Source organism: Bubalus kerabau, chromosome 2 (assembly GCF_029407905.1).
Source record: "Bubalus kerabau isolate K-KA32 ecotype Philippines breed swamp buffalo chromosome 2, PCC_UOA_SB_1v2, whole genome shotgun sequence".
Lineage (NCBI taxonomy): Eukaryota > Metazoa > Chordata > Mammalia > Artiodactyla > Bovidae > Bubalus > Bubalus kerabau.
This window is the reverse complement of record NC_073625.1, coordinates 190,392,432-190,534,407: the sequence shown is the minus strand read 5'-3', so window position 1 is coordinate 190,534,407 and position 141,976 is coordinate 190,392,432. Positions and strand designations below refer to the sequence as shown.

The 141,976-nt window shown below is 51.6% G+C and overlaps 3 protein-coding genes across 7 annotated transcripts; all 3 read right to left on the bottom strand.

Annotated features, from left to right (window-relative positions):
• Positions 1 to 29,540: 29,540 nt before the first annotated feature.
• On the bottom strand, positions 29,541 to 38,492 carry GATD3 (glutamine amidotransferase class 1 domain containing 3). Its single transcript, XM_055569783.1, has 7 exons — positions 38,285 to 38,492; positions 38,005 to 38,057; positions 36,356 to 36,469; positions 35,418 to 35,537; positions 33,333 to 33,425; positions 30,607 to 30,762; positions 29,541 to 30,078 (listed from the first exon to the last, which is right to left on the bottom strand). Exons 1-7 carry the CDS (start codon positions 38,441 to 38,443, stop codon positions 29,949 to 29,951), a joined length of 825 nt encoding a protein of 274 aa, XP_055425758.1. The 5' UTR covers positions 38,444 to 38,492; the 3' UTR covers positions 29,541 to 29,948.
• Positions 38,493 to 42,386: 3,894 nt separating this feature from the next.
• Positions 42,387 to 55,496, bottom strand: PWP2 (PWP2 small subunit processome component). Of its 2 annotated transcripts, XM_055569782.1 has the most exons (22): positions 54,870 to 55,344; positions 53,995 to 54,107; positions 53,174 to 53,226; positions 52,963 to 53,057; positions 52,603 to 52,702; positions 51,879 to 52,022; positions 50,858 to 50,993; positions 50,472 to 50,701; positions 50,126 to 50,269; positions 49,378 to 49,448; positions 48,933 to 49,069; positions 48,474 to 48,622; positions 48,179 to 48,326; positions 47,754 to 47,904; positions 46,994 to 47,174; positions 45,915 to 46,062; positions 45,308 to 45,416; positions 44,769 to 44,834; positions 44,072 to 44,290; positions 43,775 to 43,925; positions 43,558 to 43,632; positions 42,387 to 43,414 (listed from the first exon to the last, which is right to left on the bottom strand). In XM_055569782.1, exons 3-22 carry the CDS (start codon positions 53,188 to 53,190, stop codon positions 43,234 to 43,236), a joined length of 2,652 nt encoding a protein of 883 aa, XP_055425757.1. In that variant the 5' UTR covers positions 53,191 to 53,226; positions 53,995 to 54,107; positions 54,870 to 55,344; the 3' UTR covers positions 42,387 to 43,233. The 2 variants fall into 2 exon arrangements, with proteins under 2 accessions (XP_055425757.1, XP_055425756.1); XM_055569781.1 differs by lacking the exons at positions 53,174 to 53,226; positions 54,870 to 55,344 and adding an exon at positions 55,355 to 55,496.
• A 1,326-nt stretch (positions 55,497 to 56,822) lies between these two features.
• On the bottom strand, positions 56,823 to 132,628 carry TRAPPC10 (trafficking protein particle complex subunit 10). Of its 4 annotated transcripts, XM_055569777.1 has the most exons (23): positions 132,387 to 132,628; positions 113,429 to 113,510; positions 109,530 to 109,665; positions 100,989 to 101,185; positions 98,116 to 98,311; positions 96,211 to 96,322; positions 93,530 to 93,777; positions 86,945 to 87,091; positions 86,271 to 86,385; positions 85,364 to 85,440; positions 84,508 to 84,599; positions 82,222 to 82,362; positions 81,814 to 81,926; positions 78,802 to 79,316; positions 77,841 to 77,982; positions 76,188 to 76,346; positions 75,153 to 75,382; positions 67,380 to 67,480; positions 65,808 to 65,934; positions 64,638 to 64,808; positions 62,285 to 62,462; positions 60,236 to 60,430; positions 56,823 to 59,924 (listed from the first exon to the last, which is right to left on the bottom strand). In XM_055569777.1, exons 1-23 carry the CDS (start codon positions 132,451 to 132,453, stop codon positions 59,686 to 59,688), a joined length of 3,780 nt encoding a protein of 1,259 aa, XP_055425752.1. In that variant the 5' UTR covers positions 132,454 to 132,628; the 3' UTR covers positions 56,823 to 59,685. The 4 variants fall into 4 exon arrangements, with proteins under 4 accessions (XP_055425752.1, XP_055425753.1, XP_055425754.1 ...); XM_055569778.1 differs by lacking the exons at positions 77,841 to 77,982; positions 78,802 to 79,316; XM_055569779.1 differs by lacking the exons at positions 100,989 to 101,185; positions 109,530 to 109,665; positions 113,429 to 113,510; positions 132,387 to 132,628 and having other exon boundaries at positions 93,530 to 93,601; positions 98,116 to 98,254.
• Between the last annotated feature and the right edge of the window lie 9,348 nt (positions 132,629 to 141,976).

Genomic DNA, 141,976 nt, shown 5'->3' with positions numbered 1-141,976 from the left:
TCTTTGCAACCCCATGGACTGTAGCCCGCCAGGCTCCTCTGTCCATGGGATTCTTCAGGCAATACTGGAGTGGGTAGCCATTCCCTTCTCGAGGGGATCTTCCTGACCCAGGGATTGGGTCTCCGACATTGCAGGCAGATTCTTTAATATCTCAGCCACCATGGAAGCCTGAGTGTGTCGGCTGGCAAGTGCAAAGTCTGCAGGGCAGGCTGGTGTCCTGGGAAGAGTTGCTGTTGCAGCTCGAGTCTGAAGGCCGTCTGGAGGCAGAGTTCCTTCCTCCTTACGGGACCTCAGTTGTGCTTTCTCTTATGGCCTTCCACTGATTAGATGAGGCCCACCCATGTTTTGGAGGGTGATCTGCTTTACTCAAAGTCTACTGATTTAATGTTAACCTCATCTTTAAAAAAAAAAAACCTTCATGGCAATATCCAGATGTGTTTGACCAAATACCTGAGTATTGTGACCCAGTCAAGTTGACACACAAAATTAATCATCCTTTGTCAATCATTTAAAAATTACATTTTGGGAGAAACTATAAGGAGAGGCAAATATCCTCCTTTTTAAAGAGTGAACCACCTAATCTTCCCTCACACAACATGAATTATTTCTACCATATATGTGCATATTTATTTTTATACTTCAAAAACAAACTTTTATTCTCAGTTACATAGGTGAGGGACCTCTAAAGGCATTAGTCTCACCAGTAATAATATTAGCACATTTTCTTTCTACTTACTTTATTAACAATGAAGAATCTTCCAGTAAACCACAGATGCCGTGTCATTCCTCCCCCAAATCTCTGTTTGCCTCTCTTAAAAACACAAATATTTCTCCCCTAAACAAATATCATCACCACCATCACAAAATCAGGACAAAGTTTTTCGTAATGTCCAACCCCCGGTTCATGCTCTGATTTCTCAGACTGCCCCCAAATCTCCTCCACAGCTGGCCTCTCTCAAAGAGGACTGAATCCAGACTGCACATGGTTTGTTCCGGCCCCGGATGTGGCGTTCCCAGACCACACGCCGTTTCCACAACACGGACATGCAGACCTGGGCTGGCATCCTGCAGAGCATCCACTCCTGGACTTGTCTGGTGGCTGCTTGTCTTGTCATTCCTGCAGCTGGAAGTTCGCTCTGAAGGCCCGTTAGACTTGAGTTAATTGTTTGGGCAACAGTGCCCAGTAGCTGATGTCTGTGGACTTGCATCACAGGAAGGGACGTGAGATCCAGGCATGACCCTGTCGTGGAGCCAAGACTGACTCAGGTTCAGGCTTCAGCCAGCGACGCTGGCTCACCCAGCAGAGCAGCCACAGCGCCTGGCCCACCTGCCCGCCCATCTAAAGACCATTTGCAGCCACTGTTCAAGAGCCCACCGGGCCATCTCGAAGCGGCAAGGCAAGTTCATGTGGAAGCTGGGGGGCTGCTGCCACCCTTGCTGTTGCCAACTTTGTTGCGGTGGCCCCCCCAGCTGTGGAGTGGGCAGTCCAGCTCCCGTGCGAGTGCAGCTGCTGGGCCTTGGCCCCACCCGGGTGAGCAGGACAGGGGACCACGGCCAGGGGCGCTTTTGTTGTTCAGTCACTCAGTTGTGTTCGATTCTTTGCGACCTCATGGACTGAAGCACGCCAGGCTTCCCATCTGCCAGAGTTTGTTTAAACTCGTGTCCATTGATTAGCTGATGGAATCCACTGAGGGCCCCAGCGTCTCATGGGGCCCCCACCCCCATACCTCGTGACCGTGTGGGGCCAGTAAGAGCTTCTTTCACTGCATTACTTTTTGGAAAGGAGCCTGCTCCTGTGGGGACGGCTATGACCCAGCAGGGACTTGCGTCCGTGGCCTGTTTCTCCAGGCGCCTGCTCCTGCCCCTAGCTTTCCCCACACAGCCCTCTTCATGTGACCACATCCATCCTGCCCTGGGGTCATGGAGCAGCAACTCCAAACTCACCCTCTGAGGCCGGCACAGCCTGTCTGCATCCACCCAGCCTATGGGGGGAGGTGGACAAAGACCCTTCCCCCGGTGGGGGTTGGAGAGAACCACCAGGCTCTACAGGCTGGGCCACCCCAGGAACCAAATACCTCTCCTGGGAGAAAAGGCTTGACTTTCAGCACCTGCCTCTGTCCACAGCATGAACACTCCACCCGGCAGGCTGGGTGAGAGCCAGGTCCAACAGCTGTCCAGGGACCGGGGCCCCTGGAAACCTCGCAGGCTGAAAGCAGAGACCACATCCAGGGAGATGTGGACACACGGCCCCTGAAAGCCGACCTCCCCTCTTCACAGTGTGACTGTTGGCTAGGTTTTGCTCACCCACTTCTCTGTAACAATACCCCAAACTCAAGTCTACTTAACTCATGGGTGGAATGTGGCAGGGCTCCCTGTGGCCAGTCCGACCCTTCTCCATGGGCACCAATGGGTGACACCAGGAGGCTGGGGCTGGAATCCCCTGCAGGCTGAGCTCAGATCTGGGGGAATGGGCTGCCAGCTGCCAGATGCACCCAGGAGATGCCACATCAGATGGTACACACTCTGCACCAGGGCTGGGAGGACGGCTGCTCAGACCAGGGGTGGGGTCCTGCCCCAGGAAGTGGGTGGGTGCCCTCGGCTGGACTCAAGGCCCTTAGTCTTTCTGTCCAAATTGCACAGGCCATGCCAGCTGCATAACTAGGATGTGTGGCTATTGATGGCCGGGCTGCTGCCCTCGATTAACTGATGGCATTTGGCAGAGGCAGGCTCAGGGGCCTCCTGGGGCCTGAGCTTGGCCGTCAGAATTCTCATGCCAAACCTGATCCAGAAACAGGCTGTCTGGGTGGTACATGTGCAGCAGGTGGCCCCGGCCCGGGCTCTTCCCTCCTGCTCTCCGACCCCAGAGTCCCGTGAGGCCTCCCCCCATGCTGTGCAGAAAGAGCCTCCACTGCCTGCACGGAAGAGCCCTGAGGGGTGCCCACTGCTTCTCAATAAAATGGGGGTGGGGGGAGAAGCCTGAGGGGTACAGTAGATGTGGTTCAAAAGGGGGAAAAGCAGAAAGATGCTCATGCAACCAGACTCTGCTGCCAAGATGGAGCAGCACAGAGGCACCAAATCAGGAGCAGCAACAGAGAAGAGGAGAAGCTGGGGGCCTCCCACTTCCCCAAGAGCCCTCATGGAGCCCCAGCTCCCCCAGGACCACACTACCCACAGGCCTCGGTCTGCAGGTCCGTACCTGTGTGCATCCCAGGCTCCTGGGCACCACTTGGGCCTTGCCCTCCTCGAAGGGCAGGTGGGTGGATGTTGGGAGTTGCAGGGCCCACATGGGCTAATTACCAGCTAACTCCTGCTCTGCCTTGCCCAGCGGCTTTGTCACAGCTGGACACACCGCCAGCACTATTCTGCCGCCCAGGGGTCTGTGAGAGACTGCACGGGCTGCAGTGCACGCACACACAAGCACACACACACTTGCACATACAATACAGACACTCACAGATAGAAGCACACGCGCACACACACACAGCACAGCAATTGTGGGCAGAGCCACAGTCTGACCAGGTCAGCATGGAGCTCAGCTGGGGAGGACAGGGGGACCTGTCAGCCCCGAGTCTGTGGTGGGGTCGGATAGTGCCCATGGGGAGGGGGTGACACGGGGCTTGGTTCTAGACGTGCTGCTCATGGGCATGGACAGCGGCCCAGCACCATGGAAGTGTGACCCCAGACCTCCGAGCTCACCTGCTTTTCACAGGCCTCCGTGACTCGGGTGCAGTCACTCCCAAGAAGTTCTGGAAGGATGGGACTCAGGCTGAAAGGATAGCAAGACGACCCCAGTGCTCTGTCTGCACTGGGGGTCTCAACCCCACACCGCCCCTGTGACCATGGACACTTGGCAAAGAGATTGGAGCCTGTGATTTCATCATGAATCCCTGATCAAGGGGTCCTGGGGACACACCCTCTGAGAGCAGAGAGCTGTCCCCACCGGAGTCGACGAGCCGGAGCTGCCTGGGAGAGCGAGGGCCACCAGGAGAGGACCTAGGACATCGTCCAGGCCAGAGAGCAGTCCCCACCCAACAGCCAGAAGAAAACAGGGCTCTCGGCCTTGCTACTGCAGGGCCCTGCGTTCTGCCCACAGCGCAGTGAGCATGGAAGAAGCCCTGTGCTCCAACTCAGCCCTGCCAGTACGGGCCTTGATGGTGACCTTGAGCAGGACCCAGGCCCACTGGCTGCACTTCCAACCTACAGACTGAGCTGACAAGTGCTGACGGGATCTCCCGTGTACTTATTTCTTTTTATTGTGGTAAAGTACACACCACAAGAAATTTACAGTTTTATCTCTACATCCAGCGGCACTAAGTACTTCACAGAACTGCATGACCATTGCTTCTGTCCCAGAACTGCATCTTCCCAGGCATATTGTGTGGACAGACCCCAAGTTCAAGTCTTTGAAGACATGCTTGGAGAAAGTGTGGGCCCCGGTCAGAAGCCAGAAGAGCCACGGGAAGCCCCAGCCTGGCCCCTGGGGCGGCTCATTTCCTCCCGGGCAAGCCCCACTGTTTACTTTCTCTAAGCTGCCTTCCCACTGGGGAAACTCCATGCCCAGCACATGGAGACCAGCTTCCAAGAGAACATTCCACCCCCTGCAAGCTGGGGTGCGGCGAGGAAGTGGGCGAGCACTCTTCCTGGTGCTACCTGGTGGGAAAGAGGAAGGCATCTGTCCACTCTTGACCCTGGGCGCTGGGAGAGTGGGCCCCCTTCCTCCGGATTTCCTAGCATCCCGCTGGCACCTGCAGCCTGGGATTTCTCCAGGAGAGTGGGGGAGGGGTTGGTTTGTACGTGGCCCCCTAGGCAGCCCCTCTGAACAACCACTGCAGGTTCGTTCAAGGCAAGAAATCTGCGAGAGGCTGCCTCCCCGTCCTCTCCCAGCCCCATTGTCTCAGTTATGTCTGGTCTCCTGGTCCCACAACAGGTTTCAAATGTAGCACCTCTGTGAGTGGATGTGAATACACACACGTGCAAGTGCACAGGCTCCTACGTGTAAATGCACACGGGCCTCAGTCCAGGGGTCAGGAGGCCCCAGGCACCTTCTGGAGGCCGCCTTCCTCCCCAGGAGCAGACAGGCATGGGGTGGACAGGGCGTCTCGGTTTCTCTTTTGACCTGAGCATGGCTCGTCAAAAGAGGAGCTGAGACTCCTGTCCTCACGTCTTCTTTCCGCCCAGCAAAGTAATTGGAAATTACTTTGGAATAACTCCCCCTCCAGTCTCCCAGCTTCAGCTTTTTTATTTAGAAGTATTCCTTTTTGCAGGAAGCCTGCATGCAGGCAGGACGGGCCTGGCTGAGTGTGGGCGCCTCTTCTGGTGGTTTCCACAGAGGATACTGTGAGCGGACAGATGCCCAGCCACTCCGCCAGGGCTTAGGAAACTGTGTGCCACTCACACACCCGCAGAGAGCCCGTGTGCCCAGCATGGAAGACACGCTGGACATGAGCACATGATGCACGAACCAGGTCCCATGTACAGAGACGCGTCTGTTCCCATGAGATCATGTCACAAACATGGGCGTGTGCAGCTTCAGGACACACCTTCCCACAGCTGTTGGGATGCATGGCATGCTTCCTGATGCACTTTGTGGGGAATTTGGAAAGTACAGAAGAACTCGGAGAAGAACCCGAAAACCACCCAATTTGTGGCCAGCCACCACCAGCCATCAGCGTTCCCGCCCAGGCTCAGAGAGATGTTTAAGTCAGTGGGGGCAGGGGGGCGGGGTGAGGTCATATTAAATGACATGGCCAAGTCTCCCACAGTGCCAGTGAGGACGGAAGCCTGTTTAATACAACAGGACATCCGTGCTCACATCCGGCCCCTGATCTGCCCCAGCACCAGAGCGAGCACATAGCTGGCACGGGTGGGGGTCCCTAACTGAGGAGTGGGGCAGGCAAAGTCCCTGGAGGGTGGGGACAGGTGTACACGATTGTGGCTGGTGGCCCTCTCTGTGGCCGATGGTGGGGATGGGCTGGGGGTGGTAGCTGGCAGTTCAGTTGCTTGCTCTAAGGGAAGGTCCCTCCTGAAGTCCTGGACCCCCGTCCTCATCCCAAAGTCCTGCTGCTCCAGGAACAGCTTCCCAGACCCCAGGGTGCATCTTCAGGACTCTTGGGTGGGGTTCCGCCAGGACAGCTGGCCAATCCCCTAGAGGCTTGGCCCCTCCCTGACTGCCCTGGAGCAGGAATGAGAAAGCATTCCCCGAAACCACCCTCTAGCTCAGACTTGGGCGCCAGCCAGCATGGAGTCCCGGTGGAAAGGGCTCCCCGCCAGTCGGAGCCCTCTGCCTCCCCGGCCTGGTCACCTAGCAGCTCTCTCCATCAGACTGTGACCCCAGGACTGCACATGCTCCTGGCCCACCAGCAGCCCTCAGGAGTCCCACATCCAGGTCATGTGTCCCAGGCTTTCTGGCTCACAACTCCCTTCACTATTTTGCCACTTTTAATAAAGACATGAGTTTAGGGTTTCCTGGTGGCTCAGACGGTAAAGCGTCTGCCTGCAATGCAGGAGACCCGGGTTCGATTCCTGGGTCGGGAAGATCCCCTGAAGAAGGAAATGGCAATCCACTCCAGCAATCTTGCCTGGAAAATCCCATGCACGGAGGAGCCTAAGAGGCTACAGTCCATAGGGTCGCAAAGAGTTGGACACAACTGAGTGAGTTCACTTTTAGGGTTTAAAAAAGGTTAATTTTCTATCTGTAGCTTATTATAGATTTATTTAATAGATTGAAAGTGAAAGCCATAGTCGCTCGTCATGTCCAACTCTTTGTGAGGCATGGACTGTAGCCCGCCAGGCTCCTCTGTCCATGGGAGTCTCCAGGCAAGGATACTGGATTGGGTTGTCATTCGTTTCTCCAGGGGATCTTCCTGACCTAGGGACTGAACATGGATCTCCTGCATTGCAGGCAGATTCTTGACTATCTGAGCCACCAGGGAAGCCCCAATAAAGTTTAAACTAAATATAAAAAAGACCAATGTCAACCTCCACTCATCCAGTCATTTATATCACCTTTGTAAGAAGGACACACATTTTTCTGAGTGATAACATGTTTAATGCACTACAAGTGCTTGATCTGGGAGTAACCCTGCACTAGAACATAGATGACATCTAGCTTCCTGTCCTGGCCACCGGCCGGACACACATCCTCGGAGGGGACTGTCACAGGGAAGTCAGCTGCCAGCTTTCATCACATCCAAGCCGTCTCCAGGTGAAGAGCTCGATGCTGCAGGCAGCTTGGGTATGCTTCTTGTCAGAAAGGAGGGCAAGACTTCCGGCCCAGAAAGCAGCCCGTGGACCACACCAGGCATGGACCCCGGCACTGGCTCTGGTTCGCGGGCAGCCAGGTGCCCGGCGGGAACCGCAACCTGCCGAACCACGCAGTTCCCGGGTCCCGTTGACTACAGGTGAAAGCGAGACCCATCCTGAGCCCACGGCCTCTGCGAGGAAGGAGGTAGAAATACGCAATGCTTCTCAGTGAGGTTGGATGTGTGTGATACACACATCCTATAAAGCTGAGTTGGACACAGATCCCAGAACTGAACCACCTGCAGAGATGGGCCCGAGGCCCTGTGGGGTCGGGGTTGGGCAGGGGGACGCAGGCGAGAACTCGACCTCCAGCCACCTTTGGGGCATATGGGGGTCCCCAGATGGCCTGTCTTCTGTCCCAGTTCCTCGGCAGGTTGATCCTTTTACAGAAATCAGGCAGATGCTGCCCTAGGAACGACAGGCCCCTGTCCTGGCCCCGCAGGAATGCGGCCCCCAAGGAGGCTGGCTGTCCCAGTAAGTCATGCCCACTGCCCCCGGGACCCGCCCCTTCCTAGCCCAAGCCTCCAGGATGGTACAGCAGTGCTGCCTGGCTGCCTTCATCCAGGGACAGGATGTCCACTACCCCGGGGCCAGGGCATCCGGCCTGCCTGCCAGTCTACCCCCACCTTTCCAGCTGCAAGATGTGGTGTGGACACTGGGCACCCTGCTGCTGGACGAGTGGGGAGCAGCGGGCACTCCCCACAGCAGGAAAGTGCCAGGGGCCCTGGGCACAGGAGCCATGGGGGCCTGTATGGATGGAGCCCCAGGGGACTGAAGATTGCAGTTTCTACTGGAGGAAACGGAGGCCTGGCCAGATGGAGGGGCCATCCTGTTCCCCGATGTCAGGAGAGGGGAGCCCAGGCTGCTAGCTTGGCCTCTGAACATGTCCCCCTTTTAACAACTGCCTTCTAGCTTCACTGACTCCAAGCTCCAGTTCAGGGACTCCCCAGTCCTGCAGCGACATCACATTCAGCACATGGGCTCCCGGCCAGCTGGGAGCTGAGGTGGGCAGGGTGCCAGGGCACATAGCTGGCAGGAATGCCTGCCCCGCCCGCCCAGTGCCATGCCCGCCTGAGGCTCTGGGAGAGGGCTCACTTCCTCCCACTGGCTGTCTCAGGGTCCAGCTCCCACGTGAAGGAACGAAACGTCAGGGCAAGTCCCCCGGCTACTTCCCAGGAAAGTCCCAACCAAGTCCCGCTCCCTCAACACTTTCAGGGCTTATTTTAGCCCAGGAGGAAAGGGGATTTCTCTCTCCTGTGTCTGATAGGCATTCTGGGCCCCTCATATGTCCCAACCCGGCCCTGACAGTCACCAGGTCCTGCTGCAGCCACGGGGCCCGAAGCTTCCAGGAGGCTGATGAGGCTGCACCCACACAGGTCATGAGGAGCCCCCAGGCCAGTGCCCATTGCACCCAAAGGATTAGGGAACAGATTATCCCCCAGGCCAGTGCCCACCACACCCCCAGGACTAAGGACAGACATACCCTCAGGCCAGTGCCTACCACAATCCCCAGGACCAGAGAACAGACCTCTCCCCCAAGCCAGCACCCACAGCACCCCCAGGACTGGGGACAGACTACTCCCCAGTCCAGCACCCACCACAGCCCCAGGACTGGGGTCAGACCATACCCCCAGTCCAGCACCCATCACACCCCTCAGGACTAGGGGACAGCCACACCCCCATGCCAGCACCTGACACACCCCCGGACTGAGGACAGACTATCCCCCAGGCCAGTGCCCACCACATTCCCCCAGGACTGGGGACAGACCACCCCCCTCGGCCAGCACCCATCACACCCCCCAGGACTGGGGACAGACCACCCTGCCAGGCCAGCACCCATCACACCCCCCAGGACTGGGGACAGACCACCCCCAGACCATCACTCACTGCGTCCAGGCCTGGGGGCACTAAAAGCACCATCGCAAGGCGCTTCCCCTCAGCAGCTCACATCATGCCTTTCCAGGCCTTCCTTGGGGCACAGACTCTGCAACCACCTGATTAGGGATCCCCACCTCAAGCAGGGTCATGGCTCCTTCCCACTGACGGGGCTCTGGCTGCAGTTACGAGCTGGGTGAGAGGAGGGGAACCTCCTCACAGCAGGGTGTCCCGTGGTACAGAAGTGTGGGGCCCTGGGAACCCTGGTGGGGGACAGTGGCCCAGAGGAGGTGGACACAGCTACAGGAGACGTGCTCAGGCCCTTCTCCCTCTCACCCACCAGTGATCTTGACCTCACAGGGCCTCCTGGGCCTCAGTGTGCCCCCTTGAGCTGCCTGGTCCCAGCCCTTATTCCAGCCTTCCAAGAACTGGGACCACCCACACTCGCCGCCGTCCTGACACCCTGCCCCTCTGGTCTTTGTTCTCTCCCCACAAACCCGAGGGGTCTGAACTGTTGATCACTGACTTTTACCCAAGCCCAGACATGTGTCCACTCTCTGCCAGCTCCTCCCTGGGCCTGGGGTGAGTGCAACTTGGAAAGGAGCCCTCCAAGCGAGAGGAATAGCCTGTGCAAAGGCCCCAGGGCAGAGGTGCCTGGAGAGAGCAGAGCAGCTGAGGTCGGAGAGGTCAGGGATCAGGGCAGGACTGGGTGCAGCCTGGTGAGCCAGCACTCAGGGTGTGAGCTGGGGGAGTGGGGCCCGACTCCCACCCCTCTGACCCGGGCGGGGCTCCCCCAGGATACTGGCCAGCCAGCCGTCTCTCATGCCGCCAGCTGACCTGGTGACTCCACTTTCACCTGGGGTTTCCCCGCGTGTGTCTCTGCGGCAGGGAGCCTGGCCAGGAAAGTCCCAGACCACAGGCGACAAGGGAAAGTAGGCTCCAGGCCAGACTGGGCAAGGCCAGGCCAGTGGTGCCTGGAGGACTCCCGAGGGCCAGAATTCAGGCTCCAGTTCCTCCGAGGGGCCGTGGAGACCCCAAAGGGCCTGCAAGGAGACCCGTCAGGCCTTAGCCTGTGCCCGCGCCGGCCTCTCGGTCTCTTCTCTGCCCTCAGCCCTGAGGCCACAGCCAGATGTGGGCGTGGTCCACGGACCTCAAGGCCTGTGAGCTGGTTGCCCTCTGGGAAGTGACCCCCATGCTGCGGAGTGCGGGTGGCCAAGAGCAGGGGTGCGGTGGGTGTGGGGTCTGGAGGATGAAGACCCCAACCTCAGGTAGAGGGGGCAGGTTCAAATGCACGGGGCTGGGCGGCCACAGCAGGGGGGCTCTGGGCTCAGTGCGGGACGTGGTGGAGGAGATCTGAGAATCCAGAGTGGAAGGAGCCCCGAGAGGACACGACAGGGTGGAGGGGTGGCCGGGGACGTGTGGAAGTGCTCTCATGCCGGGAGGTCCTGCCCCTTCCAGTGCAGCCCCAGAGGTCAGAGGTCAAGCACGTGGACAGCGGCCAGGCTGTGAGAGGGGGTTCCATGGCTGCAATAACGGGGTACAGTAGGGGTCATGCCCCATTAGAGAGGGACAGTGGGGGTGTCCTGGGCCTGAGCTGCCCACCTCTTCCCAGGGTGCAAGAGCATGCGCAGACAGTGAGGGGGGGGGCCCAGAGGTACTGTGTTCCCACTGGGGTTCCTGGGAAGCAGGTGGCCAGTGGAGGTCACAGTCCTGAAGGTAGGGAGGAGAGGCCCCCACCTGCTGAGGGAGATAGCCCGGGCCTCACCATCACCCCTAAATGCCCTGGTCAGCATGTACTCTGAGTCCCTCTCCTCCTCACTCGTCCTTCTCTGTCCCTGCTCTGGGGACCAGGGTCCCCTGAGAGTGTACAGCCCACAGGGAGCACACGTGGGTTCTCCCAAAGGGACCCCACTAACCAGAGTCCACTCAATGATGGACCTCACTCCACCATGCCAGTCTCAGCACCCTCTCCTCCCGGTCCTGGGACAGCTGGCGTCCTGTCTGATACCCCGCCACGTGCCTCCAGGGTTTGCGCCCCCGCCTACTCAGGCCGGCCCTCCCGCATGGTGGCCAGCTCTCTCCTAATCCTTCTCCAAGAAAAACTCCAAGCCTGGGCTCCCATCTGTGGACGGACGGGCTGTGCGTCTCCCTGGGCCCTGACAACGGCTCCCGTCTGTGGACGAGCGGGCTGTGCATCTCCCTGGGCCCTGATGTTGCCTTGGCTGTGCCTTGTCAAGAACCCAGCCCCTGTCACCCTAGAACCAGTGCCCAAGTCCCGACTTCCACTGATTGGACTTCTTGGCCCCACTGACCATCACTGGCCCACCCGCTGCTCCTTATCTTGACCGTCCAGGCCCTCCTAAGGCAGCCAGGTGACCCTCTAGAAGCCATTTCCGGCATCCCTCTCCTCTGACTCCTGGGGGCGTGCCAAAGGCACCAGCAGCCCGTTCAAGTCTGTTGACAGTCCTGTGCTGCTGCCTGAACACGCGCCCCCGCCCAGGACAGCTCTCACCCCCGTTGTCCCTCCAGCCTGTGTCCTTGGTTCCATCTGCACACTGCTGGGTGCACCCTTGCCACAGGGCTGGCATCCTGTTGTGGGCAGTGATGTGAGATACCGGCCACGTTTGGATGTGAGCAAACCCTGACCCACCCCACGGAGTCCACTCCCCGCTGGCCTGGCACGTCCTCACGTGCCAGGGTCCACAGCTGGATGCATCCATGCCTCTCGCCTGCAGAGCCCACCTGGCCCCCCACAACCCCCAAGCACCTCAGGAAGCAGCTCCTTATTCCCCCCATTTCACAGGTGAGGAAGTTGAGGCCCAGAGAGTTGGGCAGCTCACCCCAGGCCACAAAGCACAGAGGACAGAGCTCGTTCAGAGAGAAGGGGCCCTGCTCACGCCCACGGCAGCCACACCTCAGGCCTGCGGCGCCTGGCGGCCTGACCGGCGGGGAAGCCCCTGGAGGGAGCGTGCAGCTGCAAGGACAGGGCTCTAGCACCGGCCTGCCCTTGCTGACATCCTAAAACACTTCAGACTTCAAAACAGTTTCAAGAGTGGAAGAAGTCTGTGTGCAGAGCACTGCTTTGGATATTTGAGGAAATGGGGTTGAATGTCACACTTTCTCCAGATTGGCAGCATCTCCGTCCGGGGAAGTCAGTGCAGGCGGCTCAGAGCCCTGGCCTCAGGAAGCTGCCTGTCAGGGCCTGCGCTGAGCCCCAAGGACCACGAGGAAACCCGCACCTTCCTCAGGGCCGGAGATGGAGGCCGAGATGTGAAACCCGGGTCTCGTGAGATAATGCAACTGACTCATATCATGAAATTCTTAGAAACCGAGAGTTTTAGGGCAAGGAGGAGGTGGCACAGACAAACCACCGCACGGCCGAGCCTCCTGATGTCGCGTAAGCGGCAACGCTGCCGTGCGTGTCCAGCTGTGTGTGTGTGTTTACTCTGCGCTCCATATCCTCGCTAGCTTGATGGAATGACCTAGAGACAGGGACACCTGAGGCCACTGATTGCGCCTGGGCCTCGGTCTCAAATCCCCCTCCCTTCGGAAAGGAACCAGGAAGGAGGTGGGTGTGAACCCACGAAGCGGGGTAGGGGGCGCAGGTGTGGCTAGGAGGCACTCTCCATTGGGACCGTGGGTTGGGGGCAGGCCAGCGGCCACAGTGCGGACACTTTGAGTGTCAAACAGAGTAATGGCTGTGATCCACTGTAACACTGTGAATGAGTGAAAATCCATAAATCCAGAGAGATACTTTTTAAAAACTCTAAGGCTAAATCTAAACGAAAAAAGCGAGAGACTGGAGACAGAGGGAAAGGAGACTCGACAGTGGGGAGGTGACAGCACCCCCACCCCCACCCCCTGGGACAGAGGCAGAGGCGGAGGCCACCAGGTGAAGGGTCCCCGGGGACCAGCTATCTCCTGGGGTGAAGTGGGGTCCCCGGTGACTTAGGAGTTGCCCGGGGTGTGGGCCTGCCCGCGAAGAGGTCACAGGCGCCCCTTGTCAGCTGCCCTAGCAGAGGAGCGAGCTCTTGGCAGCGCTCGCTGCAAGGACCTGGCCAGAGGTGTCTGAGCTGGAGCTCGGCAGCTTCAAGGCCGGGGGTCCTCACCCTGAGGCTGCTGAGCTCCGGGGGGACAGCTCTGTGTGGTGGGGGCTGCCCTGTGTTGAACCGTGCTGCCATCCCTGGGAATGACAGCCCCGAAGGTCTCTGGGTGTTGGCGACTATCTCCTGGGGGAAAAGTTAAGGATGACCACTCTGGACCCTGGTTTCCTCCAGGTTACCAGGCAAGGGATTTGTGGGCAAGCCAGAGACTGCAGGGGACAGTGAGACGGACCCAGAGTGTGGGCTGACTGCAGCCAAGTAGTGTCAACAAGAGAGTGTGGCCCGAGGTGGGCTGTGACCTGGAGCACAGGCTGGTGGGCATCTGGGCGACAGGGGCAGGGAGGGTAATGGGGTGGGCGGTGAGGAGCTACGGATGTCCTGAGGGCAGAGAGGTCATTGTGGTGACCTCTCCTTATCCCACAAGTTGGCTCAGGGATCCAGTGTCAAAACGTCTACAACTCACTTTACGTGGAACATCCAAGAACAACATACATGCTGATGTCAGAAGAGGTGGAGTGAGCTTGCTAAGTGCTTTCCTGGGATAGAGGATGTGGGTGGGGTCCTCAAACTTCCTAGACACTAAGCAGTTTTCATAACACACCCCCATTGAGATGACTGTGATGTAGAAACAAAGAAACAGGAACACAAGTGTTGGTGACGATGAGCGTGTAAAGTGGTGCAACTGCCATGGTTGCGACCACAGGATGGTGGTTCCTCAAAAAGTGAAAAATAGAATTTCCATATGACTCACTTCTAGGTATAGACACCAAGGAATTGAAAGCAGGGCCTCAAACAGGTATTTTGAGATGTATTAGTACATCTGTGTTCATAGCAGCATTACTCACAACTGCTAAGGGGTGGACACCACTCCAGGGCCCGTGGGTGGATGGATGGACGGACAAAATGTGGTCCATCTACACAAGGTCCATCTTCCAGCCTTGAAAAGGAAGGAGGTTCTACACATGGGTGAACTTTGAGGACACGATGCTCAGTGACCCCAGCCAGACACAAGATGAATACCGTGATCCACTTACCTGAGGCTCCTGGAGGGGTCAGATCCATAGGGACAGGAAGTAGATGGTGGGGGCCAGGGGCTGGGGTGCGGGAGGGGGAGTGAGTGTTTCCTGGGGACAGAGGTTCAGTTTGGAAGATGGGAAGTCCTGGAGATGATGGCGGGAACGCTTGCACGACACCACGAGTGTACTTAATGCCACTGAGCTGTGCACTTAATGGTTATGGCGGCAAGTTCTACATTCTATATATTTTCCTACAGTTTTAAAGAAGGAAATACTGGTTTCAAAACACGTTTTCACAACAGAGCACTGGAGAAAACTTCCCTCGGACCCCAGGGTCCTTTCTGGAGAGAAGGCCCGCTCACGTCAGCCCTGCTCGGTGGCTGCAGCCGGTGAGTGGGAGGCGGGGGCTGGGAGAGAGGGGAACGGGGCCCTGGTGGCTCCAGTCGCTGGGCCACCGCGGGGGAGGAGGTGGACTTCCGCTCTATCTTCCTGAGTCTGACAACTGCCCAGTCAGTTGTCCTGAAATTCAGGCCTCCCCACTGCCCACCAACCTCTAGCACTTCCCCAATATTTCCTGAGACCGCAGCCTGACACCCTGCTCTGAGGGAAGCCGGCACTGTGGCTGGAACACACGCAGCTGGCTGCCCCCACCTGGGGGTTCTGGGATTTCTCCCCACTTGCTCCAGGGGCAGCTTCCTCATCTACCCGTGTCCTGTAGCCCACACTGTTCATCCTTCACTTGTCCCAAACCTGGAGGGACCTGTGGGGCTGAGCAGGTGGCAATCGTGGGACCAGGAACTGGCTCCCATCTGCAGCCACCCCTGGGCACCTGGGGAGAATGTGGGGGGTCACTGGGCAAACACTCTAATCGGCATCACAGCCCCCCAGCCTCCCGTTGAGCCCCCCACATGGCTGCTCTCTTGGTCCAGGCTGGCCTCCTCCTGGAAGTGGGGGTACCCTCCTGAGGCTGGGGAAAAGTTTTCATAGAGCAGCTCAGCCGGGGTCACCCGCCCCACCCACTTGCCCCTCAGACCTCATCCCTGTTCCAGAGGGACGTTCCCTCCCTTGTGGAGGCGACCCCTGCAGATGATTAAATGGCACTCCCTGGGGCTGGAGGTGGACAGGGAGGAGTCAGGCTGTGGCTGGGCTGGTGTTGGCTGGAGGCTAGGGGTCAGGGATCAGAGGGCACCCAGTGCCAAGGAGGGTGCCCAGATACACAGGGACCTGGGACAGTTGGGCGTGGGGGAGGAGATTATCAGAACAGGCCAACACAGCGCTGGACCTGGGAACTGGGGTCCTGGCCCCCCTCCCCTGGCTGGTGGAGACCATGCTCCAAGCCCCACGGCCTCAGCCCGGGCCCCCACTACAGGGAGGCCAGGGGTCCTGGGAGGGGGCAGCCCTGAGGCTGGTGCTGCAGGGCAGTCTGGCCACCAGCTTCTCCTTGGTCAGGCTGTCGCACCATAGAGACGGCATTGGTGTGACCCCTGGGGTCCTTTCAAAACCCTTCAGACCGGGGGCGTTTCCCTGCCTCTGGGTCTTCCTCAGGTCACTGTGGGCAGGTGGACAGATGGAGCAGCGGCCACCCCTGTGCTGAGTGGGTGCCTGAGGCCACCGGCTCTGAGCCCAGGGGTGGGGGTGGGGTGGGCGACACGGGCACCCTCCATCGTCAGTGGGGTGGGGTGGGGGACACGCCAGGGTGTGGTGCCACCTCCCTGCACCACTAGGGTCTCCTCAGCGGTGGTGACTCCAGGCTGGAATGCGGACGCTCAGGACCCATACCTGAAGCTCCATGTGATGGCCGCTCCAAGGGTCAGGGTCAGGCCACTGCTCTCACCAGCTGGGCTCCCCCAGCGTCTGGCCCTGGACAGCACTCGGTCAGGCGTCTGTTTCGCAACAGAGGACAGCCTGAGGTCCAAGTTCAACAGCCTGGGCAGGCGGGAGGTGTGGACTGAGGTCAGTGAGAGGAACCGACTGGGAGGGGAGGGGATGGCTCCCTGGGCAGTGGGGTCTGAGGCTGAGGCCCGCCCGGGGCAGACAGGGTCTGTCCCTACTCGGACAGTGATCGCCCTGCAAACCCCAGCTGACACCCTGTCTGGCGGACAGGCCCCCACACGGCACCCCTGCTCTTCCTCGGGCCTCTCCTGACCTAGGACCCCATGGACCCCAGGAGAGGAAGCTGACTTGGGAGCCGCCCACCTTGCTGGCTGCCACGGGCACCCACCTCCTTCTCCGACCTGAGTCTCGGTTTCCAGGTCAGGTCCTGGCCTTCCTGTGCCCCGGGGCTGTGCTCCACCCAGTGTCATGTCCCTTTCGCTGGTGCTAGAACACGTAGGGAGGGCCCCTGCCTGCCCCTGGGAATGCTCATGGCTCCTCCGGGGACACTGCCCTCCGGGTGCTGACGGGCACCCTCCATCGTCAGTGTCAGGACTGGGGGCTGCTGGGCACGGGGTTCCCAGCCGGGCTGTGAAGGGGGGGATCCCAGGGAGCTGTTAACATCTGCTGCCCAGCACACACCCCATCAATCCAACCAGGGCAGTGAGCGCAGATCCCCTGGGGCATGGGGAAGCTCTCAGCGGCGTCAGAGGTGCTGCTGGGGGCAGGGAGGCGGGTGGGGGGTCTCTGGTTTTGTTTCTGAGAAACTCACCCAGAACCAGTGGGAAGCCCAGTCTGGCTGCCCAGATGCTGACTCTGCTTTTCAGCAGGAGGCCGAGGATTCCGTGCCCAGCCGCGGGTTCGGTGGGCTGCTTGCTGAGAACCTGGGGATCACCTTGAGGGAGCGGCCACGTCCACTCTAAGAAAGGCGGCCCCCACCCTCATTCGCCATCGTATCAGCTCCCTGGAGCTGCCGTAAGCACAGACATGGGGCCTTCAGGCAACAGAGATCCAGCCCCTCACGTTCCAAGGCCAGGGTTGGAAACCCAGGTGTCTGCAGGGTTGTTCCCTCCTGGAGACTCAGGGAGGCCCTGCTCCAGCCTGGCCTCCAGCTCCAGGGGCCCCGCGCGTCCTCCGTTTCAGCCACGTCATGCCATCACTACACAGCCTCCTCCTCTCGCCGTGTTTCCTGTAGGGACACCTGTCCCTGGACTTAGGACTGACCCTGGTAACCAGGACCATCTCATCTCAGGATCCTCAATGTAATCACCTTTGCAAAGACCTCGCTTCCAGGAAAGGGGTCCAGGTGGAAGCATCTTTGGGGCGGGCATGATTCAACCCTCTATAGGATCTGGACCAGTATACTCCTTCCCAGAAAAGCAGCCGTGTCCAGACCACATCCACATGTGCTCTGTAGACCAGCACCTTGGGGATGCAGGGTCCTGGACAGCACCCCCAGCAGGATTACAGACAAGGGGTGGGGGTATTGTTTATGATGCCAATGCCTTTAGTCCAGGTCCCAGGAAGGAGTTCCTCAGGGCAGGGCTCCACAGCATGATGGAGCAAGATACAAGCAAAGAAGGTTGGTGGGGTCGGTGGGGTCATCCCCCATCCTCCGTCACCCCTGGGGCTCCAGGAGGCCCTCGGGAGTAAGCTGGAAACCAGGGCCAGCTGCTGGGCTCAGGACAGAAGCCTAGGAAAAGACTCAGGGTTGGAGCACCCGGGAACCCAGGCTGGGCAGCGGTTACTTAAACCCAGAGCCGCAGCCCAGTCTGGAGGGAGCTTCAGAGGGAAGAAGCCATGTGACAACTCTTAACATGAGAAGGAGACTCTCAGGGCCTCAGCTCAGCCTGAGTACCGGGGTGACAGAGGGGGCTGGCTGCTTGGAGATCCCGGGGCTGACAGGACTCCTGCTGGGGGTGAGTAGGTGATCAGATGGCTCAGGGGACAAGAGGGTGAGGTGTCACATATAGAGGGCGGGGCTGGGGGGTCCCAGTGGGGAGGGAGGTGCACAGAGGAGCCTTACTGGTGCATCTGCCCCAGGCTCTAGGTCAGCATGAAGAGGAAGGAACAGGTCTGGCCCGGGGCAAAGGCTGTGGCTGGATGGTGGCAGGGGGGGTGGGAACGGGGGTGGGGATACCAGGAGAGGAGAGAGGGTGAGCGGGGAGCGTGGTGGCAGGCCAGGGGGCCGAACCTTCCTTTCCATGTCCTTCCCACGATTTGCCGAAGGTTCCAGTAGAAAGTCTCAGGGGAGGAGGTGACCTTGAGGGCCAGGCTGGGGGCAGCCAGCGGACCCCCAGAGCCCCAAGCTCCACACATGCTCTGACCTGCCTGGAACCTGTGGTGACAGGGGGCCGGGAGCGGGGCCCTGGCCCACGGTCCTGGGCAGCCCCACCTGCCCTTGGATCCTGCCTGGAAGCTCCGCCTTCACCTCCTGACCCACTGCCCGCCCACCTGCACGTGCAGACAACGTCGAATGTGCTCCGAACACGGCTCCTCTCAGACCAACTACACAGACAGCGGGGCCTCCACCTGTCAGCCAGTGACCCCTGAGCCCCGGACCAGGCTGTGGGGTTGCCATTCCCTCCTCCAGGGGATCTTCCCAACAGGAATCGAATCAAGGTCTCCCGCCTTCCCTGAGCCACTGGGGAAGCCTCTGGGGACGCCCAGCACAAGCCAGGGCCACATGCATAGCGGAGGGACCTAACATGGGATTCCTGGGAGAAGGGCGTCTCTGCAGCAGCCCCAGGGGAGGCCTGGGGACCCTCCTGCCCAGCCCGAGGACACCCAGCCCCTCCACCAGGACCCCGGCGGCCCTGGTCCTGGCCCGTCACGTTGGGAACGTCCCTTGAAGAGCAGCTCCCGCCGTGGGAACCTGCCCCACTGCAGCTCAGCTGTGCATGTTCACAACCTCGGTCCTGTAACCCGCTTCTGAGAAAATACTCTGAGGAAAAAGCCTTAGAGGCCAAACTGTTCTTGCCAATGTTATTTTCATCAGGAAAAATCGCAAACAACCCCAACGTGGGTCACAGTAATGGGGAGAGGAGGGAGTTTTATGTAAAGGCCCCAAGGAGAAAACACCACGGCCACTTGGAGGCCCCAGGTCCCGGCGGGGATGTCGGAAAGGCCGTGAGACCCAGGGCTTGTCAAACCGGCTGCAGGGTGCATGTGAGTGTGCGTGCCCAAAACACACCAAACACGACACGCAGCTGCTTCGGGACCCCTCTCCTGCATGACACCACTGCGGAGGCAACTCAGCAGCCAGAGGAGCCCCCAGACAGCCCTCCCTCAGCTTCCCACACTGGCGGCACGGGCGGGCCCTGCTTTGTCGGTCCAGGGGTAATTAAAGGCTTTTCCACGGGAAGGGCCGCCTCCATGTCCATCAGGGCAAAGGGCGGCATGGCCACCTCTGGACAGGCACCAGCCTCGGCTGTGCTGCCCACTGTCCCTCTCCACCCCGCTCAGCCTCCGGGAGCCTCAGGGGGACAGCAGACCCACATCGTGTGTCAGGCGAGCCCCTTGTCAACACTGCAGCCGTGAGCCAGTGGGGGGCTAGCCCCAGGTCAGGGCTGGGGGCTCACAGGGTGCTGGTGTGTGCTCTGGTTTCCTGTTGGCTTTACTGGGATTGCTGGGGAGGAAGGCAGGGTCCACCGAGTCAGACCCTCCCAGAAGCACCCCAAGATGCAGGTAACACATGAACTGGGCATCGGCCTGCTGGGACCAAGGGCCAGGTGGGGAGGCCCTGCTGCCCGCCCTCGCTCAGGAGCCCGCAGGACTGAGCCCCAGCGGGCGCAGCACGGACCTGAGGGGCTGGGCTTTAAGCTCTAAGGTGACTTACTTGGTAAGGACTGACCTTTCAGAGCCATCCAGGGCCTCCATGAAAGCTGGTGCCTGAACAGAACTCCCCCCCACCCCACCCACAAAACCCCCACGGGCTCCAGAAACCAACTTCCTCCTCCAGACGGAGCTGAAGGCTGTGCCACTGGCTGCCACCTGCCCAGCTCCAGACCTGTGCCAGCCCCGCCCTGCAGAAGCAGTCAGGCAGGTGAAGGGACAAGTAGGTCCCGCCCAGGACATCACAGGTCCAGAGCTGATGGGGGACAACGCCCACTCTCACAGATCCTCTCCCAGCTCCTCCGTCCTTCTGTGTCCTCATCCCAGCCTGCCCACAGTAGGCACTCGGGGAAGTGGGCTCCAGGAGCCAGTCCTGAAGCCCCTACCCAGGCAGAGGCACCTGGGAACCTGTGTCCTGGGCCTGATTGACGGGGCAGGGGTAACGGGAGCCCGCCCACCTTGCTGGTTGGAATCTCGAAGCTAGCTCACCCTCTAGGGCCCAGGATCCACCTTGAACCTGCCATGCTTGCCCCACAACCTGTCTGCCCATGTTCACACCCCTCCTCCACAACCCCCTTGACCCCTGCCCCAGGCAGCTTCTAGAGCACTGGTCTGAGGCAGCCCGTGGGAGCCCTGGCTCAGCAGAGGGAGTCCCTGTGGGCACCGTGGGGTCATGTCCCAGTCCTGAGGCGCCAGAAGAGGGTGGGCTCTGGGGAGAAAGTGGCCGTCAGGACTTCCTCGGACCCCCTCAGTGCTGCGGCCCCGCTGCTGTGCTCACGGACGGGCGGAGAGAGGCAGACAGGCTCGGGGCGTGGCCGAGGCTTCAGCAGTGCCGGAAACAGCTGGGGTCTGACACCCAAGTGGCCTCTTAATTTTTCCTCTGAGCATGTCCAGATCCAAAACCCATGTCCACCTTGAGCTGACAAGTCCCCCAGGCAGGTGGGCAGGCCGCTGCCAGGTGGCATCCGGGGCGACGAGAGAGGGTACCTGGAACTGACTCTGCTGGTGGCCTTATGGCATCAGGATTGTCCTTGTCAACCACAGAACCATCTGCTTTAATACAGCTAAAATGGTAACATAAAAACAACCTGTGGTCACCCCGGAAAGTCCACGGGCCAGGAGTGGGGTGGGTGAGTGGGGGCCAGTGCCCTCATCCTGGGCTGTGTCGGGGCCAGCTGTGGGCAGGGGCCCTGCAAGCCTGTTCACCCTGTCCAAGAGGGTCCACCCAGAATGAGCTCTGCTGTCAGATGGGCACTGCCTGACCCCAGGTGGTCAACAGCCTCACCTTCAGCCTCTGTACTGACTTTAAAAAAAGATGGCTTTATGAGTTGACTGGTGTCCTCCAAAATCTGTATGTTGGAGCCCCGGTCCCCAGCACTGGAAATGTGATGATGTGTGGAGGTGAGGCCTCCAGAGACGTGACTGTGTTATAGGGAGGTCACCGGAGTGGGTGCAATTCAACCTGGCCGGTGTCCTTACGACCAGAGAAGATCAGATATAGACAAGGGACAAGCATGGGAGACACGGGGCAGGGACGGCTGTCACATGCTCAGGAGGAGGCATCAGAGGGATCCTGCTGACGCCTTGGTCTCAGGCCTCCAGTGTCGACTGAGAAAGAACAAACTTCTGCCGTGAAAGCCGCCCCGTCCATGGTGTCGGATATGACAGCCTGAGAGGACTGGGTTCCAAGCTTCCCCGAATGACCTCAGTCCCTGTAAGCTCTGGTGTCATCCCCAAGTCACAGAACGGGCCTTTCAGGCCGAGGGCCCCGCATCCCTGCAGGACCCCAGCCAGGGCCACCAAACCCGCAGTGGACGTGGAGACTTCCGGTGGCAAGTCTCAGGGAACTTGCTGTTTGGGGCCAGATCAGAGAACCATGATACATTTGATGAGAAATATTTTAGTACTTCTGCTATTTGACCTCAGCCCAAACCAGGAAGTGCAGGGATGCATGCCACGGAGACAGAAAGTAAAGATAACATTTTCAAAAGGAGCCACAGGTTATGATGTCTGAATTCCATAAATTCTTCCTGAGCCCCCCCAGTGTGTTCCTGGGCCTCAGCCCCTTCTGGAATGCCCTTCTGGAGCCAAGAGGTCAGGCTGCACATGTCGGGGGGCTGGGGGTGGGGCCTGAGGGGCTGCAGCGTTGACCAGAAAGGCCAGGGCGGCCACTGTCTCCACGTGGGAATCGTGGGCCAGGGATCAGCAGTGGAGCTCCAAACCGAGCACTGCGAGGCCCCAAGGCCCACAGTCCCCAGGCCAAGGCAGGAGGCTGGGCCCTGTGGGCTGGGTCAGGCCCCACCACCACAGGAGTAAATCACTGACCTCTGCCTTTAAAAGCAGCGCCCCTCCCCCGCCCAACCCTGTGTTGTCAGGACACTCCTGGCTTCCTGTTTCAGCACACCAGCCCGGAGTCACCCCTCCCCTCCAGGCAGAGGTGGGGACCCACACAGCCAGGCCCTCAGGAGCTGTGAAAGCCTTTCTCGGGGGTGGGGCCCTGGGCTGCTGTTGTCATAGCAACAGGGGCAGCTGGGCCCTGAGGTCCGAAGTGACATCCCACCCATTCCCCACACAAGGTTCTGCTGCCCCTGGCAGTGAAGTCCAGGGCTCAAGTGACTGAGTGGTGGTTGTTTTCTTATGGCTGCAGTGGTTTTCTAAGAAGGTAACTCATGCTATGTAATAATAACAAAAATAATAATTATTGTTTATGCAAACTGGCATCTCCCTGACTAGACGCTGGCATACATGCACACATTAATGCACACAACACACACACCAACACACATACATGTACAGCACCACACACAGAACCACATGCCTATTCGTCTGTACACACTCACATGACACACCAACATGCATGTACACGCCTATCTGCACACACTTGTGTGCATATACCCTATACACACATGCACACACTTGTACACATGTATGTACACACTCAACCACACACAGCCCAAGTCCTCAAAAGCCGCCATGAGCAGGCGCTGTCACCTCCATTTCTCTGTGGCCTCAGCAGTCATGAGATTTGCCTGTGGTCACGCAGGAGAAGGGATAAAGGTGCAGACCAAACACTATTCTTTGCCCAGCAGTGCCCTGGGTTGGGGGTGGTGGTGCTGCTGGTGGTCACAGGACTCACGTGCCCACAGCACACAGAGGCCAGCACGGACCTCCCTCTGGCATTGGGCATAGGGCTCACATGCCCACAGGACAGAGAGGCCAGCAAGGACCTCCCTCTGGCACTGGGCATAGGGCTCACATGCCCACAGGACAGAGAGGCCAGCAAGGACCTCCCTCTGGCAGCTCCAGTGGACTTGGAGCACCTGGACTCCTCCAGCACCCAAGCTCATGCCAAACGTCTACCCTCCTGGAAATCCAAAACACCCAACCTCTGTTTCCTGAGGACTGGCGTGGGGCCACTGGACCTGACCGCAGAGCATCCAGAGAGCCGGGCCTGCCTCACTGGGGAGGCCTGTTCTGGAAACACCTGTTGCCCACCGGGGAACTCCAGTCCACACATAGATGAGCCCCCAGCACACACAACACCTTGGGCATTTATTCCCTGTGAGACTGTTCTGTTTCTCTCTTGGATGAACAATGGCTTTGGATTTTTACATCTGTGACTCCTGAAGCCCCTCACCACTCCTTTCACTGTGGACTCACCAAGCAACCTGGCTGCAGGGCCCTCTGCCCAGTGAGCCCCCTTCTCCAGATCCTCGGAGCTCAGGCCTGCAGGCATGCATATGGCATAACTGGTTGGGGGGACTCTGGTGAGCTGGGCCAGTGCTGGGTCAGTGTGACCCTCAGGACTTGAGCTGCTAACTCGAGACCCTCCCCAGTAGGGCGGTCGAGGGCACAGGAGTCCCTGGTATAAGGAGACACCAGCCACACAGGGCTGATGAGGAAAAGGGACTTGACCACTGGCAACTTCACCTGAGGCCAGCTCACTCCCAGAATCCTCCAGGGCAAGCTCAGGAACCCCTCCCCTGTGTAAGCCCGTGTGTGTGGGTCTCGGTTTTGGAATGACGCATTCTGAATCCTTATGCCCCCACTTTTGAAATTCATCTTCAATTCACATCAAGGCAGAATTTACTTAGCTATTAAAAGGCTGGGGGAGGGGGGTGCTTCCCTGGTGGTCCAGTGGTTTGTTCAGTTCACTTCAGTTGCTCTGTCACGTCTGACTCTTTGCAACCCCATGAACTGCAGCACACCACACTTCCTTGTCCATCACCAACTCCTGGAGTTTGTTCAGACTCATGTCCGTCAAGTTGGTAACGCCATCCAACCATTTAATCCTCTGTCATCCCCTTCTCTTCCTGCTTTTAATTTTTCCCAGCATCAGGGTCTTTTCCAATAAGTCAGTTCTTCACATCAGGTGGCCAAAGTATTGGAGCTTCAGCTTCAGCATCAGTCCTTCCAATGAATATTCAGGACTGATTTCCTTTAGGATTGACTGGTTTGATCTCCTTGCAAACCAAGGGACTCAAGAGTCTTCTCCAACACCACAGTTCAAAAGCATCAATTCTTCAGCACTCAGCTTTCTTTATGGTCCAACTCTCACATCCATACATGACAATTGGAAAAACCATAGCTTTGACTAGATGGACCTTTGTCAGCAAAGTAATGGCTCTGCTTTTGAATATGCTGTCTAGGTTGGTCATAGCTTTTCTTCCAAGAACCAAGCATGTTTTAATTTCATGGCTGCAGTCACCATCTGCAGTGATTTTGGAGCCCAAGAAAATAAAGTCTGTCACTGTTTCCATTGTTTCCCCATCTATTTGCCATGAAGTGATGGGACCGGATGCCATGATCTTCATTTTTTGAATGCTGAGTTTTAAGCCAGCTTTTTCATTCTCCTCTTTCACTTTCATCAAGAAGCTCTTTAGTTCCTCTTCACTTTATACCATAAGGATGGTCATCTGCATATCTGAGGTTATCAATGTTTCTCTTGGCAATCTTGATTCCAGCCTGTGCTTCATGCAGCCCAGCATTTCTCATGATGTACTCTGCATATAAATTAAACAAGCAGAGTGACAATATACAGCCTTGATGTACTCTTTTCCCAATATGGAACCAGTCCGTTGTTCCATGTCCAGTTCTAACCGTTGCTTCCTGACCTGCATAAAGGTTTCTCAAGAGGCAGGTCAGGTGGTCTGGTATTCCCATCTCTTGAAAAATTTTCCAGTTTGTTGTGATCCACAGTCAAAGGCTTTAGCATAGTCAATAAAGCAGAAGTAGATGTTTTTCTGGAACTCTCTTGCTTTTTGTATTATCCAACAAATACTGGCAATTTGATCTCTGGTTTCTCTGCCTTTTCTCAATGCAGCTTGAACATCTGGAAGTTATCAGTTCATGTACTGTTGAAGCCTAGCTTGGAGAATTTTGAGCATTACTTTGCTAGTGTGTGAGATGAGTGCAACTGTGCAATAGTTTGAACATTCTTTGGCATTGCCTTTCTTTGGGATTGGATTAAAAACTGACCTTTTCCAGTCAACCTTTTCCAGTAACAACAGCTGAGTTTTCCAAATTTGCTGGCATTATGAGTGCAGCACTTGAATAGCATCGTCTTTTAGGATTTGAAATAGCTCAGCTGTACACACAATGTACAGCACAAACATTTCTGCTCTACAAAGACATGATCAGGAGAATGAGAAAAGCCACTGCTTCTGCTGCTGCTAAGTCGCTTCAGTCGTGTCCAACTCTATGCGACGCCATGGACTGCAGCCCACCAGGCTTCTCCATCCCTGGGATTCTCCAGGCAAGAACACTGGAGTGGGTTGCCATTTCCTTCTCCAATGCATGAAAGTGGAAAGTGAAAGTGAAGTTGCTCAGTCGTGTCTGACTCTTAGCGACCCCATGGACTGCACCAGGAATCCATGGGATTTTCCGGGCAACAGTCCTGGAGTAGGGTGCCATTGCCTTCTCCCGAGAAAAGCCACAGACTGAGATAATTACAGAAGACATATCTGAGAAAGGGCTGTTATCCAAAACATACCAAGAATTCTTAAAACATAACAAAAAGTAAATGAACAACAGATTTTAAAGTGGACAAGAGATCTGAAAACATACCTCACTGAAGATACACAGGTGGCAAACGAGCCTATGAAAAGATTTGCCACGTCACACATTATCAGGAGGAAAATGGAAACAGCACTGAGCGACCCCTAAGCACCTCTTGTGGAGCCAAAACCCCACACCTGACACACCCAAGGCCAGGGAGGACGCGGTGCCCCCCTCACTGCTGGAGGGTGTGCAGAACGCCACAGCCATTGTGAGGGACACACCGAGGTCTCTTTCAAACTGAAATACTCCCACCATACAATCCAGCAGTTGTGCTCCTGGGGGTTTACCCAAAGGAGCTAAAAACTGTGTCCACACAAAAACCTGCACACACACATCTACAGCAGCTTTTTTTTCACAACTGCCAAAACTGGGGAGCAAACAAGATGCCCTTCAGATGGTAAAGGGATGAACAACGGGTCCATTCTGACCATGGAGTATCGTTTCCGCACCAAGAAGAAATGAGCCATCAAGTCAAGGCCTAGAGGAACCTTAACGAATACAGTAAGTGAAAGAAGCCGGTCTGAAAAGGCTACAGACTGCTTCCAACTGCACAGCATTCTGGAAAAGGCCCAACTATGGAGACACTAAGATCAGAGGCTGCCAGGAGAAGGGCTGGGAGGGCTGCCCAGGTGGAGCTGTTTTAGAGCAAACCCATCTGTATGACACCACCATGGTATCACTGTCATTATACACGTCATGGTATCACACGTCATCACACGTGCATCTCGACACACAGGCTGTCCAACACCAGGAGTGACCCACGGGTACACTGTGGACTCGGGCAGGCGAGGCATCAGTGCAGGCCTCTCAGCTGTAGCAGCTGCACATCTGGTGGGGTTGCTGACAGCGGGGGAGGTTGTGTGCATGGGAGGTGGGAACCCTGTACCTTCCCATCAACCTTCCTGCAAACTTAAGACTGCGCTGAAAAATAAACCTGTGTAAGACAAACAGAGAACCATGTTATCACAGGAAGTCCTGGAGGAAGAGGAAGCTGCGGAAAAGCAGGTCTGTCAAGCGGAGGGGCCACGGGGCAGGCCTGGGGCAGGCTGAGGGCAGCACCAGGGCCTCCGTGTGAGCCCCACCCCGACCAGCAAGCCGCGCAGCTTCCGGTGCCCACTAGTAAGCTCACAGCCTGGTCCTGGGGAGACCGAGGAGCAGTCCAGTGTCTTCTCTTTCGGAGCTCTGAGTCCTTGTGGACAGGACCAGTGACAAGCCAGTGATGAGAACGTGCACATGCGTGTGCACAGGCATGTACACATGGGCGTGCATGCACACACACACACGGGTCACAAACCAAGAGTGCAAGGCAGCAAACCAGGGGGCACCGCCTCAGCCAGACAGCACGGCAAGTCCTCAGCAGGGTGACACTGGGCAGGGAGCTGAGGGCTGAGGGGCTGGTAGTCCAGAAGCAGGCTTTCCAGGCGGAAGAGACTGGAGGGGTGGTGAGGAGGGGCCCAGACAGGGGGACAGGGAGGGACGGCGGGGGCCAGGAGGGCCTTGGGGAGAAATGACAAGCCCTGCCCTCGGGGTGCGGGAGGAAGCGGCTTGGGGAAGCTGCCCACCGGGCGGGGTCAACCCTGGAGCCGGCACCAGGCCTGAGGATGGCTCTGCAGCGCCCCTGGTGGCCGCCTCCTGTCAAGAAGCCTCCAGGGACCCACAGCTCTGCCGCACCAGCGCCTCCCACCATCGGTGCCACGCTGTCCTTGACCCCAGGCCTCCTGCTGGGCCCCTGCATGCCACTCCTGCCAGGACCGCTCTTCACACACAGCCACCTGCTCTCTCTGCCGTCAACCCTGCTCAGATGGTGACCGTCCCCTCCCTGGCAGCCCTCTTGCCGCACATGTCCCTGCCCCTTGCACCCCAGCCAGGGGACGCTGCCTGGCATGAGGCAGGCACTCAGTCCTTGTCAACTGGACTCGTGCCTGGACTCCCTCTGGCTCTGGTTTGCTGGTCCCTCCGGGGCTTCTAAATGTCTCAGATGTGTTTCCAGAGCCACGTTCTTCGCTGATCTTGCTGCCTGACCTAGGCCCCTAGTTGAGGACCCCTCCTAGGGCTGGAACCACGGCTAAGCAGGCAGATGCACAGTCCACACAACAGCGTGATGGCTGGCACCTGGACCTGACACCCAGGTGCTTTGTGTGGAAGAGTCCAGCGCGGATGAGGAACCACATGACGACACCCAGTGACCACACCAACGTCCTTGGGGGGCTTTCTCCTGAGCTCTCCCTGCCCTCCCTGGTCACCTGCACTCTGGCCAGTTCACGGCAGGTGGCAGCAGAGGAGAAATCCAGGGGCCCCACCCCTCGGACACCGAAGCTCCACAGCCCACAGCCTCGCCCCCAGTCGTGGGATGAACCCGAGCAAGCGGGGCCCCTGGTGGCCTCGTGGTGATGGTTCTCAGGCCGCCACATCACACTGCTCCATGGGCATGGCCCCGGGACTTCTGGAAGAGAAGGATGGAATGCAGAGCAGAGAGTTCCAGACCAACCACTGACCTAACACGGAGGCAGAGTAACAGCGGACCCACGGGAGAATGTGACTTCCTTCCTGGGGAGGAAGCTCTTCCACAGGACAGAAAGGCAGGCAGCAAGGGGAGTGCACGCCTGACTCTGCACTCTGTGACGCGCACACGCAGGCACTCACGGGCACACACATTTGTAGTGAACTTGTGCGTAAACAAGCCCCCCAGGAGTTGTTGTCACCCTCAGCCCCCTGACCTCCGCAGGCCCTGCGAGCCCTCTGCAGCCGCCTGGGGCAGGACAGTCCTGGCCAGCCAGGCTGGTGGCCCCAAGGGGGCCCAGGGGCTTGTGTCCCAGGGGACCCAGCCTTGTGGGAGGACGACAGGCAACCAGAGAACGAGTTCTCGGGGAGCAAAGAACAGCGGACACGAGACACAGGGGCGCTGAGGGGACTGGGCAGGCATGGACTCAGGCTCCACCGAGCCTTCTGCAGGCCCCTGCCCCACCCACGCTACCCGAGAACCCAGACAGCCGCTAGGGGGCGCGTTGTACCTGATGTGGGGTGGGGGCATTGTGGGGGACCTGTCCAGGCCCCTGCCCAGGCCACTCAGACACAGCTCAGTGTGGACTGGGTCCAGCAGCCTTCTCGGGACCAGGCGGGGACGTGGCGGCACTGAGCGGTGGGTCCCTAAGGACAGGCGGGCAGGGCTGTGCTGTCATGAGCGGAGCCCTGGGCTCTGTCCCGGGACAGACACCACCCTTGCTCAGAGGAGGGTGCCAGCCAGCACTGCTCACACTTCACGGCTCCACCCTCACGTCCCGCTCCCCTTGCCCCCCTGCTCAGGGCCCCACCCCCAGTGCCCACCCTTCCTTCCTGACAGGAGCAGACCTGAGCCCAAGGTGAGGCGCTCAGGCCTGGACGGGGCATCCTTGTCTGTTTTGGATATGAGTTTACCCTCCCAGGCGATGGCCTGCTGCTCTAGAAAAGCTGCAGGTCGTTCTAATCAGGACACGTCTACTCCAGGTGAGAGATTCTTTAATTACCGATGAGATGGTATTTCCGTTTCCTAAATATGAGATTTGTGAGCTTCAAAAATGTTTCCCTCCAAACGCTACATAAGGTGCCCTGAAGCGATCCTGATCTCGGCCTGGCGTCGCCTCAACTGCTGCTTGTGCTGAAGGGCAGACAAGCTGAAGCCTGAGCCTGCAGAGCAAGTAGCCAGCGCTCCTCAGAGGGTGGGCCCTGCCGCCCCCTCCCTCCTTGCTGGGGGAGTATCTCACGTCAGCCTCCCGGCCGCGAGTGTGTGAGAAGCGGCCTCCTTACAAAGATGATTCCTACATGTTTAAGCAAAGAGTCAGCCCCTGCAGGGTCCCAGGCCAACGGGAGGGTGGCTGTGTGGGGAGCTGGGAGGGCCCATGCCGAGGCCTCAGCGGCCAGCGAGCTCCAGCACCTTCCGCACCATGGCGCCGATGCCGTCGTGGATGTGGTGGAGGGCGGTGTCGCACATGAAGGCCGGGGTTGTGACCACCTTGTTCTTCTGGTCCACGTGAGCCTCGTGCACACAGGTTATGGAAAAACACTCGCAGGCAGGACCAGGACGATCTGGTGTCCAGCGCCACCCCGTGCCCCCAGAAGTGCATCCCCCTCTCGCCCTGCAACAGCACCTGGAAGGGGCTTCTGGCACTGACTGCGCTGCTTCAGCAAAGACCCGAGACCAGCCAGCGAGCTGCTGAGACCCCACGAACAGAGCGCCGCTTCCTGACCCGCATCCCAGTGGCAAGCCACTGAGGGGCCAGCTGCAGGGCATCTCCACACCACACAGCCAGCCACCCCCACCCCCACCCCCGCCATGAGCCCAAGACCGTCTCCTCACCCCACTCACGAAGCCCGAGTGTGAGGTGCGCTGAGGTCAGCGGGCACCACTGTGGGGACATGGGAACAAAGCCACTGCGCAGGAGAGCCATCAGCCTCGCTGCCATACCCATCACTCAGGTGCCCTGGGCACCCGCGCCCTGCAGTGCCCCGGGGCAGCCCCGAGGGGCCGGAGGGGGTCCCCACACCACCCAGGCTGTTGGAAGGATATGGTCACGCCCATGACACAGTGCTTGGCGCCCAGAGCTTTGATGACCTCCGCGGTCCCGGCGTGTGGCCACTTGCCGCCTTCCTCCTGCTCGTGGCCCACAGTGACCTCGACGCCTCTGAGCACTTTGGCCGCGAGCACAGGAGCAATGCAGCACAAGCTGAAAGGGGACGAGAAGGGATCAGTTCAGGACCACACGTGGCCGCCCGGCCCGGGGCACAGTGAGGCACCTGGGGAACACGGTGAACCTCAGAAAGGAGCGTGACCCCGTGCTGTGGGCTCTGCCGGCTCTGAGGGCTGCAGTCTGACCCCAACCCCGGGCTGCCCGCGTGACTGACACCTGCGGAGCGTGGGGCAGTGGAGGGCCCGGCGCCAGGCTGGGGAGCCTTGGGGGGCAGTCAGCTGAGGCCCTGGCTGCCACATGTGCACCAGGCGCCCAGCAGCGTCTCGTGTCCCGGGGAGCAGACTGTACACGGGAGCACTGTCTCTTGCTGAGGCTTTCGGCCGGTTTGTAACACGGCACAGAGAAGCCGAACAGTACTGACCAGCTCCAACCCAACCTTCTCTGGAGAGAGCAAGGCCTGGGGAACGTGGTCCAACCAGCAGCCTTGCCTGGCCTGTTGAGTGGAGGCGAGGACCCTGTCCTAGCAGCAGACTGAGCCCACCCCTGCCCCCCACAGCAGGCTGTCCCCAGAGGCGCCCAGCAGGTTCATGGGGACACCTGCCACGTGGGTGCCTGCTCTGAGGTCCTGCTCTTCATCGGGGGGCTTCCAACCGGCAGCTCCTGAGCCCCTGGATCAGCAAACACTGAGGCCCACGGGAGCCAGGGCTACACCAATGCCCTGCTCCCCAAGACAGCACGCGTGACACCTGCCACAGCAGCTCCGGGCCTGGCCAGCCCCACTCCCCTGGGGCCCAAACGCCCCCAAGGGGCTGTGCCCCACCTCCCCACCTGTTCATCTGGTCCTGAGCTGACTTTAAGACCAAGCGTGCACTCCCTGTCACAAAACGTTGTAAGAATGTCATCTTCACACTCATTAATTGGTAGCCCAGCATCTGGGAACAAGATAAATCCCTGCCGCCTGGACCAGGTGAGCGTCATCGGAACCAGCGCCCTGGGGGCCTGTCGTGTCACCAGGTCACAGGCACCTAACTCAGCAGGCGATGCCCAGAGGTGCAGGCTGCCAGGGGCTACTGCAGTGCGGGGATGAATGCAGAGGCCTGGCACAAAGCTGGCTGCACCCCTACACCGTCCGTAATCCTGACGAGCAGGCCGAGGAGTGATGGGCAGGCGGCTTGGAAGCAGGATGTGAGAAGCCCTGACCTAGAAAGGGCATTCTGCTCGTGGTCAAATAACACTGCCACTCATAGAAAGAAACAGGCAAGCTGCTGTAGGAGGCACTGAACAGAGCTGCCCAGAGTGACCTGGCAGCCAGCACAGGGCCATGTCCCCACCCTGCGCCCTCCCCCCGGCTCCCATGCAGCTCGACTGAGGCGTCCGCTCACTGGAGCAGGAGTGCCCGCTGGGAGGTGGAGGAGCGCCTGCCGGGAGGTGGTCAATCTGCTGGGGACCCGTCCTGTTCGTTGTGCCGTCGAATTCTTAAGAGGAAGAGCGCGAGGCCCTGCCTCAGCGAGGCGCCAGGGCTGATCAGCTGGGCTCTGCAATTGCTCGGCACCGCCTCCCACGGGCAGTCAGAGCATCCAGCATCTGGGGTAGAGATGTTATACGGGCACATGCCCTCCGGAGCTATGGCCGCTGGCACAGCGGGATGTATGTCCTGGACGTTGAACCCTTGGTGGGCTGTCCTCTCCAGCCTCCGTGCCTCCTCCAGACTGAGCGCTCTGCACCTCCTTCTCCAGCCGGCCGAGATGCAGCAGCAGGCAGCTGTGTGACCAGCCTCCGTGCCTCCTCCAGACTGAGCGCTCTGCGCCTCCTTCTCCAGCCGGCCGAGATGCAGCGGCAGCAGCTGTGCAATGGAGGACTGGAGTCTTGCTCTCAACGCGCCTGTGCGCCACTGTGCTCCTGGGAGGACCTCCCCACTCAGGGATGATCCCATCCACGCAACCCGTGCGCTCCAGCACCGCTGTCTCAATAAAGCAGAACCGAGGAACCCCCTGGGGATGCTCATGGACAGGACAGCCTGACGAGCAAGTCTGATGATGACATGGCCATTTCTTGTCCTTGAGAGCCTCCTTATGTGAGTTATAGCCAGTCTGTTGGGACCAGGACCGAAGACCAAGGACCGGGCAGTGAAGAGTGGCTGGCCCTGAGTGTCGGCCCAGTGTGCGACCGCCACAGGATCTAGTCCCCAAAGCAGCTCAGCTGTGTCACAGGGGCCGGCATGGTGCTCAGGGCGGCTGTGGCTCCAGGAAGGACGGGCCAGCTAGCCTAGGGGCTGCCTGAGCCGGGAGCGAGGAGAGGCCTGGCAAAGGCTAGGGCCAGAGCAGGACCAGGGAACCTTCTAGACATGGACAGACTCACCCTCTCCCCTCTCTGTTATGTCACCCAGAAACATTAATGTAACCACACAACTTCAGAATTCTCAGAGCTGGAAGGCTTTGTGAACTCACACAAAACCCCCTGAGTTACGGTGAGGAAAGGGCCGAGAGTTTCCAAAACCACACAGCTCCAAGCCCAGCTCCTGGCTGGGGGACCCAGCATGGCCACGCCGCGGGCTCCACCACGGCCCTCCCCCACCCCGCTATGGCCGACCTCCCAGCCGCACCTACCCAATGGGCTTTCCGGCCTGGTGGAACTCCTTCAGCACGCGCTCTACGTCTCTGTTGACCTTGCAGGTGCCCCCATCCACGGCAAATGTGCTCCTGCCACGAGAAGAGGGCTCCTCAGACCTCGGGGCTCCACCTCCGCCGGCCTGGGGAGCACCCCCTCCTGGATCCCGAGTGCTCCGTTAGCTTCTCAGCAGCTGAAGAAGTGACATGTGTGCAAACACATGTGGGTGCTCAGCTGTCTGCTCGGTCAGCCCCGGAGCGGCAGGAAGTGCCGCTGGCCTGAAACCCACGACGGAGCCTGCGTATCACTAACAGGGATGAGAGTCAAGTCAAACAAGACCCGTCTTCTTCACAGGACAAGAGCACCGAGGGTCTGGATGGTCCCCCTCCAGCAGGTGGGCTCAGACCTCGCGACGACACAGCACTCTCTGCCACAAGCCCCCTCTGCCAGGCTCACGTGGTCAAGGCCTCTGCCCTGGTAGGCTCTCAGGCTGTGTGAGAGCCTCAAAATGGGTCGGACTTTACACTTTAACCAAACGCACATCAGCTAAACCCCCAGAAGGGATGAAGAGTCCCGGAGTCTCATCAGCCCCACATCACTACATGATGGGATCTGCATGTGCGGCACCTGTTAACGGACAAGTCGCAGCTTTAACTGAAAAATACAAAGTGCAGAACAAGAGGCTACCATCTTACTGGATTTTTAAGACGTGTGTAAATCTCGTGGAAAACAGAGTTGGCAACGGTGCTGGAGAGGGGTCCTGGGGTCCCTTGCTGGAAGAACTGGGGTTCCACAGGGAATGGGTCACACTGAGCTCGCCTGCTGCCCCATGTGTATTGCACAGACCACTGGCAAGGAGCTGGCCTTTCTTCTGGAAAGGTCAGAGAGAGCCCCCCGGGGTCTGTGAGCTCACAGACAAGGATGCTGACCCGAGGCCCCGCTTCCTCATGACCGCTCAGTCACCCGAGGCAGGTCGTGAGCCACGCCAGGGACACAACCCCAACCCCCTCCCCACCTCACACACCAGGACACACTGGTGCCGCTGCCCTCAGACTGGGCAGGGTCTAGGGGCTGGGGCAGGCTCTGTGAATCCAGTCATTCTTCAGAGACGGAAGCCTGGTCCCGCCAAGGGGACAAGCCCAGCTGACGCAGACGAGACCTACTACCTCCTGCCAAGAGGCTCGGGAGCACAGAGACGGTGGAGAGCACCCCAAGGCTCGCCGTGAGAGAGGCAGTGGACACGAGGTGTGGCAGGAGTGCGAAGGAAGGACTGTGGAAACTGCTGGGAATGCGGAGAGAGGAGGCTCTCCAGGGACATCCGCGAGCAGAGGGGAGCCTGGAGGTGAAGGGCCGAGGGCAGGGATAGACTCGGAATAGAAGCACCTCTGCCCTTGCTTCTGGGGGCACAGCACCCAGGCACAGTGCCAGCTGGGAGGCCATCGTGCTGCAGCAGAACCACCACGAGTGAACGGCTCAACGGAGGAGAATGGTGGTGTTGGGCACAACGCACCGCGCCGGAGCCCGAGCCACGGGCACAGCTGTCTGGTGCCTCCTGGCACAGCCCCAGCTGCAGCGAGCCCTCCATCATGGGAGCAGCAGCCCTGTGCAAGGCGGAAGGGATGTGCTGGGCCCACGAGGCCAGCGTAAGAGGACTTCCATGAAACGTGGAGAAGAGAGTTAAAGGAACGGAGAACAGAAAGAGGACCTGAAAGCCAAAACACGTCACGGCTGCGGTCATGACGGCCTCCCGGCTCGAGGCCCAGTTACCCTCTGGTTCCCCACGGGGCATAAAGAACAGGGTGCCTGGCCTCATCAGGACTGTGCTCCAATGGCCCCACTGGGAAGGAAGGGCTGTTGTCCCACTGCAAGGTCCACAGGAGGGCGGGTGTCTGCGGGGAACAGCTCTGGGGAGCAGCCTCCTAACTCCACGCCTGATGGCCTGGTCTGGGAGCCTCCTCCCTCCGGGGTCCCTTGTCCTGGGGCAGCTACATCATCACTGTCCCCCAACAGCTGCTCCTGTCACCATCATGTCCCCACCCAACGCCCCGGGGGAAAAGGAGGAGAGCCCAAGCAGCAACACATACAGGTTTTTGGCGGCCCCGAAGCCCCCGGGGAAGATGGCCGCATCGTGGTTGACAGCAGTGAGCTTGGCCAGGTCAGTGATCTTGCCTCGTGCGATCCTTGCCGACTCAGTCAGAACGTTCCTGGGGATGAGCAGAGGCCCCAAGTGTCAGTGCGGACAGTCCATCCCTCAGCATGGATGGGGGCGGGGTGGAGCTGCCATGACACAAGAGGACCCGTCCTCCCGGCTCACAGGCCACACGGTGACAGGGACCACAGTGGGTCTACACTCAGTCTCCGGACCCTATCAAATGGTGCTCAGAACCACCACACCTGGTCACTCAGACGCCAGCGTCAGGCAGGGCCACCAGGTGGCGCTCAGTGAAGAGAGCAGCCGGGACAGAACTGTGGGCGGAGCGTTAAGAGGTGACTTTGAGGGAACTTCTTCCTGCCCTGGGGGCAGCCCAGGGCCAGGGTCCTCACGGGGGCCCTCAATCCCAGGAGAGGGCACCATGCTTCCTTCCCACCACCCCGTCCCTCACTGTCCGCGCCCTGGCCTGAGGGCACCTGGGAAACACAGCCTCCAGGGGCCATCACCCCATAGCCCAGGCAGGACAGAATCCGAGAGCAGGGCTGCCACACCCTCAGAACAGAAACTCTGGTGGGAGTTGCTCACAGATATCTGGGGCCCAGGCAGGTGGATGAGGTTCAAGGCCAAAGGAACACACACGCCTTCGGTCAGAGGCAGGTGTGAGAGCTCACTGCAGAGACCCACCTTCACTGTTCCTGTAGTGCAGGAAGCGAGAACACCCCGAGGCCCGGGACAAGCCCAGGACCACTGCTGTGAAGTCCACCTGAACACGGACTCGGCTCACAGCTAAGACGAAGCAACTGTGGGTGGGCTCTCGGGGAGTTTCAACCCGCCCCGTCCTCACTGAGGGATGAGGCAGAGGGCTCGTACCTGGTCTCGCCCTCGGAAGGCTGTCCCTTGATGTGGTCAATCACGTGCATCTGAGGGACATCAGGGGCGAAGATCTGGACCTCGGCCCCTCCGCGGCTCAGGTGGACCAGGATCCTGCATGGGGGGGAATCAGACCAGACTGACCTGTGCCCAGCCCAACCTTTCCTGCCCACAGGTGTTTGTAAACACAGGGTTTCAGCTGACTGACAGGCGCACACTCCTCACACAGGTTAAGTCTCCTTGGTCTGAAAATAGTTATAGCTGGCTCGCTAACAACCCAAATGCCCTCCATGTGAGTTGCCATCACTGACCTGGAGGAGACCAGCCAGCGCCCAAGCTCCTTCTACAAACCAGGGTGTGGGGACGGGCGACCAGCTGCGGTCACAGCCTGGATGTCTGGGTTCCCAGGCGGCCTCTGGGCACTTGTCCTCCCACAGGCCAGCTCGAGGGTTTGAGGAGGGCTTCTGGTGGTCCTGGTCCCCTCAACCTTCCCCTCATGGGGGTGGGAGGCAGGAAGACACGCAGGCATCCTGGGAGCTGCCGATGATAGCAGCGTTGCCCAGGGCTGCTTGGTGCCAGCCCGAGCCCAAACACTGGCGTGTGATCCATCCCTGGCAGGGCTGTCACCACCCCCTTCCAGGGAAGGAGGTGGCACGAGAGCATGACCCCAAGAGAGATCACAGCCATCTCCTTGCAGGGCTGGGAATCCCTGGATCTGGTCTCCACTCCTTAGACCTCGTGTACATTGGACCCATGAAATTCACTCCCTGTCCAGCCAACACCAGCACACGCTGGCCACCCCCAATGGGAGGGCTCAGTGCACACACCAGCGTCGGGGTCCTCTGGGGCCAGTGAGGTCCCAGGCTTGGGACGGGGGGGTGCTCCCTAACCACTACCTAACTCTCCCGTCCAACTAACTTTGAATCTCACAGCCTCTTCAGTCCTGCTCACGTAACTTCTCAAATGAAAAGCCAAAATATAAACTACTTGGTAACAACTGACAGGCTACACCAGTAACACCTGTCTACAGTGAGGTCACTGCTGCTGCTGAGTCACGTCAGTCGTGTCCGACTCTGTGCGACCCCATAGACGGCAGTCCACCAGGCTCCCATCCCTGGGATTCTCCAGGCAAGAATACTGGAGCGGGTTGCCATTTCCTTCTCCAATGCATGAAAGTGAAAAGTGAAAGTGACGTTGCTCAGTCGTGTCCCACTCTTCCCAACCCCATGGATTGCAGCCCACCGGGCTCCGCTGTCCATGGGATTTGCAAGGCACGAGTACTGGAGTGGGTGCCACTGCCTTCCTCAACAGTCACTGGAGAAGGTGGTCATTGCACCACCCTGAACAATCAGGCTGTAAACACGGGATGGAGCTTGATCTCCAAAACACAGGATCTTGTGATTCCAACGTGTGCGACACAGGGGTGTGGAAAAAAAGGAGGGGAGAGGGTGTTTACTGCTGGGTGACAACATCAGAGGTGACGCTAAAAAGCTTATTTTGTGCCTCCCTGTATTTCACATGCATGATTTCAAACGTTTTCCTTCGCGTCCACCGTGGTCTCTGCCTTTCTAACCAGCAGGAAGGTTTCTCCAGACGGTTCAGGAAAAGGGGGACCGGCCCTCCCGAGGGTGAGCCGCCCGGGGGCTTACGATGAGGCCTCGTGAAGCTCGGTTCCATCGTAGACCCCGCATCCAGACAGCACCTGCGGGGATGAAGGGCCGGTCACCAGGGTCAAGGGGTCCGCCGGGCGGCCGACCGCCTCCAACGGGGGAAAAGGACGACTTCGGGGGCGGGGAAGGGCTGGAGAGCCGAGGGAGGGCGTGGGTGCTGAGGAGCCGACCGCGGGCAGAGACGGTGGGAAGGCGAGCCTTGGCGCTCGGCCCCCACGGCCCCAGGTTCCAATCTCCCCAGGTGCCCGCGTCCGCTCACCACTGCAACCCTGGGCCCGGGGCGCGGCGCGGAGGCGTGGAGGGCCGCGCGCGAGGAGGGCGCCGGCCCGCCGAAAGGCAGCGGCCACAGGCCGGGACGCGGCGCGAACCCGGGAGTCACCGCCAGCCTTGCCGCCGCCAGAGCCCTGAACGCCGCCATGCTGCGCAAGGAGAACAGGGTCACAGGTCACGGTGGGCGGGGCCGCGCCTGCGCAGTAGCCCGGGAGTCGGGCTCCGCCCCTCGAGCGCAGGTGGTCCCAAGTGGTCTGCGCGGTCTCGAGCGCTGTCGCCGCTCCGCGCCGGTTTTCCCGGGGCGGGACGACGCAGGGTCGCAGCCCCCGAGAAGCACCGTGCTGAGATACCGGTTCCGGAAAGTTAACATCAGTGTCGCCATAAGGCCTCAACCTGACTGGCGTCACCGAGTGGCCGGCGCGCGTTTGTCCAACTCTCATCCACGGCCCCCTTTCCGGTTCGCTGAGTTGGGACGGAGTGAGGGTCCCGACTTCAGCGGCCTGGCGACCTTACCCCACCCCGTCCCGCCCCCGCCCCGCCCCCGCCGCCGTTCCCCAACCCCCACCCCCGCCGCTCTTCGAGTTTCCATTGACCCGGTTGTGCAAGGGGCAGGTCAGGTAAAGGCCAGGTCTTTGCGGAGAAAGGGCTTTATCTCACGGGGCCAGGCAAGGACCAGGGGGTGAAGCTCAGATGTGTATACCTGAGGGCTTCGGAAGGGCAAGGGAAGGGTAGGATTGATGGAAAGTAGCCTTATGGAGAGCTCTGCGCTGGGGCAGTGCCGGCACTTCATGCCTCTTCCCAGGTCCATGTGCAGACTGGGAGTAAGACACGGTGGGTCTTCGGCCCTCGATGACTCAAGTTCACTATTCTTCATTCTTGGCTTTCATGTGCCTGCATGATTCTTGGTCAGAGGGGCTGTCAGCAAGCTGTTTCCCTGTTCAGTTGGTTGGCTGTGTTTGACTCTTTGCTACCCCATGGACTGCAGCACACCCGGCTTCACTGTGCTTCACCATCCCCGGAGCTTGCTCAAACTCATGTCTATCGAGTCAGTGATGGTATCCAACCATCTCATCCTCTGTCATCCCCTTCTTCTTCTGCCCTCAATCTTTCCCAACATCAGGGTCTTTACCAATAAGTCAGCTCTTTGCATCAGGTGGCCAAAGTACTGGAGCTTCAGCTTCAGCATCAGTCCTTCCAGTGAATATTCAGGACTAACTTCCTTTAGGATTGACTGGTCTGATCTTCTTGCAGTCCAAGGGACACTCCAGAGCCTTCTCCAACACCACAGTTCAAAAGCATCAATTCTTTGACCCTCAGCCTTCTTTATGGTCCAACTCTCACTTCCATACATGACTACTGGAAAAACCATACCTTTGACTAGATGCCCCTTTGTTGGGCATCTAGTAATGCTCTAAAAAGTAATGGCTCTACTTTTTAATATACTGTCTAGGTTGGTCATAGTGTTTCTTCCAAGGAGCAAACATCTTTTAATTTCATGGCTGCAGTCACCATCTGCAGTGGTTTTGGAGTCCAAGAAAATTAAGTTTTTCATTGTTTCCATTGTTTCCCCATCTATTTGCCATGAAGTAATGGGACCAGATGCCATCATCTTCATTTTTTGAATGTTGAATTTTAAGCCAGCTTTTTCACTCTCCCACTTTCATCAAGAGGCTCTTTAGCTCCTCTTCGCTATCTGCCATAAGGGTGGAGTCATCTGCGTATCTGAGGTTATTGATATTTCTCCCGGCAATCTTGATTCCAGCTTGTGCGTCATCCAGGCTGGCATTTCTCATGATATACTCTGCATATAAGTTAAATAAACAGGGTGACACTATACAGCCTTGATGTACTACTTTCTCAATATGGAACCAGTCTGTTGTTTCATGTTGCTTCTTGACCTGCACACAGGTTTCTCAGGAGGCAGGTAAGGTGGTCTGGTATTCCTATCTCTTTAAGAATTTTCCACAGTTTGTTGTGATCCACACAGTCACCCCTGCAAACAGGCTTGGTTTTCTCTGTATCATTTTCTACCTCGTGGGCCTTGTAACTTACAGGGGGTGGTTTTAGTCCATGCCTGTCTTTGGGTCATTCTTCAGTCTTGAGGGATGGAGACAACCACCGCTTTTAGCTGCCTCCTATTGCTAAGGGGCGTAGGCCTAGCAAGGGCTTGGGGAATAAAACAGTTTGACCATGGAGCTGTACAGACTCTTGGGTATTCAAACTGGATGGTTGGAGGGATTGGTATCTACCAGCTCAGGGTTGACACAGGGGTTGACAAAGAGGCATAATCTGGTTGCCTGTGGCCTTAGGGAGACAAACTTGACATGAAAGTTAAGAATTACAGGCCCAAACAGAGGAAACAATAGTGCTGTGACTAAAGAAGTACCAGCGGATAAAGCCAGTTTCATTCAAACTTACAGGAAGGTCCTTTATAGAACTCCATGCCTCCAGGACAGAATCACCAGGGCTGTGTCCCCAGCTGCCCAGTTGGTGTAGTTCCTTTCTGTCGTGGCCACTCGCTGGGTGGTGTCCACGCGCAGCAGCAGGTGTGGCAGCCACACAGACACCTTGTTCTGCCAGGAGAGAACTGAGGGCTGCTCTGTTATCCATCACCACGCTGTCTATACAACTCCCCATGGTCTGTAGTCTAACCGGAGGCTGGTGTTTCCGCCAGTTCCTCCACTGAGGCAGGAAGATCTCTGATAGCCCCCACTTCCCATGGTGAGCTCGTCCTGTGCTAAGCCGGCGCCCGTGATCATCAACCCTGAGGCCTGCTCCCTTTTTATCTGCTCTCCTGGGTGAAAAATACTTGTCTCAGGGTGACACGTTATGACCCTTGTGAATCGGGCACCACCTTCTGCTCGCTGTCACTCATGCCAGTAGATGGGGACCAAGTTCAGTTCAGAAGCAAAGGGAAACTTTATTCTGTAATGATCAAGAGCGAGCGGTGTGAGCTCGCACCGGAGAGCACAGGCTCGGCCCTGAAAGGCGGTAGATGACGCTGCTTTACAGGCTGCTCCCAGAGGGAGGGTTGGAGTCGTGGGTGGGGCTGGTTGAGCTGTCACCGTGACTTTACACTGGGAACTCTTTAAGTAATTCCTGTCTGGGGACCTGTTACACTTATTTTACTTGAAGCCACGCTTGACACTCGATGGGGTCTTGGTAGCCAGCATGTTCTAAGGTTGCCCAGACAAGTTGGGAGCACCCTGGAAGGCTTGACCATCTTTGGCTTGGGTCAGTTCCTTTGCTGACTCATTTTGGATCCCCCTCTGTGGAACAGATAACAAGCTGTAAGGTTAGTTTTCGCTGGCACCCAATTGCTAGGGTGTCCTGGGTTGCGGATAACGGCAGGTCCGAGCTCTGTAGGGAGGCATTTCAGTACATCGTTAAGGGAACTGTCTAGTGGCGTGCGGGCTTTCCTAGTGGCTCAGTGGTACAGAATCTGCCTGACAATGAGGGAGACATGGGTTCAATCACTGGTCTGGGAGGATCCCACTTGTCAGGGAGAAAGTAAGCCTGCGTGGCTGAACTACCGAGCCTGCCTGCCTAGAGTTGGTGCTCTGCAGTAAGACCAGCCACCACAGTGAGAAGCCTGCGCGCAAGGAGGAGTGGCCCCGTTTGCCACTAGAGAAAGCCCGCGTGCAGTGAAGACCCAGCGCCGCCAAAAATAAATACGCAAAAATCTTTTAAAACGACGAGAACTGTATAGCCGCATGTAAGGGGAAGTCAAATTAACAAAGGAATTTTGTTTCAGGAGTGATGTTGGGGTAGCCTCTAGAGGAAGGTCAAGGTTACATTACTCAGTCCTCTCTGATTATTAGTGGGGGAGCCTGACCCCTAGATGGGCGTGGGAAGACAGACCACACACCGCTCTTCACGGCCTGCTGCTGTAGTGGCTTCTGACTGTAGATTCAGAGTGTTTGTGCCCCAATCTTGCTGGGTGACAACCGCCAGCAGGGAGAGGGGAGGAAAAGGTCTATCTGAATTCTTTTCAGGACCACGGGGATAGCTTACAGATGTGTCTGTGTCTGAACATACATAACCATCCATGTGTTTATTTTATAGCTTAAGACCCAATGATGAAAGAGGATCTGATAGATATATTTTATTTACAAAAGAAATGACTCCTCTGGAGGTAGCACACACGTTTCACAAGCAGATGGAAGAGCACCGCAAGGTGACGCATGGTCCCAACCGACAAGCAAGAACCTGCCTGCTGCTCTTCCCAGTAACAGTCCAGTGACTCCTGGCCACACCTCTGGAGACCTGCAGGCTGGGACCTGTGTCCCGACCCTGGAGGCTGTCACTGCTGAGAGGCCAGGCGCCTGGCTGTGGTCTGGACCACCCTCATGGTGACCCTTCCTGAGGGGCCTCGCAGGATGGAGTCCTCCTTGGAGCTGGCAAGCAGGTCTGACAGGTCTCCCTGGGAAGCCCATCCAGGCCCAGCCCTGGGGCTCCCAGGCCGTCTCCAAAATCAGAGTCCAGCAGATGCTGCCTCCAACCCTGTGCAGGGAGAAGGGGCTGGTGGCCAGGCCACCTGCCGGCTCACCTGTTCACTGGCATGGAGGTGCCAGCACGGCAGTCACACCCAGGATATGTTACAAACACTTTAAATTCAGAGATCAGCCTTAATACCTGTGTTTTAGAAATCTATGTCTTTTTCATCCCTAAAATTATCAAAACTTTATATTAAAAATATAAAAACCCTCATACAAAGTTTGCATCTACACACGTTGGCCCATTAGCCTCTCTGCAAGGTGTTTTCAAGGGCAGCTGCTCCCGGGCCCTGAGTGCTGAGCCGGGCCAGCCGGGAACCCGACCCCGCGGCGGTGTTTGGTGCCTGCTGTGGAGCGAGTCCTGGTGCTGGGGCTCTGGCTGCTCCCCGCGGTGGTGGCCCCTCCTCACCCAGCGTCCCGACCAGAGCCGTGGGATGCGGCCCTAGGCCAGCGGCGCGTCCGCGTGCCCAGGCCCTCCCCCGAGCAGGTGCAGACTGTCGTCGTCGTCATCCTCGGACGCGCCTGCCGCCTCCTCGCTGCCCGGCGGCTCTGAGGGCCGCTTCAGGCCCCGCTGCTTCGAGACGGCCAGCGCGTACTGCAGGTTGTAGCGGTTCCAGTCGCAGCTGTGAGGAAGCACAGGACTCGTGTCAGTGAGACCGACGCGGGGCCTTTGAGTCCAGGTCTGACAACATGGGGAGCAGCCCTGGCTGGACCAGCTGGCGACAGTGAAAGCCCCCCGCCCCCACCCGTGGGAGACGTCACATACAGTTTGGAGACGTCGTCCAAGTGGCGCTGGATGCTCTTCTGAAGGAACTGAACCGCCGGCAGCAGCGTCCCCACTCTGGAAAAAGACGTTCCTCAGCACAGGCTGCTACCTGAGGCCGCCGGGACCCGCTCCACGCTGTCCCCAAGTAAAGGCTGCCACCCCCACCCCGACCAGCGGCCCCATTGATGGGCGTCCACGGTGAGTGGGCCGGGTGTACCTGGACTTCAGCTTCTGTCCATGCACCATGAGCAGTTTCTGAGTCCATATGAGGTAGAATTCTAGATGGCGAGATACTTCAAAGGATGAAGCTAAAAATTCCAGCACCTTCTCCACGTACAAGTCGGGCAGGGAGGAGCTTATGACCTCGACTGTGAGGGAAGGACAGCCGCATTCAGCCCGTAAAGATCCCGTCAGGAGAGACATGCTCACAGCTCGTGGCCTCTACATGTGCAGAACTGGCCAGTACATGTGAATGCAGGCCCCCGGCCCCCCTGCTCCTCCGGCCCAGGCTCACTCTCGTCCCAGGGCACCGCCTCCAGGGTCTCCTGCAGCAGCTTCCTCTCGTTGAGCCGGAAGGCTAGGAGGATGGCCCTGGTGAAGTCCCGCTGGCGCAGTGCCGCCCGGATCCGCACGGGGGTGACGCTGGTGTCTAGCTCGAACGGGTCAAAGAGCATCTGGGCATCCAGGGAGTAAATGAGGAGCCCCTCAGTGGTGGTGGCTGCCCAGCAGCGCCCTGCAACAAAAAGCAGACTTGAGAAAGGCTTCCTGAACATTTATTTCCACTCTGTCCCTTTTTTTGAAGAACAGGTCCTGAACACATCTGGGAACCCGAGTGCAAGTGTGGAGGGAGCCTAGGGATGCTGGCCCCTAAGGAAGGGGTGCCTGGGCCTCTGCTATGGCCCCTGTGAACCCCAGCCACTGAGACCCTGTCCTGTTCGGCCCCCGCTGGACACTCCAGGGGTGGGGCTGGGAGGGGGATGAAACCCAAGGACGACATCACTGTGGGGGGGTGGGGGAGCCGCCTGCCTCTGTGCCCCCACGCCAGGCATGTCTGCAGCCACAGCTGCCCTCCAGCAAGGACACAGATGACATCTGACCCCAGGGGGACTGTGGTGCCCAGAGCTGGCCCCGGGAGCAGGGTGATAGGCCCAGAAGCCCATCAGCACCAAGCCCACCTCTCCCACCCTGATGACCCGAAGCCCGGGGCTCACCGGTGGGGGAGAAGCGGAGCGAAGTCACCCTGATCTCAGGTTTGAAGTGCCGGGAGCTCATGTCACCTGGAAACAGAGATCCCCCTACTCACAGGGCTGCACACACCTCAGCACCCCCCACAAAGGGAGGCCCATGCTGCAGGTCCTCAGGTACTGCTTCACGGGTGCCGGCGGCCTCCACAGGCAAGCCCTCAGTGTAGACACTCCCGTGGGCTAGGGCCCAGCCTAGAGCAGCCCCCCGCTCCTAGGGAAAGCCCCGCCCAGCCCAGGGCTGCCAGGCAGCGGGTTTCAGGGCCCACACTCCTGACACAAGGCTTCCTCTCTGGCCACAATGGAGCAAGTACTAGGAGCAAGACACAGGGCTGGGTACCAGCCAGACGTCCAGCTGCTCACAGAGGGGGCACCCAGGCCAGGTTCCTGGACATCAATCGCTATAGCCTCGACAAGGGAGCAAAGCGGCTATCACCCAGGAAAACGGCCAGGGAGCAGGACGGCTTGCCACGGCCTGGCTGCGGGACACGAGAGAACCCCCTGCTCACCTTTCTTCACGCCTGGCAATGGTATGGCAACCCCGCCCTCCTCCGCAGCATCTTGGTCAATGAGTGCCAGGTTGCCGAACTCCGTCATTTTCCTTCGGTTCAAAAATTCCTGAAGGGCGAAACCCAGACGTCCCACTGTGGGAGGTGGAAAGGGTGCACTCATCTGCCCCACATCCCCCTGTATCACCAACATGGGGCCCAGTCCTGCCTGGAACCCAAACGGGACACAGGGAGCCCAAGACAAGACAGCCCGGGGCCCACAGTCAGGCCTGAAGAAGGTGGGTTCTTGTAACTCAACATCTGAACAGAGGGTGTGCGTGAGCCTGCAAGGGAGATGCACGTGGGGAGCCTCTGCTGCCACTTGCCTCGGCCTGTCCTGGGGACATGATGAGGACACTCCGGCCCTGACACCTCGGAGGGGTGGGCTGCGGCTGCAGAGATTAGCCCCTCACCTGGCACGAGGGCCAGGACAGGTGAACCCAGGCAAGCACACCTGTCTGGAGGGTCCCCAGGTTGCCTGTGGGGCCAGGGTGTGAGGAGGCCTCCAGGTGAGGCCGGACAGCTCCGGGGACCACGGAGCCCTGCAGCACCCCCGGAGCTCACTCACCTCCATGGCGTCCAGTGACAGGTTGCAGGAGATCTCGAACTTCTTCCTGAGAATCTGCTCCCTGACGTGATAGATGCACACGAACTTGGACATCCCTCCCGCCAGGATGCTCTGGCCATCCGCAGAGTAGCAGAGAGTGGTGAAGGCCCTGGGCAGAGGGCATGCAGGCTTAGCCACCACCCAGAGGGCAAATGGCAGGCGCCCCTGCCCCCTCCAGGGCTCCAGCCCAAACCCTGCAGCCCCGTCACCCGGCTCCCTGGGGGGACCATGACCCCTGGAGGAGGTCAAGGACTGCGGCGCTGCGTCAGGGCGCTTCCAACTGAAGTCAGCATGGAGATGGGTCAGTCCACCCACTACCCCCACAGCAGCCGTGGACAGGACCAGAGCTCAGGCCTGCGCTGCCCTGGCTGGCTTCCAGAACTTGAGACTGCAACCTGGGGTTTGGCAAAGGATTCTTAGATATGACACAAAGAGCTCAAGTGACCAGAAAGAAACAAGTGGGCCTTTGTCACAATTAAAAATGTTTGTGCTTCACATTAACATCCTCGAGAGAAGTGGCGATGAGCCACAGGGGGAGGAGGTACCTGCAGATAGTGTATTTGACGAGGCCTCGTATCGTGAGTCTGCAGAGAGCCCTTGCAACTCGGCACCACAGACACGCACCCATTAACACAGCCCACACACGATGGCCTGTCAGCCGACGAGCAGACGCCCAAGAACACCAGTGCACGGGAGACGCCAAGCCCCGGGCATGGCTACACCGCCCCGCCGCCCGGCCCCCCCCAGCGCAGCTGTGACTGTAAACCAGAGTAAAGAGCACTGCTTATGACGTGAGGAGACCAGAAGCCCCCGCCCTGGACGGGTGTAAATGGTACAGGCTCTTTGAAAAACGGCCGGTGGGGCAGTAGACTGCCAGGGATGCACCCCTAGACCTGATAACAGGACCCACAAACACTCATTCTCAGGGTGTGAGAACATGGACACCTGTTAACCCACATGGACCCCAGGACAACCCGCTCCCTCTGGGGTCCCAGCCAGGGAGCCCCCAGGCTCTGGGACACACCCCGCTGGGCACTCACTTCCCCTTGGCTGAGTGCTTGGCGGTGATCTTGTCCAGCTCCTTCCGGCCCGTCTTGAGGTCGTGCCTGCCCTCGATGGAGCCCGTCTGCACCGCGTTCTCGGGGTCCCAGAAGGTGATCTGTGAGTTCAGTGTGGCCACGGCCAGCTCGGCACCATCAGGGCGAAAAGTCACGGCCAGAGCTAAGAAGAGACGTGTAATCAGGGCCGGGGAAAACCCTGGGCTCCAGCCATTGGGCCACTCTGCCCTGCCCTCATCCTGGCACCCTGAGGGTCTGGGGGCCGCAGGACCCACACAAGCATGACCGAGCCGGGCAGCCTGGTGATGGAGTCTGGGCAGGAGGCACCACGTGGAGGCCGTGGGCAGGCTAGAAACAGACTAGCTGGAGGCAGGGTCAGTACAGGCCCCGAGAAGACGCAGGGCCCACAGCTAAAAGCCTGGATCAGGTCCATGTGGGGCAGCAGGAAGCCATGACCACCGCAGAGACTGAGAGCCCCGGGGCTGACGACTGGGTTCTATGAAGGCTGGGTATGGGCAGGCGGCGGGGTAGGGCCTCACTCCCAGGAACGGAAGCCAGCTGCAGCAGGGCCCTCGCTCGCTTGCTCTGCTGTGGAGCCTGATGCCAAGCCACACAACTGGGCTGCCAACCCCAACAGCCCACGAAACTCTGGGGCAGCCAGTCCTGACAGCCCATGCACTTGGGATCCTGGGTTTATCCAAGCACGTGACTAAGACCGGGCCTTCCCCTGGGTGCCACTCACCGTCAGAGGTGAGGGCCAGCGTCTCTGTGGTCCTCCAGCTGTCCGCCATGTCCCACAGACGCACTGTCCTGTCCCAGGAGGCGCTGGCCAGGACCGACTTCATGGGGTTAAAACACAGTCCGCTGATGGGCCCCTCGTGGCCAGACAAAACCTGTGGCCATTCAGAAGAGACCTCTGAGGATCTGAGACCCTCGGGGTCCCTCCACCCCGGGGCCGGACTCGCCTGCTGGATGCTGGTGTGCTGAGGCCGTGGCCCCTGGCTGGGGGTGAGGGAACCCCACCTTGGTTGGGCCAGGGAGTGGAGCCTGCCAGGAAATGCATGTAAACGGTGCCACCTGTGCTAGACGTGACCCGTCTCCCACTCCTCTCGCGTCAGCAAGGCCCCCTCCCCACACCCTGGCCCCTCCCAGACTTGCGGCCCTTACATCAAGGAGCCGGCCCGTCTGCATGGACCAGATGAAGACCTCAAAAGAGTCCTGTGCTCCAGCAGAGACGATCTCCCCGCTAGAGTCCACAGCCACGCAGGAGAACTGGGTGGGGCGCGGGGATGTGAAGGTGCGGAAGTTCCGGTACCTGTGGGAGGACGGCCCGGTTGGAACAGTTCCGGGGCCACATGCCCTCACCCGTGTCTTCCCGACAAGCCCCGACCCCTTGACCTTGGTTTCACAGCTTAGAGCTCAGGGGGGAGCCTGAAGAGCCAAGGTCCCCACAGGAAGTCACCTGTGAAGATCAAAGGCGCGCACAGTCCCGTCCATGGAGGAGGTCACGATGACGTAGCCAGTGGTGGTGAAGGTCACGCCGGTGACCCCACTTGAGTGCTCCGTGAAAGTGACAAAGCAGAAGCCACTGAGGGTGTTCCACACCTTGACCTGTGCAGGGAGGCCACGGTTCAGGACAGCCCATGTGGGTGCCCTGGTGAGTGAGGATTAGGGGCTGCGGGGGGCCTCCCACGTCAGAGCAGCTGCTGGTAGCCACGTACGGAAAATAAGTCAGGAAGGGAAACAGAAGCTACAAGGTTCTTCGTTCCGACCCCAGCGAGCCTGTGAACAGCTTCTCAGGAGCCCAAGTGGGGCCTTGCTATCGGGGCCAGACCACCAGTGCAGCACCCCCCCAGCCGGTTAGCAGAACAGAGACAGGAGGGGGATCCCCCCAACCCTGGACGGGATGCAGCCGGCCCACCTTGCCATCGTCCCCGCCGGTCACGATGTACTGCCCGTCAGGGGAGTAGGCCAGGGACACCATGCTGTTGAAGTGGCCCTGCTGCTTGAGCACGTAGGACTCGCTCTGCCACTCCCACACCAGCAGCTGGCCCAGGCCTGCAGGGCACACAGGACCACTCATGACCCCCGTTTCCCGTCCGGGCCTGAACACGGGGACCCAGAGCGGAGATGCCAGCCTCCCACATTGCCTCCAGAGGCCGGGGCCACAGGCTAAGCGTTCCAGGTGGCAACGGGACTCAGGACGCAGAGGAGCCTTTGTTCTCAAGGTTTCATCGGCTGCTTCTTCACAGTGAGCCAGCAGCCTGCCAGCCTGGCCCTGGAACCTCAGGAGTGAGGTGGGGCAGGGCAGGCTTCCCAGGGAGGAGAAGCTCCACTCAGGTCACCTCACAAACCCAGGCACCAACCTGAGCACCCAAAGGCGATCCAGTCCCCAGAGCTGTTGATGGCAATGGACGCAACCCTCTGATCCGAGATGCTGAGGAGACACACGGGACCTGGTCAGCACAGCAAGGCCTCCGTCCCCACCCCAGGGTGGCTGCACGAGCCAGGACGGGGCCAGGTCTCCTGGCTGACGGCACCCACCTCCTCCCCACCCGGTTACTGTTTACTTCACTCAGAACAATAAAAAACCCAGAGCTTCTGCACCCCGTGTTCAAAAACTCAGAGCTCTGTGGCTTCGTGAAACCAGCACTTCGGTTTCCTCCACATTCCAAAGATACAGGCGGGAAAACGAAAATGGAAGATAAGAACATGACCCACACACACCTCCCCATGACTGGGGTGGGAGCGGCACATCTGAGATGGAGGGTGGCACAGTTCCCCAAGCCCCTCAACCCAGGATGGAGGTGGGGATGGGTGTTCTGGGAAGCCAACCATGCAGCCAGTTAGGCCTCCTGATCCCTCCATGGCCCTCAGTCCTGGCAGGCATGGTGTGGCTTCCACCCACCCTGCCCGCCTGGTGGATGAAGAGCACAAATGTACACACGACTGCACACATAAGTACATGACTGCACACACAGGCACATGACTACACACGTGTACACAACAGCACACACAGGTACACGACTGCACACACAGGTACATGACCACACACACAGGTACACGACCGCACACACACGTACACAACTGCCCACACACAGCAGAGGCGCTGACCTCAGTGAGTGGATAAGGTTGAACTCTGGGAGCTCGTGAAGGTGGAAGATTCCAGAAGCAAAACCAGTGACCAAGAGGTGGACCTTCTTGTGATATGCAGCAGCCGTCAGATTGTTAAAATCACCTTCTTTGTTGAAAAAGTACCTAAACAGACAGGGACACAAGAACTGTTGGAGAAGGACCAGAGAGCCCGGCTGGTCCCACTCCCTCACCCCAGCCTCCGCCCCAGTCCCCCGGGGCAGGCGGAGACCCCAGCCCCCGAGGGCAGGCGGGGGACAGCAGGTTGGTGCTGCCCCGCAGTGCCCCTGGTCCTCACCCCCAGCCCTGGTGCAGGACGGGCACCTACTTGGCCACCCGTGAGTACTTCACTTTCCCCTGCTGCTCCTCAGCAGCCGGCGTGGACTTTCCACGGATGGTGGTCTCGGTCTCTGCCCCCTCCTCCTCCTCCTCCTCCTCCTCCTTCTCCCTCTGCAGCAGGTCTGCCTTCCAGCCTGTGGGGGCCTTCAGCCTCAGGCCCTCAGGAAGGGTGTCGCACTGCCACACGCACAGGGCACCGTCCTGGCTGAGCGTGTACAGCTGCAGAGGAAGACGTGTGAGCCCGGGTGGGTTCCCCAACCCCCAGCCCACACCCGCCCAGGCTGCGGGGACGAGAACGTGGCCGGGTGCTGCCGAAGCCTGCAGGGCCCCCAGGGCCCCCGCGTCCCCAGGGGAGGGGCTGCGACGGGGACGTACGTCTAGGCTGCTGGCCTCGAAGAAGCAGGCCACGATGGCATCCTTGTGTCCCCCCAGCGCGTAGTAGATGAGGTTGTCCCAGCGCTCGGCCCCAAACACCCACGTGGACATGTCTCTGCTCCCGACTGCAAAGCACCTGGGGACAGGAAGTCACATCTCAGCCTGGGTTCGCAGGTGACTACCTTCCACAGCGTCCCGGGGCACAGGGGCGATGCCCAAGGTCGGCTCAGGTCTGCATCTGCCCTGGGCGGGGCCGGGGTCCACCTGTGCTTCTCCCAGGGCCAGGAGTCTCACTGCACGTGTGTTGCTGCCCCTCATTGCAAAACAGTCTCTCCCCTTGGCCCAGGGGAGCCCAAGGACCGACCACTGAGCCCAGTGGAGGGCTGCCTGGGGGACCCTGTGCCTCCCATCTCCCTGACCCCAGTCGGAGCCAACTGTGCTCTTGGCAGGAGGAGAGCCAGGTGTGGGCCCAGGCCATGCAGAAGGGCACGACCTCTTGGCTGTGGCAGCCCACAGCCCACCAGCGTCTCCCACAGACACAGTGTGAGCCTGGGGCTGTTCCTGCACTATAGCTCAGAGAACGTGGGAAGAGTTGGCTTGGCCTACAAAGTGGCAGCCACCTCCAGCCGCGCCGCCCATTCCCTCCCCCGGCTCCCCGAACGCAGGGCAGCAGACACAGCCACGGGACGCCTTTGGGGACAGCTGAGGGACAGCACTGCCCGGGCAGCCCACTGGGAGATGCTGCCAGCGCTCCCGCTGCCCACGGCCGCTCTGGAAGCTGGGCCACAGGGCGCTGGCTCAGGCGGCCCTCACCCTGGGCCATGCTTCGCTCTGCTCTCCAGTGACCAGGGCCAGGCAGACCTGACTCAGACTCAAAAGCCAGGCCTGCGTCCAACCCACACAAGAGGGTTGTGAGAAGCCATTTGAAAAAGAGCCAGGGACATGACAAGTCACCCCATGTGATGAGACACTTCACAGGTGCCCCTTCAGGCCCCTCCTATGTCCAGCGCCCCTGCCTCACCGGGAGTCATCCGTCCAGTCAATGCATGTGGTCTCGTCGTATGGCCCAAAGTAGGTTTTGTCCAGGACGAATGCGTTGAATTCCCGCTTCCTCCCAGGGGCGTGGTACATCTGAGCAATGTTGCCTTTCGTGACGACGAATTTCCTGCCGTAGAAACGGTTTCGTCAACATCCAACACCAGGGCAGATCCTGAGCCGAGGCCGGCTTCCCACAGGAGGCAAACCTGGGTGGGGCCCTGACCCTCACCTGCCTCTCACGGGTCCCAGTCCCCTCTCCTCTGGGTGGACAGTCAGGGAAGAAGCGGACAGACTCTAGGTCACGCCACACTTCTGCCCCTTCAGGCCCTCGCACTGGCCTGGGAGGTGGTCGCCAAGGTCAGGGCAAACTCGGACAGCCCCGGCCCAGCACACCCTCTACTGCATTTCAGGGTGTGGACACGGAGCTGGGGCTCACAGCTGACCACTGGAGCGCCTCCTCCCCAACACGGCCAGGCTGGCCCAGGTGTGAGCAACCCGAGATCGAGCCCCCTTTCCTGCAGTCCAAGAACAGGCCAGGCCTGGCCCCATTGTCCACATGGTGGACGTCGAGGCCAGGGGCCCGTGCCACCCAATACCATGGCTCCCTCAGGGCTCAGGGGCCGTCTGTGGCTCGGATCGTGGGCCATCCGAGCCCACCACATGAGTAATGCAGCTCCACGGCTCCCACCCCGCCCGCAGACGCGTACCTGCCATCAGGGGAGAAGGAGACGCTGTGCACGGCACCCTTGAAGTGGAAGTTGTGCAGCACAGACCTGCAGACCAGGCTGACCAGCAGCGCATTGCCCCCTGTGGGAAGGGAGAGCAGGCTGAGGCCCCGCACATGGCACGCACGCACCAGGCCTTGAAGGCAGGCCCTGGGCCCTGCGGTGTGGGCAGCACACCGCTAGGCAGGATGCCTCACATGCCCACCCGAGGCCCACCCAGGCCCAGACACAGAAGCAGCCGAGGCAGTGGAGGGACTGTGTGGGCCTCGACCCCCAAGGGTCTCAGTGCTGGCCTCTAGTCATCTGGACACTACCACACCTGCCCCCAGTCAAGGCGGTTACCTTCGTCAACAATGATGGCCAGGCGGCCGTCCGGGGACAGCCCCACACACTTGATGTTGTAGCGAGTGGCCAGGGGCAGGGTGTTGGACTTGTTGCTGGGAGACAAAAACCAGAGCTGAATCACTATGCTCATGTCGTCGGGCGGGGGGTGGGGGCAGGCCAGCCAGCACCAGCAGCCCTCACCCCTGCACAAAACACATAAAAACCTTACAAATGGGTTTTGAACATGTCAGTTCTGCTTCTAGGGCCTCATACCAAGAGGACCTGCAAATATACAGTCAGGAAACCAGAAATGACCGAGCTGCCCAATAAGAGGGTAAGCCCAGGGACAGCACGCCCAATAAGGCCTTCTGCAGGAATGAAAAAATGTGGAGTCATGGAAAACTAAGTAAAGATAAATAACCCCTGGATCACATTCTAATTCTGTCCTTTATCGTATCACTTTCCAGTTCTTCTTCAGCAGCCACAGGGCCTCGACCTTGGAGTGCCCCTGCCACACATCACTTAAACAACTGACACCAGCAATGACCTGCCAGGAACTGGCCCGGGGTGCATCCTGCACTTCAGGAAACAACTCACAAGCAAGGCAGGTACTATGGCCCCATCTTATAGATGAAAAAACTGAGGCCTGCAGAGATCCAAGCAGCCTCTGCAACAGGAGGGTCTCACCCAGGCCACACACGTCTGAGAAGACAGGAACAGAGCCACGTGCATGCTCAGTGGAGACAGAGTGAACCTGAGCAGGCTGGCCAGGCAGCAGTCCAGGGCTGGTCCCATGCCCAGGCATCCTCTACCAGATGTTTCAGCCAAGTGATACAACCTCAATACACAGGGTCTAGCGGAGAGGTTTGAAGGGAGAAACCGGGACCCCTACAGCCAGTCCCGCTGCTGATCCACTGGCACTACGTGAATCTGCAGGCCCCTCTTGAGCTGTCTTAAGTAAAAGGTGTGCTTTAGACAGGTGAGGAAAAAGCTGTTTTTACTTGCAAACCACAAGGATCACTATTGCTAAGATCATTTTAGCATACTTACTTTTTCAAGTCGAACACAGTAACTCTGTTTCCCACAGGGCTGATAACTGAATTCCCATCACAGGTAAAATTTAAGTTTCCACACCGATAGACTGTCCCCAGCAAATTTGAAAACTGAAAAGAAAACAAAACTGTCTTTATAATATAAAGAAAATACAATTCTTGGAAACGACAAAGCGAGGCTTCTGGTCAAGGAGATGGTGCAGACTCTCGCAGGCTCCCTGATTATTCCCAGGGTCCCTCGAGCCACCCCCCTCCTCCCAGGACAGTTTCTGGGCACCTCTCAGTCCGGCCCCGAGCAAGAGAGAATACATAAACCCAGTCCCCAGGGTCTCTGAGCTTCCACTGGGGTGGACAAAGGGCAGGGTCAGCGCAAGGAAGGCTCCAGATAGGAGGCATCTGCTGGAGGGAGGGGAGGATAGGACCCTTGGTGCAGGAAGAGAACTGCTGCGGAACAGCCTCCCGACTGCATGTGGGGTTCAAGGCTTCCTGAACAGGGTAACCTGCTGGCAGCCCATCCGTTCAATCATTCATTCAACCATCAACCACCTGCAGGTCCCATGACCCGCGTGTGGGCCACTGAGACGGGAGGGATCACCAAGGAGCATCTGGAGCTGCAGGCGGGCAGGGCCCTGGGAACCCCAGGAGGCTACGGGAGACTGGAGAGCTGAGGATGGAGGGCACACCGAGAGGAGCTGGATGGGGCAGGTTGGGTTCACAGTGGGGCAGCATTCTGAGCAGGACGACCAGATTGGGTAGGGGCAGCCTGGGTGTGGGGTGGACCTGAGGAAGCTCCCGCTGAGGCTAGGGCCAGGCCATGCCTTGGACGTGAGGAGCTAGGACCTGACAGAGAGAGAAAGGCTGTTAACGACGAACCTGCGCGGAGGAACAGCCGTCAGGGCAGTGGCAGCAGCAGGCAGGGCCGCGCAAACGCTCACGGCTCCAGACACACAGGTAGCCCGCTGTGCCAAGCGGACCGAGACGCGGGGAAGATGCAGAAGCGCGTCCAGTGAGCTCGGCACCAGGGTCCCGCCCTCTGCCCCCGCGTCCTCCCCACGTCTCTAGCTGCGGAGCCTGGGAACCAGGACTTCCGTCCGGGCTGGCCTCCGCTGCCCAGCTCGGATCTCGGCGTGACCCTTCCTTAGCGCTCCTGCTCTTTTCGTCCGCGCGAGCCGCTCCGTCCCAGTCGGGGCTCTGCAGCCCCAGGCCACTCTCTCAGGCTGCCGGGTGAGGAACCGGTCGGTGGTGCCTGACCCAGTCAACCCAGGCTCGGTTCCCGGACCCCGAGGGAGCAGTCTCAAGGAGCGACTCCATCCGGACCCCGAATTAAGAACCCCTCACCACCCCTGGCCCGCGCTCACCCTGTATGCGAACTTCATCCCGGCAGCCACACGTGTGTTGCTTGCAGTCTCTGCGCCCTGCCCCTCGGCCCGCAGCAAACACTTCCGGGGTGGGAGCGCGGCCACGCGCCACAGCGCCCCCTAGAGGCCTGGAGGAGCGGCACGGCCCGAGGTGGGGTCCCAGCCGGCCGACCCCGCCCCAAGAGTGGTTCCCTGGCTGCCGGTCCAGCCCCGGAGGCGAAGCCCCACCCACCGGCCCCTCCCCGAAGCGCGGTTCTTTGCAGCCAGCACGGTCCCAAGGCGCAGCCCCAGCTCCCCCCCTCCCCCACCCCGCTCCGCACCCCACAGGTCAGGTTCAGGTCCTCTTGGGCTTGGGGTGGCTTGCCCGTCTGCTTTGACAAACCATTCCAGCACCATGGATGGCGAGATCCGATCAGATCGTCCGATTCCACGCTTAGTTGTTTAAAAGCTCTAGGTTAAGTGGGGGGCAAAACAGCAAGACTAAGTAAATGGAAAACCTTTTCCGAAGAAAAGAAATTGTATTAGTGAAGATACCAAATGTGACAGACGCAGCTACCTTGTCAGACTGTTGTTCAGGGGCTAAGTGGTGTCCAACTGTCTGCAACCCAATGGACTGCAGCCTGCTAGGCTCCTCTGTCCTCCACTATCTCCCAGAAATTGCTCAAATTCATGTCCATTGAGTCGGTGATGCTATCTAACCGACTCTTCCTCTGCCACCTTCTCCTGCCCTCAACCTTTCCCAGCATTAGGGTCTTTTCCATGAGTCAGCTCTTCACAAAAGGCGGCCAAAACACTGGCGTTTCAGCTTCAGCATCAGTCCTTCCAATGAATATTCAGGGTTGATTTCCTTTAGGACTGACTGCATTGATCTCTTTGAAGTCTAAGATGTCAAACTGTAGGATGGCAAATATGTCTACAAAAAACCTCAAAAACTCTCTAGACTCAGATGTCTTACTTCTAGTGTGCTATTGAGCAGTAAGGGGCTTCCCTGGTGGCTCAGCAGTAAAGAATCTACCTGCCACTACAGGAGACACAGGTTCCATCCCTAAGTTGGGAAGATCTCCTAGAGGAGGAAATGGCAACCTACTCTAGTATTCCTCCCTGAAAAATCCCATGGACAGAGGGGCCTGTCAGGTTATACAGTCCATGGGGTCGCAAGAGTCAGGAACGACCTAGCCACTAAACAACAACTGGGCAGTAAGTTGTGAAAAACAATCCCTAATGTTACCCCCCAAATAATTAATGTTTAGTAGTCAGGAACAAGGTTTAGGGAAAGAAAACAAGAATATTCTTTTTTACACACTCAATTTTCACATGCCACAGGATAAGAATGAAGTCCAAACCAGCAGGTTTCTTCTTAAAATGTGTATTTTCAGAATTATAATGCTTACATTTTAAACAGTCTTAATACAATGGCTTTAGTCTAACAATATATTACAGAATAATGTGAAAAATGACTTTCATAGTAAACTATGAAAATGGAGTTAATACCTGCAGTATCAAAGTCACCAACTTGTCACCTTTTCCAGCCGCAGAACGCCAGCAAACCATCTTGACCACACTCTCAGGTCTTACAGCCTGGTGCACAGGGTGAATACATTTAGAGAAAGGCGCATCTTCATGAAAAGTCAAATTTTAAAATCACATAGGATTTCTTTTAAAGATTACAGTTGACAATAAAACATTTAGATCAGGTTAGTTTGTTTTATAAAAAGTAGTACAAGTTTTCATTTCATATACACACCTGGAGTGTTTAACTTCATTTTCTAACTCAGTTTTATTTTAAACACTACTAGAATTGACTAGAAGCCTGTGTGTCTTTTCTCCGCCAACTCTGGGATACCCAGCCCCATCACCTAAGACCAGGATGGGAACCTGGCCCAGGAGAGGCCGAGCTGATGATGGAGTTGCAGGTAGAAGTCATTTTCAGATTAAATACCAGAATTCCTACATTAAAACAAGAAGAGTTATAATTTTTCCAGTCATAGGAGACCCTATGAAATTCACCAAAATTATAACTTATTTCCTTTTCCACTGGCTAGTATTTACATCTTCCACAGATATTTGTAAAATGGCTGCATACTGCTTCTTAGGATGCACATTTCTGGCTTTACTATTGTTTAACAGCTGCTTCATTTTTACCTACAAAACCAGCTTGTCTCAAACACATAAGCCTTATTTTAAACACAACAGCCTTTTAGACTAAAAAAAAAAAAGTTTTAGGTGACATTCTTCATTTATGTTAAAAAAAATAACAACAGAGGTACCCATGTAACTTAGATTGCAAAAGATCTTCTTGGGTAATCAACAAGGAAAAAAATAAACCTGTGATAAATTTCATGTCATTCAATTTTCAGACATAAGAAACCACCATGAACATTTTGTACTTCCACTTCATTTTTTCCCTTCTGAATATGTATGTAATTAGAGAATTTCATAGTGGAATCAGAACCCAAGGCGAAAGTCAACTGGGTATCGGGAAGCACAGGCCCACATCCCCCTCTGGAAGGTCACACATGGAGGAGGGTGCCGCCCTGGACTCTTGAGGCTCACCATGCAGATGGGTGAGAGGCTTTTCCGACACAAGATTAGTCTCAAAGATCTCTTCATTCACTGGGCTTGGTGGATCTGCAGGGCATCACCAATTTTTACATAAAGCAAACTTGTGTTAGAAACTGTTAACTACCATTAGATTCTGAACTTCTAATTTGCTTAGTTTATTAGCTTTAAACTGCACACAAGGAAGGTAAATTTCTGAAAAATTTAATTAAATGTACCAGTATTTATCTTCTTTGTACACCTCTCCAATTTCTATAATGAAAACCAGGGGAGCAAGGATCACCACCTTTATTTGTTAAACAAGCCAGAAGACCATATACTGAAGAGACTGTGATGCTCTGCTCTCTGTTCATTTTGCCCTGTGCCTTCTTGCCCTCAGGCCACCAGGAGGTAACAGCCAGAGGCAGTTGGTGGCTGCAGAAGCCTCCTTTTTCTCTAAGGCTCACACATCTGAGGTTATTCATGAGGGCCCACCCTCTGCTGGACCAACTACACTCACTTGCATTAATCTGGTCAGGTTCAATTCCAAGCACACTTTCCTAATGAATTAAGAGTTCTCTATTTCATATGTACAAAAATACATCGCTTTGGAGAGCTGGAAAAGGTTTAATACATACAACACTTATTTACAAGCTGTGACTTTCACACCAATAAAAACAAACACACATTTATTTTGTCCTTGATTTTTGGTGCAACTTATACATAAACATCAGTTAGTATGTACTTTTAAAAATAATAAATCAACCATATGTACAATTAAATGTACAACCTAAAGCAAATTAACCCATTTGTATGGTATGACTGCCATGTAGTAGGCAGGAGAGTAATAGTCCAAGACTCTTGCCCTCATACAACCAGACTGGAAATACGCTGAGAAGACCCCTCTAATCGTCATTTAAATGGAACCTCTTAATTTCTGAGACTTAAGGTGCAAAAGAAAAATACTGATTATACAGAAACAATTACATGTAAAGACTCAAAAGGTGAGAGAAAAACACAACATATTAACCCCCACATATAAAATGATAATTAAAATAAATATATATTTAATTCCAAGTGCCTATGATACCTAATCCACATGGGGGGAGAGGGGAGGAAGGGCTCCAGAAACATTTATGCCTAAATCATCTCAGTGCCGAGTGGTTTCTCATGCCCTGGCCTAGTCTTTAAGTACCTTTAAAACGGCTCCAGCTGTCAGATGCTCCAGGCCCTCCCAGTCTGACGTCCCAAGGCACAGAAGGGGTTTTTATTCCCTCCTCACCCCCAACCCCCCTGCCCAGAGAGGGAGTTATTCTAGAAAAGCGCGACTAGATGACCTGGGGTAAAGGGCTGTGCTTTCCTCCTGAGGAGACACACAAGCCTGCCTGGCCCAGAAACTGGGCAGCCATGTGGCAGAAAGGCATACACGCCACTAACAAGCCCACAGGGCCTGTGTGTGTCCACCTGAAAGACACCTGGGCTTCAGGTGAAGACTGGCAGATGACAGGCTGCTCAGACGAGTGGGCTCCAGAAAGCTCTCCAGGGAGCAGGGAGGAGGAGGGAGGCGGCGGGGCTCTGGGCAAACCTGGAGGACATCAGGGGGCAGGGGGAGGAAGTTAACGGCCTCTGACACCCCGGGTGACATGAACAACCAGCTGAGCACGGGGACTTCTCTGACGCTCCCATGGCCAGGCAGAGTCACACAAGGCAGGCTAGAGCGAGGAGGCTGCCATCGAGTCAGGATCCTTCCGGCGCACACACGCCTGGCCCGGGGACTGTGTGAGCCCTGTGCGTCATGTGACGCTGACTTCGAGGACGTGGTCGTCTTTGCTGGGGATGACCAGGACCTGCGTGCCCGCACTCGAGTTGAAGGCCTGGCCGGGGGGCAGTGCTCGGAGCCGGGGCATCGGCAGGCCTTTGTGCTCGCTGCTGGCAGCTGAGTGCACACTGCCCCTGCTCTTGACGCTGCCGCTGTCCAGCTGGTCATCTACGTGCTTGTCCACCGACAGGCTGTCATTTTCTATCCAGCTATCTGCAAAACGAACAGGAAGTGAGACAGAGGCTACCCTGCGGTGGCCTCTCCCCACCCCGGGGAGCTGCCCGCCTCCCAAGCCGCCCTTCAAGGCACAAGGATGTCAACAGCCGCCACGCCTTTGGAGAGATGCCAGGACACAGGTCCCGGGTGGATCATCCTCGGGAGCAGACGCTCAGGACAAGTGACCCTGACCAAGTGTTTGGTATTAGAGCACCCCGGTTCCGAGTGTGGGGCTGTTGAGCAGCACGGAGCTGCCACACACCCCGCACCGAGGGCATGCCGTGTCCGTTACACAACAGGGTCCCTACCCGCGTCCAGCTGTGAGGACTGTGCCGAGTGGTGGGGGAGGTACTTGAATAGCCTGACATCGGGGAGCGGCAGGTAGCCTGCAAAGAGCGGCATCACCTCCATGTGGACTCGGTGCGTGGCCTGGGCTGTCACGGGCATGGAGATGACTCCGGAGCTCTTCCCGCACACTGCCCAGTTGCTGCTGTTGTCCACAACTGAAACAGAGAGGGAAAGCGCCATGTTTACCCAGAAAGGGCCTCCAGGGTTCACACCAAAGAAGAGGCGGCCAGTCCACGCTCCAGAGTGAAGTCCTGAAGTGGGGGTCTGTCCCATATCCTGGTGCCCTGGAGCTGCATCTCAAAGTAGAACACCTCTGACTGAGAAAGGAAGGTACAGGCTGGCTACACAGGGGAAGATGGCTTCTTTCTCCTCACGTTCGTAAGTGAGCAGAGTCAACGCTGCCTTAAAAGCCCCTTGAAAATGCGGTGTAACCTCCCACCCAGCACCACAGAGGCAGCATCAGGAGTGAGGATGGAGTTGGGTGCGGGTTCCTCCATTACACATGGTACTGACCAGCGCATCTGATCCCAGCTCTGCCGCTCACATTAGCCCCCAATGGTTTGGGAAAAAAAGGTACATGTGAAGCACGGAGCTCCTCTTCGGGAACCACGGGGAGGCTGCACACACGGCAGACGCTGCTAGGGATGCTGTGAGACCGTGACTGTGATGTAACTCAGTGTGAGTCAAACACTGGACTGAGCAGTCACCCACAGGCAAGGAGGGCAGGATCCTCGTTGGCTCAACAAAGGCCGATGAGGAAGCGGGGGCAGCAGAGGGCGAGCTGCCTGCAGCTGAGGCCGTGCAGAGGCCAAAGCAGCACCGGGGAGGGACAAACTGGAGCAGCGGCCCGCAGAGCTGGTCCTCAGGGTGCCCCTGAGGACCCCCGTCCCTTCCTCACTGTGCTGGCGCGCCCTCTGGCAGGAAGCCCGCGGGCCTGAGTGTTGGCCGGGCCACTGGCGCTCGGAGCAGAGGCACTGTGTTCCCCACCGCTACAGACTGAAGAGGAGAAACTGCTGCTGTCAGTTACGGATGCTCTGCACATAACAGTCAAAATCTAATCAATTCAACCCTTTCGTACACGTCATTTTTTTAACTTTAACTCTGAGATGATTACACACTCACAAGAAGTTGCAAAATAGTAGTGAGAGGTCCATGCACCCACCACCTGGCCTCCTGTGCCAGGGGACACAGGCCCAGGCCCAGCACAGGTCACCAGGCACTGGGCTGGCGGCCCTCGGCAACGAGCTCCTCAGCGTCAGGTATTCAGCAGATACCTTCTTAAAAATCAGTGGCACAAGCCTGGTGCTTGGAAGAGACTGCCCGTGGTACAGTTCAAAACTGACCAAAACTCAGCATTCTGGGAAACGTGCATTTGCCACTGTGAGCTTGGTAGAGCCCAACTCAGAGTGCGGTGATGAGCCCAGAACCAGCGGGAACACACAACTGTTCGGAAAATAGTTCTTTCTCAAGAGCACTATCATTAATGGCTTTCCTAATATCTTAAAGAAAGTAAATGAAGACTTGCCTCCCTAACCATTTTTAGAGCATAAAGGGCCTGACACCAAAACCTGAGAAACCTACAGAAGCAGCCCAGGCCCCAGAAGAGGAGGGCTGTCTAGGGGCGTCTGGGAGGCGGCAAGGAGGAGGGGCCAGGGTCTGGGTAGAGGGGTGAAAGGGGTGAAAGGAGGCTGGAGGGAGAGGGCGGGAGCGTGAGCACAGGATGCCTGGCCTGCTGAGCGAGGGGGCCCTGACTCACAGGCAGAGGACAGAGCAGCTCCAGGCATCACTGTGCCCCAGCCCCGAGCCCCACAGCTACTCCCACACCTCTCAGAGCAACAGCTCTGCAGTAACCACGTTCAACACCCTGTGAGTCCAGGGCCACATCATACAGTGGGACATTCAAACATTCTTTCAACTCTAGAATGTTCTCTCTTCAGATGAGGAGCACTGCACGTTGTGAACGACAGGGCGGAACACAACAGTCAGGGGCAAGAAGCCTCCGGACGCACCTTCATACATCAGCTTTGTTGAAAAATACTCGTCAGATTCCGTCAGGGCTTCATCCTTATCCACCTCCAGGAGGTCCGAGAGCCGCGTGATGGACACGTCCAGGGAGCAGAGTGAGCCTGTCCTACAGTGCTCCGTGCCCGGAGGGGGCGATATCTCCGCTCTCACGTTGTACAAGGTCTGGGCCAGAAAGGAGAGGGCAAAGGACACAGTCAGCAATCTGAACAGACGACTCTCTGAGGCCGTCACGGTGCTGCCTGCAGACTCGAAATTTCGAGAATGGACCAGAGGAGCAGCTGTGTGTTCGCGCCCTCTGACCGACTGAGTCCCTGTGGAGACATGTCCTCGGGAAGCCCCACCCCAAGAGCCTTAAACTCTTCTTAACGTGAACATGGTCAAGCCTCTCAGGAGGAGGGAGGCTGGCCGGGTGACTCCGCACAGGCCTGTCACCAGCGTCGCGCTTCACGAGCCTCCTCTCCCCACCAACACACACTGACTTATCTGCCGGGGCTACTGTAAAGCAGGTTCCAGACCTGCCATGTCACCCTGGACACTTCAGATGCATCACTAAAAGACAAAATGCATTACCACAACCAGTAAAATGAACAGAGTTCCTTGGAACTACCCCACAGTAAGTCCATCCTGAACCTTTTCCACGATGTTCCGTCTCTGTGACCTCCCTACCTGACAGTCATACCTGCTCACACTTGCTCACCACCCAGGACAAAGGCCCCAAACCCGCACAGGGGATGAGAGCCTGCCCCTCCACATGCTGGCAGCCCCACTGCCACAGGAGAGGTGAATGGCCACACCAGCAGGGCGGAGGGAAGAGGCCCGGCCTGGGAAGCCCACGGCTGGAGCTCAGCTATAACAAAGGATAGAGTCCTGACACGCTCCCCAAGATGAACGAATGCTGGAAACATCACGTCATATCAAAGCCGTCAGTCTCAAGACGGTCACACTGAATGCGACTGTCCTTGCACAGGCAAGGCTCAGGCACCCTGCTCTAGAGCGGGGTAGCTCAGGGCTGCGAACAGGAGGGGGCGTGTGAATGGGCACAGGCTTGGAAGAATGAATACGGTCGTGGTGCTGGTGGCCCAGCTCTTTCAATATACTAACTTCAATGAAGCGAACGCCCCAAACGGTGAACTTAACGGTGAAGGTGAAAGAGCTAGTCGCTCAGTCGTGTTTGACTCTCTGTGATCCATCCACGGTATGGCCCAGGCAAGAACACTAGAGTGGGTTGCCATTTCCTTCTCCAGGGGATCTTCCTGACCCAGGGATCAAACCCAGGTCTCCCACATTGCAGGCAGACTGTTTACCATCTGCACCACCGGGGAACTTCACGGTACAGAAATGAAACTTTAAAAAATAATAATAATTCTGTATTTCTGGTCCTCAGAATACCAGTTTTGAAGAGAGCAATCCACCAGGTATTTTTCTCTAGCTTTTTTACTAACCTTGTACAGGTCTAAAGGAAAATTTTTCCTATGCTCAATTTGAAAAGGAAGCAAAAAAGACAAAGTACCAGTAGAATCTGCTAATGAGTTCATTGTCACTGGCAGTAAGCAAACCACATTAAGTTTCTGCTGACTCTTCACCATGTGAATAATCTAATGTTCAATAGCTATCACCACATCAAAGGGGCATCTGCTTGTCCAACAAAATGATGAACTACGCTAGTGGCTATGTTTAACTTTAAGGCCAATATGGAACACTCAAGAAAACAGGTGGGTTTAAATAGTCTTTTGGTCAGAAGGAGGTATTAAAAAAACCGCTAATATCAAGAGCTATGCACACAAACACCTTCTCAAATGAAGCGTTGCTTGACAGTCTCCGTCGTTTAGAGAAGAAAACACCACAAAGCTGTGTGTCCACATTCTGGTTTGCGTAACGCCAAACCCAATCATCGCACTAGACAAACAGCACACGACGGCCCTGACTCACCCAGCTCCGGGCTGCTGTTAGCTCCACACCTAAAGTGCACGTTAAAGAAAATCTGCTTTCTTTTAAAAAACTAGAGATGTAGCCGCTAACGCTCCAGATGAAAAGGAACAGGTGCAGGACACGAGGAAGTCAGTGTAAGGAAGACAACAGGGAGGAGAGGCTGCAGACGGTCATGCTCAGTGGGGGTCGCGCAGGAGGGCCCAAGGGGCAGATGCGCCACTGATGGGACCAGGGCTCTAACCACAGCTGGCCGCTGCCCTCATGGCCCTAGCGCTGGCCTTTTCCATGACAGGTTGCTTCATTATACTGGAAGATTTTGTCTGTTTGATTTTTAGAAGGTAAAGAATATGACATCACCTTCCATGCTTCCACCCCAGAACCCCACCAAAAAAATAAGGCGATACATACAAAAAAATTTTCCACTTGAAATTCATAGGTGTAGGGCTTTAAGGAGATAGACAGCTGTTCTTCGGAAGCTGGGGAGAATCCAGTGGAGAAGCGGCAGTGCAGAGAGGGGGGAGGCTCCTGTGTCCACTTCAGCTCCCAGACAAAGAACACGGCCTGCCTGCTGTGGATGCACTGCAAGAGAGTCGGCTGTCACTGCGCGCACGCACACGCACACGCAGGCACACACACACACCCGACGCTCGGGGCAAGGCGTGCGTGCCCCCACCAGGCGAGCAGGAGGGAGCTGGGAGGCTGTCCCCAGGCCCGCCTCCTGACACACCTGTGTGTGCTGCCGCAGCCCTGCCTCCCAGCACCTCCCGAGGCCCTGCCCGCAAAGACCGTCCGGCACTGGTCAAAGGGCTTGATTTCTCATGATTCCATAAGGAAAGCACAGGGGTAAAGAATATTTCTTAGTACACAGTATCCCATACATTTCCCAAGTGGGAAATGTCATCAAACAATTACAGGGACACCTTTACACCATGACAATCACTATGACCTACCACTAAGTGAAGTGGGGAAAAGAACTGGTGCCACCTCAGGCAACAAGTCCGAATCTGTAAGCGTGGACAGACTCAGGAAGCCCTGAAGTTGGCCAAATGTGGGGGAAAGTCCTTTGAAAATGCTAGACATCAGATAGCCTTAAAAAAACCTTTGATCTTCTAAACACTCAGCACTGACTGTCTAAAAACAAATGCAACAAATGAACAGAAAGGCGGGGCCAGGATTCAGCCAGGCAGCATGAACACGAACGTGACTCCTTTACGAAGCTACCCTGACAACCCAGAGCCCGCCGCTGGGCGAGGCAGCGTGTGGCTGTGGGCAGGGCGCAGCAGCCACTGTTGCCGGGGTGATGGCGTCTACGCATCGCCACGAGACTCGAGGAAGAGCTCAGAGTAAATCTGTGCGTGGAGTCTGACAAACACAAGATTTAATTTTTCTAAAAACACAATCTGTTTCCTACTCTGTGCGCTGTGCCCCCTGGCCCACAGAGGACTCTGAGCGGGCATGCCAGGGTGCTCCTCCCTGGGCGTGCGCGCCCCACTACTGCCTGCGTGGCTGCTCCCTGTACATGGTCAGCTCCATGACGCCAGAATACGCTTCTCACTCTGCATTCCGCTGAGAGGTTACCTGTTCAGATTCCGTGTTCAGCGGTATCAGTCGCAGGTCGGTACTATCATGGGTGTCTACAAGACGACTATCTGACAGCTGAAAGTCAAGTTCTGACAAATTCTGGACACACACTTGAACATATTTCCTAAAGGAGAAAAAAAGATCCTGATGTTTGAGAACCTTATTAAATGCACTTTGGCTGTGTTAAGAAGACACTGGGGCACTTTCCTCGTGGTCCAGTGGTTAGGACTCCACCTTCTAATGCGGGTGGGGTGGGGTGGGGGTGGGGGGGCTACGATCCCACATGCCTTATGCCAAAAAACCAAAACGTAAAACAGAAGCAAAACTGTAACAAACTCAACTAGGTAAGTAGAATTAACTTGAATTTCTGTTATACATGAGAAATTTTGAAAAATCAGTCTCAAATGCAGCAACTCAGATTCTCTGTAAAGTCATTGGTGTTTTTAACCATTAATATCTACAGAATTGCTGAATCATTAATATCTGTAGAACTGTTGGTGTTTCTTTGTTTTTTTTCTAATTAATCTTTGGCCACACTGGGTCTTCAGTGCTTTGTTCAGGCTTTCTCGAGTTGTGGAGAGCAGGCGCTACTCTCTCCAGCTGCGGTGTGCGGGCTTCTCACTGCGTCTCTAGCTGCGGCGTGCGGGCTTCTCACTGCGTCTCTAGCTGCGGCGTGCCGGCTTCTCATTGCGGCGGCTTCTCTTGTTGCACAGCGTGGGCTTCAGGGCACAGGCGCCCAGCAGTTGTGGTTCCTGGCTCCAGAGCATGGGCTCAGCGGTGCTGGCGCACAGGCTTAGCTGCTTCGTGGCCTGTGGGATCTTCCCAGACCAGTGATGAAACCTGTGTCCCCTACACTGGCACCACCTGGAAAGTCCACTGCTGCTGTTTTCAAGCACCAGACACTGCATCTCCTGATGCCCAGACAGATGAAGGGTGGGATGACACCCACAGACTTCCTTGTTCAGATACTGAATCTGAACTTGGTCCAGCCTCCAAAGCAGCGGCTCTCAAGTGGGGCCAATGTCTGGAGACATCTGTGGTTCTCACACTGGGGGTAGGGAGGGTGAAGAGTGCCCCTGGCAAAAAGTGGGGGAGAGCCAGGGGTGCTGCCAATCACCCACCACGTGGGGTTACCTAAGGGAGTGTCAGAAGAGCTGAAGTTGAAAACCCCACCTTTGAGGTAAGAGATGGCAGCTGACAGGGAACTAGTTACACAAACCCATGATGACGTGATCAGTGGAATCCAGGATGGCAGCTGACCCAGGTCTGTCAATGGGCCAGTGGCTTGAAAATAGGGAAGGAGGGATAAAAAGGGATCTCAGAAACAGAGGAGACTGTCTGAATCCCACGTCCTACAAACCAGCTGTGCAAACTCACTCCTGAGAGAGCTGGGGAAATCTGAGTAGAGCCCGTGCACTTAGGATCCAGGGAATGACTGTGAATTTGACAGGTGGAACGCAGCATTATGGCTGTGATAAAACACGCTCAGCGTCACCAAAGTCAAGCTCTGAGCAACAGGGCCTGCGTGTGGGGGACAGTGGGAAAGAAGCAGGGCCTGAGGTCCTTTACCGTGTCCCGGACGACAGCAGGGAGTGCGTGGTCCTGAAGGGCATGCTGAATGTGAGCGCGATGACGGTGGAGTAGATGGACCATGGGCAATCGATGGACACCTGAGGAGAAACGGGGAACAGGTCTTCAGACCACTCGTCACAGGGACAGCCACCGCCACCCCTAGCCGGCCAGATCTGTGGTGGCTGCCAATTTCCTAGACTGTTAATGTGTTTACCATTCCTTATTCAGAAAGAAAAGCCCCACTGAACACACCAGAAAGGAAGGAGAGAAAGGGAGCCACCGGCACGCTTCAATGGCCGCCAAGCAGACGCCGCAGCTGCGAGTGCAGCCGCCGCCCCGCTGGACAACACCCTGCGCTCACATACGCGTGGCCACAGCACTGACGCCTTCTGTAACATGCAGGAGGAAATGACAAGCTGCTTTCAGTCACATATGTGCAGATGACGCTAATCAATCATTAACGATTATAGACTTAAATGGATTGTCCAAACTCCTAATCCACATGACACGGACCACAGAAACCAATCAATCTGAGGGCATTGTGGAGACCCTCCACGATGGACGGTATGGCAGATCGATTTTTAATTTTTTGAGGAAATTCCATCATGGAGGGTCTCCACGATGCCCTCAGATTGATTGGTTTTCAGCTTAAGGAAGCTACTACCTTCCTTAAGGGCAGAAACCAGGTCTCAAACGTCTATTTATTTCCCTCATGGAACAAATGCATATACCGAGTAAAGAGCATGCACATATTGATATAAGTCTCGTCTCTGCTTCCTGACTCTGTATCAGGTAAGGAGGGAAGAAATTCCAAGGATTGAAAATTAAAACATTATTCTTCAGGTGCTGCCCTGTCTGATATTTGATGCCATAATCCTTCTGAAATGACTGTGTTTATTAGCCTTTTATCTTACTGCTTTTGTGCATATACTTCTTTTTGCACAAGTAACAAAAAACAAGTAACAAAAAAAATTCACCCCTTTTTCTCAATCCCTTCTCCATACCTCATGCAGCCACCAACCTATTCTCCGTCTATGAGCTTGTCTTTATTTTTATTTTCCAGATTCCACATGTAAGTTAGATCACGTGGTATATGTCTTTCTCTGACTTCCTTCACTCAGCAACATGCCCTAGATCCATCCTCCACCCGTGCTGTCACAAATGGTGAGATTTCATTCTTCTTTATGGCTCAATAATATTCTTGTGTGTGTGTGTGTGTTCATCTTAAACTCATTCATTGGTGGGCGCTTTAGTTTGCTTCCATATCTTCGCTACTATTAGCAACACTGCAGTGAACATGGGGTGCAGATATCTTTTTGAGTTAGTGTTTCTGTTATCTTCAGAAAAATACCAAGGAGTAGAATTGCAAGATTGTGTGGCAGATCGATTTTTAATTTTTTGAGGGAATTCCATACTGTTTTCTACAGTGGCTGCACCACTTTACATCCCCCACCAATAATACAGGAGGGCTACCCTTCCACCAACACTTGGTATCTGTTGTCTTTCTGAGAACAGCCATTCTGACAGGTGTAAGACGTGATCTCATTGTGGCTTTGATTAAACTTCCCTGATGATCAGTGATGTTGAGCATTTCTTTCATGAATTTTTTGGCCTTCTGTATGTCTTCTTCGGAAAAATGTCTGTTCAGATCTGCCCATTTTTAAATTGGATTGCTTTTTTTTTGCTATTAAGTTATATGAGTTCTTTATATACAGACACTTATCACACATATGATCTGGGAATACTGTCCTCCACTCAGCAGGCTGCCCTTTCATCTCGTTGAGTTTCTTTGCTGGGTAGAGGCGTCTTAGTTTGATGGAGCCCCATTTGTTTAGTTTTGCTTTTACTGTTTTTGGTGTCAGACTGAAAAAACCATCGCCAAGGCCTGTGTCAAGAACTTACTACCTGTGCTTTCTTCTAGGAGTTTTACTGTTTCAGGCCTTACTTTCAAGTCTTTAATTCATTTTGGGTTCATTTTTGTGTACCATGTAAACTCCAGTTTCATTCCTTTGCATGTGGCTCTCCAGTTTTACCAACATCTTTTACTGAATGTCCTTTCTCCAATATATATTCTTGTATCCTTTATTATAAATTAATTGACCATATATGCAAAGATTTATTTAAAGGCTCTCTATTCTGTTCCACTGATCTAGGTGTCTATTTTCATGCCAGTATCCTAGACACTGTTTGAATTTCTATAGCTTGGTAATGTAATTTGAAATCAGAGAGCATGTTATTTCCAGCTTGTACCTCTTTCTCAAGACTGCTTTCACTATTTGGGGACTTTTGTGGTTATGCACAAACTTTAGGATTATTTCTTCTATTTCTGTGAAAAATGCCATTGGAATTTTTAAAAAGGCTGCACTGAATCTGTACATTGCCTTGGGTAGTATGGACACTTGAACAGCACTGATTTTTCTAACACATAAGCATGCAATATCTTTCCATTTATTTGTGTCTTCTTCCATTTCTTTCATAAATGTCTTTTCAGTGTCAATATACAAGTCTCTTACCTTCTTCGTTAAATTTATTCCTAGGTGTTTTACTTTTTTGATGCAATTGAAAACAGGATTTTCTTAATGTATCTGACAGTTCATTATTAGTGCAAAGAAATGTAACAGATTTCTACATATTGATTTTGTATCCTGCAACTTCATGAAATTTGTTTACTAGTTCAAATAGTTTTTTGTTGGAATCTTTAGATTTTTCTATATATAAAAAGGGGCTTCCTGGTAGCTCAGCTGGTAAAGAATCCACCCACAATGCAGGAGACCTGGGTTTGATCCCTGGGTTGGGAAGATCCCCTGAAGGAGGGCATGGCAACCCACTTCAGTATTCTTGCCTGGAGAATCCCCGTGGACAGAGAAGCCTGGCGGGCTACAGTCCAAGGGGTCACAAAGAGTTGGACACGACTGAGACTAAGCAAACAATAGTTTTTTGTTGGAATCTTTAGATTTTTCAATATACATAATATCATGTCATCTTCAAATAGTGAGTTTTATTTCTTCCTTTCCAACAGAGATGACTTTTATTTTTCTTGCCTAATTGCTCTAAGATTTCCAATACAACATTAAGTAAAAGTGGTGAGTGTCCTTGTCTTTTTCCTGATCTGAGAAGAAGCGCTTTCAGCTTTTCACCGTTGAGTACGATACAGACTGTGGGCCCATCATATACGGCCTTTATTATGTTGAGGTACATTCCCTCTATTCTGACCTGGTTGATAATTTTTATCATAAATGGATGTTGAATTTTGACACACCTTTTCTGTATCTATCAACAAGATCATATAATCCCGTTTGATCATGGTGCATAATATATGTTGAATTTGGTTTGCTAGTATTTGGCGCAAAGGATTTTTGTACCCGTGTTCATCAGAGACATTGGTCTGTAATTTTCTTTTCTTGTGGTGTCCTTATCTGGTTTTGGTATCTGGGTAATGCTGGCCTCATAAAATGAGTTTGGAAGAGTTCCCTCCTCTTCTATTTCTGGGAAGAGGTTGAGAGGACTGGTACTTGAATGTTTAGTAGAATCACCAGTGAAGCCATCTGGTCTTGGACTTTTGTTGGGGGTTTTCTGATTTCTGATTCAACTTCCTTATTAGTAATCAGTCCATTCAGATTTTCTATTTCATCATGATTCAGTCTTGGTAGGTTGTATGATCCAACAGATGTTGGCAATTTGATCTCTGGTTCCTCTGCCTTTTCTAAATCCAGTTTGAACATGTTAAAGTTCTTAGTTCACGTACTGTCGAAGCCTGGCTTGGAGAATTTTGACCATTACTTTGCTAGTGTTTGAGATGAGTGCAACTCTGCAGTACTTTGAATATTCTTTGGCACTGTCTGCCTTTGGAATTGGAAAGAAAACTGACCTTTTCCAGTCCTGTAGCCACTGCTGAGTCTTCCAAATTTGCTAGCATATTGAGTGCAGCACTTTCACACCATCATCTTTTAGGATTTGAAATAGCTCAACTGGAATTCCATCACCTCCACTAGCTTTGTTCATAGTGATGCTTCCTAAGATCCACTTGACTTTGTGTTCCAGGATGTCTGGCTCTAGGTGAGTGATCACACCATCTGAGTGGTTATCTGGGTCATGAAGATCTTTTTTGTACAGTCCTTCTGTGTATTCTTGCCACCTCTTCTTAATATCTTCTGCTTCTGTTAGATCCCGTTTCTGTCCTTTATTGTGCCCATCTTGGCATGAAATGTTCCCTTAGTATCTCTAATTTTCTTGAAGAGATCTCTAGTCTTTCCCATTATATTGTTTTCCTCTATTTCTTTGCACTGATCATGAAGAAGGCTTTCTTATCTCTCCTTGCTGTTCTTTGGAACTCTGCATTCATAGTAGTCTCTTATGACACTATCTGTGAGGGCAGCTATAACATCTCTTTCCTTTTTGATTTTGAGTTCTCTCTTTTGTTCTTGGTGAGTCTGGCTAAAGGTTGGTCAATTGTACCTTATCAAAGAACCAGCTCTTGGTTTCACTGATCTCTTCTACTGTCTTTTCAGTATCTACTTCATTTGTTTCTCCTATGATCATCTGTAATTTCTTCCTTCCATTAAATCTGGGCTTTGCCCTTCTTTTTCTAGTTCCCTGAGGTCTAAAGTTGTTTGAGACTTTATTTCTTGAGAAAAGCATGTATTGCTATGACTTTCCCTCTCAGAACTGCTTACAATGCATCCCAGAAATTCTAATATGTTACATTTCCACGTGCACTTGTCTCAAGGTAGGTTTTTATTTCTCTTTTGGTTTCTTCTTTGACCCACTGGCTGTTCAACAGCACATTGTTTAATCTCTAGATATGTGTGCATTTTGCAGTTGTCTTCATGAAATTAATTTCCAGTTTTATACCACTGTGGCTAGAAAAGATGCTTGATATGATTTCCATCCAATTAAGTTTACCAAGACTTCTGTTGCAGCCCAATATACTCTATCTTGGAAAATATTTCACGTGTAATTCAGAAGAATGTGTATTTTGTTGTTTCTTGATGGTATATTCTGTAAATGTCTGTTAAATCCATCTAGTCTAATACACTTAAGGCCAATGTGTCCTTATTCATTTTGTCTGAGGGATCTATCCATTTATAGAAGTGGAGTATTAAAGCCCCCTACTATTACTATATTGCTATTTCTTTGTTTAAATATGTTAATATTTGCTTTATATTTTAGGTGCTCCTGTGTTTAGTGCATAAATACTTACAAATGATATCTTCTTAATGGACTGACCCCTTTATAATTACCTAACACCCTGCTTTGTCTTTTATTAATAGTCTTAAAGTCTCCTTTGTCTGATGTAAGTGTAGCTACTCCTTTTCATTTGCATGAAATAGCTTTTTCCATCCCTTTACTCTGTGTGTCCTTACATCTAAAGTCTCTTGTAGGCAACTTAAAGATGGGTCTTTTTTTTTTTAATATTTATTGTTATTTACTTATTGTTCATTTGGCTGTGTGGGGTCTTCGTTGTGGTTACATGGGATTTTTATTTGCAGCGCAGGAACTCGTAGTTGTGGCACGTGGGATCCAGCTCCCTGACCGGGGATCAAACCCGAGCCATTAGCATAATTAGCGTTGGGAGCGCAGGGTCCTAGCCCCTGAACCACCAGGGAAGTCCCAGATCTTGGTTTTTTAATTCATACAGCTACTTTGTCTTCTAAGTGGAGAACTTAGTCCATTTATATTTAAAGTAATTATTGATAGGTACATACTTACTGTCATTTTGTTAATTCTTTTCTGGCTGTTTTTTACAGTTCATCTTTGTTCCTATCTTCTTCTCTTGCTCGCTTCCTTTGTGGTTTGATGCCTTTCTTTAGTGGTATGTCTATATTACTTTATCTCTTGTACACTTACTACAGGTTTTTGCTTTGTGATTATCATGATGCTTATATATAACAAATTATATTTATAACAGTCTATTTTAAGCTGATTAACAACTTAAGTTTGATCTCATTCTAAAACTCAAAATTTTAACTCCCTCCTCCAATGTTTGCTTTTGAGATAATCATATTTTACATCTTTTTATCTTGTGTATCCATCCCTCTTAAATAATAATTATAATCATAGCTATTTTCACTGTTTAAAAAACCCTTCATACTAGCTTTATAAGTGACTAATCCATTACCTTTATCAAATCCATTACCTTTCCATTGTGTTTCTGTTACTATAATTAGCAGTATCTTTCCATCTTAAAGAAATCTCTTTAACATTTCTTAGATGGCCAGTTTAGTGGTGATAAACTCCTTTAATTTTTACTTGTCTGAAAAACTCTATCTTTCCTTCAATTCTGAATAACAACTTTGCCACATATTCTTGGTTGGAAGTCTTTTTCCCCCCAGCATTTTAGTACATTGTGCTCCTCCCTTCCAGCATCTAGTCTGCTGCTGACCCCCTCTAGTGTATTTTTCAGCTCATCTATTGTACCCTTTCAGAGAAGGCAATGGCACCCCACTCCAGGTAGGCTGCAGTCCATGGGGTTGCTAAGAGTCGGACACGGCTGAGCGACTTCACTTTCACTTGTCACTTTCAAGCATTGGAGAAGGAAATGGCAACCCACTCCAGTGTTCTTGCCTGGAGAATCCCAGGGACGGGGGAGCCTGGTGGGCTGCCATCTATGGGGTCGCACACAGTCAGACACGATTGAAGCGACTTGGCAGCAGCAGCAGCATTGTACCCTTCAGCTCTGAGACTTTTATTCGGTACTTTCTTATGTCTTCTCTCTCTTTATTTGCTGTTTTCGTCCATTTTTCTCCCAGTTCAATACGCATCTTTATGACCATCACTTTGAATTGTTTATCAGATAAATTACTGATCTCTGTTTCATTAAGGTTTCTGCTGAGGCGTTACCCGCTCTTTCATTCTGGAACACGCTCCTCCGCTCCTCTGTTTTGCCTGACTTTGTGTCAGTGTCTACACAGTGGCTGAAGCAACCACCTCTCCCAGTCCTGACAGAGGCCTCACGCAGGAGACAAACGGTCCGCTTTGCCCCAGCTCTTGGCTGTCTCTGTGTTTGCCCAAGCAGCCTATTATATTTTCAATGGCTCCAGAAGCTGAGGATGCGCCAGGACCTGTCACTGTCCCAAAAGGGAGGATCTCAGCAACTACATTCAGGCTGTTTGGAAGCTAGACTCTCAGGCAGCAGCTTTTAAAAGTATGCCAGAAAGACAGTCCCGTGGGACCACAAGTATACACTTCAACCCTTGGGTTGTTCAAAAGCCCTCAGAACAGATATCTGTGTTACAAGACATGGACAGAATCAGAGGAAGCATGATGCAAGTGCAGGTTCTACGAGCTGATGGACTGTGGACTTAGGACTAACGTTATGAATCTCTCAAATAACAATCAATAAATACCCATATCAAAGGATAAAATGATAGCACGTCTTCCTTGCTAAGTACGATGTGATCTTTCAGGGAACAAAAAGTGAAGCACACCAAGACACAGAACTCCATCTAGCCTAATCACCAGGACAAACGGACCACAGAGGCAAAACTACTGCCTTCTAAACAAAACCTGTACCTCTTACAGTGAACTGTCCTTCCTCAAGGTGGGACAGAAAAGTTAACAGCCTGTTTGTCTCTGTCTTTGAAAGATGTACCCCTTATCTAAGGAAGGCTGATTCACAGATATAAATGCTAAACCCAACCAGAACCTGTGGTGTTAGCAACTGGGAAATCTGCCCCCTCAACAGAAGTCATTTCGAATGTGCTATCTTCAAATCAAGGAGGACAGGCAGAAGCTGCCCCCACAGGCTGCACAGCTCCAGTCCCTCCTTACTTTGTGGTCCGTGGTAGCCATGCAGTGGCCAGTCTTCTGCGTGTCCTTATGCTTCCCGTGGGGCTCTGTCACCCCCAGCAGGGTGCTCTCCCCTCCTGCTGCTGGAGCCGAAGGTAAAGAGAGAACTTCCAGTTCAAATTCGATCAGGTGATATGTGGGCGCAGCCGGCAGACTGATGCTCGTGACCTTGTCGGATGACTGAACCCGGAGCAGCGCGTCACAAACCTTTTCTAGGAAAGAGAAAAAGTCACCTTTAACACAGTGCCTCCGTTTCCTTGTTCCTTTCTCCTCTTGTAGATGACAGCCCTGTAGTGAAGTTCCAGCCCAGCTCCTGCTGCATGTACACACGTGCAAGGGTGTAACCAGGAAGGATTACAGAGGAAGAGAGACAGGAAAATCAGGAACAGAATCCCGTGAGACAAAGCAGCACTGCATGAGAGCTGTCTGGTAGAGCTGGGCTCAGAGAACTGTCACTCTGCTCCATCTGAAGAAAGAAAAGAGACACTCCCTCACAGCCCACCTGAGATGGCCTGTGTCCCGGCGTGATGTGGCCCACCCCATCCCACCACCAGACCAACCCCCACTCAGGAAGAGTGCTGAATCCTTCCGTCTCTAACCTCAAAGCTGGGGACTGCAGGAGATGGGATTTTTTTAGGGCTTCCAACCAGTGCCTTCAAAGGTTGATTTGCTTTTGTTTTTTGCAAAGGCAAGTTGAGGGGGGTGGAAGGAGGCTGGAGGCCACCAAGGCATCGCCAGGGAGCACGAGCCAGGAGGTAATGCTGCATCACAGACTTGTAGCAAGGTGCACACCGCCTGGCCGCAGGGTGCCACACAGTTCTATGTCTATCCCCTCAGATGCCACGCCACGTCTGGGGCAGGGTTACTGTCCACCTACAGGCGGAACGCTGCCAGCAGAGAGCTGCAAGGAGACAGGTGCTTGGATGCCACCTGAGGATGCGGCGGATGACAGAGCCTTAGAGCCTGATGGTGTGCACCAAGGCCAAAGGCCTGCCTTCACCCGTGAGTGCCCCTTACCTCTTGTGTTAGAGTAGATCACAGCTCTGTTCTCCTCAGGACATAGGATAAGCATAGCGTCTACATTGCTGAGCTGCAGGCTGTCTCCATTTTTTACTGTATAATGGCCAGTAGTGACAGTGAACTTGACTTTCTGAGGAATACCAGCCAAAAGGCTATCTAAAGGGAAAAAGACTGCAATTAGCATTGCTATCAACCAAGAGGACCAATGGAAGGCCTACTGTAAGTTAGAAGAGTGTGTTTTCTCTTCTAGAAAAGATCTGTTCACTCTAAATACTCCATCCATTCATTCAGTGTCCACCCGTCCACCCTCACTTCTCATCTCAATTACACAGACTGCAGAGCTGAGGGGCCCTTGCCTAGAATAATCTGTGAGCCTGGGGGAACCTCATCACCACCTCGGTTCAGAAAGCTAGGGGTCATGGTGGCAACCATGTCTATGAGGTTCTCACAATGTACCTGCTTGTCAGTTACTAAGAGAGAATCAGATAATAACGACACTAAAGAAAAAAACTAGTGAAATTGCATGTGCTGCTGCTATTCAGATTTTCCTCTGGCTTTTTCAGGTCAGGCCTCCTCCAGATCTTTGGTTCAGAAACAGCTTGGCAGAAGATACAGCTACATTTTCTCCTGGATGGAAATAGAGGGGAGGGAATGGGCTGAGGTTTCTGAGAACTGGCTCCAGGGAAGGCCGAAGGAAGAAGCAACAGACAAGACACAAGGAGGAGGAACAGCTGACAAAAAGCAGGGAGGGGGAGGTGAGAGGCGGTGAGGAATGGGCCCAGAGGAGGGCAGAGGCGCAAGCCGGCACCTCCCAGCCACACGGCCCAGCCTTCCTCACAAAAGGCTCTCTGACGAAGAATCATTTGTGAGACTCTGTGCTCCACATCTGAGGGCCTTTCCAGGAAGTCAAGGGAGTAGTTTAACAGTGTAAAAATGGGGAGTTTGAAGAGATTAAACATCAAAAAAGCTTTCCTTGATTTTTTTTCCACAAATGGAAGAAATGAGCAAATAAATACACTGCTCCCAGCCATTAACTGAGACACTTGATCGTTAGTGTTTTACTGAAGAGCCATGTTGTCTTCAATAATTCGTTTATGCCAAGCCCTCCTAATTTGAGAACTTAACAAAAAGGACAGCAGCACTGAATTCTCAAATGCCATGCCAGGGGTCAAGGTTAATCAACACTCGGAATGGAAAAGACTTTTGATCACAGTATAGATCGTAACTAAATCTAGTATTTAGCCTTTGGAATTCTAAGCAGGAAACTGTAATATTTACTGATTAAATTCCATGCAGCAGACATCAGCTGATTTAGCCAACTTTTCTCTTATTTTTCATATTTTTAGATACAGAATGTTTAGTAAACATGAAAGCAGCAATTACAGAGAAGCAAGTACTCAGATGAACAAAAGAGCCACAGTTCCCAGGCAAAACCTCCACGATGCTCCCAACATTGTCACCTAGAGAGGACACGGTCGCAGAGGACTGGAATGTGATGCAGGAGAAAGCCTCCTCCTATGTGACTCCCTCCAGTAAAGGAGCAAAGCGCAGCCCTGACATCTGCACAGCGCCTTGCCCACCCCGGCCCCGCCCGCCCCGGGCCCTCAGACATCCATCCGCACGGCGCCCCACCCACCCAGGCCCCCTCACCGGCCAGTGGTTCCACAAGCAGCTGCGGCTCCTGTGAGTACACGTCGTACTGCACCAGCGGGTAGATGTGAGGAAGCACAAACCACACTGGGCCCAGCGAGGCGCACAACTGCCGCAGCGTGTACGTTCCCGGCTCCCTGGCCTACGGGTAAGACAAGCGTTGGCACAGTCGTCCCCACTTGTGACAACGAGCTTCTCAAGCGAAGGCTGAGCCATAGTGGTCCCTTCTTCTCACCCTCTTTATCCTGCTGCTCTGTGCTAACACGTCTACATTTGGGCTCTTCAAAAGATCCCTCAGAATCTCTTAGTCGAGGTCCGGGTGAGTAACTGATGGTTAAGTTTGACTTGATGCTTCTAACAGTGCTTTCTCAATTTAACAAGCTTTATCTGTGGCATTCTCTTCTGGAAAAGGTAGTCAATGGAGACACGGAGCATGAAATTTAAGACTTGCTCCAGGACTAGACTGAAAACACGTGTGGCGAACAGCAGTACTTTCCACCGACCCAGCCTCTGTGCAGGCTCAGAGGAACCAACAGAACACGCTGCGCTGGCTGGGCGGGCAGGGGGGAGATTCATATCGAGCGGACAGAAGAGACTGTTCTGACATCCATCTGAGCCGCCACAGAAGGAAAAGAACGTTTAACGTGAAAGTGCTGCCTCTTTGAAACATCCTCATTTTAACAAATGAGGATGCACTTTAATACAAAGGGGAAAAGTCTAAATCCAGTGAGAACACAAATAATTATCTACATTGAGAACTTTATCCACAACTTATCGACTGCCTTACAACTATGCAAGTATAGAAGATTTTTTTCAAAACACCAATCTATTTTTCTATAAGGATAAACCAGAGCCAGGCTAATGGAGCAGAGGCCATCACTGGACTCTCAGCTTCTCCAGACGGTGCTTGCAAGCACCACCGTTCTAACCGCCCCAAAGCCAGCTCCTGCTCGGCACATACCTGCGTCCTGAACACGATGGTGTTGGGCCCCGGCTGCAAGGTCACGCCGGCACACCTCAGCACGTGGGCCCCGTCCTCCAGAGCCAGGCCCGAGGACGCTTCCAGAGACGTGCCGCTCTCCTGCCTCCGCAGGAGCATGTGGACGTTCTTGCATATGATCCCTGTGGTGTTCAAGGAGTTGTCGGAAGGACTCCTCTCAAACATCTCGTACAGCTCCAGCGCGGGGAGGCTGCTCTGGGATGTGGGAAAGGGTGAGGCCTCCACCGGGAAGTTAACAACTCCGTTGGCTGTCTTGTGCTTGGTGAGCCACTCGGCGGTCTTCCGGTAATTGTTCTTCTCGATGCTGAAGTGGACGTGGATGGCGATCTGCTCCACGTGGATGGGCACAGGCATCTGACTGCACACAGTTATCTCCACAGACAGGATGCCACCCACGTGGACCACGGCGTTGGCAGGGGTGAAGCGGAGATCGCGCAGCTGTGCGAAGGAGTGCATGGGGAGGGCGACCCTGTGACCTGTGGACGCACAGTACAGGTTTCACTCCCCAGGCACACTGTCAGAGGCTCAGAGTCAGGCCGGCCGGAAGCAGTGACAGGTGACAGAGACAGTTTGGACCCTCCCGACCCCACACCATCTTCACACACCAAAAGGAGTTACTCTGTCAAATGCAGTTACTTTGTAAAAAGCAGAACAGGAGCACATGCCCAGATACCTCCTGGAAATCATAAAACCTGAAGAAATTTAAGGTCTCTAACTCCCGTTTTGGCAAACCCAAGGTAAATACAGATCAACTAACTCCTCAATTTCAAAATGAGATTTGTAAGTCCAATTCCTAGAGCTGTTTCAGGAAGTCCACCACCCTCCCACTCACACAAGAAGTTCTCTAGTGAAAACACCTGAGTTCCCCCCTACATCTGGCAATAAATAAGCCCAGGTGTGTGCCACCCTGGGGGCTCAGCTAAGGATGCAGGGAGTCAGGAGGGCAGCAAGTCCCAGCCCTCGGGCACCAAAGGGGCAAATCCACTGCACCCTCCACCAGCACTATGCGTCTAGAGAACCCATCAGGCCGCTGGACTGACCGGGAGGTATTTATAAACGCCCAGTAACTGGAGGCTGTGCTGAGATCGACGGATAAAACCACAAGAAAACAGGGACAAGCACAGTAGAGTTTCTTCACGGAGAGGCCACGGAACGGTGGAAAAGTGGAAGTCCATGGTCTCACACACAGCAGACATGGCACACAGCCCTGTGATGCCAGTCTGGGCACCCTGAAGAAACTAATGCACAAACCAATGCCACACTGGCCCTGAGAGCCCCTCCAGATGGCTGTGTGTGAGGGATGCGCACCCAGCAGCCAGCAATGGCTGTGGACAGCATGTGATCCCCGCAGGGTGACGGTGACTGGAAGTGGCTCCCTGGGGGAAGTTATTAGGGTTGGGTGAGGTCAGGGATGGTCATGCCCTGACAGAAGGATGCACCAGAGAGCCCTGTCTGTCTCTGAATCTACCCCTCTCTCTCCTGTGTCGTCTCTCCTCCTGCGCCCCTGGTTATGAAAGGACAAGTCAGGAAGAGAGGAGGCCTCATCAGGAGCCGGCCGTGAGGGCATGTGGCCCTGGGCGGTCAGCCTCCAGAAGCCACTCACTCAGTCTACAGCACTTTGTCATGGCCGCCAAGACACATTGATGGAGACAGTGGCTGTTTAAAATAAACCCTCATCTTGATGAACTGAATGTGAGAAGCTAAGTATTACCATAAACCTAATCTTACCACACAGCGACGAGTATAAAGTATATTTGCTAGAACACTCAGAAGCAAAGTCTTTCAGATCTACTCTCCTGTTGGACACGCCCACAAGGAAACAACAAACCTCCGAAGGTGAGCTGGTCTATGAGACGCCTGGCTCTATGACTTTCAGAAGTCAGTGTCTTACAACCCGCAGCTGCTGAGGGGATGAGTGTGGTCCACCCATCCAATGGAATACTATTCAGCCACGAAAGGGAATGAAACGCTGGCACATGCTACAACACAGGCGAATCCTGAGAATGTGCTGTGTGAAATAAGCTGGTCACAAGAAACCACACACTGCATGATTCCATTTACGTGAAATACCCATAACACGTATCCTCAGACAGAAGGCAGGCTAGTGACTCCCAGGGACTTGGCGGGGTGGGGGTGTGAGAGAAGGGGGTGGGAGAAGGTTGGGAGGAAATGAGTATGGGGCGGGCTGCTTTTGAGGGAAAAGTGTTCTAAACTTCACGGTGGTGATGGCTGCACATACCTGTGACTAGACTAAAACCCCTAGGCTACACACTGCAAACGGGGCGTGACATGATATGTGAATTCTATCTCAATAAAACCTGTATTTTAAAAGGTCAGTGTCTGGAAAAAAAGGATGGGAAGATGGTAAAGGAGAACTGAGATGTAACAATCAGATGCAGTCTGTGATCCCTGATTGGACTAGTACAGGCCAGTGATTTTTAATATAAAATAATCATAAAAACACTGTTTGAGACAATGAGGGAGACCTGAAGAGGGCTAAGTTGGAAGCCCGAGCCAGAACATTGTCCTTCTGTGGGCAAGGAGTTTAGGAGACCACTCTTGTTTTCAGAAGATGTGACACTATCCCAAGGTGGAGTGGCCCTTGTGGTCTGGAGCAGCTCTTAAGTTCAGCACAAAGAAAAAAGTAGGAAGATAGACACATGGGTGCTACGCAGCAAAATGTTAGCAACTGCGGAATCCAGGCGGTCAGCATACATCACCTATTATATACAGTGTTATTCTTTTTACTTATCTAGGGTATTTGACATTTTTCACAATAAAGTTTTTTTAAGCCTTTATTGAATTTGTTACAACATTGCTTGTTTTAAGGTTTGGGTTTTCTGGCCGAGTGCCATGTGAGATCCTACTTCCCATATCAAGGCTGAACCCAAAGCCCCTGCAAGGGAAGGTGAAGTCTTAGCCACTGGACCACCAGGGATGTCCCTGTAACAAAGTTTCAGAAATGCGTCTCACCTGGGCTGTCCCTCTGCTGGCTGGCGAAGCTGAGGATCTCTCTGCAGAAGTACTCCCGCTCGTCCGCGGTCAGGTGCTGGTCGCTGGCCAGGAGGCTGCTGGTCTGAAGGTAGCTGAGTGCAGAGTCAAGGGGCCGGAGAGGACCACGTGGTGGGGCGCTGCACACACAGCCCCCAGTCCCAGGGGGTGCAGCCGGCAGGTGCACCCCTTCCTCCAGGGTCCTAGGGACTCGCGCACAAGTCAGACAGGCAGACACCTGACCAGCTTCTACCCAACAGGGGCACATGTCAAGGCAGGCTTCCCTCTCCTAATATCCAGGCACCTACGGACATGCGACTGTGGGCCCTGCTGCTATACGGACAGACAGCAATTATCCTATTCCATGAATGTACTTGACTTAAAGGATACTTCTCAATCTGTCCAAGGCGTTTCTGACATTCGGCGAGCTGCTTCCTTGTGTGTGTGATTGGCAGCGCCCAGCCCTCAGCCAGGTAATTTTTCAAGGCTCCTTGAAGATACATCTCTGCCTTCTGAGGAGACTTCTTCCTCCTTGCAAATCAACAAACAGAAGCTTTCATAAGGGGTCACGATAATCAACAAACTCAGACCTTTCATGGCTTGCTCCCCACCCTTGGTGATCTCAGCGACACCACGACACTGGTGCCATCCAGAGTCCTCCTGACCACTGCCCCCAACCCAGCCCCCAAGGTGAGAAAGAACACAAAATCAGGAACACATAACCAGACCCGAGAACCGTGCCAGGCTGGTAACCCCATGCACGCTGTTTGTCCAGCATCCTACACTAGCTGAAGGGCCTTCAGAGTTCAGTCTCTGGATAAGAGTGTGAGGGCATCGCTTATGACTTCAAGCTGCTGTGAGGCTGCCAAGCATGAAGGAAGGGGAAGGATGTACCCACCAGCACAGAAGCAGGTATGGAGGAAGCTAGAAACCTGGGCTTGAAGCCACCCTAGCTCCTGAAGACAGACCAAAACAGAGTGGTTTCCATGGACCAACCAATGGGAGCTTGGGCCAACTCCAAAACACAGGCCAATGCCCTGAGCAGAGGGTAAAGTATCTGCCTGCAATGTGGGAGACCTGGGTTCGATCCCTGGGTCGGGAAGATCCCCTGGAGAAGAAAATGGCAACCCACTCCAGTACTCTTGCCTGGAAAATCCCATGGACAGAGAAGCCTGGCAGGCTACAGCCCATGAGGGTCGCAAAGAGTCGGACACGACTGAACGACTTCACTTCACTTCACTTCATGAAGGATTTAAATAGCAACACATATCACATAAAAGAACATCTTCCCAGGCCCAATTTAAACCTCAAGATATTCAGAACAAACCAAAGTTTAAAATATGATTAATGAAGCTTGCCCAAGCTTCAGTGACAACACGGATGCCCTGGCCTTTCCCAGAGGGCTTGGGACTGCTGATCTTGCAGGATAAAGGCCAACAGTGAACAAGCATCTGCTCTCCTGGCATCTTGGGAAAACATCCTCGTCCTCAGGACCTTACTCTGCAACAGTAAGAGTTTCCAAATTCTCAAATTTCAAATGCCAGTTTTTCTAGACTTTTCTGGTCCTTTCTCATCCTGTCATTTGAAGGGGCCAGAACCTTCCATACTTCTTCAGTTAGTATCTCCAGCCAATGATTTGTACACTGTAGTGCAGGATGCGAGACCACTGCCACCCAGCCCCTAGAGATGCAGGCCGAGGGTCACCCAGCTGGCTAGTCCATGGTGACACCAGAACCAGGACCCAAGTCTCCTGTTAGCAGGCCAGTGTCACCCCACCGCAGTGCCAGCCTCAGGGGGCTGAGCTCATAGCATCTGAGGACATGGCTTCTTTGTTCCAGTAACCAATAATCTCATTCCTCAGTACACCAGATGGAGACTCAAGAGGCCCCACCTCAGCTCTGACTGCTGGCTGCTCCAACCACACCTAAAACATCAGGACGTTCCCTTAGATGATCTACTAATCCCTTCCCTGCCTACTCAACCAGTTACAATAAATTATTCTTTCCCGTTTCATCTAATAAAATGACAAACTGTATATATCCAGATACCACTTCAAACACATATTTCTTTTGAGAAAACCACCATCTTTTCCCTCATAACTTGTATCTTTTCCAGTGCTTTGAATTAGCAGCTGCATTGCCAGCCAGGGTTCTTTTCTTTGATAGGCTATTTACCAAATACATATGAAATATACCAGGTTTTGAGTCTTTTCTCTGGAATCCAACTCAGAAGCTGGAGCCAGATGAGAAACATTCACCATCTCTGTACACTCCGGCTCTCGGGCACTCACAACTCAGTGTCTCTCGTGGAGTGGAGGTGACACATGCACGTACTCCACGTCACTGACCTCGCAGGGACACTCACGAGCAACCAGGGAAAATGGTGTAGAACACACACCATATACTGCATACAAGAGGGCACACATTATCTACATACGTGTAACATTTATGTAAAAGTTCACCAAATTAATTAAAGAAACACAAAGATTAGTAACAATTACTATCGTTAATAAACTCTGGTATTCAGAAGGAATCGTCTAAAAAAATGATGTTTGGTTAACAGTTTATATTTTCATTCTACAAAGTTAGGTACACTTCATATTAACTCCTACATAACAAACCTCTTACTACACTTGGGAGATGTCTGAAATGCAGAGAAAAGTTCAAAATTAATTACATGTAAAACTCTGCCAGATCCTTTCCAACCAGCTTAGCAGATCGAATCCTTCCAATACTCGTGAACATTTCGATGGTGGCATGGGACAAGTCCTGCGGAAAAGCAAAGACCAAGTAACTCTGTACTTCAAATTTAATGCTATACAGACCCGACATTCATTTACCCAAAGCTGAAGCAAAAGACTTCCTTATTAATATAACATTTTTTTACTCTGGACTTTTTTGTGTTATTTGAGTTTTTACAAAACAGTGGTTTATACAAAGTCATCAACTTGTATATAAAGTATGAAGCAAAATAATGAAAGAAACATAAACTCAGCAGGCATAGAATAATTTTTTTTGGTGTATTTTCCACATGCAGGTAACGTTTTTAGCGTTTTTTCACTCTCTTGAGTAACAGAGGCAACTGTCAGATGCTCTCCAATTAACCGTGACTTGGGAACGCAGGTGGTCCACTGGACTGCTACTGCAGTGCTTTCTAAGACGCCCACATTTAAGTCCTTTAAAATCAAGTACAACAAGCCCTGTTCAGGTTCAAACTGTTCCTCTGTATACAGAAAATCCTTCACTAGCCTTTCTTACAATTTCTGCTCTACTGAATGAGCAATCCCATGGGGAACAGAACGGTAAATATCCAAGGATGCTTTTATGCCTAATTATGGCACTGTGGATACTGACCCACCAAGTACTCCAGGTGCATTGACAATTCCCTAGGGCACTGAGGAAACTTAACCGGCCAGGAAGAAGGAGGTCCCCGACACCAGCTCACTCCCAGTCCAAAATGCTACAAACGTAGCAAAGTCTCACAGAGAGAGGTCCTCTGCCACCAGTGGACAGGGAACCCTTGAAATACTTACTAAGTAGTGCTTTTCAAAAGCTTCTACTGATGACAACGCTTCTTTGAGTTTCTTATAAGGACTCTGAGCTGTGTTGGCTTAAACAGAAAGAAATAAGCATCCTTATTCACCTTCATTGCATCCAGCCATGACTTTATGTTCAGCCTCAAATGTCACAGGTACAGGACTTCGTCTGATGCTGCGGAAACTACCAGCACACCCATGTCAGCTGAAACCATACTACTGCTCACGTTCTTGTCCCGTTAATATACTCATGAAATAGTCTAAACACTTCGTGCAATGCTTTTATCTTTAACTGAGGCTAGAAGTTGTTAAGCGTGTATTACAAATCCTACAATGAACTGAATTACTTTCTGAATACTGTGAAGTGGTCTCAGGTTGAAACAGAGCAACACACACATCACACACTTTCCCTGAGGAACTGATCCGAGCCGGCGGGAGTCCCCTCAGGTCACTAGGTGTGCTTCAGTCAGCAACAGTCCTGCTAACTCACACTTATCATTATGCTAAAAGAATCAGTAATGCGCCTTTCAAAGTGCTCTATCACCTAGGAGCAATTTACTCAATAAAAGGACTTTTGGCTGGCCGTATTATCAGAAAAATAAATCACCTGTAACTGGAGGAGACTGGTGCATTTAAACTTCATGAGGGCTGTACAAAGTCCCGACCAGCTCAATATAAGCCTACCAGAAACTCAGACACAGTTTTAAGAACGCTTATACTTTCTTAAACTATTTCTGACATCTCTTTATGTGATTAAAGGGTAAAATATCCTGTGTCTTAATCTGGTCAGCTAATAATGAGTCTAATTTCCCAAATGGTGAGTAGTCCTACTGCCAGAATCTGAGTTATACATGACAAGCACAGCCCACGTTCTCGGTGCTTTTGGGTACATTTCAAAAAGTACCTGTCTCGGGCCGCTCAGCTCCCAAACCCGCCAAAAGATCCACGGTCCTATTGAGGTCCTCTGAGTTAGGTCCCTTTTCTGACACAAGTCCACACAGATAGCCCAGGGACTTCAGCTGTTGAGATAGACCCCAAATATCAATTAATCTGCTATAAGAACCAGTACAGAATTTACAAATTTAAAGTTAACATCCTTCTAAATGCAAGAAATTTAGCTTTCCTACCCAAAAGATTTTTATCTGGATATAAAAATACATCTTGCTATGATCCTTTCAAACTCATACCTTCTACACAATCATCCTGTGAGTGCCTCTGACTCTGGTCATTCCCAAGCTGCAAGGTCCCCCACTCTGTCTGCATTGCCACCAAGCTTTCCTGCTGCCCACACAGGACCACTGTCCTCATCTGATTTCTGCACAGGTTTCACGCTCACCCTGCTTTGTCTCCACCACCCTCATTCCTGGTGCAGAGTCCACCTTTTGCACGAGTGCAGCAAGTGTCTGACATCTACTGGAGTCAGACACTGGCAGGGACCCACCGCGTCCATGTTGCTACTGGACGCCCCTGAAGCAGCCAGACCCACAAGGAGGGACCATGTGTGCAGCACTTCCCCAACAGCGAACTCCAGCCCCACCCCAGGGGCACAGACAGGCTCCCTCTGCACTCTGCAGCTACCTTCTCCGTGGCGTAGCTCCACAAGCCCACGGTGTGGGCAATGTTCGAGTCTATCTGCGCCCGGTCACAGCACCCTTCTATCCTCTGCAGCACCTCCAGGCAGCTCAGGAACACCCAGCAGTCCAGGGCACCGGGCGGCACGGAGACCTGGGGGCACAGGCGCGGGCAGTGAGGAGGGCGCTCGGAGAAGCCCCTCCCGGCAGCCACCCAGATTCTGCAAAACCACAGGGAAGAGAAAGGGGTATAACAACAAGGGCAGTGGCTCAGCTACAGGCGGAAGGGCTGTCTGTGCCCAAAAGGACTCAGTGGCTCACACTCCCGATGATACGGAGGGCCTCGGCAGGGGCGTGATCTCAGCAAGGTACCCAAAAGCTTATTAAAGATGCCTGCAAGGCGAGCTGTCAGCACATACTCTAGGCTTAGAAACGGGTCACCTCTCAGTTTAAAGAGCACACATTGTGAAGGTGGGAAGCTAAGACCTCAGATGACCACTGGAACACAGTTCAGATCATGTATCAACATAGAAATCTAGTATTAAGTAGACATTTGATGGTATTTGGGAACTGCTATTAATTTTTTAGGTGTAATTATGTTTGTAAAAATGGACGCCTGTTGCTTGGGGACGTAATAAACACTATAATGTCAGACATTCAGAAGTATCTACTGTATGTGATCGGTCCTCAGGTGGGCTTTCCTCTGCACTTCAGGGTCTTTGAAACAGGAGTGTCTCACAATTGACAGCACCTTTACGCCACACCTGGCAGTGCAGACTGCCTTTTCGGGGGCACTGACATCATGAGGTGTCTCACAGCTGGGGCCCCAGCTCTGGTGAGACCCGCCAGTTGGTCCTAGTCACAGTGGGGACTAAGAAGTGATACCACATCAGCTGACAGGGGAGGAGCTGCACAAGCTGACGAAACCAACTTTTGTAAGAAACACTTCTTCAGCGCACCCTGAGCACACACAGAAGGACCTGGCACCAGCTGGAAAGGCCCAGAGAACGCCATTCAATGCTCCCACACATGCTCAGTGCCCAGTCTTTGAAAAATGAGACAAACTACTTAGACCATTCAAATGAAAAATCAGTACGGAAAATAACGACATGATCAGAAGCAACTTTCATAAGGTGATAAAGTGGTATGACTCTCTTGTCCAGACAAGGGACCAACCTCAAAGGGATGCGGAGAGCTGGCTGGTGGGATGCAGCTCAGGGACTCTGTCCAGAGCACATACCCTCCCCCGGGTTGAACTGCGGTGCTCCACAGGGGGCGAGGCTGAGAAGTACCAATGGCCCACAGGGGTCTCACCCAAAGCCACATACCTTTAGACAGTGGCAGGCTGAGTTCCTCTGACGGCCACCCACCCCAGTGCCCCACGCCTGACAAAGAGCAAGCCCTGCCTCCCACAACGGACAAGCCCTAGGCAAGCTCAAGGCTCCGCCAGTCCACCTGGAGCCCAGCGGCATTCTCAGCAACTGGACACTTCATGGACCCTAACGAGAAAGACACTGAGTGCCTTTCCATAGACTTCAGGGCCCTCTGGATAAACTCCTTTGTGAGCAACAGACTTTTTAAAAATAATTTCTTCATAAACATTCTTTATCTTTCTTCAAACCCTCTCCTTTTCTGATATCAGTATTATTGGTCATGGCAATAGCTGTCTGACCATTTTCCAAGCATAAAATTAAAGACATTCTTTTGTCTTTTCTAAACCTATGTTTTAAAACATAACGCAAACCCCAGTGTCCTATATGGACCACAATGGGGCCATGCCCGCCACACAGCTCCCAACACACCACTGGTGCCTCCTCATGAACTCATATGCACGACATCAACATGCAGGCACGTCTTGTGTCTGACTCCTCCAGCTAGACTCTGCGTTCACAACCTTGCCGCCACACCCGTCTGCTGTCCACACAGACAGCAGTGACTGCTTCCCTCATACAGGGTGGACATTTGGGTTATTTCCAGGGCCTGGCGGTTACGGTAAGGCCACCACGAGCGTCCCTGCACTGCCTCCTGGACAGAGGGGGACAAATCGCAGGCTCACGGGCAGCACAGGTTGGGCTCCAGCAGATGCTGCCAAACAGCTCTCCTAAGACGGGTGCCCATTCCTACTCTTCTCGTCAAGGAAAGGACTCCAGGTGCTCCCTGCTCCCACCAACACTTATCAAGCCCTTCCACTGTAGCCACCCGGGGGGCAGATGCCACTGTTATTGTAGTTTGCATTTCTCTATAATGAATGAGACTGAGCACCTTTTCATCTGCTTATTAGCCAACTGGATATCTTCATTTGCCTAATTTCTCTTGATTTTTCAGTCTTTTAAGCTGACTTGTAGGGGTTCTTCCCATATCCTGGGTAAGAGTCCTTCTTAACTACACAGCCTATGGCCCTCTGTCCCCTGCTAGCCGCCCTGTCACCCCTCCTCCGTGGTGCTATTGATGACGAGAGGCTCTGATTTCCAGGCTGCCCATTTTCCACACTCTTCCCTCTTGGCCAAAGCCTTTCTGTCCTATTTAAGAAACATTTGCTAATCTCAAGGTCATAAAGATACTTTCCCACATTATCTTTCAGAAGCTTTCTTGCTTTATCTTTCATAAAATAATAATTATTTGTGGGTGGTATGAGATTCAGTTACTCAGAACCATTTATTTATTGAATCCATTTATATTCCATTTGTTCAAAGTCTACCCCAGTGCCTTTGCTCCGACCTCACATTTCTCCCCAGGTCTCAGCTGAGTCTCCAACTCTTCTCCGCATCTCCTCCTAATCGGGAGCCTCTCTCTGCCCTCACCTCTCACAGCACCCCAGCTTTCAACCCAAGGGTGGCTCCCCACTAGCTGTAGAATAAAAGCCAACTTTCAAGGTGATGTATGCTTTCAAACCTGGCTTCCAAGACCTTTGGAGCCTCACCTCCATGTCCTGCCTCAGCCCTAAGTTCTACCAAGACTAAGCTCCTCGAGAGTTCTTTCTCAGCGGTGAGTTCTCTTCCTGAAACTCACTCTCTCTGCCTGCCACCCAGGCCACGTCCACCTGGTGGGTCCTGACTCAGCTCACAGGGTGAGGAGGGGTGGTGTTGGTCTGTCGTGCTCGCTGCTAAAAGCACAGCTCCTCGAGTGAGTGCTTGGCTAGCACAAAACAGGTGCTCAACAAGTAACTGCTGAATGAACGAAACTTTAAAACCCAGCTCACACAAGACCACCTCTTGACTCCCACCCCAGACATGTCAGGCAGTGTCCATGTGCCCACGCAAGCTGCCCCTCTCTCCTCAATTCCACCCCCACCCACCCACCCCGCCCTGGAACAGCTTGCTCTGATGGCCCGGCAGCTCTGGGCTCTGAGAGCCCCCTCACACAGCTGGCTCTGTGCACAAACTGTGGGTTTCTTGAGGCCAAGCAGGACTTGTTTCTTCCTCATGAGTGGGCCCTCTCTCCCCTCACCACTGTGTGTGGTCAGCTGCTTTCTCAATGGTGCTGGGCAGTTCCTTCTCTAACCCTCTTTCCCTCTTCCTGAGGCTCATCGGCTCTTATCGACATCAACGCCTTCCCCGGTTGCCTCCTGCTCCGTCCACTCCCACTCCTCTCACAGTTCAGGTCCTCCCTCAGGGCTCAAGGTCACATGATGAGCAAGTACTCGAGGACCCTGAGGTTCGCTCCTCTGCAAAGCCTCTGCTCTGTCCTCCGTGGGGCCTGAACCCAGGAATGCCAACGCCAGCTGGCAGGCCTGGATGGCAGGCCTTGTCCATCCTGCTCAGCCTGCAGCTTCTCCCACACACAGACTGGGCGCGGGCCTCTCACGCACGGCGCTGGCCAGGCTCTAGATCCTGAAGAGTCCTGATCTCTTGGCCAGCCCTGTCTGTAAACATAATCAGAACCTATGCTGATAAAAGACAAGCTGGTACCGAGAAAAACACATTAACACAGAAATCCTTTGGGGAGTCACTGTAACAAACATAGAACGACATTCTAGAAAATATCTTCCTTATATTGTTCTCACTTACCAATCTGGTAAAGATGAAAATATATACACGTATTACTTTTTTTCTTACCAAAGATGCAGGAAAAGAGTATTACTAGTGTAACTAAAAATGGGGCGATCTTTCTAGAAAGCAATTTGATGATGTACACTAAAAGCATTAAAGACAAGTGCAGTCTTCAACTGGCCATCCTACATGTGAATGCACTGAATAAGGTGACGGACAAGGATACGCACTCCTGCAACGGCAGACCTGCTTAACAGTCCCAAAGTCCAAACAGTCCTTCTACACACAGGAAGGCCACAGACCAAAAAGAGAACCTCTTACTTTAGAATAAGCAATGACATTTTCTTCTGCAGATCTGTCTGTAGTTTCCAAATTTATGCAGGGAATACACTAGACTTTTGGTAAACGGGTGGGGGAGGGTTTAAATGTTGTAGACAACAAAGAGATACTCTGTGACGAGTCATCTGAGCCCCCACAGACCTGGCGCAACCTTAGGTCTACTGCTCCTGACGCCAGCAGCACTGTGGGCAGGCACCCTTTCCACACTCACACACTGCCAAGCGGGGAGCTGGCCCCCGGCCTCAGCAGGCACCGCGCAGGTGACGACCCCAGGCCACACCACGGAGGGGGCATCTGGCCACCTCAGCGTCTCCTACTCTCAGAGAAGACACTATAAATCAACTGATGCACCAACAAGGAAGTCACCACAACTTGCTTTACAAACCACAAAGAGCAAACACAGGCATTTTCTGCAAAAGAAACATCACAGTAAGAAATGCACAAAATGGTTGCAATACATATGCTTTTGGCTTAATAAGGATAAATGACCAAACCTAACCCTAGAAGCACCACATGCTGGCCCAACCTGCAAGCTGCCTGAGGACTGACTCTGCAAGCGGCAGTTCTGCCCAGCTCTGTGTGGGGGAACCCAAGGCTCTACGCTGGCCTCTGGCCATGGACATGACTGTCAATAACAATCACCAGAAAGAAAGCTAGCAGACACAGGAAATGAGTTCTAGTTTTGAGAGCGGAATCAAATATGCAGAAAAAATAAATAATTTTGAGTCTTGAATTTTCATTGTCTCCATAAAAATTTAAAGAAATTCTAAGACTAAAACTTATCCGCTTTATTGCCAACCGCAAAACTTCTTTAAGATATAAGGACCACCCCCAGCTCCCAAAACAACCTAGAGAGAGATCTCAGATGAGAAAGTAGAGACAGGAGTTCTGTGCCTGATGCCCCACATGCCCTCTCCAGGGAGAACACCATCACTAAGTCCTAAAGAGCCCTCCTGGGTGACCCCAATTTGAAGGTGCCAAGGCTGGACTGCTTGGGCTCTTAATACACTCCCATGTTTTCCCCTGATCCACTAACAAGAGAAAATCTCTCAGTCAGTAAATCTCTAGGCAGCCCTGTCCCATTAATGAAGCAACCCCCTCAGCCCTGGAGTCTGTACAACTAGACTGCAATAGCCAAAGAAGATTATCTCAACCTACTCGGTGACAGGTGGCCATAAGAACATCACCTCAAGGTGGAAACTGTTCTTTTTTTCTCATATGTTTGATTAGATGTCCAAGGAAGAAAAATAATTTGATAAAAAGTCCTAAATTCTCAAGTTTGTGGCTCAGCTAGGCTAGGCATCTCTTCTTTAGAAATTAGCACAACAGTTTATCTTATTGAGTCTGTTATTTAGCTTTTTAGGGAACATAAAACAGAAAAGTCTATGATATGAAAACTACCCCTACCACCAGTGCCCTGGGTCTTCACTAACTGTGCCCCCAGAGCCCTGATGTGGAGCCCAACAGAAAGGACCGAAGCCTGCCGGGAGGATCTGAGTCTGTGACGAGTTAATTATGTTACCTGTAAGTCACCTAACCACTTCCACACCTACTTTCCTCCTTTATAAAATGGAATTAGACCACCCTCTCAGTTCTTAACCAGGCAGTGGGAGCGGGTGCCTAAGAATCCTCTGAAAGAGTATGTAACAACTGGAGTGTGTATATGTGCAGTTTTCCATGTAAAGAGGTCACTAAAACAAAAAAGGTGAGAACGCCCGGAACGGACAGTCATTAGCGCTCCCCTATCTCACTAAAATGTTTCCAATGCTACCGGCAGGAAAAGAGCCCAGAGCCCTGGGGGTATTAATCTAGAAAACCAAGTGTTCCGCTACAATGAACACCTTAGGCTAACTGTGTTCTTTCCCACACGCATGCACACGTGTGCTTGTAACGTACCTCCATTAAACTGGGTGCTACTGATTAACGTGCACAGCTTGCTGTGTGTCACTCACATTGTCACCAGCACGCTCATGTGCAAATGCATGTATCTGAAAGGACAGCTCTGAAAGAAAACAAACACTGCCTGCGAAACCTGATTCTGTGTGTCCCCCAGACGAGTGATCTTGATCAGTGAGGCCCAGCTCCCACAGAATAAGCCAGGGTTACCTTAAAAATTATATTGAGAAACTGATCTAGGAGGCTCACTGTGGGCCAGTGTGAACTGCACTGTGTTGAGAGCAGAAGTTGTATTTTCTAGCAATTACTTAATCGGTTTCTATGCCAACAGTCAGGAAGCGGGTAAATGGGGAAAAGAGACGACTCACTTCCAAGAGCTTCAGCTCCTGCACACAGCTGTGCAGCAGTTCTAGGGCGCGCTGAGCCACCTCCCACGGCCTCTGCAGGAAGAGGAGCAGGGTGCACTGGCGAGAGAACAGGTAACTGCGCAGATCTAACAGGGTGGCTTCTTGCCTCTGTATCAATTCGCGCTTCTCCATATCTATGGGCTTTCGGAGGATCAATCCATTCCAGCTCTTCACCGGCTGGCAGAAAAAAGTCAGCCAGTTGGCACCATCTAAACAAACACACATCGTGAAAGGCGCTGACTGCAGATTCCTTCACCTCACTGCATGGGACCGTGAGCCCTAGGGGACCGATGGGCGGCTCAACTGCTGTTCGGCCCGAAGTGCCAGCCCCCCCTCGAGGCTGTGGGGAACCCAGCAAGGGACATAGGACAGGGTGCTCACTACAAGGACACCCATTCGGCACCTGGCATTGAGGGACAGGACAGAGGCCACAAGGCACAACGCCGTTCCAGGCCCCGAAGGTCGTGAACAAGCCAGGATGTGATCAGGCCGCCGGGCTGAGGGTCGGGGACACCTCAGGCTCCACAATCAGTCACCGGGGAGGAGGCAGGAGGCCCAGGCGGGAGTGTGCTATGGGGTTCCTCCCTACCGTGTGTGGGGGAGCAGCCTGGCCACGGGACAGTCTTTTTCTTCTTTCATCCCCACACTCTTCCTGACGTGTTTAAGCCTCCTGCCTGTCTGCCACTCAACCCTGTCAACACCTGAGTCCAGCTCCCAGAGGAAGGGCCCACAGGCACGAGGAAGCAGTAGTAGTGGGAAGCAGAGGGAACCTCCTCTAACTGTCGGAGATTTCCAACAAGGCTCCCCAATTCTAAGAGCCCAAAGACTCAAATATGGTTTTAAACTAAACACAAGCGTCTACAATAACAGGGTCATTCAATCTTAAGGAAAAAACTTTTTAATCTACCTTCCTCTCTCACAGCCACCTCCCTGGACGTCCATATCTACCCTGGCATGGTGGCATTGCTTCACGGCTGCAGGGCCAGCAACAGCACCAGCATCCCTCACTGACCTGAGCTGAGACTCAGCGGCTCCCTGTCCATAAAGTGAGGTGTCCCCCCAGCCGTCAGGCCCTTCCTCAGCAGATCCCTCTGCTAGGGCCCCATTGGAGCCCACTGGGGTTTCCTGGCTCCCCCCACGTTTGGTCAGGCCTCTCTTGGAGGGCCTCCTAGGCACCCATCTGACACTAAGCAGCCTTACCGCCACCCTCCCCCACACCTGCATCTGCTGCCCAGCCTGCACTTGCTACCCTCACTACCTGACTCTAAGTGACATACCTGTTTTTCCATATGTCTCCCTTTCATGTAAACTCCATCAAAGAAGGAATTTTGTTGTGTTCCCTACTGTATTCAGAACAGGGAAGGCTCTCAAGAAGTATATGTATGAATGAACAAAAATGAACCACCTTATCATTTCACTGTAAAAGCTGGTCCAGGCTTACTTTTGGATTTTAAATTGCCCCAGGTTTATTTTAAAACTGAGAGAACAAAGAAACTATGTGAAATATAAGAAACATGTAAGCTATTTGAGACACTCTATATATATATATACACACACACACACATATATATATATATATAACATGGGTATGTAAGATATAAGAAATGTAATTTAACTCCCTTTAAGTTTTCAAAATCTAATTAGTAAATTGCTTTAGTTATATGCTTTTGTCTGTGTCTCAGCAAAGTAAGAGATCCAAAGCTGAACTGCATGAAAACTGCCTGGAAGTGGGCCTCAGTGGGTGACATCGCATCACTCTGAGAACCAGGGTGGGGCCCACAGGCCAGGGGGGCGGCCCCTGCACCTCACTCCCTACAGGTCTCCTAGCAGACAAGACAATGGCTCCTGGGAATCACGCCTCTCTTCAGACACTGTGACAAAGGTTCTTAAAAGAACCCCCGATAAAGATGGCTATCATAGCACTGCTTGTGGTAGCAGAGTGGAGACGACCCAAATGCCCAGCACCAGGGCGGCTGAATCAAGCCTAAGGAGCCCACACTGTGAAGCACTCGGCAGCTACTGTAGAAACAGCTTAGCACCTGACCTGTCCCCTTGAAGAGACGCCTGCGATGGACTGCTAGTAAGAACAAGCTTCAGACAAATGTCATGATAATGGGATGCCATTTCTACCAAAATAAATACCAAGCAAAGAACAGTGAGCACAATTACAAACTTTTTTCTTTGTACATGGGTCACTGTGCTAGTTTCGTATTTTTAGAAAACTTTAAGACATCGTTAAAAAGATGAACACCCTTTACAATGGTGTCATGTAAGACTCACTGTAGTGAACATTCAAATATCACACAGACAACCTCTTAACCAAAGAAAAAGATCCCCCACACTATGTTAGCAAGGAGGCACAGAATCGGGAGCATCCCTAGACAGACAGCTCAAGCTGTAGAAATGACACTTTATATCCTTCAACACTTTCATTCCTCAAGATTCTTCCACAAGTGTGACTAACACCCAACTCTCATTTCACTCCCTATAGCAAGATGGGAATATATCCTGCATAATCTGTTTTTTTTAAAAACCACGGAAGATGATTTAATCATTAGGTAAATAACAGCAGCTTCCATACTAGTTAGAAGTGGGAAAGCTATGGTGAGAAAAGAACTTGTTTCTAAAACTTCACTACTCACCCCCAGCACCAAAGTTGACAACATACTGAGAAAACAAGGCGTCCAGTTCATCGTACTGCACCAGAGCGTCTTCAAACTGCTGCAGCATCTCAAAGACAAAGGCAAGCTCCTCCTAGTCACCCAAAGAAAGTTTAAAAAGGAAAACACAAAATTATAAATCAGTGTTTTGAAACAAGAAGCCAGGAAAGATCGCAACAGAGAAAAGCAAGCAGCATTCTGAACAATGTTTATGCTAAGAAACAGAAAATCAAGTTAATGACCAGGCACAGACAGAAGCAGGAAAAGGCCAGCATGACTCCTGGAGTCCCTCTGTGACGTGCCAGGCCTGAGTGCTCGGCCTCTCGTCCTTGGTACTTCCCTTGCTCCCCAGACACACACTCTTTAATTAGAATTCTGCTCTATGGAACAGCGGAATCTTCTCCTTCATTTACTTATTAAACCGACTACTTATTTGTATCTATGGAGACACAAGGATGCTGATTCTACCCCATGGGGTGCATCTCTGGTCTGTCGTTACTCATTTGCTGCACACACTGCTCCTGCTTTGGGTGTCAGGAGGCCCCTGGAGGTGGTGTGTGTGCTCCTTTGACAGACCTCCACCTTTTTCTTGAGCACCTGCTTACTTTGTGCTTCTACAAAATATTGTATTTTCCCTACATTAGCCCTGGAACCAATCATGTCCAGGAGCCCTGCCAACTTTTATTGGAGAATGCAGTTTAGAAACCAAGATCTTAGCACTAAGTCTGCTCACTGCTACTGAGGTGTCATTTTTTCCAGACCCCATCAGAGTAAAGAGCAAAGCAATATTTACATGCACACGCATTAACCCCCACCCACACATACATCAATATTTCTGAATCTATCTACCCAGCCATCCAGTTATCCAACCACGAGTTCACACTGATTCTAAACCAATACCACTGTGTTCATTTGGACTCTTCTCTTTCCTTGTCACTACTCTTAGGAAATAAGTTTAATATGATTGAAGGGTAAAGAGACAGGGTGATCTGAAAGTTCTGTCACAGTCAGCCATACAGGGAATTATGAACACGTTCAAACTCCCTTATGTTGCCCAAAATCACCCAAATATCACCACGACAGAAGCATCAGAATAAGAGACAAACTTCAAAATTTCTAATTAGGGTCTTTTATTTATTCAAGGTGCATTATTTCTTCAGTAATTAATATACAGGTGATATTTAAATATGAAATTACGAAATATGAAAATCATGCTTTTCCAGGCAAAACATGGTGAACAAAGAACAAGGACCCTAACAGCAACACTCTTATCCCTCTGCAGTGCAAGGAGGGTCTCCTCCCCCAAGCTCCTCTGTTTCACATCACTTTGTTCACTTAACACACTGTTCCTCTTAAAAAACAAGAGAACTGACTATAGACCACAATTTTTGGAAACCTAAACACTTTTGTAAGCTAGAGTAAAGAAACCAGCTTAAGACAATCTTTCATTGGAACCCAAAGTTACAAAACTATGGAGGAAACATACTTGGGACTCAAGTAATTCAACCACAGCGCCAGGCAGGCAGGAGACATCTTATCCTCAGAGTCATCACCAGCGCTGGGCCCCACAGCCTAAGCCAGGTCCATGGTAGACACCAGGAGGCCCAAGACACCGACAAAAGCAGAACTGCTCTGAGGACAAGGTCATTTCATAAAAGGCTAGATGCCAAGCTCTGAAGCAGCGAGGCAGCTGACACAGTAACTACTCAGGAGACCATCTCCGATCTTCCTTAATAAGCCAAGAGAATGAAGCTGGCCACTACACTGTCATTTGGTCTTATAAGCTACGTCCATATGAATGACCGCAAGACAGCCGCCTTATTCACAAGAATGAAGAGGGAGGCAAAGAGAAGGAAGCAGTCTCACTCTGTGTAGTCACTCAGGTACCTGCACCATGAAGTATTCACAGAAGCTCCAGCCTGGCTCGGTCCTCTTCTCTCTCAAGGTTCTCATGTCATCCTCAAACTTGCCTAGGTTTTTTGTAAAAGACATAAGAAGTAATGTCCTGAGTTTGGTCAGGAAGGCATTCCAGGATTCCTGAGTTCGGGAGGAGTCCTTCAAGGGATCGGAGAGTACGACACACCTGGGAAGACATGAACAGATTATGCAGAAAACACTCCAGGCACAGAACCACCGCCCAACAGTGACCACGATCTTGGGATGCAAACGGGCTTCCTCCCTCCTCTTCCTTTCTTCCCTCTAGAACTGGTGAAACACATCAGGCAGGTGATGAGACATCAGATGAGGAAATGGTTTCATCATGAGCTGGTCTAAGGCTATGTATATGTAAGCAGTCAGTGAGTGCTGTTATGAGAGAGGTGCTGCGAGATGGATGGGGGGGTTATGATGAGTCACAAGACTCAGACCCTGTCTACAGTGTGCACAGGAAAATAAGGTGACTACGCCTCAGTTCCCAAACCCCAGGTGCCCTGCCCACTTCAAAAACCTCTTTGGGTTCCCGGTGACTGACAGACTAAAATGCAGGTGTTTAACATGGCACCTGAGGACCATGACAACATGGACCAGCCCGGGTGTCCAGCTCTGATTCCTACTCTCTCCAGTTCAAGCCCACTCAGCTTCTCAGGTTCTCCTGTCTTTTTACCCAACACCTTCCTGCTCGGCTGACACATCCTCACTGACCCTCCCCCCGCCCCGCCCAGCTGCCCTGAGCTCAGCCCCCCCGGCACCAGGACCAGCACCGTCAGCTCACCCTGGAAACACTTCTCACGGTGAGTCTGTCTCTCACACCAGCTGAGCTCAAGAGTAGCGTCAATCAACAATAAATAAAGGCTCAGAAGGACGGGGCTTAACTTATGGGACTTCCCTGGTGGCTCATAAAGAATCCACCTGCAATGCTAGAGACTCAGGTTCGATCCCTGGGACAGGAGGATCCCCTGGAGAAGGAAATGGCAGCCCACTCCAGTATTCTTGCCTGGAGAATCCCAGGGACAGAGGAGACTGGTGGGCTACAGACACAGGGTTGCAAAGAGTCAGAGAGAACTGAGTGACTGAACAAAAACAACAAAGGTATGATACAATTTCACTACAAAAAACTCTGTATCCATGGTGTACAAATCTCAAAGGCTTGTATAAAGTTACAAGTCTTTCCTCTGGATCTGGAAAAAATAACCTGTTCATCCAACAGGTGAAAAAGGTAAAACTTTCTTTATCCTTGAAAACAATATAATCTAGAGAGATGAGTAAATTTGAACTCAGAAATAACTTCTAAATATTGATGCTATGAATTTCAACATTTCTCTATAAATATTTCACCTGAATTACCAGCAAGTGGCAAAATGAACAGATTTTAAGTTTCATTTCCTTTGGGTTCCATCATCCCTCCTGCAGGAAGGACTGATTTACCAGAGGACAAAGGGTGAAACAGCCACAGTCTAGACGGCCCACCAGATGAGTAATCAGTACCAAGAAGGAAATTTTAAAACTTGTAGCTGGCCTTAATTTCAGTCACCCCACTCCCCTCACTCCACCCCATTAGACACTGTTTCTTCCCCTGAAAGATAGAGGGGTCCAGGCAGCTCACTCCTAAGCCCCATCCCCCCATGGAAGTTACGTCATTTGTTCACCGTATGAGCGCTAGGGTCTGCTGGCTCAGCAGCTTCTCCTTAAGGCCTTAAGGATTGCAATCATCCACGTTTATTTCTGACCAGATGCAGAGTTCTCTACTACAGGGGTGGATGAAAAAAGAAACCTACATGAACAGCAACCACCGAAACAATATTTTCCTTCAGTGACCTGGTGCTTATCAACCAGACAATACAGCCTTTACACTCTCCGTCCCTCATTAAGACCTTCAACGTTTACTGTTTCCAGATCTTCTCCTTATTAATTAAAGCAACAAACAAACTAAGCTTCAGAAATTCCCATCAAGCATTGTTAACCCAGAAAAGGAGAACCCAAAGCAGCTGATGAAGTCAGGGATGGTGGGGGCCGATCTGAGCAGAGCAGCGTGCACACAGCAGGCACCAGCGTGGCAAGGAGCCCCGTGCAGGGCCTCCCTGTGACTGGGACGCCCCTGTGGCAGGGAGCCCCGCACAGGCCTCCCTGTGACTGGGACGCCGCTGTGGCAGGGAGCCCCGCGCAGGCCTCCCTGTGACTGGGACGCCGCTGTGGCAGGGAGCCCCGCGCAGGCCTCCCTGTGACTGGGACGCCCCTGTGGCAGGGAGCCCCGCGCAGGCCTCCCTGTGACTGGGGCGCCCCTGTGGCAGGGAGCCCCGCGCAGGCCTCCCTGTGACTGGGGCGCCGCTGTGGCAGGGAGCCCCGCGCAGGCCTCCCTGTGACTGGGGCGCCGCTGTGGCAGGGAGCCCCGCGCAGGCCTCCCTGTGACTGGGGCGCCGCTGTGGCAGGGAGCCCCGCGCAGGCCTCCCTGTGACTGGGGCGCCGCTGTGGCAGGGAGCCCCGCGCAGGCCTCCCTGTGACTGGGACGCCCCTGTGGCAGGGAGCCCCGCGCAGGCCTCCCTGTGACTGGGACGCCGCTGCAAAGACAGCACGCGACCCTGTGTCAGCAGTGCTCGCCAAGAGCCTGGGAATGCACAGCAGCTTCTGCCCAATTTTCCTTTTAGGAATCGATTAAGGAGAAAATTAAGGAGGGGCCTGGTCTCCTCTGCTGCATCCACCACATGCTCAAGCATCAGGCACAGGGCAGGCACTCACAGAGCAAACACTTATGATCACCTGGAAGCCAGTAAACGATCTCACCTAGATTGTCAGCCCAATGAGGTTAACAGCAAACACACACGTACCTGTCACTCTGTTTATTACAGAAATCATTTCTTATTTTGTCCACAATGGAAGTTCGGGGAAGTATGTTGGTTTTGTTTTTTTTCTTGGCATCATTTTCAACCACCACAATTAACCAGTCCACGGAGCTATAAGCTTTCAGAACGTTCTGCCACTTGGTGAGGTCATCCTTTACCGTAGCTTTATACACTTCAGTATCCTGAAAATAAATGAGTCACCGTGAACACAGATTTATCAACACCCTGTAGTTCACAGGGCAAAAGAGCCTGAAAACAGACGGCAGCACGCTTTTCTGCTCTGGGGCACGGACACTCCATGGAAAGTTTGTGGCCGGTCCCAGCTGCGGGCGCTCAGGGCAGGCTCCCACCACGTCCCAGGTGCACATCGTCCTTGAGCCCAGGGGCACTGAGGGGAGGTCCTCCAACGTTATGAGGAAGAGCTGGAAAGGAAGAGGGCCAAGCACGCTGCCCACCGAGACACACTCTGCTAAGAAGGCTGGGATTTTAAAACCCAGGTCTGCAGGGCTAGGGCCCTGGGCCCAAACACGGCAGGGTCCCCTCCGGTCACGGCCCCACCATGACAGGAAAGGGAAGCGGCCGGTCCCGCTGCAGGCCCACTGCCATCTGGGGGTGGGGGCTTCACCGTGGCCTCCTCCACAGCCCCATGGCACTCCAGGAGCCCCCAGAACCACTCCAACCTCAACGCCACTCGCAGGCCATGTCAGAGACAAGGCAGCTTTAGAGGTGACCCAGACAAAGAGGACAATCCAGGACTTTTGGAAATTTTTCTCATTCACATAGCCTCAACAGCGGAGCCAACATGGGCCTGGAAATCAAAGCTACTCCTGACTTGGGGCCTAAACGGCAGCCTGCTGGAGACGGTAGTCCTTCTGCCCCGGACATCAACAAGCCCGGTCTCAGCTCTCCTCCACAGAGAAGCAGGGAGACACAAATTCTCCTTGTTTTGTAACTCTGTTTACAAGTGATCTTATGCTCCATGAATCCACTCAGCAGATTAAGAGCGAAAATCGAAACCAAGATGCTTAACTCATTTCAGTATCAGATATTTTAAAACCTTTGGAAACTATAATTAGTAGCTACTGTCTAAATATATTCTTTCCCTCTTTGAAGAAAAGGATTCCTTATTATTCTGCCCATATTTTCTCTGGATTTCTTTAGTCTCTTTTGAATAACACTCATGTGACTGATCCATGAATGAGTTAAATCTCAAATTCTGTATCAAGTCCCTGTCTTTCATTTAATCAGTAAGTGAAAAGTTCCAAAAGGCAGTATTTAAAAACGTTAAAAACTGCTAGGTCCTCAGCGTAACTCTGAAACAACTACAATCTGAAAAAGAACTTTTGGTTAAAAGGAAAACCATCCCGCAAAATTCTGATTTCTGTGAATTAATATCCAACAGTAACACACTCACAAACTGCTTATTTTCCACACAATGGCAGTGCTTAGGACCAGAAGTTTTACAGGGCTGGTGTTCTGTCAGAACGCAGATACCTGACCCCTGGAAAGTAAAACCAGAAGGCCAGGGGGTGGCAGCCCAGGACCCAGCAGTTTCAAAATCAAAGCACAGATGCAGATCCCAAGGCCCACCGGACAGGGAGAGGTGAGGCAACATGACAAGCTCCAAGGAGGCCTTCCCAGGCGCCCTTTGCCAGAACCCACCACAAGGGGGGCAGTCACACCCCAAGGGGACACCAGCCCCTCTCCTGGGGACGCTGTGGGTGGCAGCCTGCAGGGACTCTCAGAAGAGGCCTCAATGAGCAGCAGGAAGGACAGAGTCCCCCGAAGTCCTAGAGGAATCAGGACAGAGCCTAGCCCATGGCTCACGATGGTGAGCAAACAACAAACATTCCAAGAGAGGCTCAGTGACTCTGCAGAAGAGGAATCCAAGCTGAACCCGTGGGGCTAAGGGTCTCTCAGGAAACCACAGTGAAGAGAGGAAAAGCCCATCATGGAGAACAGTGAGTGCCTGGCTTCTCTGAGCTGGAGAAAGTCACACATACAGAAAGGGAAGGAATGAGAACTGACCCTGTGTGCTGCACTGGAACTGGGTTATGTGTGTGCACACGTTCACATGCATGGGCACAAAGAGTTACATATGGAGGTGTAAACACACGTGTGAGGGACACATACACATATCCACACATATATCCTCCAACCTAGTGCTGTTCTTAGTCGCTCAGTCTTGTCCAACCCTTTGCAACCTCATGGACTGCAGCCCACCAGGCTCCAATCTAGACAGCATATTAAAAATCAGAGACATCACTTTGTCAACAAAGGTCCATATAGTCAAAGCTATGGTTTTTCCAGTAATTATGTATAGATGTGGGAGCTGGATCATAAAGAAAGCTGAGCACCGAAGAAGATGCTTTCAAATTATGGTGCTGGAGAAGACTCTCGAGAGTCCTTTGGACAACAAGGAAATTAAATCAGTCAATCCTAATGGAAATCAACCCTGAATATTCATTGGAAGGACTGATGCTGAAGCTAAAGCCCCAATACTTTGGCCACCTGATGCGAAGAACCAACTCATTGGAAAAGACCCTGATGATGGGAAAGATTGAGGGCAGGAGGAGAAAAGGGTGACAGAGGATGAGACAGTTGGCTGGCATCACTGACTCAATGGACATAAGTTTGAGCAAACTCCAGGAGATAGTGAAGGACAGGGAAGCCTGGTGTGGCTGCAGCTCATGGGGTCGCAAGGAGTTGGATACAACTTGGTGACTGAACAACAACAACAAAAAGGATCAAATTTAAACGTAACTTAAATAAAGCACAAGAAAATTTCTGGGATTACATAAAATAACAGCACCAAACAAGATAAAATTCACAATGTCTAGCATCCAATAAAAAACTGCCAGGCAGGTAAAGAAATAAGACTATAAGATCTATAAAAAGCAGAAAAATCACTCAAAAGAAACAGACTCAGTAAATACAAATAACAGAGTTAGTAGACAAGGCCATTAAAATAGCTATTGCTGCCATACTTCATATGTTCATGAAGGCAGAGAAAGACGGATGCTAAGCAGAGACAGGAAAGATATTTTAAAAGGAGAAGACCCCTGAGGAATTCAAAGAGATGAAAACCACAATGTCTAAACTGAAGAATACACTGGGTAGGACTAAGAACAGATTAGACACTGAAGAAGAAACAACCTGTTAACGTGAAGGCACAGGAACAGAAATTATCCACACGAAACACAGAGACAAAGACTGACGACATGCCCACAGTGCAGTGACTTGGGAGGCGTCAAGTGACCTCACACAGAGGGAGCTAGAGTCCCCAAAGCAGAGAAGAGGAACAGAAAAAATACTTGAAGAAATAATGACCAAAAATGTGCCAAATTTGGTCAAAATTATAAATCCCTAAAGTAAAAAAGCAAAAACAAAAACCCCAAATCCAAGCACAAGAAATGAAGGTCCACCATGGCATATCATAATCAAACTGCTTAAAATCACTGGTAAAGAAAAAGAATCCTAAAACAACACAGGAGGACTTCTCTGGTGGTCCAGTGGTTAAGAATCCACCTGCCAATGCAGGGAACACTAGTTCCACCCCCGATAAGAGAAGACCCCACGTGCCATGGGACAGCTGGGCCTACGTACCATGACGACTGAGCCTGCGCTCTAGAGCCCACGAGCCACAGCTACTGGGCCCGCGCACCTCAGAGCCTGTGCTCCACAAGAGAGGCCACCACCACAAGAAACCCATGCGCCACAACTAAGGAAGCCCACAGGCAGCAACCAAGACCCAGTGCAGGCAGAAATTAATCAATCAATTTGAAAAAAAACCAAAGGAAAGACATTTTATGTACAAAATAACAGTCACAAATCAAAGATGTTTCATGGGTAACAATGGAAAGCAAAAGACAGTGAGGCAACATCTAGGTGCTGAAAGCGGGGGCGGGGAGAACCTTCACACAAGACCTCTCTATCAGGGAAATATTTTCCAAAAATAAAGACAAAATAAATAGCTCCTCAAATATTTAACGGCTGAGAAGAACTCATCACCAATGGACCTGCACTATACAGAAGTTGAAAGAAGTCCTTCAGGCAGAAAGAAATTAACACCAGCTGAAAATCGGGATGCACACAGGAAGGGGATGGAATGGTAAACATGCAGGCAGATACGAAAGACACGCTTTCCCAGGTTTATTCTCTTTATAACACGCTTGATGGTTTACAGCAAAAACAACAACCATGCACTGTGGGGTCCACCACACACGTAAGACTGAATGCACGCACAGTCACACGAGGCAGGGGCGAGAAAGGCAGCGCTGTGGCACCGCATGCGGCCTCAGCAGCACAGCAGACGCGGAGGAAGGAGGCGCAGCTTACAGTGTGGACTACAAACCCGAAGCAACCACTAAAATGACACAATGGAATTTTACTTCTAAATCTAAAATCCTAAACGTTGTCAACTTGCTCCAGGAATTCTTCTTAATAAAAGGAAAAGTGAAAGTGAAGTCTCTCAGTCATGTCTGACTCTTTAGGACCCTACAGACTGTAGCCCACCAGGCTCCTCTGTCCATGGGATTTTCCAGGCAAGAATACTGGAGTGGGTTGCCATTTCCTTCTCCAGGGGATCTTTCCAACCCAGGGATCAAACTCAAATCTCCCACATTGTGGGCAGACTCTTTACCATCTGAGCCACCAGGGAATCCCATGGTGGGATTCTCCACCCATGGAAATTTTCTTACTAGATGATAACCAAAACTAAAACAGAAAAAAAACCTCCACAGGATTCCTACTAGGAAATGTAAGTTCAAGGAGGAAAAAAATCATCTATAATGTCCACCTGATGCAAAAAGCCAAATCATTGGAAAAGACCCTGATGCTGGGGAAGACTGAAAGCAGGAAGAAAAGGGGACAAGAGAGGATGAGATGGTTGGATGGCGTCACTGACTCAATGGACACGCGTTTGAGCAAACTCTGGGTAGTGAAGGACAGGAAAGCCTGGCGTGCTGTAGTCCATGGGGTCGCGATGAGTCAGACATGACTGAGTGACTGAACAACATAATGTCCACAAACACGAAATACATCTTGCAGTAAGAATTCAAGACTTCCATGAAAAACATTACAACACATGACAAAAGAACATTAAAAAGCCATAAAGAATGGTTCCCAGAGGAGAAGATCCATCATCATTAAAATTCTTCTCAGATGAATGTATTAACAATTTCAAGGCAGTCCCAATCAAAACATCTCCAGTCTTCTGGTTTTTCCCTTTTCAATCAGTTATCTATGATTTTGTAACAAACCACTACAGAACAGTCTGGCCCAGAAGACTGACTGTTCCCAAGTCTATAGCTCGTCTGCTCCACCTGGTGTCAGCTGTGGCCCTGGGATATATTTAAATTCACATCTTTAAAGACCTATATCACTAATAAGTTAAGAATGAAGATAAATGTATTTCCAACTCAAAACAACTAGGAAAAGAAAAAGTAAGCTATAAGAAAACAAAAGGAAGGAGACAGTAAAAAATGAAAGCAGAAATTAATGAGATAGAAAACGTACCAACTGTATATCAGACTAACAAATTAAAATCCTGGTTCTGGAGGAAAGGGGAGAATCAAACTAGCTAATTTCATCAAGAAAGAAAGAAAAAAACCCCAAAACACCAATACACAAAGTAAGAAATAACAATGGAGAAATAACTATTGACACAGAGCACACTTCAAAAGTTGAAAAAAGACTACTTCATATGTCTCAATGGAAAGAGATTTTAAAATTTAACTGAAATGTAGAATTTGTAAGAAAAACACAGTTTATCAAAGTAGACAAATGGTTAAAACTGACCAACTTTCATGGAAGGGATACAGAACATAATCAAGAAACTATCCCATGAGAGTGCCAGGCCCAGATGATTCCTCAGGAGAACTCTGTCAAGTTATGAATCAAGCATAATATTGATAGTGAAGTTGCTCAGTCATGTCCGACTCTTTGCAAGCCCATGGACTGTAGCCCACCAGGCTCCTCAGTCCATGTGATTTTCCAGGCAAGAATACTGGAGTGGGTTGCCATTTCCTTCTCCAGGGGATCTTCCCGACCCAGGGATCGAACCCGGGTCTCCCGCATCGTAGGCAGACGCTTTACCGTCTGGCCACTAGGGAAGTAGCTAAACCTTATAAACACAATACACAAAAAAGTTAAAGACCAATCACTTGTGAATGCAGATGCAAAAAATCCTAAATAAAATGAACAGACACCAATGTCACATTAAGAAAATAATACTCTAACCAAGTGGAATATACCAGGAATACGAGTATGGTTCAAAAATATCCATTACCAGTAACGTAATTCAACGTATTAGTAGATCTAAGTGAGAAAAATCATATGATTATCTCCACCAGGTATGACAACAGTATATTCCTAATTTTAAAAACTCTTGAGAAAATAGGAACGGATGGAAGTTCCTTCACACACTGACTCAAATCCACCTGATTCCCACAGCCAGCACCCTACTTACTGGAGGGTACCAATCACAGGCATTCCCACTGAATCAGGAACAAGGAAAAGATACCCACTGTCTCCACCACTAACAGACAATGTCCTAGACCAGGAAAGGAATCTGAGACATAAGAACTGAAAAGGAAGCAGTAAGACTCTGCAGGTGGCATGATAGGATGACTGGAAAACCCTAGACTTTGGGGCCTGCAGACACTGGTTTTGAGAACCAATGACAAAACAAACTCAAACAATAAAAAAATTCAGCAAGGTTAACGTGAAAAAAAAAAAAAAAAAAAAAAAAAAACCAACAGTCTCTATATACACAAAAAATCACCAACCGGAAGAAAATGTGAGAAAAAAATCCCACTGACAATAGCAACAAAAAAGGTAGAATACTTAGAAAAGGAATTGAATACTAAGGTTCATATGAAAAATAAACACGCCAGGGCAACTAGGCAAACACTGAGAAGAACGACCCCTGAGAGTGACTAGCCCGCCAGGTCTGAACGTGGACTGTCAGGCCCGGGGAAGCACGCACTGCACACAGGCTCTGAACTCTTCTCAGCCAGCCTGTTTCAGGCTGTCGTGTTTATAGCAACTCTGAAACCATTCTATGCATACTGCAGCCCTGAGCAGGTTAAGTGAACGTGCCCATGTTGTCAGGGCCAGGGTGGATATAAACACAGAACAGGTTAAGGCAAGAAAGCACCCTGGGGTTAGGCTAAAATCAGAGGCATCGGTATCAAGTCATGATTTCTAAGACATGTGCTTTCAGAGCCCTGTGGAGTCAACTGGCACAGCAGCAGGGCCACTCCCGCCATGCCAGGGGGATCAAGGCCTTGAGAAAAAATGACTGATTCCAACACAGGGGTAGCAAAGGGACAAGAACCCAGAATATTCTGTCATGTCTAAAGTTAGAAAGTGCTCTCAGAAGGCCACAGGAGCCAGTTTGAAGTGACTCTCACTGGCCAAACCTGAGACAACTTGAACATCAAAATAAAGATAATGAACTGTAAAGCACTAAAAGAGAAACCCACATAGGTTTCTGATAACTTGGCAAGAGGTGTGTGCAGGCTGTGGTGATGTCTGGGTCAGGAAGAACCAGCCTTGTGCTAAATCCAATCTGGATGTTGGAGGATTCCCATCACTGTGCCATAGGAAGTGCCTCCCTGCACACACACTGCACCCATCACATGGCTTGTGCTGACCTCTGCATTCCCCAGGAGTTCAGAGCACTGCTACGTGCCAGGCAGAGGTTGCCTATGTGCCTGGTCCAATAAAACCCCAAGGGTCGCATCTCTAACGAGCCCCCCTGGTGGACAACACCTCATATAAACTAGCCTAAGAGTTTGCGGGGAAGAAGCCTGTCCCATGTGACTTCACAGGGAAAGGCTACAAAGCAGAACTACAATAACTACTCTGCATCCTCAGATCCAGGTTAAAACGTCACAATGTGTAATGATTCATGTACTCTGTACACTGCTACCTGCTTATTTTATTAGAGTTGAAACAGATAGAACAAATGACCCACAGAATTTTCCATTCCTTCATGCAAGAATTCAGGTTCATGAGTACAGAACTGCCAAGTAAAGGCCAGGGTGCCCACAGCAGCAGTGTCCGCTCTCTCAACGGGCATCACAAAGCACCTCCTGCACCAGACTCGGGGGTGAGTCAGGAGACAGCTCCCTGCCCACAGAGAGCCTGCCAACCAGCACCAGAGACAGACAAGGATTCTCAAGGAGAATAACAGCCATGTGGTGACTACAGGGTGTGAGGAAAACAAAGCTGAAAGGAACTGTTAGAAATAGCTAGTGCCCACCAGGACACAGGGAGATGGTTCACAAGAACTGGAAACATAGGAAATAATTCGGTGACTGTATTTGGTGATTACGATGATACATGCACTGGGCCAGAGCAGAACTAAGCCATGGCAAAGTCATACACTTGGCTGAAGAATGGAGAAAAGAGAATACCAAAAAATTAAAATAGTAAATTTCAAAAAGTATAGCTGTCTCAGCAAAACCCAGACCTGTGAGTTCTCAACCCATTGTTACGTTCCCCACAATGAATACTCACACAGCACTCCGTCCAGTAAATGTGCAGGAAGGGGAAGGTCAGCAGGGCTTTGTTCCCTTCTTTGGGCAGCAGCTCCTCTTTGAACTGAACAAAGTTAGACTCCAGGTGAATCATCTTTGGAGCCCGGCCATAGGACCTATCAACAATTGTGAACGAGTCACTGAGAAACATGAGAATGTTCAGCAGAAGGAAAACAAGAAAAGACAACAATCTCATCCTATCTATGCGTTCAGAAGTGCATAGGTGATATTAACCCTGAATTTTAACTATTATATGTTCCATTTGAAAAGATGCTATAAATTACTTTAAACACAGTTCATGTGTCAAAGCTCTTTATAACTCCATTTGCAACAATACAGACTTCTGAGAAAAATGTCAGTATACAGTCACCATAAAAGAAGCAGAGTGTTTCCCAAATGTCAAAAGTGCAGTTTGAAACTACCAAAGCTTTAAACTGCTCTAATATTTTTGCAACAAACTGCATTATCCAAAAAAGAGAACTGTCTGGTGAAAAAGAACAGGTTTCTGTTTGCACAGCATAAATAGTGGTAACCACCCATCCTTCAATTTTTTTTAAAGGACAGCTCAAGGAAATTTTTTTAAATAATTTTTAAATTTATTTTCGGCTGCGCTGGGTCTTTGCTGCTCTTCATGGGCTTTCTCTAGTTGCAGCAAGTGGGGGCTACTCTTCGTTGCAGTGCTTGGGCTTTTCTTGTTGCAGGGCATGGGCTCCAGGCAGCAGGCTCCAGCAGTTGCAGTGCGTGGGCTCAGCAGTTGCTGGGCTCTAGAGCACAGGCTCAGTAGCTACGGCTCACAGGCTCAGTTGCTCCGTGGCATGTAGGATCTTCCTGGAACAGGCATCAAACCTACATTGGAAGGCAGATTCTTACCCACTGCATCACCAGGGAAGTCCCGTCCTCCAATTTTCCTCAATCCAAGAACAAAGATCCCACAAGCTACACACATCTAATTGATGGCTATCATAGAGTATGGACACTGCTTAATTATACTTCTAAAAATAAATTAGACCACATACATCTCTTTTTCACACCTCTATTTTCCACCTCTAGTGAGCTGTGTCTCTTTTACATATCTACAGATGGATTTTATTCTTTTTGTCTAACCTAAGGAGTCTCCATGATGAATAAACTGAAAACAACCATACTGAATGTTATTATGCTTTAACTTGTGGATTTTCTATTTCACGCTAGTTTTTTTCTGTCCTTGGGGAGATTAATCAAGTCTTCCTTTTCCATCCTTTTTCTCTGTTAGCTTGAAAGTTTAATCTTCTATTTCTTTTCTGTTGTTATTTACATTTTAATTTTTAATATGCATAAACTTTAATTTTCCTTTCAAAAAGTACAGTAAGTGTCTATATCTCTCCTTGAACAGGACAAAGATACGACACTGTTTTCTTTCTGCTTTCTTCCACATTCTGAAATTTTAGATTTTTAATTTTTAAAAGCATTGACACCATAAAATAGTGAAATATTTGTTATGACTTGCTTTCAGGCAGCTGCTCCCTTCACCCTGTGAATTCAGGGTTCATGCCCCTGACACATGTGTTTTCCTTGAGACACATTCCTTAATTACCTCAGAGACAGAAGTACAGCTTCCAATCACACACACCTGAAGGTGCTCCTGTTGACAGCAGGTTTCCAGCTATTTCCATGCTGTGGCGGCAGCGAATGTAAGATGGGAGCAGGGCTCTGGAGAGCACGGTGTGGTGGTGTGCGGACACCCTGGGCCCAGCCGGAACCCTGTCTCTCCAAGGTCAGGGGGAGGCTGAGACAGTCTTCTCGCTGTGTGAGTGTGAATAATACACAACTCTAGAGTCAAGGTGGGGCTTCTCAGAACTCAACTCTCAGTCTCCTCAGAACTCAAGTCAAGGTGGGGTTTCCCTTGTGGCTCAGCTGGTAAAGAATCTGCCTGCAATGTGGGAGACCGGAGTTTAATCCCCTGGTTGGGAAGATCCCCTGGAGAAGGGAAAGGCTACTCGCTCTAGTGTTCTGGCCTGGAGAATTCCATGGACTGTATGGGGTCACAAAGAGTCAGACACGACTAAGAGTCAAGGTGCAGCCTTCAAGTCAAAGTACTCCTCTTAAATGCTCTATCTGAGGCTGCATTTTAAATGCTGTTAGAGACTGCAGACTCGGTTTTTCTTTTCTCCCTATTTCCTGATGTGGCTTTTTGTTTGCTTGGTTTTGTTTTCATTCTGCTTGACATCCAGCAGCCCCTGAAATCTCTGAACTTGCTTCTGGGAAAACCTGGACACCAGTTCTTCAAGCAGGGCTCATCTCTCCACCCGTGCACAGTCACTTCTGAAATACCGACTACAGGGATATGGAAACCTATGGACTTGGCCTTCACGGCTCAGCTTTCCTCTCGGACCTCCATCTCTGGCTCTCAGCTCTCAGCTCCGGAGTTCCCAAGTGCAATCTCCCAATTCATCACTCTGTTCTTCAGCTACACAGAAGTTCAGTGCGTGAAGTCAAGTTTCTGCTTCAATTTTGTTTCCCAAGATCTAATCAATTACATTTTTGCCAAAGTGAAATATACACACTTTAACATGTCAAACAATACTAAAGAGCCACACATACACACACACCCCTCTGCACTTGGTCTTGCCCTTGCCTCCCCAGGTCCTGGGCCCTTTCACCTGTCAGGGACCCGCCTGCTTCTCAGGGTGTCCCCTCTGCAGACACACAGAGGGCTTTCCCTCCCATTCCTCTGTCCATCCTTCCGCTCCCAGAAAGATATCCATGTCTCCGCTGCTGCCGCCTCCGCCTTCTCTGTCCTTAAATGTTTAGGCCTTTCTAGTACTCTTCTCTCATTTAGTTTTCAAGACGGTGAAGCAAAGAATATGCACATTAAATCTATGCAGGGTCTCTATTCCATTTTTTTCTCATAAGCCCATTTCTCATTTCTTTTATATTTCTGAATGTTTGAATAATGTATACTTGTTTGAAATCCTTTCCAGATCACTCCATTTCTTCAGATATTATTAAATTCTTCCATTTGCTGAATTGTTTTCTCTCATTCACAGCACTGGGCCTCTTCAATAGTTGAATAATTTTTCTGTAAGAGAATTCTCCCAGTTCTGTACATTCTTTATATTACATTTTGGTAAATAAATACACTCCTTGTAACACTAAGCAGGCACAAAGATTAGACTAGATTCAACAGAGAGCCTGGTAAAGTCATCCAGAATGTTAATTCTTCACGTTAGGAGGGTAAAAACTGGTGGTCAGAAAGGAATAATGTAGCAAGAATCAGAATTACATGAGCATGAATAACAACAGGAAATTTTTTATTCACCTTGGTTAAAATCAGACTGCCAGCATTAACAGGTATTAACAATATTAATATTATTAATAAACAGTATTAACAATCCATTTTCTACAAATAATATCTAATCTTACCAGAAGTTAGTTTTTCAGTAAAATAATTCAAAGTCAGTTATTTCCCCAGAACAAGTCATTAGAGGAACAATTACAAACAACAGGGCCAATGGGAGGACTGATCTGATGGCACTCCTAATTTTAAAGATCATCCTTCTGTCCACTTTCTCATCCTTAAGAGAAGAGCCCAGGCACTCAGGGTGACAAAGTCCTGGTTAAGATGCAGAGGCACCAGCTCCTCTGAGGAATATGGGTGCCCATCTCCTTAACCAAATGCCACCAGGAGTCAGAAGTCACCTCTATACGAGGGGCCTGTGACTCCAAAGACATGTTCCATTTCTATCATCGCAGGTCTTGTTCAGAAAACAACACATTCCTTACAAAAAGGCTCACAGATTACGGGCCCTTCTTCTCAGTCTCCTTAGAACTCAGGCTCTCACTTTCACTGCTTCACTCACTCACACAGACGCCTACAAAACAAGGAGGGAGATGCCATACCTTCTCCATTCCATCGGTTCTCTTGGAAGCTGCTGGGAAAGTGTCGGGTAAATGGAGGTAAATAAATTCTGATCTCCAGCACCTACAACAGGAATAAACATGGCACTGTTAGGTAAATATAGGGAAAATGGGCTCTAAAATGTATTAATTGGTATTTTTACACAATTGAATAATTTAGCAAAATGACATCACAAAACAGGTTGTTTTGTATCTTTAAAGAAGTGGTCTCTAGAAAAGCCAGCACTTGATCTAACTTCGCCCCCACCTGGCCTCCCTGAGGAGATAAATTCTCCCCAAGAATAAGAGGAGGAGGAAGAGGTCTGACAGCTAAGGAGGGCGGAGCTGGACCAACCCTGCCCAGCCGCACACCTGCGTCAGCTCCTACAGCCACTTCTTCTACTTGGATAAAACAGCCATGAAACTCCAGGCAGAAAAGGAAGCCAGGGCAAGTGGACGTGAGTTTCTTCACCAAATTCCAGCAGGAGCCAAGACACACAGGCTACTCTCTGGTACCCAGGACACCAAACACACCTGCTCTCACTTGTCCTCATGGGAAGCCCTGGAGCGCAGATCCGACCGCACACCGAGGACAGAGGAGCTGCAAGGGCCCCGCGCTCAGAGTACACAGCTTGCTGGTGGCAGAGACCAGTGAGGAACTCAGGAGTCTCTAACTTCACAGCTCAGCTGTTAACTCAGCTCTTTCATCCCGGCCTTAACAGAACTGAAAAATCCACTTAGCTCTCCTAAAATGACAGTATAGCCACATCCTACTTCAGCCTAGAAAGAACCTTTCAAAATCAATGGCTCAGTCTTACACTCAGGATCCGCTACCATTAAGCGAAACCTTTTTCCAACTGTATTTATATTGATCTTAAAGAAATCATTGGGAAGTGATGTGGGCCACTGACATACTTACTTATTTTGCTACCACGAGCCTAAAAAAGAAAAGAAAACAAACAAAACGGAACCTTTCCCAAACCACATAACAATGTCAAGTCACTACAGAGAGGAGTGATGTTTCTGGGCAACTGAGCTGATCCTCAGAGAGGCAGTGGGGCATGGGGACTGGACACAGATGCTGCAAGGTTGACCACCTGGGTCCCTTCTGAGCTCCACCACCTACTAGCTGAATACGCTTGGGAAGACCATCCTTTCTGTGCCTCAGGGGCCATCTGTGAAATGGGAAAATACAAATAGCTTCCAACAGGGTCACTGTGAGACTGAGTCAACACAATAACCTTGAACAAGGCCCAACGCAGGGTAAATCGTTCATAAGGGTTACTATTAATAATTTATTGTTGCCATAAAAACAGCTTTTAGGTTTTAACTCATCAGTTTTCACTGCATTCATGTATTTGGTAATTGTCTTAGAAATCATTAAAGTAAGAAAACCTTTAGTTAGCTTCTAATTTCTTATCTTTGAGTGCCAACTCCTGCTGCCTCTTGAAAAGGTTCTAGAATTAACATATTAAAAAAATGACTACTCTCTGCTAAAAAGAAATTAGGGCAACCACAGGGAAGCTTTCTTCTCTTTCACTTGATTTTTTATATATATATGCTCCTTGCAATAAAGTCTCACATAAAGGTACAAGTAACCTCTGCAACAGGGAAAACAAATGAAGTGCCTCCTACACACCCCTTTCTCAAGTGTCTCCCACAGGAAATCCTGTTATACAATACAAAACTTGTCCAACTGGAGGCTGTAAAGTAACAATTTTTCTTACCTTCAATCATGAAATAAATCTTTAATCTGTGTCCTAAATTTAATTTTAAAAGATTACAGGTCAATTAACACATCTGTCAAGGGCAGAGACATCGTCTGATAATAACTGGGCGCTGAACATGTGACCATTTGATCTCAGCCCCTGTTAAGGAGCTGAACTGTGTCCCAGCAAAATTCACACATTGAAACCCTAACCCCTCAGCACCTCTGTTATGTGACTGTATCTGAAAGAGGTGATTAGGTGAGAACAAGGGCTTTTGAATGGGCCCTGATTAAATCCCTTCAGAAAGAAAGTGAAGTCGCTCAGTCATGTCTGACTCTTTGCAACCCCATGGACTATAGCCTACCAGGCTCCTCCGTCCATGGTATTTTCCAAGCAAGAGTACTGGAGTGGGTTGCCATTTCCTTCTCCAGGGGATCTTCCCAACCCAGGGATCGAACCCGGGTCTCCCACATTGCAGCCAGACACTTTACCATCTGAGCCACCAGGGAAGTGGATTAAATCCCTTAGACATCCTTACAAGAGGAAATGTGGACACGCAGTCACTGGGGCAGGAAAGACCACGTGAGGACGCAGCAAGAAGACATGGCCACCGACAAGCCACTGAGGGAGGTCTCACAGCCAGCCCTGCTGACACCTTGACCTTGGCCCTCCAGCCTCCAGACAACGAGGAAACAAAGTTCTGCTGTTTTAGCTCCCTCCACCCCCAGCCTGGAGTATTTTGTTACCCCGAGCACCCCGAGCAAACTGACACAGCACCCTACTTTTCACTCCCATCCATTGAAACCCTATGTTGACTGAACGTGAAGAAAAGCCACCATGATTTTCTCAGAATGCATGGCTATTATTAATGATAATACTCTCAAGTTTTTATACTGAGTATTATGGAAAACAGAGGGAAGTATCTTTGAAAATGGGCTACAAAGAGCCATAAAAGACAGACAGGAAAGAGCTTATATGTAAAACCTCAGAAGAATAAAATCTCCGTTCACTTGATAGGTAATTAACAATGTGTATTAATACTTTGTAGTGCCCCAAAACAGCCCAACCAGTTAGTAGAAAAGCCACTGGCGTGCTGAGGTCTGAACTGTAAGAGCAGCTTCGTTTTGATCCCGTGGGCTGCACAGGGGCATGAGAACAACAGGGGCTCTGCTGTTAGAAGATGATGTGTTAAGAGAACTTTGCTCAGAAAACTGCTGTGTTTATTTTTCTTTCTCAAGAGGGCTATTAAGATTCACTCGGACTTCCCTGGTGGTCCAGTAGTTAAGAATCTGCTTCCAATGCAGGGGACGCAGGTGTGATCCCTGGTTAGGGAACTATGATCCCACACACATGCTGTGAGGCTACTAAGCCCCATGTTCCACAACAAGAGACGTCTGAGAAAAATGCCAGCGGAGCCCTGGGCTCCTGACTATGCCTCTCTTCCCATGTCTGCCATTTGTGATCAGACTCTGGTCCACGCACTCAGATATCTGAGGCAGACCTTCACTATTTTCTGAATTAGGACTGCATTCGCTGAGATTTTTAGAAGCATATATTTATGTATTAATCACATAATTTTAAACTTTTTATGTTAAAAGCAAGTAAGAACTAATTAAACATGGCCAGTTGGGGGGTGGGAGTTAAAAAAGATGATTTCAGTGACTTAAGTATATATGGGTCACATTTCAATAAACTCAGCTGAACATTTTCTTAAAATTTTAAAAACAGAAGGACTTGGGAACTCAATTATAAAACAGTTAACTTTTACCAATATTGAGAAGACACTAACACATGTCCAACAGAATATAAATAAATATAGATAAAGATGTGTCATTTAGATTTTCACATGCTAGCAAGGTAATGCTCAAAATCCTTCAAGCTAGGCTTCAACAGTACCAGATGTACAAGCTGGATTTAGAAAAGGCAGAGGAACCAGAGATCAAATTGCCAACATCCACTGGATCACAGATAAAGCAAGAGAAAAAGAAAGAAGAAAAAGCAAGGGAATTCCAAAAAAATATCTACTTCTGCTTCACTGACTAAGCTAAAGCCTTTCTGACTGTGTGTATCACAACAAACTGTGCAAAATTCTTAAAGAGATAGGAATACCAAATAGGAGCCTTACCTGTCTCCTGAGAAACATGTATACAGGACAAGAAGCAACAAGTAGAACCAGACATGGAAAAATGAACTGGTTCAAAACTGGGAAAGGAGTACATCAAGGCTGTATACTGTCATCCTGTGTATTTAACTTATATGCAGACTACATCATGCGAAATGCCAGTCTGGATGAAGCATAAGCTGGAATCAAAACTGGGAAAGGAGTACATCAGGGAGAAATATCAACAACCTCAGATATGTGGATGATACCACTCTAATGGCAGAAAGTGAAGAACTGAAGAGCCTCTTGATGAAGGTGAAAGAGGACAGTGAAAATACTGGCTTAAAGCTCAGCATTCAAACAACTAAGATCATGGCATCCGGTCCCATCACTCATGGCAAACAGATGGGGAAACAGTGAAAACAGTGGCAGCTTTTCTTTTCTGGGCTCCAGAATCAGTGTGGACAGTGACTGCAGCCATGAAATCAAAAGACACTTGCTCCCTGGAAGAAAAGTGAAAGTCGCTCAGTGGTGTCTGACTCTTTGTGACCCCATGGACTATACAGTCCAAGGAACTCTTCAGGCAAGAATACTGGAGTGGGTAGCCTTTCCCTTCTCCAGGGGATCTTCCCAACCCAGGGATCGAACCCAGGTTTCCCACATTGCAGGCAGATTCTTTACCAGCTGAGCCACAACGGAAGCCCAAGAATACTTGAGTGAATACTGGAAGAAAAGCTATGACAAACCTAAACAGTGTATTAAAAAGCAGAGATACCACTTTGCCAACAAAGGTCTGTATAGTCAAAGATATGGTCTTTCCAGTAGTCATGTAGAGATGTGGGAGTTGAACCATAAAGAAGGCTGAATGCTGAAGAATTGATGCTTTCGAATTGCGATGCCAGAGAAGACTCCTGAGAGTCCCCTGGACTCTCCTGAACAGTAAGAAGATCAAACCAGTCAATCCTAAAGGAAATCAATCCTGAATATTCATTGGAAGGACTGATGCTGAAGCTGAAGCTCAAGCTCCAATACTTTGGCCACCTGATGCAAAGAGCCGACTCACTGGAAAAGACCCTGATGCTGGGAAAGATTGAGGGCAGGAGGAGAGGAGGGCAGAGGATGAGATGGTTGGATGGCATCACTGACTCAATGGACATGAGTCTGAGCAAGCTCTGGGAGATGGTGAAGGACAGGCAAGCCTGGTGTCCCTGGGGTCGCAAAGAGTCGTAAACAACCCAGCGAATGAACAACAAAAAGAGACAGTAAGAAATTGGCTATTTTTGAAACAACTCTAATTTTCAAAGAAATCAATTATAACTAAAAATAGAAACCTGTAGGCCAGTCTTTTAGAGCCAACACACCATCACTAAGATCAGAGTCTAAGCAGAGCCGAGTAACATGTCCAGACCAAGCCCAGGAGGGCGCAGCAGACCCGCCCAGCCGCACTCAGGGCCACTCACAGCTGAGGTCAGTCGCACAGCATCGGCTTCACCCTTCACCAATGCAAACAGCAATGGAAACTTTCACTTTCAATCATTTTTCTGCACAAAACTTTTATTTTAGGATCCACTAGAACTGCAATGTCACAGGGTTATTTAGTGTCAAAGCAATTTTAAATCCTGATCTTCAGTTAACGGTCAACTGCGACCAGAACAGAATCAGTCTTATGCTGATACTTAAAGAGCAGAGGCTGAGTCCAGGGTCCTGTTCTGTGTGAAAGAGCCTCCAGCAGAGGAAAGGCACATGAAGCTCAACCCTGCTGGAATCAACATCCAACCAAACCGTGTGAGCTGGCTCCATCTGGGGTGGAGGTTAGAGAGAGATCCCCGTCTGCATCTCAGCAACACTGGGTGTCTAGACTAGGCTAACATAAAGGCACCTATTCTCTTAATTGAGAAGAAAATATTTGTATCTCTGTTCAAAAAGCTATACATTTGTTGTTGCTAATGTAGCTGCAATATTTATGGTTATTTATATGCAGTAGTTATGTATATGTAATAGTTACGTAATTTTTTTTTAATTTTAAGACTTGATGATGACATAAGACTGCATTTAGCACTAAACCATCTACAGAAAGGGTGGCATACATTAACAAATGTGGTGCGAGTGCTCCAAAGTTACCAATCATGCCTCAGGGGGAGCCAAAGGTTAAACAGAAAAGTCACCTATTTGTTGGGAAGGACACAGGGCTTTCATACTTATAGAATCAGACATGTGTCAAGGGCATTCAGAAACTGACAGAATCGTCCTGCTCCCCGGGGCCTGTGAACATGTTACATTACACAGCAAGGAAGAATCAAGGTTGCAGATGGATTTAAGCTGCTAGTCAGCTGACCTTAAAATAAAGAGATGATCCTGGCTTATCCGGACAGGCCCACTGTGCTCCCAAGGGTCCTTACATGGGGAAGAGCCACAAGCAGAGAGATGGCGTCACGAGAAAGACCGAACTGGGGCCCAGAGAGCCAAGGGAACGGGCACCTCCAGCTGCCGGAAAGGGGATTCTCCCCTGGAGCCCTCAGAAGGAGCAGCCCTATCCACAGGAACCATGTCCAGAGAGAACCATGTCAGACTTCTGACTTGGAGAAAATACCTCTGTGTTACTTTTAGGCACAAAGTCTACGTAATTGTTACAGCAGTCACAAGAAACTGACACAACCATCGAAAGTGAAGTCATGGGACTGATTTAAAACAAAGAGAAGCATTTGATTTGCCCTCCCCACCCCCAATCTATGGACTATCCCAATCTGATGATGTGGGAGGACTTGCTATTAGCGCTAGAGGGTTTGGCCCCAGGTGAGAACTAGCTGACAGAAGTCAGAGGGGGGACCATTCATTTACTGCGCAGGTGCTCAGTCACCCGGAGTCCTCCCAGCAGCCCGAGGGCCACCCCACACAGGGAAGCCCAGGCACCCACGGCTCCCCGCCCAGGTGAGTCAAGCAGCTCGTCAGAGTACAGCTGCCCACTCTGACTCAACAGTATGCACTGCTGCTGCAGATGGTTCTTTCTCTCATTTTACTGTTTCTTGGGCTTCCTGGGTGGTTCACTGGTAAAGAATCTGCCTGCAACGCAGGAGATGTGGGTTTGATCCCTGGGTTGGGAGGATCCCCTGGAGAAGGAAACGGCAACCCACTGCAGTGTTCTTAAATCACAACTTGGCCCATCCTGCCATCTCAGCACTAGCTTTTCCTGACAGGTCTGGTCACCAGCTCCCCAGCCTGCCGGTGACAGACACCTGCTCGCTCTCCCCGTGCTGCTTCCCCCGCTCCCCGCACCCAGTTATGCAACCAGCACCACCCTGCCGACGAAGTGCACTCTGTGAGGGTTAACCAAGTTCCGGACTGTTCGAGTTTGCAGAAAAGAAACTACAGCCAATGCACAGAGGCTGCTCGAGACAGAAAGTCCCAAAGTCTCCTTTTTTTAAGAAGAAAGACAGGGTAGTAATGACCTTCTCTAGCACTCAGAGACCACATTAGACCCCAAAACTCAGGAATTTAACAGAAGAAAGACTGGATAAGTGCATCTATATATAAGAAGACCAAAAAATCAGCCTTTGAAACTTTACATTTTTTAAAACACAGGGAATATAGTCAAGCTGCAGCCGTTTGAATCACAGCATTTGCGATTCAGGAGGATATCTTGCTTGTTTCAGGCACACTTGGACCGGAGGCTTCTCCCAAACCGCTCTTTCCCTAGATTTCCCTCTCACCTCCTTAAAAGTCCGTTCGAAAAGATCACTCACTTTCTCAATGGGGTCTCACTATCATTTTCAAAAGGAGCACCGTTATGAAGGGGGATTTGAACTAGCAAAACTGTGCTTACCACAGGCCCAGCAATCCTCACAGTGACAGACCCCAACAGATACATGGGGAAAATATATTTGACACAGCAAAAGATGAAACCATTCAAATTCCACTGATGGATGGCCAGAGTAAACCATGGCATATCGACATAACAGGGCTCTGCTGCTGCTGCTAAGTCACTTCAGTCGTGTCCGACTCTGTGCGACCCCATAGACGGCAGCCCACCAGGCTCCCCCATCCCTGGGATTCTCCAGGCAAGAACACTGGAGTGGGTTGCCATTTCCTTCTCCAATGCAGGAAAGTGAAAAGTGAAAGTGAAGTCACTCAGTCGTATCCGACTCTCAGCGACCCCATGGACTGCAGCCTACCAGGCTCCTCTGTCCACAGGATTTTCCAGGCAAGAGTACTGGAGTGGGGTGCCATTGCCTTCTCTGTAACAGGGCTCTAAGGACTGTAAACAAGAGAGGGCACCATCTCTGCACTCTGTTCTCCCAGAAATCTTGGGGGGAAAGCGAAGTCGGGAATGTGTATGCAGTCTGCGATCTCTTATCTAAGAAAGGGAAATATTAATACAACACGTATGACTATTTCCTACAGAAGGAGATGCTTCAGGTCAGGGAGGCACAGGGCAGAGAGGGCGGGGCTACACACTCGACTGCTGCGCTGCTGGTGGCAGTCACAGGGCATCGGAGGCTGTGTGAGGTGCCTGAGGCGGGCCCTGGACCCACAGCACCAGGATCGCCTGGGCATCTGTGAGAGGTCCTCACTCCCAGGCCCCGCCCCATCCTGCTCCATCAGAAACTCTGGCCCCCCATGAGCACTCCACGGGACTCTGATCCAATCTGAGGACCTTGTTCTATCATCCCCAAGCATGCCTGAGCACTGGAAGAAAAAATACACGAGAGAGAGAGAGCAGGCAGAAAGCAAATACAGAGGACAGAGCAGTTAAATAAAGCCCTAAATTTCTGAATCTGAACTGAAAAGATCAGAATGAATTTAGAGCCCAGCTCTTCCCCCTATAAAGGCCCAGCAACAACTAGAAGCCGAAGCACACAGACTGGGGTCTCCAAATACGATCTCCCACCAGAAGGAATCGGGGCTCCCTGAAGAAGGGCTGATTCCAGGGCCAGAGCAGGAAATGCACAAAGTGAGTCTGGAACATCATGTCACACCAGAGAGCAAAGGAACTAAAGATCCCTACAACAAGGATTCCGACACCTCGGAAGCCAGCTGGCAAACGGACACCAGGCGCGCCCCCGACTCTTCAACAAGCGGTAAGGAAGCAGAGGGGGAAGGGAACCCAGAGTTCAAGACAGAACGGAAACACCAATCTAAAAACCTACTGACACTAAGTAATTTAAAGAAATTTTAAAAAAAAGACACATCAGACACTGGAAATGTAAACACTCAATATTTGATACTAAGGAATTGTATTTTTAGATGTGATAAAGATTTTGCAGTCTTATTTTTTAAAGTCCTTATCTTTCAGTGCTACAGGCTGTCTTAGCTCAGGCTGCCATGACAGAACACCCCAGATGGAGTGGCTTAAACAATACATACAACTGTTTTCCTCCTTGTTCTGGAGGCTGAAGTCCAAGGTGCCTCCTTGCGGCTTCCCAGTGAGGGCTCCCCGCTTGCTGACTTGCTCTCCCAGCCTCTCCTCCTCTTCTTACGAGGCCGATGACTCCCACCGTGAGGTCCCCACCCTCGTAATCCAAGCCAATCCTAATTATCTCCCAGAAGGTCCCATCTGCAAATACAACCACATTAGTGGTCTGGGCTTCAATGTAGGAATTTGGGTGGGGCATACAAATATTCAGTCCACAACACATACACTTACTGATAAATGTTCAATGCCTGAGATTTGCTTCAAAATAACAACAGGATTGGAAGGAATGGGCGGGGGTATAAAGAAGCAAGACTGACCACTTAGTTGTTGAAACTGAGTGACAGGCTTGGAGGGGTTCTTCATACTATTTTTTTTTAATACAAGTTTGCAAGTTTCTATAATAAAACGTTTGAGATGTTAACAATTCTCCCATTTCTCTTACCCTTATCTCTTTCTCCTTTCTTCCTAGCATGCATCACCTATTACATGATATAATTTACCCTGTACGCACACAATCTACGCTCTTGCTGGAACGTAAGCTCTAAGAAGCCAGGAGCAGATGCTGAGGACCTGCTCTGACGGTGAATCCAGGGCCTCGTTCTACACTACACAGCACAGGGCCCCCAAAGGCCAGGACATCCTACAGCAGATGGAGCGATGGCACTGGCTGTCAAGTTCTCAGAAGACGGATTTAATTTTAGAATCAGTAAGACTACACTAAAAACCGCCAGTACGGCTACCCTACTCAGTTCTTCAGCGGCTGAACTAAAGAAAGTGATGTTTCGATTCTGCTTAGCTCTATGGCAAAGGCTTTCCCTCAGGGATAACTTGAGGGACAACCCCTTTCTGTGTGGGCAGACGGGGTCTGACTCCCCGAGCCCTTGGCGAGGTTACGGTGGACCAGGAGTCGGCCACCTCGGGCCCGGTCCTCGCTGCGGCACTCAATACTGAGGGGTCTTGGTCAGGCAGACACTGGCCCTCAGGTCTTCAGCCTCAAAATGACCTGCCTGCTGGCCCTTCCCGCTGTTCACCTCAGTGCTTGAGGAACTTTCAAGCTGACCTAGCCAGACTGAGTGCCTACAAATGGTGAGCTGTGAGCGTAGTAAAAATTGTTACCACAGGTGTTACTGTGAGTTCTAAGACTCGACCTAAAATTGCAGCTCTGAAATATATGCAACTACTTCTAAACACTAAATAGATCTGTAGGAAAAAGGAAAAATTTCCAAACACATGACATGACACTCGCTGGTGAAAGCAAGGTATAAGCCTGTTGTCAGTTTCTTCATAATTTTTCTGTTCACTGTTTTCAAAAAATAATTTTATTCACTGATGCATTCATTCATTTATCTTATTTCTGGCTGTGCTGGGTCTTCGCTGTTGCACAGGTTTTTCTCCCATTGCGGAGAGTGGGCTTCTCATCGTGGGGGCTCCTCTTGTGGTGGAGCACCGGCCCCAGGGTGCGCAGGCTTCAGCAGCGGAGGCACGTGGCTCAGCAGGCGCAGCTCGCGGGCTCTAGAGCACAGGCTCAGAAGTTGTGGCACACGGGCGCCGTTGCTTCATGGCCTATGGGATCTTCCTGGATTAGGGATCGAACCCATGTCTCCTGCATTGGCAGGCAGATTCTTAACCACTGAGCCAACAGGGAAGCCCTCCCTGCTCACTTCTTCAAAAAATTTGGCAAACGAGGGCCTAAAACAACACTGAGGAATGAAACATCATGTAACACGTGTGCAGGAAGCCAAATAAAAACATTTATTTTCTTGGGGGGAAAAAAAGGAAAGAGAGGTTGTATAATAGGTTCATCTTTTCTTAAGAGATCATCCCACCCTGAGTCAACATCTCAAGCCCAAAATTCCAGATACCATGGACTTGCTCAGGGAGGGGTCAGGAGCACAGTAAGGACATGCCTCTAGATGGAGAAAGTGCTATAAAACCAGACACATGTTGGACGCTGCCGACGTGCACCTGGATGCCAGTGCAGATGCCGTAATCAAGGAGCTGACCAGCACCCCTAGAAGATTTGTCCACATCCTGACCGCCGCTCCCCCAACCCAGGACCTGGGAATGAACCTTATTTGGAAAAGGGGTCTTTATAGATATGATTAAGTTCAAACTCTCAAATAAGATCATTCCGTATCATATACAGATGGGCCCTACATCCAATGACAAGAAGTTACTTGTCAGGTCAGATAAGAGGCAGAAGGGAAAACACAGAGAGAGAGAAGGCCATGTGAAGACAAGGCAGAGACTGGAGTGATGTACCTACAAGTCAAGGAACAGCAAGGATTTCTGGGCACTGGAAAGAGGTGAGAAAGGACCACCTCCACCCTCAAGGCCTCAGGAAGAAGCACAGCCTTGCTGATACTTTGATTTTCAACTTATAGTCTCCAGAACTGTGAGAAAATAAATTTCAGTTGTTTTAAGCCACTCCGTTTCTGATAATTTGTTACAGCTATCCTAGAAAACTAATACATGTGGCGTAAAATACAAAAATCAAACGCACATCTTCCCTAGTGCTCTTCCAACCCATCTTTTAGATATGTTTTTGGCCATACCGCGTATATGTTGAAATAAACACAGATGAAAAGGCAATTCTCAAGAGGTACAAGCACGAAGAACCACATAAAAAGAACCTCACTAATCATCAGGTGTATAACACCAAAACAACTATGATGGAAGATGGCCTTGGGCTGGTCAGAGTTCTTAGATACGATACTGAAAGTATAAGAGAAAAAAATGGGTAACTGGACTTAACATTTAAAATGTTTGCACTTCTGAAGACAGATTAACTAAAAGACAAAGAATAGAAGAAAATATCTGCAAATCACGTATCTGATAAAGGAGTCCACACACTGGAACACGAGACAGCAAGAAAAGGAGGGGCCAACTGCAGCTGGTGTAACACGAACGAACCTCAGAAACACCGCAGGGTGAGAGAAGCCAGATAGGAGACTGCATGCTACACGACTCTTCTGCGCAACGTCAAGAAAACGCCAATCTATGGAGACAGAAAGCAGATCAGAGGTGCCTACGCCTAGGGGCAGAGATTAACTGCTACCAGTTCTTGGGGTGATGGAAATGTTCTAGAACTGAACTATGGTGGCGGCTGCACAACTGTGACCATTTACTAAGTCTGAAAAGTGTACACATACAACGGATATTAATTTTATAATATGTAGACTAAAGCTCAATAAAGCTGCTCAGAAAAAGAAAAAACAAAAAACTATAACCTGTCCACTAGACTGGCAAAAATTAAAAAGGTATCTCCGACCCAGTGGGGCAGAGTATAACTAGGAGGACAGCTTTTTCACAGGGCAATTTGGGGTCTCCCCTTCTGACCCAACAATTAAACTTCTCGATTTCATTCTTCATAATGAAAATGTATTCCTGCTTTATTTATATACTTTTAAGGTTAAAGTTTCATTACTAAAAGTTACAGCTGTATCTTTTTCAAAGGCTTCACCCAAATGCCAGGTTGACAGTCCCTCAATCCTAAATGCTCCTGAGCAGAAGCTGAATCACAGACCTGAGAATGCCTCGGTTTGTTCATACATTTCTCCTGACTTGAAGTAAAGAAACCATACTTGAACACAACTCAGAAGGACTATTTCAAACATTATGGGCCATGGAACTTTTCTTCTACTAGATTAATATGTATTTCCTCGATTCAAAAACTCCAAAGAGAAAATGCTCCAGCACCAAAAAACAAAGAACCACGCAAGTGCATAGTAGTCTACCTGAAACCAAGTCTCAGCGGCCAGGACTCAAACTCTCCAAACATTTTCCTACAAAGCTATCTGATCCTGACAAAGACATGTATTTAAAGAAAATAACTACACCATTAAAAGCTCCTACCTTACATGTAACACAGTTTCCCCTTTAGAGTAATGTTTGCTCACTTATTAATTTCTTCTACAAATATTTACTGAGCACCAACTATGTGCCCAGCACCATCCAGGTGCCACAAATACAGCCGTGAACATAGCAGATAAAGTTCTGAACCTCACATTCTATTCCAGGGCAGCCCAGGTTGTGGTGGAGAGTAACAACCATGAGAGAAAAAAAAAAAGTTTGTCAGGGGTGCTGAGCCAGAAGACTGAGCAAAGTCCAAGAGATGCCAAACCCTCGCAGGCCTGGGCGGTGGCACTTGAGCAGCCCCAGTGCGCGAGGGAAACACCGAGGGGGTCAGGAGAGCGACAGGGCAGGGGCTGCTGGGCCGTGTGCCGTGCGAGGCCAGGCCAGGAGGCCAGGTGGGGGTGGAGTTGGGGGACTCGGACAGAGGGCCTCAGAGCCCACAGGAAGCCCTGAGAATACTATGCCAAGAAGGTGGGTGGCCCCTGGAGAGGCAGAAGCCAAGAAGTATGTGCCAACTTCTCTCTTGGAGGGACTGCCCCCAACCCCAGAGAGAATCAGCTTCAAGGGTAAGGCCAGAAGGCCAGCTGGAAGGCTGTGGGGGTCCCAGGGAGAGGTGAAGGGGGCCAGGGTTTGGGGGAGCAGCAGTGAAAAGGGGCTGAATCGTAGATCAATTTCAAAGATCAAATGGTATTTGCTGGTAGACAATGTTGGTTGTGAGAGAAAAAGAGAAGTCAGAATGACTCCAAGGTCATCAATTTTAAATTTAAAAACTAAATATTCTCAAAGAGCAAAATACTGCGAATACACATAAAAATCACATTAAGCGCAGTCCCACGGGGACAATCTGATTGAAAGTGGGGACCAAAGGGAGCAAAGACAGAAGGGAAGGTGAGGTGAAGGAAGGGGTGACAGGGAGGATCTGTGGGGGCCCGTGTCCGTCATCCAGACCCCCAGGCCAGAGCAGAGGGAGGGGGGATCACCAGGGAGCCCTGGGAGACAAGGCACCAGCACTCCGTCAACTGGCAAAAATCTGTTTTTAGACAAGAAATTCTCAGGTAAGTCACTTGCTTTTTCAATAAAAGGTGACCAAGGCCCTTCCTACCTCTTGTGTGGACCAGCCAGCTGGCTGTCCGCTCCCTTCCAGGTCAAGATTGGTTCCTGCATGGTGTGTGCCATGCTTACTTCAAAGAGCTTAAAAAAACTCAGACCCTTGAGTCTTACTGCATAAACCAAACTTCACTAGAAACTCTTCAGTAACACAAATCAAGCCCATGAGCTGAAGTTCAAATGGAAAAGGAAGTTTTTCACATCTCAATGATTGGTGCAGATCCACCCTAGAGTTGGGCTAACATACTAGTAACATCGGTTCCCAAACTTACCAGGTGCTCCAGAGTACTGCAGCAAACCCACAGAGGCCCAAAGGATGTCCCAAATCTCCAGGGAAAACAGCAATACCAAGCCATTCCAGGCCCCAGGAGAGTCAGTTTCAGTACTACGTCGGCTGTATTTCTTTCAGTGACATCATTATCATCACAAAACAGGGTAACTGTTGTGATGAAAGGCAAGTACCACCCCACCCTCACCCCAAGTAAAGCGAGCCACTGCGTCCAATCTGATCCCCTGCTTAGAGAGGTTGTGCTGTGCCCAACAGGTGCAACCATCCCAAGAGTATGCTACTGTGGTTATCTAAGAAAGAAGCAAAAACTTTTCTTTCAATTTATGTGTATTTTTTTTCAGTAACTTCTGTTAAGACATAATACTTAATAAAATTACCTGAATCTACTTAATAAATGGAATTACTAAATACTCTTTTGAGTCTAGAAATGCCATGGAAAAATTACTGAAGACACTTAAGCCACCATGGAGAGAGAAAACTGAGGAATCTCTGCTGAGAAGCTAACATTTTTGGCACATTCATCGTTCTTCTGAGCACTTCACACGCACTCATTCAAGCCCCTATCAGCTCTCTGTGACTGGCACCGTCCCTGACCCTGGGCCACAGGTGAGGAAGTCATCACACGGTAAACCACGCCCGCTTTTACCTGCGCACAGGTGGCAGCGCCTTCTAAAGCCAGGGAACACAGGCAGTAACTTCTCCAACCAGGGTCCCTACCTCCAACCATGGCCCAAGGAACTGAGGTCTCCTAAGGAGACACGTTCCCCCCTCTTCTCAACTGTTACTTCTCTGCTGACTTAAGAATGCACTGTGGACCAAGACCTGCATTTAAGTGTATCAGTTTAAACAGAGGACATTTTAAGTTACTTTTCCAACAATGAAACTGAGAGTGGTTAAATCACAAATGCCACACTTTCATGCTTGGTAGAAAATCACAACGTGGGAATTTAAAAACTTTAACCCACAGGGAGAGAAAAACAAACTCCAGCCAGGTACAAAGTGTTACAGATCTATTCATTTCTTCTATCTTTTCCCCCACTATGAAAATTCATAATGTCAGATACAGAACTCTAAATATAGAGACTGAGAAAAATTAAAGCGGCAACATCCAGTGCAACTGGGAGAGAACAGATCAGCATCTGGATGGAACACTGCTATTTTTCAGATACTACGCAATCTCATGTTGATGCTTTCGAATTGTAGGGCTGGAGAAGACTCTTGAGAGTCCCTTGGATCACAAGGAGAACCAACCAATCAATCGTAACAGAAATCAACCCTGAATATTCATTGGAAGGACTGATGCTGAAGCTGAAGCTCCAGTATTTTGGCCACTTTTTTCAAAGAGCGGACTCACTGGAAAAGAAGGGGGGTGGCAGAGGATAAGATGGTTAGATAGCATCACTGACTCAATGGACATGAATCTGAGCAAACTCCAGGAGATAGTGGAGGACAGGGGAGCCTGGTGTATCACAGTCCATGGAGTCACAGAGTCAGACACAATTGTTCAGTTAGCAACTGAACAATTCTGGGTAGGATAGCAACAAATCAGTGGAATTACCATAGCTTTGCCTGCTAATCGAGACAGCTGGAAAGGAAACACCTCTTTCCTAACGTATCCTTAGATCAGAAACCCCAGTCTTTACTCCAAAGCAGAGAACTGATCCAGTGGCTGAAAGAAAAAAATCGAAGCTCCAACTTAAATTTAGACTAACTGGATCTGCTGAATTGGTTTCAGTTTCACGGTGCATCTTTCATGATTAGTAAATTATGCTATAGATGTTCAAATTGCTACAGCCAGGTGATTCATCTCCCAATGTCATCACATCAGCAGCACCACTGAGAGCTCGGACGACAACCCCGGGCATTTCAGACACATCTCCCAACACTGAGAAGTTTTTCCAACCCTGGAAGTCTAAGCAGATCCTCGACTAAGGTGGTCACTCTGCACCAGAGGCAGATGGGCAGTGGCTTTGGAAAATTTTAATTATGAACTGAAAGTCATTAAAACTTCTAGACAGCTTCAGAATTTTATTAAAATAATTTAACAAGGTTTTCAAGTAATGATGTATCCTGTTTACCCCTAATCTCTGGGGACTTTCCCCTCTTCTCACAGTTGCAAATAAACAGTTCTTAAATTTATCTGAACCAGTAACATTCTACATTCTTCTCAGAAAGGCTGATGCACAATTCATTCAGAGTAAAATGTTCTAAATTATATGAAAAAAAATCTGAAAATGAGTTATCAACTCTGCTGTCATTTTTACAATGAACAAACACAGACTTCCTGAGGGTGCAATGGCTGCAAGAAGTAGTATACAGACCTTTGAAAATTAAAATGCTGCTAAGGGGGCTATGTACACAACAGCCAAGCCTCCAGATGGACTTTGAAAGCAGTTTTTCTACTACCTTTATCTACAGTGCTTAGACCAGGAGCTCCCATCAAACGTGTGCTGCAGAAGGAATGGAACAAAACGAAGAAAGTATGACGCAAAACCAGGACAGCAAGTGCTTACTGGAGCTCCAGTCCAGACACACCAAAATGGAATTTCAAGAGTGAACTATGAAGTCAGCTCTTCTAAAAGTTAAAAAAATCTTTAAATTTAAAAAGATCTTTTTTATTTTTCAAGCTAACTCTCTCTGAAAGTTTACTGAAGGCGCTTTCTTCTCTGAGGCACCAATGAATGAATGGTTGTGCCTTTGAAAACAGAGATACCATCAGTACAGACAACAGCTTTAAACACCGGAAAAACCTCCACCAGTGTAGCTTTTACAAAAGGAAACTCTTCCAGAGTTGTCTGTTATGTACGTGAAATGAAACTAAACACGTCCGCGCATCTCTAACACCAAGAGGATAACAATCTCCCCACTAAGTCAAGGCTGAACCAACAGAGCTTTAGGAACCTTCTCTTCAGGTATGTATTTACACAATGCCTACAGAAACACTGCCAGGAAAATGGAAGCTAAAGGCTATGAGGTATAACGGGACATCTGGATGTCTCCACAAGTAATACTGATCCAGCACTCAGAGCATGGAGGGCACTTGGGGAGAAGTCTCCAGGATCTGGGAGACACTGAACCCGAACACGAGCACCACCCAAGTTTGGCTCCTCTTCCCTCAGGATACAGAAAGCACCTGGGGATTAACTGCAGGGCCTCCAGATGACCACTGCATCTACCCGCTCTCTCAGACTGAAGGTGCAGTCCTGAGTAAGACTTTCAGTTGGTAAGTGTCCTGGTGAAAAGAGAAAACTTGGCTGAATTATGCAAGCATCTAAATTCAGATGTGACAACAGTCCATTTTCCTAAGAAAGTTTATCAGCTAAACATAAAGCAACAAAATTCAACTTTAAATATAGTTTCTCAGCAATATGACAAGAGGAAACACACAAGGAGAGTATCGATTAATCAGTAAAAAAAAAAAAGTGAAAAATAATGAAAGAAACTTTAACTTTTAAAAGGATCTTCTACCTACAGAACTGTCTACTATGGCCTAAGTGCCTGCCCCCAGATGTTGCTATAGGAAGAGTGCTTCCTTTCAAAGTATAGAAGACCATCTGAAAAAAATTAACTGACGACAAAAGCACTGTCAAAAGTCAAAACTCCTAATAGTCTGAAATCTCTCTCTGCAAGTCAGCAAAACGTCAGCCAACATTTCAACACTTTCCATAAACTCAGTGCTTTTGAAAGTACTGAATTCTGAGATCACGACTGTAAATATTAGAGGGAATTTTGTAGAAACAAACAGTTCCTTTGTGGGTGCATAAATGTGGCACCAAAAAAAAAAAACAAACCAAAAACAACTGACAGCCAAAAACGTCGAGACACCCGTCTCCGTCCACAGCGCGGAGAGCTCGCCGAACCTTTACACGCCATCTGTGAAATGGGTCTCTGCTCTGTGCCGGCGTCGCGGGCGGGGAAGAGTCCTGGCCCGCGATCCCAGCCAGGCCGGCTGTGCACGGCTCTGCCGGGCGTCCTACGTCTCAGACCCACCACTTAATACATTCCTGAAGTGCACACCCCGTCTCCTAACACCACAGCCGCACGCAAACTTCGTCCACGCTTGTGACCGAGCGCCGGGAGACCCGCTGCGGGGTCGGAAGGAACAGTGTGCCCGGAGGAGACAGTCTCCACCGCGAAGGACGGGCCGCGAGTGGCAAGCTGCCGACCCTGTGGCCGGACGGGGCTCACGGCGGGGGCCCCTCGGGGCGCACTTCGGTCAGTGCCGCCCCGCGTCCCCGGCGCTATCAACTGCAGCCGAACAACCTGGAGGGCGTCCCCAGGGAGGTCAGAGGTCGCCTCCAGGAGAGCTAGGAAATCGGCCCCGGGGAGGTCGGAGGTCGCCCGCGGAGTCAGAGCCCAGCCGCAGCCGCCGCCCCGGCCACACCTCTATTCCAGGAAGTGGCCGGGCCGGAGCGCGGGGACCCAGGAGCCGGCGACCTGGGCCGCGCTACTCGCGGCCGCCGCCCCCTCCCGCGCCGCCGGGCACTCACAGGTGACGATGGGCTTGTTCTCCATGGTGTATATCACCGGCGGCAGCGGATCCTCAGGGGCGTCCATGGGCGTCCGGCGTCACCGGCCCGGCCCCTCGCGCCCCATGGGCAGCCCGAGGCCGCGCCGGGCCAGCCCAAGCCTGAGCGGCGCCGCAGCCGCCACAGCGACGCCCGCCCGGCAGCGTTAAGCAGCTCCAGAGCCGGCCGCCCGCCGCCGCCGCCCGCCGGCCGCATCCACTTCCGGTGCCGGCGCGCGGCGGGTACCGCTTCCGGGGCGCGCGCTTTAAAGGGGAGGCCTTTCCGCCGTGCGGGCGCAACCCTCCGACAGAATGGTAGCTGGGGCTGAGGGAGGATTGGTGGAGCGCTCCTATGCGCCTGGGGGCCGAAGCACCCGTGAGCCGGTCGTGGGCAGTTGTGCGTCCCTCCTGGGCCCCTACTGTAGAGGCTGGACGGCCGAGAGCCGCCACCCCAAGCCGGCGCCCTCGGGCAGACGGGGCTGGCTTGGAGAGGGCGGCCCAAACTCCCGCCGTGGGGCGCCCAGGAACATCGCCGCCGCCCTGCCCCCACGCCGTGTACCCGACGCCGAGGACGGACTCAGGGGTCGCTGACAGCCGCGTGCGGACACGGAAGCCACCTGGGGGTCACTAACACTGACACATGGGCCCCGGAGTCACCAAGAACAGCAAGTGGACATGGGCATATCAGTTTCTAACAGGTGTGGGACTGTCGCCCATAACCTAGCATTGTTATCTTTACCAAAGACCTGATGCCTGGGGGGATCAGTTAAGACACCGGGTTAATTCCCACCACTGAGCCAATGGCAGTTACCCCTTGCAAAACTCTTGGTCTTGTGTTTCTTGTTAGTCTGGTTTTATGAAGTAATATTGCTGCGTGAAGTAGAACAAGATTATATACCTTCTCGGTACAATCTGAACCCTCCAGCACCACCTCCTCAGGGTTCACCTGGGAGATCGACCCCCACAAATCCTCTCCCTCTGGTTGGAAGCAACCATCTCTGAATTTCCACAACTCTGGTTTCCTGCCTCCATGGCACTGAAAACTTCTTGGAGTAGGGGTTGCCTTTTACTTTTGTCTCCAGCCCGCTCCCCTCTCCATACCCACCAGGGCCTTCTGTGGCTTGTGCACCGTTGGGGAATGCACAAAATAAAACCTTACTTTAACTGCATGTGCATTTCTTATGAAAGCAAAGTAGGTTTGGGGTAACTTTTACAACAGCAACAAATGTATGTGAAACAGTTTGAGTGTGAACACAGTTGCTAAACGTGTGTGCGTAGTGTGTGCTCTGTGGCTGGGTGAGCAGGCAGAGGGCAGAGCACCGATCTCAGGATGGGGAATGAGAAGTCTGTTGGGGGGGTACCTTGTACGTGCCCCATGCCAGCTGGCCTCAGCACTTTCTGGATGAGATTCCAAGAGACCCACTGAGAAGAGAGTGAGAAGAGGGCAGAAGTCCACAAACTTGATGATAAATGCTGACTTACAGATTCAGAAACTCAGGACAACTTCAGTAGGATACCTGCAAATAGACTTGATAGGGACAGAATGAAGGGACAAAATACGTGATTAAATAGTTAATCCCACTAGTAGATTTTAAGTAAAAAGAATAGGATTGACCCCTGTAAGTTAATGATTACTCAAGAAAGCAGGTTTGCTTAACAACAAAATCTTGCAACAGAAACACAAGACACGCCCCCAAACAACAAAACAATGGTGACAGGAGACCCACATCCTACCCAGTGAGCTGAGTGAGTCAGGAGCCCCCGACGTGTTCTTTGGCCCCTAAGACAAGTTTTTTACACAGTGCCCACATAACAAAAAAACAACAGTAGAAAATGGGGCCTGCACCCTGCCAAGTGGTGTCAACAAGTCAGTGTCCCCAAACCAAGCTCTGTGCACACAGAAAACAATCACTTATGGGAAGGTGACTTCAAAATGAAAGACCTTCATTGTACTGAGACCTTAAAGTGTTTTTCCAAAGTGGTATGACACTCCTGGCCTGACCGTCTAGGGAGGGACAGGTAAACTCCTCTGCCCCACCTGGGGAGGAACTGATGACGGAAACATGGCGTCTACTTGAGAAAGACAGAGAAGTTCTCCTCTCCTCCCCACTTTTCCTTTGATTAGAAAACGGTGTCCCCTAAATTATCAGGGCATGGCCTTTCTCGTCCGCCTGCTTGTAAGCCTCACAGTGTCCTGTTCTAATAAATCACTTCTCATCTACCACTTTGCTCTCACTGTATTCTTCCCTGCAGAGATATAAAGAGCTGTGGTACCGGAGCTCTTCAGAGCCCCCCTGAAATGACACCAAGTGGTCTCAAAATCATACCTAGGCACACTGCAGTCAAACTGATGAAAACCATAAAGAAAAAAGCCTTGAAAGCATCCAGCCAAGAAAGACAAGTTACTTTCAGGGGGAAAATGATAAGAATTTCCACTGACTTTTCACCACACAAAAAACCCACTAGATAAACCTTTAAAGTGCTGAATTTTAAAAACTCAGCCAAAAACTATATGTTCAGCAAAAAAAAAAAAAAACCATAAAAAAGAGAACAGATAAAGCTATTTCCTGATAAAGTTGAAAGAATCTGTGGCCAACAGGTAGAGACTATAAGAAATGCTTTAGGATATTATTTTTTTTGGTTGGGGGGGTGGAATTCCCACTTTAGGATGCTCTTGAGGGTGAAAGAAAATAATATATCAGTAATACACTGGAAACTTAGATGTATGGGAAGGAAAGGATAGCCCTGGAAATAACAAATGGGCAAACGTAAATTATGCTTTTTTTCTTCTTCCCATAGCTTCCTTAACAGACAACTGATTGTTTAAAGCATGCTTAATAACTTTGTGTGATGGTTTTAAAGTGTATATAGAAGTAAATGAGGGACTTCCCTCATGGTCCAGTGGCTAAGACTCTGTGCTCCAGTGCAAGGGGCATGGGTTCGATCCCTGGTCAGGAAACTAGATCTCACGCGCCACCACTAAGATCCGGCACAGCCAAATAAATACTTAAAAAAAAAAAAAGTAAGTGATATGACAGTGACAATAAAAGGATGTATGGATAAAGGACATCACACGTTTGTGAATAGGTTACATTGTCAAGTGAGAAATTTCATGTGTGAGGTGATAAGTGGGAGATGAGAAATGTGTATATGAAGAGGTTGTGTGTGTTTGTGTGTGTGTGTGTGTGTGTGCACGCACTCTGTCATGTCCAACTCTTTACACCCCCCTGGACTGTAGCCCACCAGGCTTCTCTGTCCATGGGATTTCCCAGGCAAGAATACTGGAGTGGGTTGCCATTTCCTTCTCCAGAGGAAGTAAAATGGAATAATATAAAATATTTGTCCAATCCAAAAAGAGGCAGGAAAGGAACAGCAGAAGGAAGAAAAATCAGAGGAGACCAACTCAGGGAGCTCCCAGGACTCTGTGCTTCCACTGCTGGGCCCACGTTCAGTGCCTGGTCAGGGAACAGATTCTGCAAATCTTGCAGCAGGACCAAAACTTTAAAAAAATGAAAGCGAGAGATTCAACACAAACAGCCAATTATCACATGAAAAGATGCTCAACATCCATTAGGTATCAGGGAAATGCAAATTAAAGTGACAACAACATATCACTTCACATCTACTCAAATAAGAAACATAAAAATAAAATGAAACGAATGATACCAAATGTAGACTCCAAGGTCAGGTTTCCACATCTTAATCTGTTCTAACAGAGAAGTAAGTGCTGAGACTCTGAAAAGACAGACACTAAAAATTCTTCCTTCGTGGCAATTCTGTGTCCTGGCCTCACCGGCCAACCCTTGTTTGGAAGAATTTTCTTTCTGGACAGAGGGAAGGGGAGGTCAGAATTCTCCCCAACTCTACCAGGCAACGCTCCAGCTCACGGGTGGTAAGTGAGCTATTTTTCCCCGAAGCAGGCCTATCGGAGGTTTTCTTTTTCACGTGGGAATTTAGAAAACGCTTGAATTTAGCACACATTCTGGTTTAGTGATCCCTTTTAATACTGGTGAAAATGATGCTATTCCTATTAACTGATGTCCACTGAATGTTTTTGTTTTTCCCCTGGATCCTGAGATAGCATTTGCTTTTTCAAAGGTTGCTGGAACTGGAGCCCAAACAGTCTTTCCTGGTAGCCCATTACGCTGTCTCCAGGCTGCAGAGAGCCTGATCAATTATGTATTGGGATATTGCAGATGCTTCGTCTACAGGAAGACCTCACAGAGTTTGCTCTGCCCCACCACTCAGGCCCTCACCTCAGAGGGCTGCACCAAAACCGAAGGCCAGGCAGCAGCTGCTCACAGCAGGTTTATTCCTAGTAGCTGAAAACTGGAAACCACCCAGGTGTCCTTTGATGGGTGACTAGTCTGACAATGTGTGGTCCATTGGCACCGTGGATGCAGCAAAAAGACTAAATTGTTGATATACACAACCACCTGGATGGATCTTGACAGAATTATGCTGAATAAAAGAACTCCAGTCCCCAAAGGCTATATATCATAGAATTCCATTTCTGGAACACTCTTGAAAATGACAAAATTATAGACATGGAGGACAGTTTAGTGACTGCTGGGGGTTATAGAGGGGGTGGGGTAAGGAGGGAGTGGATGTGGCTACAGAAGGGCAGGAGGAGGGGCCCTGTGGGCACACAATGTCCTGCATCTGAGCAGCACTGGTGTCAGCTCCCTGCTGTGATGTTGTGCTAGAGTTTTACAAGACGCTGCCACTGGAAACTCAGGAAATTTTACCCAGTGCAGGCTTGCACTGCATACCGCTCGACAAGCCAATAAATCGAGAGACCAGCAGGAAGCCAGCAGACTGAGGGTAGGGTGGACCAGTGTCCCAAAGAACCATCTTGCCCAGCATCATCTTTTTTTTTTTTTTTTTTAATATTTACTTATTTATTTGACTGTGCAGGTCTCAGTTGGGGCACTCAGGATCTTTGATTGTAGTTTCAGCATGTAGGATCTAGTTTCCTGAGCAGGGATTGAACCCGTTCCGTCCCTCCCCAGCCCCGCCGCCCCTCGCACTGGGAGCATGGAGTCCTAGCCACTGGACCACCAGGAAAGTCCCATTGCCCAGGTTTAGATGCTAGTTTCTTTCACAGAGCAAAATGGAGAGGCGGGGAAGAAAAGATTGAAAAAAAAAAAAAAAAAAGGGGGGTCCTAAGTTGTTGCAACTATTTCCTCCTTCCAGCCAGACTCCCAGAGGGGATGTGTTCATTTCTTCTTTCCTGGAGCCTTTTACAGGTGGTCCTGGTCAGGGTGTTTCCTGTGAGCTGACAAAAAAAAAGGTATTTCAATTTAACCTCAGGCATGGGAGGCAGGGCTCCTGGAGTTGGGGGACTATGTGTACTTCAAACTATAGGCAGCATCCCTTTAGTGACTAGCTTGTAGCAAAAGCAATAGAACACATAGGTTAAAGTAAAAGAAAGAGACCCAGCACAGAGTCAGACTGGGTTTTCTCTATTTTCCCTATTATGTAAAGGGTGTGTGGGACCTCTCTACAACAGCATATGACTCTACATGATCTCAAAGTGGAATTTTAATAAACTCACCTGACTCTGAATCCATAACACACAGAGAACCCGGCCAGTAAACAGTGCCATTTCGTGGCACTCTGGCGCTCCTCACTGCACTTCCTTCCCTCATCTGGTGTGCAGCAATACTGTTGCATGTAGCACTCTGAGGAGTTAGGCAGGGTGGTCCTGACCTCAGGGCAAGTGTTTCCTTATACTTAATCCAGCCTTCCATAAAAAGTAGCCTCAGGGGAGCACATGGTCCACAGAGGGAAATAGAAGTAGAAAAGCTATGACAAACCTAGACAGCATAATAAAATGCAGAGACATCACTCTGTCAACAAAGGTCCATAGAGTCAAAGCTATGGTTTTCCCAGTAGTCATGTACAGATGTGAGAGTTGGATCATAAAGAAGGCCGAGTGTCAAAGAATTGATGCTTTTGAATTATGGTGCTGGAGAAGACTCTTGAGAGTCGCCTGGGCTGCAAGGAGATCAAACCAGTCAATCCTAAAGGAAATCAACTCTAGATATTCATTGGAAGGACAAAAATATCAATGTACTCTTGTCTGGATAATCCCATGGATGGAGGAGCCTGGTAGGCTGCAGTCCATGGGGTCGCTAAGAGTCGGGCACGACTGAGTGACTTCACTTTCACTTTTCACTTTCATGCATTGGAGAAGGAAATGGCAACCTGCCGGGGTCCAGCCCCGGCTGATCCAGGGTATTCGAAGGAGAGATGGCGTAGGCGAGGGTCAGGAAACAACTGCTTAATTAAACGTTAATTAAGGATATAAAGAGTAAAGAATAAGGATAGCTCAGTAGGAAAATTCAGTGGAGAAAAGAGGCTGAGTAGCTTGGTTTACGTGGGGGACCAATAAAACTTCAAGACAAGAAGTTTGCACCACTTACGTAGGCCACAGGTGTCCTTCCATTCTCCCGAAGGAGAGGAGACACTGAGGCCTCCCCGGTCGGATCTTAGAAGCCCAGGCATAATTAGTAAGCATGGTGGGTTCCGCGCTCCAGATGGAGACTCAGCCAGAGTGAGAGAGAGACATGGGGAGACCAGTCTTTCGAGGAACTGATCCCAATTCTTTATTTTCCATGGTCTACTTTTATACACTGAGATGTTATGCAAAAGTCACGCGGGGTCAGCAGTCCTGACTTTTATCAAAGTCAGGTGCTTCATACAAATGTATACAGAGGTCTTAGGGGTGTTACATCATCTTCTGGCCAGGGGGCCTGCTGACAATTTATGACCCTCTCCTTGTGACAGCGGTCAGTCAACCAGGACACTTATTTCTCCAGGGGTGATTATTCTTAAAACAGATGCCACCCAAATAAAGTTACATTCCTATAGGGAGAGGGTGTAGTGGGTTTTAGTTAAGGAAAGAATTTACTTAGCCTAAGGTCTAACGTGATTTATATCAAAGGTTAATACTTATTTCTTCTATATATTCATTAATGTGTGTAAGGGCAGGGGATGTGGAGACTTAGCAACAAACATTGGCTCGACAAATGAAAAACCCTTCACCAATACAATTTCTAATCAGCCCATTATACTTATACTAATGGTTTTCTAACTTCTCTAAAGAACCTGTTTTTAGAAGGTTTAAAGCATCTCGTGCCTCTCACGGTTGGGAGGCTGTGAGCAATCACATGTGGCCGGACAAGCCTGTCAGGCAGACTAGAGAACCTTCAGAGGAGTTTGTAGGTTGAAACACTCCTATCACGCCCAGGAATTATTATTAACTGGAGCTCTAAGTTAACTCCTTCTCCGAAAGAGGTGGTGGGGGACAGCCCCCCGTAAAGTCAGAGGTGTAGGGGAGAAAGCAAAGTAGTAAAGTAGGCAGGCTCTGGTTATGGGGGTAGATGCTTGAGGATTTCCAGGGGGACTCCTGAGGCTCGATCCCGCCTTTGCGTATGTCCAGCCTCCTTCCTCATGACCTTTGCCATGGGCGGAGTGCCTCACGCTGGCCCCCAACAGCAACCCACTCCAGTGTTCTTGCCTGGAGAATCCCAGGGACAGAGGAGCCTAGTGGGCTGCTGTCTATGGGGTCTCACAGAGTCGGACATGACTGAAGCGAGTTAGCAGCAGCAGCAGCTGGAGAAGACTCTTGAGAGTTGCTTGGACTGTAAGGAGATCAAACCAGTCAATCCTAAAGGAAATCAACTCTGAATATTCATTGGAAGGACTGACGCTGAAGCTGAAGCTCCAATACTTTGACCACCTGATGGGAAGAGCTGACTCATTGGGAAAAAACCCCTGATGCTGGGAAAGATTGAAGGCAGGAGAAGGAGGGGATGACAGAGGATGAGATGGTTGGATGGCATCATCAATTCAATGGACATGAGTTTGAGCAAGTTCAGGGAGATGGTGAAGGACAGGGGAGCCTCGTGTGCTTCAGTCCATGGGTCACAAAGAGTCAGACACAACTTAGCGACTGAACTGAATAGTTACGTGGAGAAATATCTCCCTCGTGAATTAGAGAGGAAATGCCATATAAACTTTTTTCCGACTAAATTAATAATTTAAAAAAAGAAAACTTGGGCAGTGGGAAATGAGAGAGGTGAGGGTGTGGGGAAGCGAGCAGCTCAGCACCCCTGCATGGAGGTTTCTCTGCTTCAGTGGATTCTCTGAGATGCCAGCTTTTTAAAAAGCAGTTACACCCTTTCATCCTCTGAAGCAACAATTCCACTTCTAGATCTCTTTAAGGAAACAGCCTCTCCCAGAACTTTATAGATGAAATTCATGTTGCAGCATTGATGGCCAAAAATTGGAAACAGCAAAAACATCAATAGCTGTTATGTAATTATGTAACAATTACGCTATATTTATTGATGAACTATTATGTCACCATCAAAATAGTGTTTAGAAAAGGTTTGTGATAGTCTGGAAAGTCTTAAAATGTTCATTGTTAAAGTAGATTCCCAGATCATAAAACTTTCCCACTTGCCATGACGGGGACTGCTACCTGCACTGTTTTTCTCCTCCTTTTTGGAGTGGTACCTTTGATGAAGTATGCTGAAGTCAGAGGAATTTGTCATCCCCTAACTAGAAGAATCGTGGAGGTACAGAACCGAGCTAGTTGAGATGAGGCTTGAGCAACAGGAAACCAACAGTCAGACCTGCCTGTCATCTAATCTGAAACCTGGCTATCTTTAGGCCTTTGAATCTTCTCAAAGTCTCTTGAGCATTTTATTTATTCTTATTGTTTTGGGCCACACCACATGGTATGCAGGATATTACTTCCCTGGCCGGGGATTGAATCCAGGCCCCATGATGTGGAAGCACAGAGCCATAACCACTGGACCACCAGGGAAGTCTCCCCTGAGCGTTTAAAAATGAGTCAATGTGAAGGAGTGATATGATCACAACTACATAAAAGTTAAAAAAAAAAAAAAAAAACTATTTTAAAAGAGAGTGACTCTGGAGAAGGAAATGGCAACCCACTCCAGATTGTTGCCCATGGACAGAGCAGCCTGGCGGGCTACAGTCTAGGGGGTCACAAAGAGTCGGACACGACTTAGTGACTAAACAACAGGACGTTCAGAGCCTGAAGGAATCTTCATCTTTTATTTCTCAGAACCAGAATCACAGGATATAGAGACCATTTTTTTTGATTAAGGTACAGGGAAGGTACCGCTGCTTGGGTTGAAGAGTGCGGAAGAGAAGGTGATGGGGCTTCTCACTTCTCTTGAGGTGAGTCCTCGTGCTGGGCCTGGGCCATCTCCGCCCTCACAGCCTCCCCAGCTCCACCACTGATGTCAGGGACCCCCCAGTACTGCACTCTGCAACTGCCAGTTAGTACCACACCTAAAAGATCCGCCATCCTGTATGCCACAGCGAAGACCAGGTGCAGCCAAGTAAAAGAAATAAAGAAGTATTTTAAAAATTGTCAGTTATGGCAATGAAAACACTTCACTCCCAAACAACCATTCATCAATAATAATAGTAATTGATACTATAATACAATGGAGGAATAACCTGTTTGAACCAATATTTATCATGTATGTTATTTGGCTTTTATGAGACAATAAACCATTGGAAGAAAAC

Excerpts from the sequence above, each read along its gene's own strand:
- GATD3 (XM_055569783.1), bottom strand. The coding sequence starts at position 38,443 with ATGGCGGCGTTCAGGGCTCTGGCGGCGGCAAGGCTGGCGGTGACTCCC. Across the intron at positions 33,426-35,417 it reads TTCGGGGCCGCCAAAAACCT|GAGCACATTTGCCGTGGATG; the intron begins GTATGTGTTGCT and ends TTCTCGTGGCAG. Across the intron at positions 30,763-33,332 it reads CAGGCCGGAAAGCCCATTGG|CTTGTGCTGCATTGCTCCTG; the intron begins GTAGGTGCGGCT and ends GTCCCCTTTCAG.
- TRAPPC10 (XM_055569777.1), bottom strand. The coding sequence starts at position 132,453 with ATGGACGCCCCTGAGGATCCGCTGCCGCCGGTGATATACACCATGGAG. Across the intron at positions 96,323-98,115 it reads GTGAATACTTCATGGTGCAG|GAGGAGCTTGCCTTTGTCTT; the intron begins GTACCTGAGTGA and ends TTGGGTGACTAG. Across the intron at positions 82,363-84,507 it reads GATCTGGCAGAGTTTTACAT|GAGGAAGAAGTCTCCTCAGA; the intron begins GTAATTAATTTT and ends TTGATTTGCAAG.
- PWP2 (XM_055569781.1), bottom strand. Across the intron at positions 46,063-46,993 it reads AAGCACTCAGCCAAGGGGAA|GGCCTTCACCACTCTCTGCT; the intron begins GTGAGTGCCCAG and ends CCCTCTGCCCAG. Across the intron at positions 43,633-43,774 it reads GGACAGAAGCTGAAGTCCAG|AGTGGGGACGCTGCTGCCGG; the intron begins GTACACCCGGCC and ends GTCTTTTTCCAG.